We start from the raw sequence: 132,376 nt of genomic DNA on the forward strand, positions 1-132,376 counted from the left end.
AGATTGAGCTTTTCTCTGTTACTGTGCTGGTGTTATCAATGCAAAAAGCATTACATCACCATTATGTAGATTTGTTATGCACTTCCATAATCGTTCGCTTCTCTCCATCAGTGTAATGAGAGGTGCATAAAGGCTTACCTACACATGGGGAAAGCATATCTGGCGTTGAAGAAATATAATGAGGTGGGTATAATTACCTCTCATTACATCTAATCACGCCTGCTTTTTTATTCCGCATTGCTCTTGTTTACAGATAGCTACACTTGGCATTTCATCTGACTGTAGCAGTAATCTTGCTGTATTACGAAGGTTGCATGCCTGGAATAGAGAATAATTTTGTTGAAGTAAGTATATGCGCGCTGCATATAAGCAGTCCTAGTCGCTGAGCAGTCCTCTGTGAGATTTGTTTTATAGGCATTTAGGCCCATTCATTGGAGAATTGGTTCATATGAGACCACTGACAGCTGGTGAAAGCCTTTATTCAGTCAATTTATTGCAAGATGTGTCACAGTTTGCCACACTCTTGCACTGAGATACTGGACTGTCAGAGTGGCCAGAATCTTATTGATTTCCATGTGGCTTAAAAAGTCCAGTGAAGCACATCATACAACCAGTGATGAACCTTGTCCTTCTCTCTTGAGTCCATAAACTGCTTTGAAAAGATATTAAAGATTGAACCCGCGAGGTTAGAGGATGATGAAAGGTGGTGACATTATTTGAGAGTCTAGGTCACGAAAACATTTCTGTATTCAAGTCCTTTTGTGACAGTTGCCCTCTCTGTTCATGTATCACCATCACTGTTGTGAAGAGTCTTGCCACATACACCCCTAATTGATTTAGACCGGAGCTCTTCAGAAGTATAGAGGGGTCTCTCATTGGCTGAGCTGTTTGACGGCAATGCAGCTCTCAGTGACGACAGTGCATTTAATTGCAGGGCTGTCACGACGACCTAATGTGATGCCTCATGTCAGTCTGCTGCTGCCGACCCAAAGACTTTGAGATTTATTCCAAGTATAATGGTGTTTAGTATGTTCATTTCTTGCTGTTTTATACAAATACCTTTGAAAATGATTCATCCGGGTAAAAACATATTAGAGCTACAACTTATGATTATTTTTTGATTGATCTGCTATTTTTAAAAAAAAATCAAACTAACAGTAAGACTCTTCATTTTCGATGATAGATTTCAAAGAAGACACTGTGAAATCTGACAAAGCGACTTCGCTTCAAAAAATTGAGGTCACCGATTACCTCAAAATTACCGGGTAACGTAGACAAATTATGTTCAGTTGTCCAAACTTTTAAGCTCGACAACTTAGATTTACCTGTCTACTTTACTCGATAAATCACAATGCATTCAAAGCAGCAACCAGTTTGACGTTTTCGCTTGAAAAATGACAGAAACTATTCATCAATCATCAAAATAGTCGTCAGTTGATTTTTCTTTTGATCAACTACTTGATCAATCGACTCATTGTTTCAGCTCTGAAACATAATGGGCATCTCAGTGCTGCTGCACTACGGGAGAATTTCAGCTCACTTATATCTGTGACAGTTGCTGCTATGAATTAACTTTCTGTCAGGTCACGGTCTGCGACCTCTTCTCACCAATTTGGGCTCCTTTGTTTTTCTGCATTCAGTGAGCGACCCGGGTAAATTTGCAAGCAGAGAAAAAGAGAGCAATAAATGAGATGCAGAAGTTTGACAAGCGAAATGGGATGGCCAGAACAGCAGCCTGTAATGCTGCATAAGCTGTCAAGGCCCAGCCAGGAGCCCCTTGACCTCTTCGGGGGATTTGAGATTTTGTCATAAGCAGCTACTGACTGTGGATGATTGTTCTTTTCGGGAGATGCTTGGCACGATTATCTTTCTCCTTCAATGTCTTTGTGCCCACTCCTGCCTCAATAACCTGCTCCACTGGTCCAGCTATTTGCCGTCTCTATGGCCAAATGGCCCTCGAGCTAGGATGGTTAAGAAGACCTGAAGGAGAAAAAGAGAGTTAATGCAGCACTTAAGTGGTCACAGAGTACATCTTAACCTATAAGATGATGCAGGGCTACAAAAGCAAAGTGTGTCTTTTCTTGCTCTGTGACAATGGAAAAGAGGGGAGACCTCATGCTGTCCAACACTGATTTCAACAACTGATCTGCTCGTCACAGTGAGCAAATCTCCTGAAAGAGTTAAAACCTCACCCTATAATGGGACACTTAATCAGTTGCATTCAAAAATCCTGCACAGAACAGTTCTTTGTATTTTTATTCCAATATCAGATCAATAACAAGAAGTCGCACACTATTTTTGCAATGCCTGTTGATGAGAGAAACATCCGCAGCTTGTATAATTTGATTTGAAAACCATTTCTGATCTCAATTAGCAGACCTAGACATTTCCTTGGTGTACAAATGTGGATGTAATGCGATTGCTGAACTGTGGAGTGGGCTGTTCCAAACCTGCAGTGTCAGCCATTACATCAGTTATGTGTTATTATGGGCAACCTTGACTAATTCATAAAATATTCTGATAGAATTATGTGTCGGTACAGGTCTGCGAAGGCAGATGTGTTTGATGCTGAAAGCTGATATAGAGGGGTGTTGTTATATGATGACAGCAAACACTATTAAGCCTTCTGGAGCTGTCTTGGGTGCAATTTAATGAAACACCTGTGATAGCAGGTGTCTATTCCATAACCTCAGTGGTATACCTGCAACCAGCCCTGTCAGATTTAGAGCTAGTGAATGGTAGTACCTGTCTGCTGGCATTATAGATTTATGATAGTCTCGCCAGAGCTCCTCTTGATGGACAGGAGCCCTGGAACATGCCAGACATTATCGATGCTTATATATATTTCAGGGCAAAGGAGCGCTGTTGTCAGGGTACTCAGAATTTTTTGTCGTGTTTTCTGATAAAAAAAAAAAGGTCTCGTAAAAAGGAACACTGGTTCACACAGGTACCACTCAAAAGAAGAAGGAAACAACAACTTGAGGGGACAAATCATATCTAATTGCCTTTGCTCAGGTCCAGCACAGCGCTTGTTCCTTCAGATGGGTTATAGATTCACCGAGCCGAACACGCTCGGCAGGAACATGTCCTTGCATCCCCGATCTCTTCTCAGGACCGAAAGCGGATTTGTGAACTTGGCGTCTTGGTTCCATCCAATGACAATGATTGTATTAGGTTACAAAACAAACAGATATTTGTTTATTTGTCTACTGTATGAAAAAGGAGGCATTGTATACAGCCGGCAGTTACTCTCACAGGTTGCTCACCCATTCTTTGTCAGCAGACATTTTTAAAAATGTTTTCAACCCAAGAAATGACTTTGAAACTCCAAACCTCTCACATGACTGTTTTAAAGCTTTTGCCAAAAGTCAGAAATTACAGCTTCTGTAAAACAGAAGTACAGTTCATCAAGTTCAATGGCCCTCTTCTGAGGTATTTATTTTGTTATTTATCAGCTAAAGAATAAGCTTTTATGAAGTACCTCTAGTTCATGCTGATCTCATACTGGCCTTGTATAGCTTCAGGTACAGTCAAGGCCGACGCAGCTGATGGATTGAAGCTCGTCGCTCGGTAAACCACAATCCACATCTTTTAATCTGCAGTACACCGTATAATTTTGCACTGGCTGGCCACTGCAGAATGGCAAACATTTCTTATCCAGCATCCTTTTTTGTCATTTAGATGAATAAAAGTGTTCTGTCAAATGATATAATGCCTGTCTCACAGTGCCATTCAACGGAAAAGGGCAAAACTTACATAACTCTCAACTGAAAGGATCTCAGCAGGGCTGACATTACAGCTTTCCCCCCTAACCGTACCCCTCCGCTGCTCTGCTCTACTTTCTGTATATCCCGGCTTATTAGTTGTGGAAAGTAGACCATTCCTCACCGTACCTTACTCGCTCAACACATTTTATTTATGCTTTCCTCTCGTGCCCTTGACTGTAAACCAGTGAGCAACACAAGCTAAACTCGAAGAGGAGATGGGTTGTGTTTCTCTTAAACCTTGAGGCTACTTGGTGATGATATATAGCTTTCTGTCTTCTTACACAATCGGCTCTTCTCTTCTAACAGGTACAGGCCAGACCCCTTTCAGGCTCAACAATGGATTTAGTATCATCAGCAGCAATGACATGGTGAAGAGGTAAGGAGACCAGAGGGAGAGGCAGCTGTCAGCCCTCAGTGGAGCTTTGATAGATGGACCCAGAGACAGGGGCATACAGAGACAATGATGTCCTGAACTAGAGAGATCATTCTCCTCCCTCTCCCTCTCTCTCTATCTCTGTGTCTCTGGTTATTTGTATGATAGCCCAAAGAGCAAAAGATGATCATGCTGAAGATTGAGATGAGCGCTGAAATGAGAAAAGGGCTTCTGTGTTTTGTCCTAGAGAGATAGGCCGTTTGGTACGAGATACAAATGATGTGTCCTACGTGTCGGCTCAGTAAGGTCGTTATTAACTTGTCACATACTCCCCGCGCTGTTGATTCTTAGCACTCTCATTGTTCAAGCTCGAAACCCAGTGTCTCGAAAGAGAAAGGTGCAATGAAGTGGCTGTCCAAGCTTGATGAAAGTGACCGATGGAGAGGTAAGCCAGGTGGCAAGGAAGAGCAGTGCATTGTGGCATGTCCTGATCAAAACCTGAAGGAGTAGTTCAAGGCACTGCTATAGAAAGATACTTTAAGATTTGGGGGACAATATAAGTTAAACTCCAAGGAGCAACTTGTGTTGTCTTGGTGTTTTCCCAGACCTTTTTTTGACTTTAAAACTCTCGAAGGTTAACTTCAGTGTTTTTCACCCTGGACCCTATTTTCCGCTGCAGCTGGCAGCCTAAAAACTAGTTGAAAAGTAATCGCTCTGGATAAATGCCTGCAAAAGTACTGTTGTTCTGGCCAAAGTATTTGCCCCTACAAGCTCCGATTGTTGTACAAAGTGATCAAATTATGTAAAGGACCCCCTCAAAGATAGACCTTTTTGTTTAAAGGAGGCCTATAATGCTTTTTCATTTTTTCCTTCCTTTAGTTTAATTATTTTCTTGTGCATGTTAAAAATCTCGAAAGTTAAAAAGGTCAAGGTCCACATCAACAGAAGCTCCTCTCTCCCACAGAAAACACTGCTCCTGAAATGCATCAATAGTAGTCCCACTTTTAATTATTTGTAACATCACACCAAATTGCCATGTCACACATTTGCAGAATTTATGCCAAGCACCTAGTTTGACACATAAGGATTGGTTTAACATAGCAACTCTGTTGTTGTTAGCGGTGCAAGCTCAGGCATGTTTGAGCTAACCAATCAGAGCAGGCTGGGTATTCAGGAGGGGGAGGTCTTAAAGAGATAGGAGCTAAAACAAAGCATTTCAGACAGAGGGGGAATATAGTGCTGCAGCACTGGACAATATAAGAAAATTGATGTGTTTTTTTTTTAACATTAAAGCATTTAAACCTATTCTAGTGATACCCAAATACAATTATGCGTCTGAAAATGAGCATAATATGTCTCCTTTAAAGATTCACTTTGCTTCACCACAGTCAGTCACCATTGATCTCACCAAAGACACTGTCTCCACTCACAGAAAAAGTACTTCTGTTGCTGTGAAACACATTTAATTAAAAACTCAACAGGAACAAAAATAAACTCTTCGTTTGTTGCGACACTCTTCCTGACAATCACCAACTCTGGTTTGGTCCAAATTAACCATGTTCGGTGGTAAAAAGTTAGGAGAGGAGTGAAAAGGAGGACAGACATCAGAGAAGCAGCAGGGGAAAGCCGCGTTTTGAGCCAAAATATTACTCGCTCAATACTGGACCAATTTCAAAAACGGTTGTCCCCATTAGTCACCTGGACACGGAGATATGGAAAAATGGGGTTCAGGTTGAAAAAAAACTGAGGCGACAGTTTAAGAGTCATAAGTGGCAAAAAAGTCTGGAAAAGTGATGGAAGTTGCTCTCAGGTATTGAACATACGTATAAACATCTACAAAAGTGTGAAAAATGCGTTGTGGTTTTGGAAGAAATGGACTTCTATTGCACTTCACAACATTTGTCACCATTCACACACCGGTGGTGGTGGCCGTGCGAGGTGTCAACCTGCCCGTCAGAAGCAATTTGGGGTTCAGTGTGTTGCTCAGGGACACATCAAAATGCAGCTGGAGGATCCGGGGATTCGGACCAGAGACTTTCCGATTATCGGACAACCCGCTCTACTTCCTGAGCTACAGCTGCCCTAGATTGAAAGCAGTGGATAAATGGATTTTCAAATTCTTCAGAACATGTAACAGATATTAGGATCGGAATCCAGGTTACAACCTCCAGCAAGTAGCAGCACGTACAAGCATCTTCAGGGCAGAATCGACAGTGATACGTATATTGCAAAAACCTCGGTGGGATAACGGATGACTTCTCTGGTAACATGTGACTGATGACCAAGTGTCTCCGTCACACACAGCACTGACATCGAATGGAGATAAATGGGAGGACGAAGTGCATTACGATGAAGTATCAGCGCCATTACATGTAGTCTCATAAAACATCCTAACCCCTTCATTGCTTTGTTTTCTATACATATCTGCACTAAAATAAACTTCCTCATTAATCATGACAGTGGAGTGCTTTTGGTCCCCTAAAAAGAAAGATCTTGCTCCTGCAGCTGGTTCACTTAATATCCGTATGGAAGATGAATTGCTACCTGTGTCTGAGATTACTGACAGCATTTGACCATCATTTTGACCAACTTTTGCTCGTTTTACATTTCTGTTTTTGTAGTTTTAATTATGTTCCCATCCTTTGTTGTACGGAGTTAATTTTGTATGGACATACTTTAAAAAAATAAAATATATAAAAAATATCGTTAGTATCAAGGCAATTAGAAGAGAAGCCAGCTGAGGCCACCAAGTTTATCTGCCTCTCGCAAACAGCCAGGAGCTGTGGGTGTCTATTCTGAGATTACGGAGTGTTATTGGTTGTTGAAACGATATGTAAATAATTGAATTACACGTCATTTTCTGTCTTTTTCCAGGTAGCAATTTGCTCTCACGGAGTTAATCGGAAGTAGAAAAAAAAAATAAAAGATTGAAATACCAATACCATTTTCTATTATGGCACTATGCCGTTGCTACGTAGCTTTTCAATGTGATACACAAGCCTTCTATTTTCTCGAGCCTTTATTTGTCTCTGAATCACACAATCTATGTGGGCTGCAGCACTTCAACTGTGATCATTTGCTTCCACGGATATTCACAACGTGTGTGTGTGTTTTCACCATGTGAGCAAAAAAGCATATTGTCAGTATCAACACAAGTATTGAAACTTCATGTCTTTACACACAGGCTTGATTCTCTTTGGGAACACAACAGAGCACTGTTTCCTCTGAAGTCATTCTTTACACATACCCCGTTTTTCTTTAGATTTCAGATGAAAACCTGAAGATGTTGATGTTGAGCCCAGTAAGCAGACAATCCATTGTTGACTTGCTAACATCAGAGCACGTTGCAGTACACAAAGAAAGCCCTGTATTCATAGAAGCAGTTTTTGACAACATGTACAAATGCAAGACATTTCTTTTTGCTGTTGTCAGATCCAACTTGTGAGAAATATACTAGTATATAAACAAATAACCCAAGTTATTACGATACTTTTTCATGTACCTGCTCCCACCCTGATCAGAAAGGAATCTGCGTTTCACAGTGTCCCTCTTAATGAAATCAGTGGAGGGACTGCAGCCCTGGGCCATATGTTTGTGATTGTCAGTCTAATTGCCGCTGCCGTTTAATGAGATTTCAAGAATAGCTGTATAGCATGGCTTTGGGACACAGTTTTAGATATGGCATTTAGTGGCCCAAGTGATTGCTCATTATCTGTATGTCTGATAATATCTGCGCCGCTGCTGATTGGGTTTTCAGACAATCAAACAGTAAAAGAGATAGTGTTGCTCCATTTTGACTTCATTACCGGTCTACAGATGGATACCATCATCATGTGGGTACAAATCAGTCACTGATATACGGCTGATATATCATTTGGTAAAATGTTTTATTATTTTTTTCTCTGTATTTCTGTATTTCTTCGTCTTCTTCTTCTATTTTCCTCTCACTTTCTTTAAGTCAGATCCCCCCCGATCTATTTTCTAAAGGTTAGTGAGGAACCTCATGGTGTGCATCACAAAGCAGCAGCAGGAGAACACAGCAGTCATCACTCTGGAGAACTCTGCTGCAGAAAACAAGTTTTACTGATACACAGCCTAACAAAAACAGCAGAGTTATTCTCCTCATTCCTAGAAATGTATAGTTTATTTATTTATTGTTTTAGACAATAAAATAGCTATTTTGAGAAACTCTCTAGAGTTCAGAATAACCATCAGCCAGTCTTTTAATCTCCCATACATCATATCCATGTATATTAAAGGTCTTAAAAGCAGGTGTCACATCATGTCAGGAAGGCATCCCCTGAGAAATGTAAAGTGTGGCATCTTTAATAATTCAGCATGTGCTACCCAAGTGTTAATGTCACTTGAAGGCAAAGGCTGCTCTCAACCTGCCTCTCTCTCTGATGCATCATGAAAATAGACATGAAAGGATAATCCGGGCTCTGGAAACACAGCAGGAAGTAGGCCGAGGTGTCAAGCAGTGAAATGGGGAGATCAATTTCCCTTGACCCTTGAGGATTAAGTCATCGGTCACAATTTTGCTTGTGATGCAAAATTTTGGAAGGCCTCTCTGATCGCTGCTGTAAGTATCATAATCAGACTGGTGTCTCTACATTGAAAAATGTGTACAAATTCTTCATTCAGCTAAAATCCGATGCCATATCAGACACAATTTGACATTATAGAGAGGTGAGCCCGTCTCTCTTCCATTGAACCACCACGGGACCTTATTTTGGGAAAAAAAAATAAATAAATTGTTGGAGCGAGGCAAATCATTTTTTTTATCCTGTTTGAATTATGCCATGAATTATACATACAACGTTTGTCAACTCATGAAAGACCCAGTTTGTCATAAAACTGATCAAGTATAAGACTGAAAACATGTAATCAGAGAGACGACACACCCCAACAGACGCGTGAATGACATTTTCTCATTTAACACATTCACAGAAAACAATCACCAAAACACCGCAGAGCCCTGTAGATAAGCTAGCTTGCAAAACTGACTGACATTGCTTTTGTGTAACTGCAGCTGACAATATGGCCAGACTTGTTGTGACTATGACTTACTTTTTTCTGTTCTGTTAAGGTTGGTGGCACATATTGTGCGAAATGATATAGTTCACTTAGCGGTTTCACGCAAAAAGAAATGTTATTTTACAAACTGCAACTTTCTTGACATAAAAAAAAAATAATGTTTTGAATCGATATCATATGTGTGATTAAAGGGATGTTCTGGTGTAAGTTTAATCTGTTATCTAACACACCGTGACACAGAGTAAGACCCCCCTCGAGAGATCAAGTTTGCAGACCGCTAGTTTACGTAGTTTTAGCAACCTCAGAAATGACTGTACGATTACAATGCACTGCAGTATACACCTCCAGCAAGAAACCACCATCAAAAAGTGACAAATAATGCTCAGAACAGCACCAAACTTCAACAACAGTTCAAATAGGGTCTCAGCACATAGATCGAGGCATCAAACCTCCGCTAGCTTAGCCGGATTGCTGTTGTAAAGTGAACACATCTCACCACTCTCCTGCCGCAGCTTCCTGTTGTGGGGAAGCCCTGCAAGTCGATTACTGAGTGCAGTTAGAAATTCTTAATTCCGTTCTTTTCCCTGTCCGCTCTCAATAATAACTGTTATAAGCTGGTAGGCAAGACACATTTGAACTTTGATTGCATTTCCATGGAGTAATAATCATACATTTTCATCCATGAGCTGCGGAACTCTACTGCACTCGGTAATCGACTCGCAGGGCTTTCCCACAACATTTCTGAGGTTGAGGTTAAAGATATCCCTTTAATGGCAAAATCCAGATGGGATCAAAAATGTATTTGTCTTTCGCCATTGGCCACTATTTTTCAGAAATACGGTCCCATGAGGCACACTGGGAGTGGAAAAGACTTCGCCTCTCTAAACATAGTTTGTCTTGGACGTTTTGAAAATGCTTAGCTGGCTATTAAACTGAGCTGTTTGCATTTTCATGTGTACTTTTGGTGTAGGATGTGTTGATGGTCATTGCGGAGGCTGTGCAGTGCTTGTGAATACAAGGCGGTCCTTTCCCATCAGCTTGGTTTGATCACCAACCTTTCAAGTATCACCCCTCCATTCATTCATGTTAGACAAGTGACATGTGAGATTTGCTCTGCCTGGTAAGGACTTTCAGACATTCATGTTATGAGTGCAACAAGAAACTTCAGTCTCATCTGTAGCCATCTTGATAGTTGCCACACTGTACTAGTTGACGTAAATAGGATGTTTTCACAGATGAAGTTGAGCGGAACTGTCGGTCAGAGTGGAACCTGTAAAAGAATTGTGTATTGTAGTGAAAATTCACCCCACACCAGGAAAAAAGCAATAGACTAGAGTGTAGTTGATAAATTAAAAGTGAGCAAACAATGGAAGCGGTGGGAGCATCTGTGTGAACTGTGATGTGTGACCTAATCAGTCACCCAATCAGAGGTGAAATGTAGGTGAAAATTGATTTAGCCACTTGTCTGTCTCCTTTTTGCAGGAGCATGCTGTTTCACTCTGTAACTGCTGTCTCGGCCTGCTGAGGGATACTGATGAGGCTGACTTTAGCACTACACCACAGTCCTCAGGAGGGTTCGGAATAAAACAGAACAGAGGAAACTAAAACCAGTACATCATGTAGAGTATGTGGTTGTTCATAACTCCCATTAGGTTTTCATGTTTGGCTTTATTACCGTGTTGAACACAGAGAGGCTGAAAATATTCGTACTTAGGGATTTTTATTTATTTATTTTTTTTACGGTTGCTGAATACGCTGGCAGAAAACTTTTGCTTGTTTTCCAAAACTTGCGCACACATCCTATAAAGCATAAAACCGTCCTCTCGGGTAGCTAGATGAAAGCAAAACACATTTCCCCTGAGTAATGGGCCTTTTCTGGGGCCTGTGAGCTCACTGGCAATGTGCCCCTAAAGGTGGTAACAGTAGTCCACAATGTTCAGAGGATCCCGTAGATGTGTCATTACAGGTGATTAAAACTCCAGCTCCAGGTGCTGTTGTCTGTGCTAATGGCTGTTATAGTGGATTCACACTGCCTATTCGATGCCCTTAGAGTCCCGCGCTTCCAACCATCTGTCTCTTTATTCTGTCTGGAGGGCTCAGTCACCACCCGGCACTTTTTCTTCCTGGTCACCTGCCGTCGACTTCACCTTTTTTTGATTTCCCTAATATTTTTTCTCTTTTCTATCCTAGACTTGTCCTCACGTACATTATTTTCTTTTTAATACATGATGATGATAGCGCCAAAGCCCTAAAGCCTCAGTCTATCCCAGACAGCACCTTTCTACCAGACACATTCGTCTGGCCCACATACTGCGTGGAATGACGGCACCACAACACTTTTTTCTATCTGAGTCCCGATCACCCCAATTATTGCTGCTGCTTTTCTTTTTGTATTCTGAACAGTACATAAAAAAACCTTTAATACATAATCTGGTATATGCTTTCTTGGGAGTTGGCATGGGGAGCATGCATGTATGAGCCAAGGAGTGTTGGAAACTACCCAGTTATCTCCCTGCCATTAACTTCCATTGTGCTCACTTTTGTCCAATCATTAGAGAAATGTCACTGGTGAAACATGTACTGTAAGTATTATTTTAAGATTTCTGCCTACTTAGGGACAAATATACTCCAAAACAGACTGACAGACACACAATCTGATGTTTTCTACAGTATTACTGGGATAACTGTCTATATTCCATTTGGTACTGGGGAGGCAGCGTGTTGTGGGCCAATCAGAGCCTATTTTGTGAAAATTGTTTCCCTGTGCTCTTACAAAATCAGGCGATGAGAGCGTTGATGCCAAACTGAAAGTATCGTAGTTAATGTATATAAAATGTATATCATGCAGCCAAAACTCTGAGAAGAATTGACACTGAGACAGGGTTGCAAAAAGTGGACGGAGACGGATTCCAAACTTAGTCCAACTGTAAATAGTCCTAGTAATGTCATCTAAAGAATCCAAAGACAGATGACAAAGTACATTTTCTTAACACAAGACTCAACTTCACTTCTCTGGTATAAAATGGAAAAAAATCAAACAAAGCAACTTCACATTTAAAGAACCAATAAGTACAACAAATACCAGAGGCTGGAGCCAAGTAGAGTGACCGTGTAGGACTCAGAATGTATTGGAACCTAATGGTAATTAAGAGAAAGCCTTCATGAAGGATGACTAGGTGTCAGCTTTATATCTCTTTGAAAAGCCACATAATCCTCGGGGGTACATCAGACTAATCCGTGTCACTTCAAATACAGTCAGCATGTAGACATGAACTCTCCAAACTGGGTGCATGTTTGTTTAAGCAGTGTACTCTGCCACATTTTTTATTAATTTACCTATAAACAAATCAAATACTTTCTTTACAGCTAGAAAATATGAATGACACTTTAATCTAACAACAGTAACACTGAATGCATTCACACCTCCAAGCATGCTTATTAACACTTGTTAATTAGTAACTCGCCATAAAATTTCACATGGGCATGAAAAACAAGGTTAGGCAAGAATGCTGATAATATCTGTGACCTTGTGTATATAAATAAAGCAATTAGGAACAGAATTTTAATCAAAACATACCAGCAATCAGCAATCATTCTCACACTAGCTTTCTTTAAAAATGATTCATGTTATTAATGATGATTAAATGATGAGTTTTTGGAAGAAGATTTAAAAAAGTGCGACCACCAAGGCTGTTTTTTGTTAGAGAGCACAGAAGACACAACAATACTGATAATATTGAAGGGATATTAATATGAAGTTATCGAAGTCTGTTAATATGTCTGGAATTGCGCAAAAACTTAGTATACAGTGTGTTCAGTGGGTTGGCATTCAATTGAAAGTAGACATTTGAGTAAATCTGTGAACTAAAGATCGAGACATCCTCAACAGCTTAGCTCTGTAGCCTACGGGTGCCGTCAAAATGTTCCTGGGAAACACAGAAATCTGTCTTTTTCTACCATCTATCATTGACATCACTGTATAACTACAATGAGGAGCTAGAAGTGTATAAATCAGGGCTGGATCACTTAAACTTTACTCTGCAACACAAAACTGAGGCAGAAAAGGGAAATACTGAACCTAAGGTGAGGGAGGCTGTTGTAAACTTTTATGTAATACACGCTTGACGCTTGTACTGTTTTGCTGAAGCTCTGTGTACTAACCCCGGTGTTTCCAAACAAATATTAATTTGCTCTCATGAGACTAACTTAAACAATTACTCACTTATCTGATCAGTGGATGGGCTGATTCGAGGAAATAGCTAGCAGCTTAAAGGATGTTGAGCGTCCAAAAATATAAAGTACACAGAACAGACAGCCCAGTTCATGGACTAAATTAAGTCAAATTGTATTACTAAAACAGCAACCCAAAACAGAGACCAGTTTCATGAAATTAAAACTGTTTTTCTTTCTCTTTCTCACTCTCTTTGTGGACGGTAGTAGGACACCATCGAAAAATGCATTAAGTCCATTCATGTTATAAATTTGTCTCGTGTGTGACCGGCTTCTTTAACCAGAGCCGTACTGTCGCACTAGCTCATTATCGGTGTGAGATTTCAACTGGCCCATCGATGTTCCTTCAGGCATGTTCCGAGATGTAATCAACAGCATGTAGTTCGTAGTGTGAGGTGAGAGGATACCTGGGCTCAGAGGGGCACAACTTCCCAAGAGCAATCGCTGCATTTCACTGCACAGCTGTCCTCTTAGCATCCCCTGCGGTGTGTGGCAGTAGCCGCAGCACAATATCAGTGCCCAGCAGGTTGCTGGCAGTTTGCTCTGACTCCAGGCAGTGGGCCAAGCACGGGGTCGCACTTACTGACACCATCTCATCACAGCTGGAACCCGGCAAATGACGTAGAAAAGACAGTTCTGTGCGATAGCAAACAGCAATAACACTTTAAAATATATTAACACACGATGCATGATGGGAAGTTCTACAGATATGCTGCACACTGGTCTCACACATGTATACACACACACAGACATATGTTTCATTTGCATATTGGGTCAAACCCTCAAATATTCATATTAAAAGTAATGTGAACATGTCAATCATTTTCCACTTTCATCAGACTTCAGTGGCTCCCCACTCACCAGCTGACTGGCAGCAGTGCAGACCGTCAGAGTCTTAATGTCATACTTAGTGGCAGTCTGCCCTGGTCCCTGGGCAGGCAGACTCACAAACAACAATGACATTAACCGAGCGAACTGTATCAGCACCTGGAGGTCACGCAACATATGCATTTCTTTTCTTCAGATCATGATGATAGTGACTGTTCGAGGGGATGCGTGGGCACGAGCTGGGTAATCAGAAAATGTATCCGAGTATGTGGTTCTGATTTTTCTGCTGCTGTTGTTGCTGATGTTGTTGTTATGTTGATTATGCTATAATACAGCTTGTTTGTACTGTAGATGAACAGAGGCTGACCTGTGGCCCTTCGCTGCGCGTCATCCCATTTTCTGTCATTTCTCTAAGCAGACACATCCAATAACGCCATGAAAAGGCCAAAACATGAATCCAATTTCAGCTGTCTGAAGTATTACACCAGCCGATAAAAACTCTTTCTTGGCAGCTCAGTTCAGTTTGATACACATTAGAACAGTAAATTTTGCGTTTCCGTTATAAGACATTGTGGATGGTAACAAAAGAATCACTCCATGCTGTCCATTTTCTCTCTTTGAGGTACCTGGCACAGTGATCTGATACTTAGAAATGGAGTTAAAAAGCCGAAGTCCACTGAATGGTCAGTGGGAACCACTGGAGCTGTCTCATCAATCGCTTTATAAAGAAAGCATTGCAGTACATGCTGCTTAAGTTCTCTGCATGACAAATGGCACGATTAATCTAATTAAATATCAGAGGGAAATATACATTTAAAAGAAAAGTGAGATACATGTCACAGAAACTTGGCTGCGTGTACAGTTGTGTAGCTTCAGCAGTCAGCGCAGGTCTGGACCACACGCAGCATGCTGAATGGCCTCAGAGGAACGAGGGAGGGCTTTGCTCAGCACGCCTGCAGCTCTCTAGGGTGACAAAGAAGAATGGACAAAGAGGAATTTGGCATCAGAGCCAAGGAGATAACAGAAGATGGAGAAAGAACGATGGGAAAACAGAGCCGAGAAATGGACGAGACAGCAGATAAAACCGCGACAGCTACTACAGCAACAGACAAAATTGAATGTGGGAGTGCGGTTGAAAAAAGGTTGAGAATTGGAGAAACAGAAAGATGTGAAATGAGGAGGTGTTATGGAGTGCTTTTTTTGCTGCAATAAAGTACAGGAAGTCCATTGTAAAAATGGTGAGAGAGTCGCTTGGAAACATGTTTTAGGGGACATAAAATCATAGTGACGCTTTCAAGGACACTTTAATAAATAGAAAAGAAGGAGAAAAACAAGTGTGAGGACTGGACGAATGTGAACTTGAAAGGTCACACATCATGCGTGCTTTCTTTCTCTTGCAGTGTGGATCCGTTGAGTCGCACTTTATTATTCACTAATTTGATGCGCAATCACAGTAATTTGAGGGTATAAACTACTCACAAGTGTGTTCAGTGTACAAATGATTAATTTGGAATAAATATTTTCCAGTCAAGGGCACAAAGTAGAAATGTGAGTGAATAAATTAAACAATCTCGTCCATTTGATGAGTTTTTGATTAAAGATAAACTTCTACCAATGCAGCTTTTATTGAGAAATCTGGCCTGACTATGTGACTGGTGTTGACCTTTATATAACAATGTGTTATTCCGTACTGGAGTCTGAGACAAACAGGGACTGGAAAATACTGATAACATCATACTCAATGAACACACGCACATAACCACAGTTGCCAGAACTTTCTAAGAACAATGGGAAAACAGGAAACCTACACACCAAATCACCCAGCAGCCAGAACAGCACACACACATACATGCAGAGGGAGCAATGAGGCAAAGAACATCTTGACATTTTGGTGGTGGTCCAGATCATCACTAAGGAACTTAGTGATATAAACAGGTAAGGTATACATGCTCGGTCAGCCCAGCAATAAAGGAAACCCACTTTTTGCAACCCTGTCTCTGTGTCAATTCTTCTCAGAGTTTTGGCAGCATGATATACATTTTGTATACATTAACTACGACAATATATGATACAAGATATGTTACAAGGTAATTTATTCATCACTACACAACACTGGGCTGCATAACAAGATTACAGAACATACATACAGTTATTTATATACAAATATACATGAACATGTAATGCATCTTTTGAATCTGCGTCAGATGGAATGCAAACAGCAGCAGAAGGATGTGATGATAGTGTGGTCAACGTCTTCATATCAAAAGTTTGACATCTGGGAAACAGCGTCCATCACCGAGCATCGATGTTAGCCCACCTCTCGTCATCCTGCTGTCGTCTCAGACAATTCTGATACTGTCAAGGCCGAACTTTTAATTTATCCAGAGAGACAACATCTTCAGGATGAACTGGCACAAACAATAGTTCAGACACTCATGGTCCACAGAGGATGAATCATAATGACTCTCCAAGATGGTAGACTCTGGTTTTGTGCTTGTTTACCTGTCCGAATATTTAGCAACTTCTTGTTATTGTCACCCATCTATTAAAGAATTGACATGGTATTTGCATTTGCATAGATATAAGCATACATTTGATATGTTGCTGTTTCATAGCAACTCACTTTAGATGAATCTGAAGTTTGTTACATAAAATTGTTTCATAAATGAATAAATGCCATTTAGAATGAATGGAATTGAGATGTAATTTATTTATTTATGTCAACCATTCTTAAAATCTATTGGCTATGAGTACCTGCATTGACTGTAAAAGCAACTGAGAAATCTAATCCATGTATGAATGATCTGCAGAGGACAAAGGCTCCCTGTAAGGGATGACACCATCTGTGTATGTCTGCAAACAACGGATACCGTCTGCTCACTTGGACTACACAGTAATAGGAACACTTATTCTCCGGGGCTTGAATAATTGTAAACAAATCTGAGTAGAAATGAGGAGACTTCACTGTTTCACAGTAGGATTCTTCCTGCTTACAGGTATGTACTCATTTTGTTGTTAAGGCTTTAGGTGCAGTGCAGCATTTACTTCAATTACAATATGTTCCAGTGTGTTAGTGTCACTGCTGGTAAATATTGGATGTGAATGGATAAATGGATGCAGACCTGATGATGATGAAAGATGCATCTATGGAAAGTGACACATTTTTCTGGATCCTCTTTTTTCTTCATTCACAAGAAAATATGAATGTTAGCAAAGAAAAACAAACAAAACATTTTGAAGTAGCTGAATAGCTTTAAATCGTCATTTTCACTTTTAAAGTAAGACATACCAAAACATTCAATAGTCAACGCTGAATATATGCTGAATGTCGAAAAGAACAAAAATAAACAGATCAGTAACCACACTGACAACTCATTTGATTACATTTCATACATGTATAAGCAGATATGTTTTCCACCTTGGCTTTCATATATGTCCTATCATTTTATGATTATACCGTGAATAAGCTCTCACCACATACAACAGTGTCAATATAAATAGATAATAATTTTAATAATATCTTATATGTTTAACAAAGTCTTCAAACAATACAGGTGCTTTCTTTAAGATCCTAGTTCATCAGCATAACAAATTCATGTTTTCAGAAAACTGCCTGCGAAACAGTGAAAATATCCTAAACATTGTATAACTTATCCATCAGTCACACACCACAGGGGGTGTCAACATCATTAACTTTATGTACTGATGTTGTATCTGCCACAACAGGGTTCAAATTACTGGAGGTACCCTGTGGAGTTTTTAATGTAGTTTCGCTTGCATTCAACAAACTGTTGAATGCATTATCCTCCACAGGGATGTTGCTGATGTAACCTGCATGAACCTTTTCTTTGCTATGCAAATGCTCCTTTGTTCATTTGTGTATTACTGTCATAGTTTGGAGTTCCTCTTAGGTTGTTTTCTGTTTTATTTTCTAAGGTTTTATCCTCATGTGTCATGTTTTGCTTTACACTTCTCAGTGTTGTCCCCTCACGTTTTTCTCTGTTTGTCATTTTCAAACCAGTATCCTGGTCCTGCTTTGCTCCTTGTGTTTCACCCGCACTCCTGCCCCTGTTCCTTGGGTCTCCCTGGTCTCCTTTACTGTTTTTTTTTTTTTTTTTTTCCAGTTTTTGCTCTCTTGGATTCTTGTTTTGTTGTCAACCTTTTGTTGTCTGATTCAGCGGTGTCTTGCATTTGGGTTTTTTTTTTTGCCTAGCCATAACAATTACTAAATTACTGTGTTTAACCCTCCCGAATAGTCGGCATATGAAATTTAGGGCTGTTTTTCATCGATCAGCTTGGCCTGCTTTATTGTTTTTTTTTTCAGGTTCCAGTCCCACACAGATTCATAATTTGTTGCTCTTGACCACCCACACCAAATCAGCTAGTACATTCCTATGTTGGACTATAAATCAATTCCTGTGCTGCAGGTAGCTACTATTGGATCCCTAGAATACATCAAGAGAGAGGCATAAATTCACCTTAAATCTACCCTGTTGTCAACTGTATGGCCATCACAGCCCTCTGCATACAGCAGCAATATCTCACATGTCACCCCTGTTGCCATTGATGTCCTTGTGGTACGACTAACATGTGGACCATCTCAAAAAAATCTCTACTGCACCTCCTGTGGTCAAAAACTACAAGTCTACTGAGTTAACTAAAGGGAGGGTGCCAGTTTGAGTGGAAATCAGAGCTGGAGGGACTCAAACAGTGCACACGAAATGTTGCATAGTCCTGCAGACTGGCATGTTGATTCTGGGGACGCAGTACTGATTAGACTATTTTTCATGATGTTCTCCTTCTACCAGCGGAAATGCACTTTCTGTACCGCAGCTGTAAGGCCTGATGCTGAAGCGGACATCTAAAAATACCGCCTAATTAGTAACCATCCTAATTTATCACCCAACACTCTCTCCAAGTGTCCATGATCACTGAGGGAGATGAGCCCAAATTAAGTGGGGGGTATGACTGCGCCCTTCAGTCATCAAAACAGTGTTAGAAAGAAACCCAATCTCTTCCAAATTAGTTTGTGGCTTTCGGAGGAACCTGACTCCCATTTGGGTTGAATACCCCAATAAACTGTAACATAGATCAACATTAATATTGCCTTACATAATAACATTATATGTATATATGATGCAACCCCAGTTGATTATGAGTGGGATCTTAAAAACGATAGTAAATTGAATAAATAGGAATGACTAGAATTATATCTTTTAACATTATTCTCAGTTTACTTTCAAGAAGGACAGCTTTCGGGGAGAAGTCTGAGTGACATGTTCTGTTTTTCTCTGTGCAGTCAGGGCAGAAAAAGACGATTCCCAAGGTTACGGCGCAGAACAAACAGAAGGCACAACTGTCACAAAAGATCTGCTCGTGAAAGAGGAAAATGCAACTGGTCATGGCACAGCAGCAATACCTACAGAGAATACGCTTCGACACGCCAAGTTTCCAGGGGCCGACTTGTTTGACACCAGACCAGCGGCACCTGATGAGACAACACAAACCACAAAAGCACCGGCTGTGATTGCCCCGCCGAGCAGAGAGGGGTTTGTTTCCAGAGATGGGCAAAACTCTCACACATCCACCACAGACAATCCATCAGCTGGGAGGATTCACACTGAACCAGAATTCCCACTGATGCCTAATTATGAGGAGATCGTTTACTCTTCTGCACAAGCTGAATTTGGATCAATGATGAATGGCAGCTCTGAGCCAGAAGTCCATTTGTCCGCAGATGAACTGAAAGCTCCTCTTTTACTTCACACTCTGCTTGATAAGGGGAATCAGAGGAACACTGACTCTATTACTCTCACATCTGCTGACAGAGGGCCGGGAGTTCCAGTCCTATCTGCATCTCATCCTCGTGTAATTGATAACCTGGCTGCACCGCGTAATGACAGTGATGAAAAACAATCTCAAGGCAAGGATGAAAAGGGGATTTCAAACCTGGATAGGAATGATTATCCGTTTGGTACGGTGCAATCCATCTTCCAAAGTGATACAGGAGAAGATTCGGTCAGAGGAAGCGCTGTGACAAACTTGTGTTTGACCTGCCTCAAAGATCGAAGACTGCCGTCCACTGAGAAATCTGTGGCTGTGCCTGTGCCATCACCTCAGGACACTTCAGACTCTCCTGGTATAGAGGGGCTCGCTTTAGATTCCAATCAATTTGAAACCTCCTTACCCAGTTTATATCAACAGCCAACTGGAAAACAAGAGATAACACTGAACAAAGACATCAGTCACCAAAACATTAGCAAGCTTTCTAGTTTCGGAGTGACTGAAGAACTGGTTTACAATCTGACATTTGCTTCTTTATCCGACAAGAAAACTGTGAATCATAGTCAAGGCATATTGAATACTTCCCAAATTAAAGCCTTTCTTACAGATACAGCAACAGCTGCAAGGAACACGTATGCCACTAGAGCTGTCGTCACAGAGAGACCAAACTTGACAACCACAGCATTTTATCGCTCTTCAAAGCCACTTTATTCTGTGAGGAAACCAGTGAGAAGTGGAGAACAAGAAATGTTTGGAATAAATGTGAGCGTCGGGGACCCACCGTCACAACTGATAGATAACAGTAAGAATACAGAAAACGCTCCCCACAGTCTCGCAACAAACGCCAATAATTTATTTATCCGAAACATATCTTTGGATGGCAGCAGTGGGTCAGCAAGCAAAACTCATGTCATGGCTGAAAAACCTCACAACAGTCAGGAAAGTGTTCTTCCAGAAGGTATTGATCACAGCACTGCAATCCATCCAACTTCTGCGGTCAAACATCCTGAGTCTCACTCTCTGACAGGAAGAGCGGATTCTCTGATCTCTGTATTGAGCAGCCAAACGCCAGCTAAACCAAACTCTCAGACCAAAGAGCCCATATTGACTTTGGTATCAAAGGATACTGTCATCAAGTTTGCATCAGTAACCACCAAGAGACGCCTGACAGATACGCGAGATTCCCACACATTGAACACCGTAAAGAGCATTGTTAAGCAGACTTTTGTTGATCCCTCAGGGCCAACTGGTAAACCGTTTATGACAAACCCACAAACGTTTACAGCAGGAAAAGTTGCGCCTTTCGTGTCTCTTCCAGAATTGAGACAGGATTTTGATGATGACGCCTCCACATTTGCTCTGACAACACTATCAAGCAAGCCATTTCCAAAGGGACTGACAATGAGCAAACTTTTAGGGAGTCAATCAAAAATCACTCCAGAGAGGAGTCTTGATGCTACGAATGATAACCGTGTGGCATCAACACGGCAGTCTTTTGAAAAAAATAACACCGATTTAATCGGAGAATCAGTAATAGTCCACAATCTGAAGCTGGGAGATAAAGACGAGCAGGTGTTGACTGTAGTTGCAGAAGACAAGGACAAACAGATTACCAAGAGAGAGGGTGAGCAGGGCAAAGACATTAAAGAGACAAAAGAGATAAAGTTGGAGGAAGAAGAAGACAGCATGGGAGATGAGTTGGGGAACAAAATAGCTGAGCTTTTAGGATCAAATGGGATGGAGAGTGGGAAAAAAGATACAACAGAGGAAGGTGAAGGGAACTATGGAGAGGAGGATGTAACTTTGAGGCAAAAGAAAGAACCGGGACAAGAGGAAGTAAGAGTTGAAGACGGTGTAGCCGAAAAGCAGAGGGAGACTTTAGCTAGCAGAGGGGGAACAGCCAGCATGGAGGACTTTAAACATAGCAGGGAAATCGGGAGAGAGGCCATGACAGATGTTCCCCCCGGACCACCTTCTAATTCTAAAGAGCTTAACAGAGACAAAGGGCTCACTGTTACAAACCTGTCTTCCTGCCACAGTTTGATTAAACAGCTAGGAACAACAACGCACAGGGGCATTCATCTGGGTGACAATATCGCACGGATTGTGGAAATCAAAAACAAGCCATTTCCTGACAAAGTGACAAGCACTCACAGACCACTGCACTCAGCTGTGAGATCTCAGACCCCGAGACTATCGAGAGTGACATCTATCCCCAAGGAGCCGTACACACAGATTAAACCTCATCCGTCTAGGGGTATGCTTCCAAGGCACGGAGATACTTCTTCACTTACTAAAGTGGCTGACACTACGTTTTCAGTGAATGCCACAACACCAACGGTCCCGCAACTCTCCCAAACATTCGTCGCTGGCATTTCAAGATTTAGTGATGCATTGAAGCCCAGAGTTTCAGCAAACCCTGAGCTGAACAGTATCGATAGTGCGTTGTCACTCAACACCCCACCACCGGCAGTCACAGCTGGGTTCCTGCGAGCTCAGCCCCACTTTACAGAAAACAGTTCTACTCTCAGTGCATCAATTATTCACGGTGCCTCAGATCACAGGTATAAATTTGGTGCTTCAGTTTCGAAGGAGAAACCACTTTCACAGACTACGAATGAGAGCGGGCGAGCAAAACACATTACCCCTGCACATATATTTGAATCGCGTGTCAAGGACCCTTTAACCTCCAACATTATTGAAGATGTGAATTTATCTACATCAGTGAATCCTGCCCGGCTCCTGCAGGTGTATAATGACTCACTTACCACCCCGCCCACAACTGGGGCCTTATCATTTGAAGCCCACATCTCCGCTGGCAAGTTACGGCCTCACCAATTGCAATCAGCCCCTCAGATAAGCCAGTCCTCCTCCTCCTCCTCCTCCTTTGACATGACTTCAAGCCAGCCCTGCTCATTTAAACTGTCAGAGCAGACAGCCCATTCAGATGCTTTGCATGCTCCCGTTGATGATAACAAGCAGAGATCTGTACAGACCCTAATGGCATCAATGAGCCCTAAAGCAAAGAGCGATCAATTTCCTCTTGGCAGTGTGTCACCGCAGCTAAACCTCGTGATGTTTCGAGTTGACAGTTTACCTGACACCTATGGCTTGACAGGGCTAACAAGATCAGCATCAGCAAAGGAAATAGTAAGGGCAAATTCCAATGTTGAATATGTAAATAATGAAAGAGGACATGCCGAGTCCTCGTTAGGGACTGCTGCTGACACAAATCAAACTGAGGAGAATGACGGTCTGGAAATGATAGTGACCTTGGCAGATGCAGTCACAAAGCACATGGCAGAAAGAAGAGAGGAAAAGAATGATACTGCTTTTGTAACACAAACAACTGACAGGAGGAAAATCCATGTCAGTAACACTGAAGAATTCAGCTCTTCCTCTATGACACAGATTGAGAAACCAGCAGTGAAAAACACTGATGAAAACGGCCACAACCGGCTGCAGGATGTAGGTGGCAATGATGAAGCAAACATCATGCAGAAAGCTACACCTGGGAATAATCAACTCGCCCAGTTAGATGGTTTTAATGAAACAAACGCTCAGCCCTTCTTGTTTGCAATTCAGATCAGCAACACTAAGCAGTCAATAAATGAGGATTTTGACAAAAATGATCCAACTGGCACCACAGCATTTGCTTATAATGTGCAAGAAATACCCCAAATGCAGTCTAATCGTGCCTTTTCTGACATGGAGCATCATGCAGCAAAAACAACTGAAAAGCAAGCTCCCTCCACACCACGAGGCACTTTGGATGACAACACTCTCCCTGTTGCACTCATTCATTTCAAAAGTGACCTTCAGCTCCCCAATACATCCTCACAGCAGTCTGCTGACCGGATAATAAATGTTACCTCCAATTTTCGGATAACAGCGACTAGAACTAGTGATTTTGTGTCACTGCCACCAACCAGTCTAATTGTGTCCACGGCAGTTCCTGAATCAGCTGTGACCATGACTGGGCACGTCCAAGTTGTTATTGAAAAGCCATCTCAAGCCGCAAATGCTGAACGTACGGCACATCCCAGTATTCATATTGAGTCTTTGTCACCAAGAGAGCCTCTCACAACTGTGTCCACTAGCAAACTCACCCCTGCTGTGAACAGAAAGAACAGGACCGAAACACAGAGTCTAGAGAAGCCTGAGCATGAAATCTCTGCCCAGGCTATTGAACAGAGCCAACACCAGCTACCTAGTATGATCCCACCACGCCGTGTCAGTGACCCTGGACAGGGCTTCCAGACAGGTTTGTTAAATGCTGCCTACAGAGCTGGAGAGGCACATGACTCCACACCTACCATGGTAGCAGACCATTCAACATTCAAAGACATTGAAACAGCTGTCTCAAAAAACAGTTATTTTGAAGCCAAACATCCTCTACGTGAGAGGACTCATACACATACACTAGATGGAGCAGACAAACATAATACGCATGCATTAACTGAAAAGACCTCAATAAGTCAAGTGATACTTGGAGCTGTGACTGATTCTGTGCCACCTATAGCCATCTCACCTATAGAGATTATTAATGAAACCAGCTGTAGGACAATTGGCTGTGCTAAGTCAGGCGGGACAGCTGAAACAACAATTGGAGCAAGTGAGATTGATCATACCGCTCCAGAGAAAATGGATAAAACACAGGCTGGAAACACAGGAAAAGATCATTTCAATGCAGCACACACTCCTAACACAAAACCTGAAAATGGCAACTGTAGCACAGGCTGTCCTGGACCTGGAAAGGCAAGCCCTCAGGCCACTAACCTCGCCTATTCACTGCTTTCACCAGCCACCAGTAAATCTGATCATGACCCTGCCAATGTTGATGGGACTGCTACAAAAAGTGCCAGCAGGATGACCTACGAGCCTTCAACAAAAACATTGAGAGCGCTTGTTGAAACTGATCATCTGGAGAGACGTGGGACACTTGAGCAGGGTCAGCTTGCAGAGAAAACAGCACAAAAACAATCTCACAGAGAGTCCTCTAAAGCTCACGAGGCTATTGCAGCAGGGGTCACATTATCTGAACCTGAAGCAACTACTGCGCAGACCGCTGTTGAGTCTGCTGAGCAGACACTGCTCGCTGAAAACAACACCAAAACACAATTAAAGAGAGCCAAAGCTGAGATATTTGAGGCACAAAATGCCACCAGGTCAACACGGGCTTTGTCTGAAGAGGGGGCATCAATACAGGAGTCTGGGCGTAGGCTGTTACTGCCGGAGTCTGAATCAGAGCTGCCGAGGAGGAAACACAGGAGAAGGACCTCACCTCTTTATCTCTCTGGGTAATCATGTTATGTGTCCTATTATTCTGGCATTATCTATTAATCATACGTTAACAAATTAAAGAACCATACTGGTGATTTTGCACAAGTTATCCTATTAAGTGGATAACCCATCACAGCAAACTGCTTTATTTGTTCCCTAAATTAATTTAGTTAATGTGATGCAGTGATGAGCAGTTACTGTTCTTGAAAACAGTTCTAGTGGGATGCATTCAGGCCTCTCCTGAATCTAATATCTGGGAGTCTGCTGCTTAACAATATTGCAGTCATGAGTTGTGGTGGTGGAGGATCAAACCTAGACGAGGCAAACCAAACTTACATGAATGTGGCCTCTGCAATTCCTTCAAGTCCGTATACATACACATTTTACTTTTAATACATTAAAAAAGATTAACACAATTATATACAACATTTTTTGACATTGTTTATGAAGTTAGCTACTGAGGTAATTATGCTAATTAGCTAGCCTCTGCCCGCCTCATAACACCACAACACTACAACACTCCAAGTTACTCCAAGCTTCCAGTCCAGGCAGAGCTAAATTAATAGGACCGCCGGCTGCACAGCTAACTGAGCTAACTGGTGGTTACAAAAGGCAGCACAAAAATGTGACAAAAATGTTACATATGGCATCTTTAAAATTTTCATGCCGCTCGGTGTGACTATACAGTGTTAAATCATGTTTCCATAGAAATGGATGCTGTTTGGCAGCTCATCTAATTTTTCAGAGAATCCTTAAATGCACCAACAGTGCTTTGGACCAGACTTCATAAAATTCCGGCTCAAGTTTGACACAATCCTTCACTGTGATGGATTATACATCTCAAGAAAGTTTCAGCTCTCCTGAGTTCATATACAGCAAAACAGATGGAAATAAATTACTGCCTGGAAGGAAAATCAATCATGTCAATCTGCTAAAGCATATTCCTTCCAGCCATGGTTAATATATGTTATTTGTAATGTACTATTTGGCCTTAAACGAGCAAAATTACTGGTGCGGTCCATTATTAAAGTGGACAAACTGTACACACACTTGTTTTCTGTCCTTTGTCAGTGTTACAGAAGTTTCCGATGACATGTGTGGCAGTGGGAACTACACAGCAGAGATGAGTCTGACCTCAGAGAGAGGTGTAGAGCCTGGTGATGCTGTTCCTGCCATTGGGAACATCAGAGTGGTTATCAACCTGAAGACAAACAACAGTCGGATAAATCTTGAGGTCACCTCCTGTTGCCTGTCCCCAACGATCCAGCCTGACCTTACCAACTCCACCTGCTGCCTTTTCTCCAGGTACACAGGACAGACTGAAATAAGGTGACTGGGAAGGGATTTTTTTTTTTGTGTTACCTTAAGAGGAGTTCGCTGTGTTTTCATTTCAAGGTAAAAGTTCTTGATTAAGAGCAAGAATATGAGGACACGCAGCTCTGAAATTTTCCCTTAGTGCTAAACTGAAAATGAAATGAAAGACTCAGCAAATGCAGCAGTCAGAAATGTACGGTACATTTTCTGATAAATCTGCAGCCAGTCTTTCATTCCAGTGTCTTTTTCTTATTTCATCCTTATAAGGTTGAATTTGTGCTGAAGTTGTCAGAATGAATTATAAAAACCTGGTGTTTGTTTTTTGGGGACATATTATAGGAATACGGCCTTGAATAATGCACATTTCACCCTCTATAAGAACCACAAGAAACCTGGCCAGACTTACAAAATGTGTTTTCTAGAGAAACAGTGTAACTTCAATTCATTTCAATCCAGTGAGTTGCAGGTACATTTTTTAAGAGCTGAATATTCCTCAGCTTGGTACCAGAGGACTGCTATACGTTTATGGTGTTATCTCTGTGAGGCAGCATCACTCAGAGAGATGGAAATTCAGTGCACTGCTGCAGTCTTAGAGAGGCAGCAGTATAAATGCACCACCTCTAAAATATGGGAAAATGTGAATAGGCTGGCTGTTGACTTTTACTTTGACTTGTAAAATGTGTGTACACCTGGGACGAATCTTTTTAATGCGTATCTCTTCTGAGTCGAATGAAGAAAAAACAGGAAAAATCTTCAATCTCAGTCTTAAAGGTGCTACATGTATTAATTTTAGTTTAAAATATTAACTACAAGTGTCAACACAATGTGTAGAAATAACTTTTTCGATTTATGTCTAAGATGTATATGTCTTATGTTGCAAGTTAGCTCCAAGCCACATTGTACCTCGGGCGGTGATAGTCCAGTAGTAAAAGACACCCACACTATTCTAGTGCTCTGAGCTCTCATTCTGGGCAGACTCAACCGATATGACCACGAGCTGCATGATTAATAGAGCTAACTAGCTAAGGGAAGCCACAGTTAGAGGCAGTTAGCGGTTACTCTAATGCTATGCTGCCCCCTATTGGTTTGGAATAAGAATTCTTACATACTGCATGATGAAAATGCAAGTTTAAAAACATAACTTATCAAATAGGTCATATTGTGCTTTTTAGGTTTTTCCCCTTTACTGTGTTATGTAGCATTTTGGGGCATCTTAAAGGTCTGCAAAGTGAAAAAGTCCACACCAAAGGGACTTACTCTCTCCTATAGAAAACACTGCCCCTGCACTACCTGGTTATGAGTGAAGCCTTTATTCATATGTATGTATATATGTTATAAGATACTACAGTCGGTCATTAGACATACAGTTGATACTGTGATGTAGAGAAACTGCAGATATTAAAACATTATATTTGAAATAAAAGATAGTAACAAAATCATAAGTGACCACTCTGATACTTGCGAAGAGTTAAGGTTAAAGTTAAATGTTAAGGTATCAGAATTGGGCTCAAACATGCAGGTTGTACTACATGCTTACCAGCTGTAGCACTGTTGTTTTAGATCACGCTACCTTTGTCGGCATGACCCACCCTCCTCTGCCTCTGATTGGCTACATCCTGCCCATTGAGTAAAGTGCATGTGCAGCTCTCACCAAAAACTGAACATAGTTGAGACATCTCTCGCTAAAACAGAGCGTTCAAGACACTGCGTGAAAGTGGTGCTGCAGCGATGCACTGTATGAGAAAGCTAATGTATTTTTGGAAATTTTAAGAATATAAACAAATAAAAGTATGGACCTGATTAGCATAATATGACCTCTTTAAGTTATTGTTATGCACCATGAGTAATGAAGCTAATATGACAGCATCACAAAGGGAGAGCTGACCTTTACCTAACCAGGTTTCTTTTCTCTTAAGCTTTCAACCCAATTCAATACAAATTATTGATAACTTGCTTGTCTATGCTTTTTCTGCTCTCATGTTTATTGATTAAGACAGCCTTAATGGCTTTTGGCAGCTGTACTGAGGCTTTACCTGCAAGACATTCTCAGTCTGAAATTGTTTCTGAAACATGTGACTATTTCTTTCAAGGCACAAATGACTCTGCTAAGGTTATATACTGTGGTGTTTGTGTTGCCGCCTCAGGTTAGCAGCAGAGCCAGCGGGGATCACGCTGCTGCCCAGTGCCCTGTCAACCAGTGCCAGCTTCACCATCAGTCTTTTTCAAATGATTAATTACTCAGTAGCGTACCTACACTGCGATCTCAGTGTCTGCCTGAGAAACCACTCCGACTGTGAAAGGGTAAGACTACGGCAGGTGCACGGTGTCATGAATGCGAGAGAATGAGCGGCTGAGAGTGATTTAAATTTAGTGACACGGGGTGTGACACTGTGAAAACAGGAGAGACAGATGAGAAGCGAGCAGCCTGATGTAAATGGGCCAGCGAGATGAGCAAGAAGGGAGACCAAGGTGAGTGAGAAAGAGGAGTAAAGGTGAAGGGAGATGAATAAATGTATGGTTGAATATGAAATGAAAACTAGGAGAGGAGGACAGATTATTTTCCTGTGTCGAAAGTGGAAAAAAGTGGGTGTAGCATGATGCCTAAATGTGACGAGAGTGAGATGTTGTGACTAAGACTGAGGCCGACTGCCAAAGACATGCAGCCTAAAGCATCTGTCATGCCATTATGTGTGCTGAAGGTCGGATAAGGTCTTTGCTAAATTTTCAGAATAACACTTTTGCACGAGCAGCAAAAGGATGCTGATACCAACTGCTGTCTCCTGCTGCTGTGGGAATGAGGCCCCTTGATTTAATGGGAAAAAACTAATCATCTGACGAGCACACGGTGGAGGGCAGAGGTGAAACAGAGGATAAACTCCGGAGACTAATTCTGATGTCTGCCTTTGCAGAGCACGTCTACAGCTCTTGGGTGATATCGCCTCATGTTTTCTAGTAAACAGTGCTGCAGAGGCGAGGTATTTTTGAAAGCTAACCTGAAATTTAGCATCGCCCTGGTTGCCTTTGAAAAAACCTACAGGATCTTTTTAATAGGATTTTGGATTATTGCCTCTGTGGAGCAAGATAATCATATAATCAGATAAACATCATTTTTAAGACTTTTGAAGCAGTAGTAGCTAAAGTTAGGTTATGCAATTGCATGCAGCTCAATTGCCAGGATATAAATTCCTGTAAACCACAGTAATGTCCAAGGTTGACATTTGTACGAAACATGCCATATCACTCACAAATTAAATGCTTATATCAGTGCTTGTTGCAACAGGTGTGGAGGTTACAAGTCAATAAGGCTCCCCAGCGGGTGACTGGAGTACAAATACTGGATTAAAACAAAACCATCACCATTTTTTTTCTCACTTTAAAAGCTATACACTGCACACGTGCTGCTGTATTTTATGATGTGAAAATCTCTTAAACTTATGTTAACCAAAATCCAGATTCACAGTATCAAAGCAAAAACTAGTGCAAAAAACGTACTGAATTTGAAACAGAGGAAAAGGATGTGCGAAAATGCTGGCGTATTACTATGTTTTTGGACTCATTGCTATGTTGCAAAGGCCTCTTAGACCAGCAGGATTTTCTAGCTGCAGATAATGGTCAGTTTCAAATACATTGCTCTGTCATGATATATATGTGAAGAGTGTGAACTTGCCTGTTTTCCACATAATCCACAACTTTTTGTGTGTGTGTGTGTCTAATGATCCACTCCCCTTGTTTTCTTAAAATCATTTTTTCCCTCTTTGCACCTCAACATGTTTCCCTACAACATTTCCACGAGAGCTATACATTATATTTCAGCTGTCTTGTTTGAACTGCTCCAGCGCAGTGGGGGCCGCATAGATTAAAAGAAAGCGAGTCGCTTTCAAGCTAAAAATCTATTTCCAACACTCTATTTGAAATAGATGCTTCTCCTCCTGCCTTTTTTATCCAATTGAAAAAAGACCACAAAGGAAAAACATGGTTCAGACATATTTATCAGAGAAGTGCACCTTTCATTATTTCAATTGCTCACTCCGTGCATCGTTCTGGCTAGTTTTGATGATAAACAGGAACACCATCCTTCTTCCAAAAATGTAATTACCTGTTGTCTTCTCTTATATTTTTCACACTCACATGATACATATTCCCCTTGTCTTTTTATAGCAATGTCTTCAGCGGAGGAGAGCATTTCCCTCAGAGGGCCCAGATGCTGTTGTCTCCAATCTCAGGAATCGCATATCCTTTGGCCCCATGGTAAAGGAGGAAGTGAAAAATTCTACCTCCCCGGAGGAGATAGGTAATTATTCACTGTGTCTTAAAAAAAACAATCAATTTGAGATAATGCAGTGCATGCGAGAGATGCTGCTGCAGGACAGGAAATGAGAGATGACCACGCCATTTATCTATAGTGTGTGAGGAAAAGAGCCATATAATTAAGAAGCTCTCGCTGTGCAAATATATGTGTCTCCATGGGTTTATCATGGGAAGCTCATCAGTGTGCAAAACACATAAACAATGAGCCCAGACTGGCTCTCCATCATGATCACTGTGTACCTTTGAGCTCCAAGCATTGCACTCTTTCTTAATGTAACACAGTAGTAAAACCGAAAAGAAGCTCAAATCACGACTGTTGCCTCATGTCAGATTATTATTTGGCTCATTTCTAGACCCAACAGAGCTGGACCTGGTGCTGGTCATTGTAAGCCTGGTCGTCGGCTCCTCTCTGGTCACAGTGATGTTGCTGCTGGTGTGGCTGGCCTACCGTCGCCGGGCATTCTGGCTGCTCCACTCGGCGGCTCCACCGCGAGCCTGCTGCGGCTGTCTGCGCCTGGGAGGTGACTTGATCCTTCCGTGACCGAGGAGGGACCACCGCCAATTACACTGATCACATCCCCACCAAAATAGCTGCCGACAATTACATTAGTCAACAGACGGAGGAGCAGTCAATCACATTAACTGTAGAGCAGAGGCGGCCGGTCATATCAGCCGGTATAGGCCAGACTAGACGATGAAGCGCAATCCAATTCACACCTCCTCTCATAGGTGACACAGCTGTTGCAGTCAAATTTCACACTTAGCCATGAGCAGTCTATTATCATTCACTGCAAATAAACACCATATCCAAATAGAAAAAGCTGCTCTGATCCCTTTGTTTTCCCTCAGTGGCAACAAATCAATACTCTTTCTATCGTTCTTTGGGATTGATAGCTCGTTAATATACTCGTTTAGAATAATATATGCATTCATGGCTTGACATTTGTATTGAGCCCCTGTGATAGACAGTTTAGGAACAATGTATCTCATTGGGTGAAGAGAAATTCAAGCGTATTTATTGGTGAAAGAAAACATAAAGAACCCTCCGCGATGTTGGTTTTCCTCCTTTGAAAATGTCCAATCAAAATGACTTATCATGAAGTTTCTTCATTCGTAATCTCCGCCAGATATGAGGGGGGTGTACATGGTGGTCACGTTAGAGAATTTTATCTTTTGGCATTCTGAAATGGCTTAAGAATTACATTTTTCATCACTGGTGTTTCAAAACCTGTATATTCTCTCCCTCTTTATTCCAGTACTCTCATGCATGCATGATGGCCACACAGCCTGCCCTGCACTCCCTGTTCCCCACCCACATGCCCCCAGACATGCCTGACAGAGAGCTGCACTCGACTGAGTGCACTCTACCACTTTTGATCTCTCTGTCAGGAGGAATTCTTGATCTTTGACTTAAATTCATGCTGAGAATCTCTGACCTGAACCCTCAATCATTACAGTGAAATAGTAAATAATGTATATAAACTACATATAGTATATTTTATAGGATATATTTATCAGTATAGGAGTGTTTCTCACATCATACTCCCTATGTTAAAGTCAAAGGGCAAAGCACATTATTCCCTATTGTCAGTGTCAACACTATGATTCTTCATCCCTTGCTATGTATGTAGGTGCACAGCTTTGCAGAGAGCTAAAAACGATTTCAATAAAGGTTGAAGGCAGCAGTATGTCCATGATGTTCTTTTTCACTGGCAGCAATTGTGAAAGGGTGAAAATGTATTGGAAAACAAATTAAGTCATTATGAAACAAGAAAATGACTATATTTCATAAACAAGAGTTAGAATGGAGATGCCAGTGTTCATCAAAACTGGTGGGGTGTGCCTCTGGCAATTTGTCACCCAATTTGTCTCCTAATTTGTCTCCTTTCTCATTCGTTACACAACTATTTTCTGTCACCATTCGTGTTTACAACTGACTGCAACACTGTGAATGCCCGACAGCGGAAACCTTGTGAACAGTCTGACCACCATCCCCAGGTAAATGTAGAACTGGAGTAATCGCAGAAACATTATTCTGCAGAAGACTAAGAGCCCCGCTGGTGGAGGAGGCAAAGGAGATGAAGAGGGAGAGTGGTAGAAACCAAGGCAAAGCAACGGACAGGCATTCACTTGATGTTTCACGGGTGTCATGTCAAAGTCTGCACCCTGCTGATATATGTTCTCCTTTACAAGCAGGGCTTTCTCCTTGATCAGCAAGGAAAAAAAAAAACTTGTTAATACATTCAAGTGTTTTCTTCTGCCTTTTCATGGCACTGAGATCAAGGTTTGTAAGTCAAACTGGGAGTCGTAAGGTTGTGTTTTTTTGCTTTAGACAGTAGCCAGTGGTTGCTATGTTGCTAACACAGGGAGAGACTAGAAGGTGGTCTGGTTGAAAAGTTATCTGTTTCTTTTTTATTTTATCTATATCAAGAGTAGCCTAAAATTAATTGTCAATATTCTACATCAACAGTTAGCCCCGTGTAGCCACACCTGTCAGACGTGTTAATGGTCACATATCATAAAGATATCTTTTGAAGTGATGCTGTCATGGTTTCTTCAGCTGTCAACCTGAAAACTGCAACAAAATGAAAGACCTAAAAGTGTCAGAAGAGAGATCTGTCACTCACTGTTAGTGTCCATTGATAAGCAGCCTGAAACTTGTTAGCACAACAGAAATCTGCTGAATATGAATAAAAATAAATACATATGTATCACCATGTAGGGGACATCAGCAACATTTTACAAATAATTGAAACAAATTAAAGACAATAACAACCTCTTGGTCTCCATGTAGAATAGAATAATTTTAGAGCAGTATGTTCTTAATCTGCAGCCATGTTGTGTCTGGCCCATAATGCTGCTGGTCCATGACATCACCACACAGCATTTCCCACAATGCCCCGCAACTAGGCTGTGGTATTCCATTAAATGAAGACCTGACAGAAGAGGTTATAAGATTCTTAAACAAACATTTTAAGTATGCTTAAACACTTTTCTCACCAAACTTTTTAACCCTTTTTTAAAATCATGTTTAAATGACTTTATTGAATCAAACACTCGTGAATTTATGACGGCTTAGACAGCTAGCATAATGGCTAGCTTGGTAATCAGTAAACTATCCACAGAAAAACTACTGAAAGATAATACATTGTTCAGAATGCTTTTAATTATTTGCTGTTAAAGATCTCACAAAACGCAGCTTGATGTTGCTATGTGAGCTCCACTGCTATAGCCCTGTGCCAGCGAGCAGAGGATGCCTCTGGCAACATACTTTTGAACTTAAACTAACTAAAATGATTCAGAGATGTTTTGCCTCATCACCATATAAAATGAGTCCGCACAGCAGGGAAAGCTTATCAGAAGAAATATATATATCTTGGGAAATCAAAGCAGACACTTCTGTATATTAACCAGGGTTTACATTTCCAGCATTTATAAAGTAGACGATGCACAGAGTTCAAAGAAGAATATATTACCATATTACAATTTTCTAACTCTCACGAGTGAATCCTAGACATCATGTGCCTCTGGTGATCACATCCGCCGCGTTTCTGCTCTCGCTCACATACCTTGCACACAAAGAGTTCGGCTGGAGAAGATGCAAAAATATCTACTTGATATAAGAATTTCATAAAACAAAATGTTCAGTGCTCTTGATGGATACACAAGAACCAATTAATGCTCCAGTCTGGAACACTCAGCTAACAAACCCCAGCATTTATTAAACTGCCCGCTCACCTCACAGCTCATCACTGTTTGATCCTGTTTAGTTATGCTTAACGCTTTCTGTGCACACTGAATATGGACGCTGGAGTTAAGCTCGTTAGTTATTAGAGGACATGGGGGGGCAAGAGAAAAGCCTTTGGCTCCAGTCAGTCAGCTCACCCAGCATGGTAGAGCCTGCTAATGTGATTGGCTGAGCTGTGAGATGGGATTTCCATCAATGAAGACAGACTTCTCCCCTCAGGTAGCCTATCAGGAATCTGATCACGAGTGCCGGGTTTTCATTGGAACATCAATCCATGAGGCTGTCCTAAATAATAGTGTGAGTTAGTGAAGCGTGAAACTACGGCTGTCAGTGAATGTTAAATTCATCTATTAGCACGGCTGCATACATATAGAGAGAAAGAGTTGAAGGGTTAGGGTGCATGGGCAGAAATTGTGTTTAAATGACCTCTGCAATAGAGACATATATGTATATATGTATATATATATTAGTAATGATGCTGATTTGTCATTTTATCATTGGTTATTCTACTCATGTCCTCTCATATTTCAGCTGAAAAAACTTATCTAAGCCAATGTAAAAGATCCTGTATTAGCATTCTGCAAAGTAATTAGTCTGCAATCAAATTAAGCCACCTGATAATGAGTGAGCAGGGTTTTCCATTGAGGAGGACTGCAGACGTATACTTGAGGCCACGCTGAACGCAAGTTATCCCCACAGATGTGCATCCTCCTGCAGGCAGCATTTTAAAAAACGTCAGGGTGGGGGAAATCCTATTGAAGCGGAATTATTAATTCTAACCATCTCTTTTAAAAATGAAAGACTGAACAAAGAGCCACCCCAGAGCAAAGAAGAAGAGACGATAAGACCCAAGAATCCCGACCTGCAGCTGCTCCCCAATGAGAAGCACATCACTGAAACTGTAATGAACCACATTTACATTTACAGTTTATGAAAAGGCAGACACAATGAGAGGTAAGCATGCTTAATGGAAGTGAGTTTATGGTGGAGATACACAACATGCTCAGCAGGAGCTATATCGAATCTAAACGTGCTATAGAAACCCCAGGGGAGATGACCTAAATATTTATACTACTGCCAAACCTACTGGTGACCCAGAGGAACAATTTATATAAATACATTTGTCTGTGCCTATAAATGTATGAGTTCATCAACAAAACACCTCATCCCCAGATAAATCTAGTTGTAAAGGGGCCGGAACAGTGGTAAAGTATAACTGATGGGCCCATAAAACAGACCAGCAGGTGGGAGTAAAAAGGAAGGCGGTAAAGTACATCTTTGTTTCCTCATCTTCTTGAATGAGCTTCCTAATACCATAATCCTCTCATATGAGCCAGGCAGTTTGAATCTTTTCTCACAAATAACAGCCCACTTTAATGATGCAGAAAGAAGAAGAAGAAAAAAAAGAGATCCATGGTCTGACGGGAAATCAAGGCTGAATTCAGAAAATGTCTTGACACATTGGGAACAGTTCACACGTGCCAGGAAAGTTTGCAGCAATGCTAAATTTGAGATTAACCTTAGATAATTTTTTGCGTAATTCACAGTGTGCAGACGGCATTGTGAGGCTGATAATGACACACCCGATTTCACAGAAAATGGTCTTTGTGAAACTCAAAGACAATGGGTGTAATCCAAATGTACTAATTCCGCATTGGTGTCTGATGAAAGCAGAAAGTCTCCAGCAGAAATCAGTGAAAAAAAACTTTTGATCTACTTTCTTTTCCTTTCTTTTCTCTTTTCTCTTTGTGTCTTGAGCAAACCAGCCACACAGACTATAAGTGATTAATATGAGAGAAGAAGGGAGAAGATGAGGGAAAATAAAAGATATTTTACCTCATAATGAGTTCTCAAGCTTTGCCAGCATAGTATAAAAGTCAGTTTTCACTTTGAGTCAACCAAATTAACATAAGTCTAACTTAAAGTTTACTTTTATTATTTCAACTTTTTTGTTGTTGCCTACAGAAACGTTTTGTGTCCTTTGATGGAAACTGCAGAAAGTAATCCTTATGTGTTTAAATTGGTATGAAAATCTCTATTGAGATGACTCACCCTAGAATCACTTTGACTTCCGCTGTAATTAGGGAGAAACCAGCTGCCATTCAAATCAGAGCCAAAACTTTGCAGAGAGCACTCGTGTCTGTAAAGTTAATATGAGAGATGGAGGTTAGCTTAGCAAGAAAGACTAGAAACAGGGTTAAACAGCGAGCCCTGTTACAATACACCTCCGAGCATCAATTCAGTCTGTTAGTTTGTCCCCAGTTTGGCTGATATATTAAGCAGAGCACACACACTTAGTAACATGTGATATCGCATTTGTTTAATCCATACAACAAACCTATGTATTAAAATGCATGTTGTTTTACCCTCATATTCTTACCCTAACCCTAACCAAATCTCAATCCTCCTGCCTAAATCAAACCAAACGTACAAGTAAAGTCATGTCAGCACCGTGGCTCAGAGGGGGAGCGGTTGTCCAACATTCGGAGGGTATGTGGTTTGATCCCTAACAACTGCAGTCTACATGTGAAAGTGCCTTTGGGCAAAATACAGAAGCCCAAAACGCCCCAGGTGGCTCTTTTATCCATGTGTGAGTATGAGAGGTTGTTATGCCCGATGAGCAGGTGGCATCGTGCACCAGTGTACCACAGTTAGACCAGGGGAATTGAACCAGCGACCTTCTAATAACAAGAAGCTAGCTCTACCCCTAAGCCACAGCTGCCAAGACCAGTTATCATTTACTATCCACTATCAGAAGCAGAGTAGGACAGGTCATGACTTGAAAACAGTTGGATATGGGAGGGAGATCTACATTCTACCACAGTAAAACTTCTTTATAGCTTAGTAGGTGCCAGTGGATAGAGCCACACCTGCTGTTTCCAGGTTTCATCACTTTCACTTTAAAGTCTGGTGGCTCAATCCTCTCATTTAGGAGCTTGACACAAAAAGTGAATAAGCTCAAATCCCAAAATGTCAGACCTATTTCTTTTAAATGAGAATGAAAGTGAAGATTGTTTTTATACTGTAAGTGGGACACAACAAGCCATGTTTTTTCATATATTATCTTTCAGCTAGTGTTTGTCTTCTAATCCATGAATTTGAAATTTGATTACACAGACATTGTTTTTCAGAAACCTTGACTACTCCATCTTTTCCTGGGACGTCAACACAAACGCACACACACGCGTACCCACACACACGTTATCTCTAACCAGACCCTGCTGCTGTACAGAGTTGCCATATTCTCAATCCCAAACTGTCGACCACTGAGCTGTCTCTCCTGGAGCTGCTGGGGGTTAAGTGCCTTGTTAAAGTGCAGTTTGATAGAAGTGGATGGATCATTAGGCAGTTCATTTACTGTGTAAACCGACCCAAATTACAGTGGGCATAATATACATCATATCAGCTCTCATAACATGTCACATTCTAGTTGCAGAATCAAAATGCAAATTTCGAAGGACTCGTTTTATTTTCCTTCAGTCCTGAGGGTCAAAAATGAGAAGTGGTACATTGTGTAAAGTTTGGATGATTGAAAACTAGGTCACAAGTCCTGGAAACTAAAACTGGCTTTGCAACATTGCAGAACAAACAAGTTCTGGAGCTCAGCCCCTCCCACAGATCAACAGAGTAGTCTAGTATGTAGGTGACTCCACCTGTCTTTCACACCTCCAGCTGTCACCAGTTGAATGTGTGTCTACTGCACAACTTTTTCTTTACTCACTTGGGACATGAGCTCCTGTGGTGCTACTGATCCATGTACATCTGGAGGATAAACCCCCTGCTCCAGTGTAGGATTAGACAGTGAGTGCGTTGCGAGCCTCTGTGTGGATGTCTGTACTCATGGATTGCCTAGCCGGATCCCCTGGGAAGTTCAGGAACTTCAGGAAGGACGACTTTGAGGCTGACTGGATTAAGTTGGCAGAATGCAGATTTGGTCAAGTGTACCAGGTCAAGCTGAAGGTCTGGCGGGAAAAATGTGCACTGAAGAGCTTCAACACAACTTTGTGTGCAAAAAACTTTTACAGGTAGGACTTACATCATGTTAACTAGCACAACAAAACCTGCTGTCAGAAACAGGCAACCGTCTGAATTTAATGCAGTGTTTTAGTATACTGGCACAGCTGTGTGCTTAATATTGGGATCTTGTGGTTTTTACTGGTCACCAGAATAAATGTGGTAATGCTGAAATTTGAATTTTCCATTTTGACAACTTCAACTATATCTGGTTAGGTGTAGGCATAAAAAAACACTTGGTTAGGTTTAGGAAAAATCATATTTTTACATTAAAATACCTGATTTTGTTGCCACAAACACGGCTGAAGATGTCACTATGGCTCGTTGAAAACACCCGCTCTCTGTCGCCGCAGACATGGCTGGATATTGTTTTTATGTCACCTAAAAAAGAAATCCAGTGGTTTCAAACTTGCACATTTTGTAACACAGTCGTGAACTGTGGTCGCTGGCTTGGCAACCTAGATGCAGCTCCATAATATACGTTATCAGAATGTGATACAACTGCCAGCTTTTCATTCTGGTGACCCTGCTGGGTTTAAAATACCTATTTAAAACCCTCAGCCCATTCACTGACCATGATTTTTTCACAGGAAAGTAATGGACGAGGCGTCAGACCTAGCCAAAGTGAATTTCAAGTACATCGTGTCTGTCTACGGATTGTGCAGCGAAGCGACTGGCGTGGTGATGGAGTACATGAGTAATGGATCGTTGAACAATCTCCTCGCCAGTCACACTTTAATGTGGCCAAAGAAGTTCCAGATGATTCATGAGACGTCCATGGGCATGAATTTCCTCCACAGCATGAAACCTCCACTGCTCCATCTTAACCTCAAGACATCCAACATCCTGCTAGACGATCATCTCCATGTCAAGGTCAGTGAGACTCAGTGGAAAAAGTTTCATGTTTACAGATGCTCAGGGCGATCTCTGGACGTTTCAGAGGTCTACAGAGCAACATATGCTAATTATGCACCACTCTGGGACTCTGGACTTGCTTTTCCTGCTAAGATTTCAGATTTCGGTTTAATTCACCGGGAAGAGGGCATGAGCGAGAACTTGTTCATGGAGAGTCTGACAGCAAGAGGGAACACAAGTTACATTCCTCCAGAGACATTCACTCAGTGCCCCGATCCTCCAGGAACTTCCTTTGATGTTTACAGGTGACTTGGCATCTTTGAAATTGCACCATTGACGTTGCTGCTGTTTTTTTTCTGACTCGGTACACAATCCAGAACTCACACAGTGTAACCTTGCTCTCCACTGTATACGTTTTGCTCTCTTACAGGCCACTGGCTCTGACATTCTTTATGTATTTCTCATGTCTCACTCACTCTCTTTACCCTTCAGTATTCTTTGGTTTTCTTTTATATCAAAAGGTATTACGTTTCTCTAGAGAAGAAAAAAAAAAAGTGTCTTCTTTTATTTCAGTGCCTTTTATATGGGAGAGGGACAGAGTTCACTGATTGCATGATATGAGGAAGTGAACAAAAGGACTGAAGTGTTTCTCTGCTTTGATCATTCACAGCTTTGGCATTGTGATTTGGGAGATTCTGACACAACAGAAACCGTATGCAGGTAGGACCTCATTCAGTCGAAAGGCATTACACCTTCACGTTTAATACACTTTTCAGGTATTTTAACACATCTTTCAAGCTACTTGAAGGCATTTGTCTTAATGCAAGTCAGTCTCCTATTAATTATCAGTTGAAAAAACAATTTCTTGCTGCAAATGTATTTTTTGATGCACGCTGAAAAAATCAAATAAGATAAAATCCCTTTAACTGTGCAATGTGTTGTAAATAAGCATAAAATTAAGTGATGATATGTGTTGATCTATAAAGAAACCATGTGCCTGACATGTGATTTGTGGTCCCAGGGTGCAGCATGACCACAGTGATCTTACAGGTGTCACATGGGAAGAGACCCTGTGTGCAAATTATAGCTGATCGGAAGCCCCATGAGTGTGACCAGATGATCAGCATCATGCAGCAGTGCTGGGACCAGGACCCCGGGAAGAGGCCACCTTTCTCAGGTCTCCCCAGCTCTTTTTGCCTCTTATTGTTGATGAGATTTTAACAAGACATGGCTCCTCTCAAAAAATGGCAAAATCACAGTCTAGCGAACATTCGTACGTGACACACATGTAAATGCAACATCTCCTTTTGTTCTCTACACTCACAGAATTACATTGTTACTCCAGCATCCTGGGGTAGTGACATACCAGAATTGTTAAGGTGTGTTTGCACAAAGACCGGTTTAATTATTATACCACCAGTTTGCCCTGAAGATGTGAAAAAATACATTTGGGAAATTATCAGAGGGAGCACATTATCTTTGCTTCATCCACAGACAGATGATGTCCAATTTGTTGCATTGTCTGATGTTGTGTTTAATTGCTCTCATTATTCTAATGTCTAATTAAAGCAATATTTGAGCTCAAAATGAAGCTATTCAGTAACAATATTTAGTGATTTTCCGTTGATGAGAATGTCAACAAATTGTCAAGCTTTTTTTTTTGTTTGTTGGTGTTTTATCACATAAAAACCAAAAAGTAAAAATTCTCACAGAGATAGATGTTTTCGAAAAACAGACAAAGCAATTCATCCTTTCAGGCTTGTGTGTCATTATCAAGTCAACAGATAACGAGCTCACAGAGAACAGATTTTACTGCATCCAGTGTTTGAGCTAAAAATTTACACCAGAGGAAATGGGTCAGCCCTGGTTAGACAAGCACTTACTATACGTCTTGAGATGTCATGCTAATGAATACAAATGAGTTATTTGTTTATTCGTCAGCCGCAGTGATCCCAATTTGTGTGTTTTTTGTTGATGAAAAACACACTTGTGTTACGGCGTCTATGAAATAATTGACCTGTAATTCATGCCTGACCATTCTCTCTCTGGAGTGATGCAATTATGAGACGATCCCACTTAGACTTGTTTGTGTTGCGAATCCATAGGAACACTTTCATTTGGTGAGACAGATTCAGCGCAGTCCTTTGCTTGACTGCTGTTTTCTTTGCAGATACTGTTAGGAAAACGGAGGCTCTGAGTGAAGTCCTGAAGATCGCAGGATCAATCAAATGTCACGGAAATGGTGACAAGGAAGACACATCAAAATATCCCTGGCTAGTTTCCCCAGTAAACAAGGTTAGTTCTGCTCGGGTGGGAGTGTGGGAAAGGGTAATGCTGCTGACACCAAAAAAAAAAAAAAAAAAGTACATTCACATGAGTAACGCACGGAATCATTGCCCTGGAAGTTGATATGGTGACCTTGTTAGCAAACAGCTGTCTGTTTACACAAATTCATCAGTTATGGAGCAACATTAGCATGCATTTGAAGTCTTGAATCTTTGTATGTCTGCTGTTTGATTCTGAGCAGGTAGTGTCTTTATTGGGGCATCTTAGCTGAAAACAACTAACTGCTGCAGAAAAAAATGGAGCAATGAGAGCAGCGAAATTCAGCCGAGAACAGTAAAGTAAATTCACTTTATTGTTTCAAGGGGGTGCTGCAGTTTCAGGTGATGACTGCAGGTTCATCACTACATACAACATCTTTACACAATACCACTTGATACATTGTTAGTTAAAAAAAAAAATCTAATATAGCCTCTTTAATGTAATTGCTACTATTAGCATGCTTTTAATACCCATATTTATTATTTGTATTTGTAAATAAAAGTTTACTGCCGCATTTTTTATAATTACATGTTAATTTTGTTAAATATTATGTTAATATGTATATAGGAGTCTATTCTACTTCTTACCTTTTTAATTATGTTATTTATTTTAAACTATTGTTATTGTTTTTTTCGTAATATTCTCTCCTTTGGCTGCTGTGGCAAACAAATTTCCCCATTTGCGGGACAATAAAGGAATATTGATTCTGATTACAAATATGCTGATGTTCCACATGTATGATGTTTATAATGCTCCTGATCTTTGTTTGGTGCCATATCGTTGTTGCTCATTAGCACTAAACAAAGTACAACTGAGGGTGACAGGAATGTCACTTGTTTCGTGCTCAGTGAAAATCCTCATGGCACCATAGATATCTGTCCTAAATGTCATGGCATTTCTCGCTGCGACCGTGGCTTAAAAAGAGTACACAAGATATTAAACAAGATTAAATATAACGTACTTAGCTTATAACACAGCAGTTGTTTAAGTGTCACGTCATTCATACCCTTGAACACCATGCCGGCATTGTGACCTACGCATGTGCTTATTAACCACTTGTGATGATTGATGTTGCAGCTAATGACTTTTGTAGTATTCCCTTTCTTTCTTTATTTTCCATTTCAGATTGCTTTGCCTGAGATGTCTGACCTTCCCTCAGGTAAACACATGGGTAGGGAAATCATACTCGGTGCAGTACAAAGCCTGGAGGGCTGACATTTAAAAAAGTGCTATTTACAGTCCTGTCACATTTTTAATATTACCTTTAGTACTGAATAGCAGAAGTGGAGAATAAAGACACATTCATGCAGCCTCGTAGATCCTTTATCTCTGAGATGTTGAGTAGATTATAGACCATATTTATTGATCCTTTCAGTGCCATTCCTCATTAAAATATGAATGTATACTCTAGGTGCTTTCGTTCAAAGGCTAAGGTCCTTGGTGAGCGTTTTAATTATTAACTGAGCTCCGCTGTATCCAAACAGCTGCACCATTTGCATTCATGTACACAAAAACTGCAAAAGTCTTAAAACGTTCCTGTGACACGCTATCATCATCGCTCATGCAGCTCTTTAATTCTCATATAATGCCCTTTGCTTTCGTTTAACAGGTCACCAAAATGACAATGACGGTGTCCTCGCCCTGCTGTCGAGAAAGGACTTTGGTAGTTTCAGACAATCTGTGAGAAGGGAGCACGTACAGACACAGTATGCAGATGAAAAGAGCCTCCTCCACTTTACGGTGGCTAGCAGGGATACGGAGAGTGTCAAGCATGTGCTGAATCTGGGTGCTGAGGTCAACTGCACGACTGCCAGAGGTTACACTCCTCTTATCATTGCTGTTCTGCACAGGTCTGTAGAAAAATACTAAACTCTTGTAAAAAAGTTTTTTGATAATGTCTGCAGCTCTAAGGTGAGCTAAAGATTTGAAACTGAATGAAGCTTCCTCTCTTCAGGCTTCATGACATCATCGCTTTGCTACTGGAACACGGAGCTGCCACCAGCCAGGGCGATGAGGACCAGTGGACAGCGCTCCATTTCGCCGCTCAGAACGGCGATGACAGGACCGTCCGTCTCCTGTTGGACAAAGAAGCCGAGGCGGATGCCCGGGAAAAAGCCGGTTGGACGCCCCTCCACCTGGCCTGCCAGAACGGCCATGAAACAGTGGTGCGCCTGCTGCTTTCACGGCTGTCGGAGGAAGCAGTCGGAGAACGCGAAGAGCAAGGGAGGACGCCCCTCCACCTAGCATCCGCCTACGGGCATCTGAACATTGCCAAGCTCCTCCTCTCTCAGGGAGCTGATCCTAATGCTGCAGACTGCTCCCTCGCCACCGCTCTTCACTTATCAGCTGCGGAGGGTCACAACAGAGTTGTCAGACTGTTGCTGAAGAGTGAGGTGAATACTGACACCGCAGACAGCAGAGGAAACACTCCACTACACCTGGCTGCTCTGAAGGGTCACACAGGCATATGCAGGCAGCTGTTGTCTAACGGGGCCAGCCCGGATTCCAAGACCCTCCAAGGCTGGACTCCCATGCACCTGGCTGCCCTAAAGGGACACGAAGCCACGGTGGTCCAGCTGGAGAGTCAGGGCGGTTGCGTGAATGCCAGAGGTGAGAACGGTTGGACTCCGCTCCACCTCGCCTGCCACCAGAGTGAGCCGGAGGTGGTGGCAAAGCTCCTGGCATCCAAGGCCGAGCCCAATGTGTCAGAAGACAGTGAAGGATGGACGCCATTACATGTCGCATGTACCAGTGTCAGTTTCCCAAGTGTCCTCCACTTAATATCGCATCATGCTGATGTGAATGCAGTAAACTCAGGAAATGCAACACCTCTACATCTGGCTGCCCAGCATGGCTGTTTGCCCATTGTAAAGGCTCTGCTGCTCAATGGAGCGGACAGGACTCTGCTGGACTCTTCTGGATCCACAGCTCTGAGTGTGGCCCAGAGGTGGGGAAAACAAGAAATAGTGCAACTTCTGGAGAAGTAGTTTTAATAGAGGTTGAAGGTTTTGTCATTTATTTTGAAACATTTTTACTGCTTTTTATACCTCTAGTTAGTTATCTATTAGTTACTAACCTGCGTTTTATTTTCTCAGCACTTGTAGACTGTGAAACAACGAAAAAGTTGAATATATACTTTTTAAAGGAAAGCTCTGGGTATCAATTTGAAGCAATTCACATGTATTAATCACTTTTTTACTGGCCATATTTGAGCAGACTGTAAGGTGACGGGAAAAATTCTGCCTTCCCTGTCTCTCCTGGTTGCCTATACATGCCTGGGTTTGGGTCAGTTTTTCCATAATTCTGCACAATACAAAAGTTACACCGAGCCCTTTCAAATTATGATCAGTAAAAAGGAGTACAACAAATTCTCTATCTGTCAAGAATACTTAGCAAAACTGTGGATTTTATTTTTGCCTAGGTTTTCATACATTTATTTCAGAATTTGGATGATTTCCCACATTTTGTTTCACCAACAAAGAGCAGAACTCTTCTGCTGGTATTACTTTGCTGTAAACTATGGCAGACAGACCACTCAAAGTATTACCATTTTCCACTTCCAAATCAGGCATTTATTATCAAGAAATGAATAACAAAAAAGTCGGTGGTATCCTTCAGGGATGTTTTAGTGAAGGTCAGGACCAGGTGAGGGCCCTTATGGGCACAAAACATGTATTGATTCTTCTCTTTGAATCACCCTTCTCCGCATGCTTTCCCGCATAAATGGAGTTAATGCTGCTGACGCATATAGATGGTAATGAAAATATAAAAAGAGCTGCTGTTATAATGACATATGAGGGCATTCATTGGATTACACCTGTCAGACTCTATGAGGGTGTTGTGTGTCTAATAGTGGTAATAATATGGATGACAACAGAACTAGTGGGTGACTGTCACTGGCATTATTTAGATGCATCTATTCAGCTCGCCCAGCTCTAAATACATATGTGCTATATGACAAGGCGAGGTAACTGATTATCAGTCATTCCCTGCAGACTGGGGCCCATGCCACACTCATTTGCCACACTGACACCTTATTATATTGAAATTAAATGCATGGATTCAGGAGCTGTATTGACCTGCGGATTCACAAGCTTTCCACAGGAGCCACAGGAGACTGACCGACTGTGTTGAGCTGAATCACATTACTGTACATGAACAGAGCAGAGCTGAGTTGGACTAAGAATGTCTGCTGTGTTATTTTTAAATGGTAATCTTATTCCAAAACTTCTTCTTCTTGTGTTTTTTTTTTTTTTTTTTTCATAAAGTTTGACCCTGAGCACATTAGGGGATGTCTGTTAGCTCGGCTTTTGAATGTCTGTCAACACTGAACCATCCATCCATTCAGTTCTAATCCTGGGGGGATTAGACGTGTCAGCAAAGGCATACTGTGTGTTGGAGGTTTAAGGTTCACTGAAATTACACTTTCCTGTTGCTGTTCACCTGACTGTGTTTGACCAGTCTGATGACAAACAAATTCTTAAAAATCACACACTTGAATGAGGGCATACGAATCTTCTCCCTAATGTGTCGGATTTGGGTTTTGAACTAAAGAGAAGAGTTACCAAATTAATAATCCCTAAAATGGCTCCCACTGCTTCACCTTGATAAACATTTTTTCTAGAACATGTAAATATACTAATATCTTTATTTCATAAGTTTCACTGCTGGACAGGTGTCTCCTACTTTTCTCAGTTTATGTGGAGAAGGATTCAAGTTGCTAGATTCAGCCCAGTCATTGCACTAAAATCTTTACGTTTCTGCAAACTATGTGTAGCTTCAAATTTGGTATTGTGATATTGACCATAACTGCGGCATTAAAACATGAAATATTGATATGGTGTTAATAATGCACATCTCGTAAAATTCTGCGAATAGTCAAGAAAAGATGTCATTCAAAAAACACTCAGCCAAAACACGTTTTCATAACCCTGACCATGTGGTTTTTGTGCCTAAACCTAAGCAGACCATAACCATTGTGACAACATAAAACAGCTGCTGGAACTGGAAAGCTGCAACATAAAGAAATTTGCACTTTCACCATATCCTTGATTTGCAGATATGCTAACGTTTATTCTGGCGATTGGGTCGCTGCATCACATTCGTGTGCGCTGAATGTGAGGTCACAAATCACGCTCATAGGTCTGCCTCCTAAAATCAGTTTTTTAATGAGCTCAGAGAAAATGTACACCCTCAGCAGTGAATGCGAAAACTGCCTTCTAGTGCGAAACTCTGCACATAAATCACGATATAGAAGCTCGAACATTCGATTGCAGGAGAAAGAAGAAAAACACATTTTTGACTGTAGAGAGACTTTAAAAATGTTAGAATTACACATTTTCACCAGCCTGGACTCCTGAAACCTTACTGTACACTATAAACTGCACACTACAGGGGTTTTACTTTAAAAAAAAGTAGCCACAGGAAGTATATGCTTCAGAAGTTTCACTGCTCCCACACACCTGATTCAGTGGAATGGGTCTTTATCTGACTTAAGCAGAGCTCTATGATGACTGGATCACTTGAATCATGTGTTTGGGGCAGGGAAACATCTAAAACATGCAGGGCAGCGATCCCTGCAGCATTAAAGAACAACACTGCTAGAGTATCATGTTCTGGCTGCCTTTCCCCCTCTCTGATACTTGTGTTCATTTTTTTTTGACTTATTTTTTTTGACAGCTATCAGGAAGCTGCACTCACTTGCAAAAGCCCATATGCAAAACCGTGATTTATAACAGCACATGGTTTGTATCAGGATCCCGACAACGGAAAGTATCTGCTGACCCTGCTCCCGGTGTAATTTATCCTCTAGAGTTTGAGATGCATCTATCACATTATGAAAAAAGGATCCTGGAGAGGACCGTGTGTTCCAGATTGGGTCGGATGATTTATAGTTTGAAATCTCCTTTTTACTGCAGCAACTCGCATTTGAAAATTTATGAGGCCTTCTGTGTTTTAAAAATTGGAAGCGAAACACATTTGTGTGATTGTTATCTAACAGTCTGATGACAGTGGAACAGATGGGAACGACAAACATCTGTGGAATCCACATATCCTTGTCATTGTCTAACCGGTCGAACAGCGTTTTTGTCCTTCCAACATTCAGATTAAACCTTTGTGTTTAACTATACCGTTGTTCTGATGCACGTTCTTGAAAAATTAAACTCACTTTCCCTGGAACATCTAATCAGGCCTGCCTAAATCAATGGCGCTGCCCCAACCTTTTTACACATACGGTGACACATCGGATACCTTCTATCAGCCGGTAATTGGGTTTGCAGGCACCTAAACTAATTTCATTTTCTAACAGGGAGACAAGCAGGAAGAAGATAATGTCATGAAAGTTGGCCTCACCACAAACACCAAGGGCTGAGGAAAGACAGAAGAGGGCTGCTCTGTGGTTCTTAGGCATAGTACAGGCGCAGATACAAGATAAGCATTGAACACACCAAAACATTGGTTTATTTTTCTCGCTTTAATATTTCAAATGTAAAAATAAGCCTGTAGATGACCTGTTGCTGCCTCTATTAGCTGGAAAACACAATGGGTCCTTAGCATATAGTCTTACATGGTCCAAGTTCAAATTAGATAACAATATAATTGGAAATGAACAATTAACACCTTCTGTTTCTGAGGAAATACTCAGACTCCTGGCAAAAAACCCATTTTATGACCTCCTCTGTCTGAGAGTAACATGGGCAAAAACTCATTATAGTTCTTTATTTCCTGTATGCATATCAAGTAGTCAAACACAAGTGTTTATGTGGGAAAAACAGGCTATTCAAAGAGCAAAGAGGCAAACCAACTTTAGGGCTTCAGAAACTGTTAAACTATATACTACTGTATTTGAAATCTCATTGTTTGAGGCCGGCGTGTAACAGACTTACAGCAGGGAGAAAGAAGAGCATGGGTCACTGGTCTATACGATCCCTCACTGACTGTTGTAGGCTCATGAAATGCTGTGTTTTCGACTAAATATGTTACTGAGATAAAAGTAGTTTTGTGACTCCTCAAAGTAAAGATGCTGGCTGATCCTGCTCTCTTGTCTATGTTTCCTGCTATGCAATAATACCAACTTGAAGTCTTCCCCTACTAATTGCATTAACCGTCTCCAAAGGATTAAAGAAGACAGCTCAGCATGTTGTATTTCCACCTATACTAATCACAAAATGGGTTGCTGCATTCAAGGTCTCTTAAGGCTTTGTTACAAAACTCATCGGGAGCAATTTGCATGCATAATAGTTCTCAACAATTTTGATGAGATTGTCTGGATATGGGCCTGCTATGGATGAACAGTTTAATCTCCTTTTCTGATGTTACCTAAACCCCCATATACAGTGTTCAGCCTCTGTACACAGATGTTGTGTTGCATAAAGACATTATGTAGTTGCACCCAGGCCCGTGAGACACTGTTAAAAAGGTCTGCCTGACATTCCCAACGCTCATCTTAATGATAGGATGTAATCTGGCTACTTACCGGTATATTTAGTTTCTCAGAGGAGAGCCATTACATGCTTTCTGAAAAGCCCCTCTTAACAGGGGGGTTAAACTCACCGCTGAGCTGCACCCCTGCGGTGTTAAGCAGCTTCAGTCTGGACTGATGCAGCTGTGTCTTTTTGATGCAGGTGTGCCTCCTCAGCAGGGCCAGGCAGGCATCTCGGCAGGCATCTCTGGTCCTTGCCACAGTAACTGATTGAGTGATGTCTCCCAAGGGCTGTTTTTTTTTTTTTTTTTTTTTCAGAGTGATGATATGGAAAACATTTTTCGCCACCGCTGTCATCTCTTAGCGACCTCTCACTCTAGGAATGGAAAAACACCACCGGTTAGTCCCTCTCTAAATCCCAAAGGTTGTTGCTAGCTGTTGTGCAAAGTGACTGCCTTATTTTCACCTCAGCGAACCTTCACTTACTGAGTGCTTGAGATGCTCTGTAAATTACTTTCTCCTCACTTTGAATGGAAACCTACACAAAGAAACGGCACACGCCGGCTCCATAAAGATTAGCCTGGAGCATTTTTAAAATGATAATCTGTTCCTATACTGCACAATGTTTTTTTTCTTGAAGTCATTGAACTCCTCCAATTGCATGGCCTTGTTTTCTCCAGTGCATTCTTATTATCCCTACAGCACACTCTCCTTGGTGTTGTCATGTTCCTGCAAAGTGATTAATGGAGTATCTCAGCCCTATCTCCATAGCACAAAGTACAAAGCCCAAGCACCCCCCTTCAAACACACACACATACACACCCACACATGCGCGCATGCACGCACACACGCACACACGCATGCACGCACGCACACACGACAAAGTAACTTTACACCGTTTGAATACCATGTACTGTACACTTGACACGGAGTAGCAGTGTTGCATACTTGGGAGGATCTCTACTCTTGTAAGGCAAGCAATTTAATTTCATCCATCACGCCCATCTTTCTCTCCTTTATTTTATCTTTCACGCTGAAATCATCTCATTTAGATCTTTCATGAAAAAGTAATCCTTAATGAATGTGAAGGCATTAACTTTTTTTTTTGTGGCTCAAAGAATAATAAATGGTGGAATTAATTAAAGGCAATTTTCAACTACTTCTTCGATGCTGGGCTTGCACTCCATCTGCATCCATGATGATAAGCAGCCTTTTGATTGCTGCTACCAAGTAGAAGTGTAATTTACATAAAATGAGACACATCCTGCTCACTTTTCTCACTCTCAAATGCCCTGTTTAAGCTCCTGTCTACTCTGATTGGTCAGCTCACACGCCTGACCCAGAATCCCTAACGACAACAACAACAACAACAACAACAACAACAACAACAACAACAACAACAACAACAACAACAACAACAACAGAGCAGCTGTGCTGAATCAATTCTTACATGCCAAACTAGCTGCCAGGTATAAAGTATGTAAATGTCTGACATGATGATGTAGTGTGATGTCACAAAGTTGCAGAATTAAAGGTGAGACTAGTGACGAGTCATTTGAGGAGCAGTGTTTTCTGTGGGAGACAAGAGCTCCTGTTGGTGCTTCAAGACCTTTTACATGCACAGGCACTGAGATCACACACTGAAGGAAAGGAAAAAAAGAGAAAGCACACGTCTCGTTTATTAAGAATAGAAATACAGCCTTACGTCATGAAAATATAAAACTATACATCTATATAAACACATCCATCCATATATTCATGCTCACACATAAAAGCAAATACATGCATACACTTAAATCCAAACCGGCGTACATTTTAAAAAAGAATACCATAAATCATAAACAGACAACACAAACATACTAAAAAGATTTGAAATTTTTTTTAATCAATCACACACAAGCAAACAACTGGCTGTTTTATGGTGACAAATAATAGTGTGTATCTGTACCAATCAGGCAAAGCAAAAGAGTTTATGGATGTGCAGCACTGTCTCTGTGCAGTTTCACATACTGTACTGTAATTTTTTTAGTTGCTTGTGCTCTGTCTCAAAGGCTCTACATGTTTTGCCATAAGCAACTAAAATAATAGTCTCTGCAACATCGATGCACTTGCATGTTTTAAGCTTGCGGGCTTAATTTTCCAGCTGTGCAGGAGGCTACATCCCAAGAAAATGTACTTAATTTACTGCAGAAATGTCGAGACTTTTTTCTTTCATATTGATGTATTGTGCTTTAAGAGGGAGTTATATATCACAGCAGAATTGTGTGCTCAAGATTAATGACTGTGAAATGACAGTTCACATAATCATAGCGGCCAAACATCTAAATTAAAAAAAAAAAATGATAAAGATAATGTCCTGAAATAAAAAAAACATCTATTAGTAGTTCTGCAAAAAATTGATGTTATGTGTAAGCAGGATTTTAATATCCTTGGAGAGCAATTTGCAGGTTTTCTTCCCCTACACTTAAAGGGAGTAATGGGGCAGCCATTTAATTATGAAGCTATTTAATTATGCAGAATCCACTCCCTGTGCTTGTGACTCAAGAGCAGCATGTTTGAGTAAGGAACATTTGACCAATTCAAGAGAGAGGAGTTTCTGTCAAAATAAAAAAAGAATATAAATATATATATGAAATGAATGTTTGATTCGATCAAGGTCGGACAAGGAGGCTCTTGGCCTTAACATTAATATAGTTGTGTTTCTGTCTCTTGTTTTTCCTTTTGCACCCTTTTTTTAAAAAATGTTTTTGTTTTTATCATGAATGCATAAAGAGAAAGAAAAAAAATCAAACAGGGGATTTCAGCAACATTGACCAACACTTTATGCAGATTAATAACAAACAGAAGCTCCTACTTCAGAGCAAGTGCCCTGGAGATCACAATATCATTACCTTCAAACACTTCTGCTGCCAGGATGACAGTGAGTGAAGCACCCCTCAGATATGTATCTGTTTCATTTCCTCCCGCCTTCACCTCTTGTCATTCAGACCTCAGTAAAGACTACTTCCAACCTCTGCAGATGAACGAGAACCATTAACATCACAAGCCTTTTTAATCCTCAGCAGCACACCTCAACCTTTAGTTAATGCGTCTTGCTTCCTGTCATGCTTAACAGGCTCCTCAGTCACTTATTGTATGCATTATTGAGTACTAGTCAGGAGTGGCAGGCAGCAATGTCAAACAGCGCAGACACAGGCACGCTAATTCACTGCGCTGCGTGAGATCGGACAGCATTTAACAGATGTATGGCGACGCAGCACAATGACGCAAAGTGAAGTGAAATTTTGAGCGTGTGCTTTCATGGATATTAATGCAGGGACCAACTTGTTATTGAACAATTATTTAAAATTGTATCCATTTCTTATTCAAATTCTTCTTCATTCAACACTTTTTTCGTCATTGTACATTGTTATAAAGTCATCATACCATAGTCTACAGCTACTAACTTAGCTAGAGTTTTCCCTTGATAACCTCTGTGTTGTAAAAATTTGTACAATTTATAAAGTACAATATAAAGGAATAAAGGAATACCACAAGAATAATAAGTTTCCCCTGTGAAAATCACTTCATTAATATGGTCTGTTCTTAAGCAACAAAACACGTCCATGTCCTAATAGCTCTGAATGGGGTGTTTCTAACCCAGAATGTGCTCTATATTCTGCAGTGAGGTCTCACTCATAACTTATTCACTACAAGATCGACACTTATGAACCCACATGTTCTACTGTTGAATCAGTTATGAACAAGACCTCACTCAAGAATGAATATCACATTTTGAGTGACCCTGAATGCAATAATTGGCGCTTTATCGTATATAATATATAGTCAAGATGCTGCAACACATGCTAATAAGCAACTTGTTAATAGTGAATATGTGTTCCCTGGTGTTACCCATACAACTTTAGGGCCCTGACACGTACACTTTGGGACCGCCAGTTGGTGTCTTTGGCCCCATTTTTTGCTGTTTGACCCACGGCATTGGCATTAACTGGCTTTAAGGCCGACGTAGCATGCTGACAGAAAAATCACGCAAATACAGCAATCAGCATTCTCCTCCCGTTCACTTCGTTCATGTACTTGCATGTGTTCCGTGCTATTTGTCCCCTCTTAGCTCTTGTTCACTCTGCCCAGGTGCTCCACAATTTGGTTGCTTAATGAGTTGCACCTGGCCTGCGAGACGCTTACAACGCTCCTGTGCCAGCATCAGAGAGGAGAGGCTGCAGATCTCGACGCCTCTTAGCCTGGGATTTTGTTCCGCCATTCTGTTTTATCAAGTGTCTTTTTGGTAGTCCTGATTTAATGGCTTGATTGTTTACTTGGCTTAATGCTACATACAATTGTGCTGTCCCAACATGTGTCAATCCTCGATCATGATTTGGAGTTCGGGGCGGGTGGTAGTTTGTCTTTGTATTGCTATCACAAACATAAAGAGACATAAGAGACAATATTTGATTTATATAATCAGTGTATACCTATTATATAAGTTGCTTCAGGAGACAATGTTGCTGCCTCTGTTTGCAAACCCTAACCCTAACCCCAAACATGTGCCTCCCTCATTGTCATAAAATTTTTTTTAAAAAGTAGGAAAAGCCAGTTTCTGTTTGTGGGTAAAGAACTGACATTTACAGCTTATGTTTCCCTGTATTCTCGTGATGGCTTTGTGGTTTTGGTTGTTTATGGGAGGAGGGTAACCTTCATTGTCTAATAAAACCAAACTTGTAACGGCCCATGATGGCTTATTTTTGCTGTGCTGATAACACTGTGGCCTCCTGTTTTAGCTTCATCTATAATCCCACAGAAAAAGGGTGTGTGGCTATGTGGTATAGGTTTTGAAATGTTCCAATAAAATCGGGCAACATCTCCATTCAGAACCCCCTCCTGAAATCCCTTTGGCATTCTTTGCAGCAAGGTAGAAGCAATATACATGTATCGAGAATGGGTTATCTGCTATGACCCTGCCAGTCTCCACAAAGCCAGGATCTAGGAGAGAAAAGCAATGTCCTTGAACGTATATGTGTTTTAGGTCTAAAATTTCTCTGTGAAGATGTAGTGCGCTATTTCTTCACCATCGCTAATATTTAGAATGATTTTGTATAAATGTAAAGTACATGACATTTTTTTTGTAGGACAAATATTTCAAATAGGCTCACATGGGATCATTCAGATACTGAAAGTTATGATCCCTGGTTTTAATGCACAGATGCCACTACAGACTAGGGGGACACGTTTTTCTAAATGTAGGCACTTTATTGACTTTCTGAAGACTTAATACCAGCAAACTTTTCTGCATAATCAGGGTGGCAAAGCTTTAAAATCTGGCTCTGATGCACCCGTGTCTGATTCATCTACTTCTTTGCGAACAGTGAATCAATAAAGAATAATTGCCTTTACCTTGATTCACCTTTTGGCGAGATAAGGAGGATAAGTGAACTTCTGTTTGGCTCTCCCTCGAGTGGAATGGAGAAGAGTCAGCAGGGAAAGGAAATGAAATACAAGGGAATGATCTAGTCGCTATCTTAGTGGAGAAGTAGGTGAAGTTGCCCAAGTATGCATGATTTGTTCCACGTATGTAAGAAAGTTGATTTTCTTGAATCTCATTCAAAACACTTGTTTTAATTGAGTTGGTCGCCATCCCAAAGTGTCTGTATTTGAAGAGCTGGGAATGAAACTCAAAAACCTACTTTCTAACAAAGTGCCCCTTTGAATTGTCCATTTTAACAACTTAAAACAATCTTTTTAAATTCTCACTTAGCAGCAGAAACCTCATTAAAAATACAAAACATATCTCAGTGTGCTTAGATGTAGCCACAGTCCTGCTGGGAACATTTCACTGAACCCACAAACCTAATTAACAAACTCACCGATGATATGAAAAGAGCAAATATTAAAAAATAAATAAATAAATAAACACGTCATTCTATTTCTGTGGGTTAGGTGCAGCACTCCAGTCCCTCTCCTGTGTCTGATTGCAGAGGGGAAGTGTAGAGAGGAAAGGACTTGAGGGGAGCGGTGCGCAAAAGCGGCGAGTGGAGCACATGAAACAGGGCTAAAGTGGAGACGGAGAGGGGGGAAGAAGGAAGGACTCATCTCACCAAGCTTGTGATTATGACTGTGCACCAAGAGAGCTCTCCAATTTCTCACATTCACTCCCAGCACAATTAACAACACATGCCACGGCTCCTGTGCCAAACCCCTGGCTTCCTGTTTGATAGACCGCTGCTAAGATTTAGATTGATGCTCTGCCTCGGGGGGATAAATGATTAGAAATCACTCCAACCTATCTTCAGAGATTTCCAATAAAGCAGCGGAGGGAGCCAGGTGGAATCAGTAGGTCGGGGGAACTGGAGTTGAAAAAGCTCTGCTCACTGAACTTCACTTCATTCATTTGCTTTCAACATCGTCCTGTCATGCACATCAAGGCAAGTTTGCAGAATCAGAGAGGAAACAAGACATGGAGCATATCCAATCGATCCAATCGTACAAATTGCAATATTTCCCTTGTTTCACCCCCCCTTTTCAGGCGCACCTTGAGATTAAAAGACTTTTATATTTTGAAGCTTTGCCGTGTTCTTATTTGACGCCTTTCAGCTCGGCTCCACCGTGCAATTGATTTGCCGGTGCCAGTGTGGCAGCTTCCCCCCCGTAATGGCGTCATGATTAGCACTGCGGCACCTGTCTTAGTGATGTAATGTGAATGCAGATGAACGGGTAAATCATAATATCATTACACCCCGCGACATTATGTGAATCATTCTGAAAGTAGATCTATCAGGCATAAATCTGCCAAGAATGTGTCTTTAATTCAGATTTAATTAAGTGTTTAAACTTCGTGACACGTGTGGCTACAGATAATTTAAATTGAGTTGTGACTTTTCTTCTCCGTTTATCGTCCCCCATTCTTATTCATATCTCATCTCTGCCATTGTTGCTCAAAAAACATCCACTGAGGTATGTAGAGGTTATTACTCATGATTATCTGACAGTGTTCATAAAAAACTGTGCAACACGAGCGTGTCCCATGCTCCCTTTGCCTGTTAGGTGTTTTTATCTTTGTCATCCCTTATAAACTCTGTTATCGCTCGAGGGGGCGCGAACGAACAGCGTGCGAGAACCATCAGGTTAAAGCTGCATTTGAAGCAATAACTGCTGTAATCAAGAGCTGTAACAAGGGGGAGTGTATTCATACTTTTCAACGGGCATTTCATTCAACATCCAAATGAGTGCAATCATTTAATACTTGCTGATATCCTCGAGTGGTGCTTGAGCTGTTGGACGGCCACCGAGACAAACACATAATCTAAAAGGTCATGATGAGCTGTTCAGAGGGGTGTGAGTGTCTCATTGGAGCTGATAAGAGTGCAGAGGCTGCTTTGCTTCTTCACGTTCCATGATGATGATTAGTGTGGGCAGAGTACATGAGTGCTTCACTAATAGCAAGACAGTGCAATTATATTATTCATTGTGAACAATGCTAATACGGAGATAATTAGCATCAGGCACACTGCAGGTAATAGATGCTTCAAATGTGATCACTTCTGACCTCCTGTAGCGGTGCACATAGCAGAAATGTTAGCAGTAGTCAGGGCTTCGCCGGTCGCGTTTGTGGTGACAGAAGCGAAGAGTACTATTGTTTTCTAGCCCTGTTTTCCTGACCAAAAGAGGCATTTGAAGCCAAACCATGATATCTTCCTGACCCTAACCAAGTGGTTTTTGCACCTAAAGCTAACCAGAGCATTAACACATGAGAGAAAAATAGAAAATTCAACTTAAACACGCATAAAATTGCAACATAAAGAAATGTACAGCCGTGGTTTTGCAGAACTGTACTTAGCTAACAATTCTTCTGGCTGTTAGGATGCAAAAGCGCACAGTTCTTGCATGCTTAAGGCCACAGGCTTTGTGTTATCACAGGTAAACCCAACAGTGAGGGTTATATTAAATTAATTAAAATCTGACATTGAGCTTATAGCTCAATACGTTCCCATGAGGCCTATGCTTCCTCAGCTTTTATGACTTATTGCACACTGCAGTGAAGAAACGTATGAATCTACAAGTCAGAAAAACAAAATAAAACAAGTAGCCCTGTCTGTTCTTTAGCTTCATTGGTTTTGTTGTCCTTGGTATGAGCTGTAATGTTTAATCCTGTATCACATTGGGAGAAATGTAGAAATTCCCTCTATGTGTGCACATCCTTGTACAATAATACTGATTCTGACAACAATAGAATACCCATGGCGATTTTTCCTTTAATGATGCTCACAGAAAAAAAAAAAAACTAAAAACATGTTCTTTAGCTGCGCATACATAGAAACCATAACCAAGGACATGTTGGGCCAAAAAAAACATCTCAGCGTGACAGAAAAGTTGTGCTCGGAAAAACATCAGAGGCCCAACTTCCAACCGAAGTTCATATGAAATATTCAGAAATATTTTTGTCATTTCAGTCCCTAAAGCACACTCTATAGGAATCTGACAGATCTAAAGGAACCAAAACCACTGAAGCAAAAAACTAAAGCGAATGCCGAAAAAAAAAAGCTACAGCTACTAGAGTACCACAGAATGAGACATGGTTTTACAAACCATACATAAAAAAATGCAACAAAAGAAAAATAAAATAATCAAAGCACTGTAGGCAAACATGCTTGTATACGGTGACACAATATCACACACCTTTTGTCCGCCTTAAGCAGGCAGAGCGACGGTGGTTACAGCTCTTTGACTTTGAAGGATAACTACTCATTTCTCCAGACGGCATCACCATATTGTACCACTTTGTCTCATTAAGCGCGGCGCGTTCAGGGCCCCAGGCAGAGAATAAAATGCTGCTGGTTGAAGGTCCAGTAGTATTCACTGTTAAGGGTTCCTTGGTATAAGAGGATTTCAATAATTCAGGGAAGGCCATTATCATTCAGTTAATTAGGAGTCACCTTCTTGCTCGAAAATGCCGTGCACGCAACCCCGCCTCTGTTTGCACTCTTCCCCCTTCAGCCTCTGGGACTATTTTTGGGACATGCCTGTCACTGCGCTCTGCATCGCTGTGCACTGCACCGAGGTGACAAGGGGAAAACACCCACTGGAGGAGAGGGGGAAGACAGACATGAGGAAGCCTCTCCTAAGGGTCCTCACGCTACAGCATCCCATGTCGTGCACAACAAACTGCCAAGGTTACCTTCTTTTACGTGTCTTTGATTTTCCTCAAGGCAGAGTAATATCATAAATCACAGAGGAGTACAACTGCTCGGCCATGTGTCATTTTTTTTTTTCGGACGCGGTGTTGGAGAGACAAGCCAGAGATTGACGGCTACTAGGTAGTGTGTGTGAATGTGTTGTGGGTGACATCAAAGTCGAACGGATCCTCGGTACATCAGTGGCGCTTGAATTGGAGCCCCAGGGGGAGTGACACTGGGGGCAGGCTGGCCGGCATTCACAGATTTCCCCTGATGTAATCAGAAATTTAATCAGAAACACGAGCTGCCCCGCGGCAACAACAGTAAAAAGAACGATCAAAACCACAGCTGTTTAAAGATCAACAAAAAGGTACAAAAAGATTGCATTACCATTGTGGGGGGTAGACACTAAACATGCTTGTGTATGTGCGGCCCTGTGTTTACACAAACAAGCTATTAATTATTTATGCATTCTGATTCTGCTGTTGAATCTCTTGTGAGTTTTTTACTGACACTAGATTGGGATACATGTAAATGACGGCTATGTGTTGATAATTAAAATACCAAATAAAGACACCACAAAAGCTAGAGAAGCATAAAAAAAGAAAAAAAAAATAACACTGGGGCTATAATTGATTAATATATAGACGTAACAGGAGCTACAAATTGCTTACCAGTGCCGCCGCTAATTAAAATGATTCACAAGCTATTACAGAGAAAGGAGCGTTAACAGGAGGCATCCAGTTTCTCAGGGTCGGAAAATTCCTCCAGGGATTTTATTATGGAAGCATATACTGTACATGTGTCACACAGGAACAAAAGGAGATCCATATTTAGCAGAAAGGATACACATTGATTATATATGAACCTCTGCACATAAGCCAGGGTTTAAGAAGATTACATCTGACTGAATAGAATATTATGACATGCTCCTCACGCATAAATATTTCAGTACGTAACCATGTTTTATACCTCCTGGCGTCCCAGTGGGAGCAACCCAAAGTGAAATTTGAGGCGCAAAATCAAATTATTTCACTGGTTGTCTGAACTGAAACGAATGTTGCTTCCTGTCCTTGTTTTCCCCAGCTCCTCCATAACAACTTGGCTCTGATAGCGTCTGCTTGGGGGAAAATAGAATGCCAATGTCCTCGGAGATGGTGGAAGTCCATTAAGCTATGTCACCGAGCGCCTCACATCAGTCAGCCGCCGCCTGAAGTGACTCGGTGCAACTGACGACACCCTCTCTGCCGCTGTTGTTCGACGAAAGACGACAAGAGGAAATTTAAAGGCATCAGAAAGTTTGGAGCCGCCGCCAGGAAATTCCAATAGTTTGTGTCCCCTGTAGGCTGTGTTTTAACTCAATGGTACAGGGTTTATAAATACATAATCACAACTACACTCAGAAAAGTCAGTGGGTTAAATTGTGTGGTTTTTTTTTTTAAACGTACAAAGAGTTAGATATGAAGATATTTACTCTCACATGTCCATTCTATAGGAGACTGGTATCACCAGACGACAGCTAGCATAGCTATAGAGGACGGAAAACGAGGAAACAGCAGACTCTGTCTAAAGGTGACACAATCAACTCAGGAATGAATATGCCATATCTCATTTTCTGACTAAGAACTTCCTTGCATACATTCCCCTGCAAAACCAAAACTTGTTATTTCATTTTGATGATGTGCGGCTTGAACAAATAAGATATCGTTGTCACATAACATTATGTAGACCCCCCCGCGCAATTTGTGTGGGGGGCCTCATAAAAATGTGTTGAAAACTTGTATGTTGCAGTAAACATGTCTGTAATGCTGTGATCCTGCCCTCTCAATGAAGTCACATGGTGCAGAGTGATGGAGGGGCTCAGACACTGCGCCATCAAAACGATTTTGAATCTGTTATAAAGTTGCAGAATGTTACTTTAATGTCTGGGCCGACTGATTCAGTCACATTCAGCTCTTACAGGTAACACCAGGGACAACTTCAGAAGCTGTGCATGAAACTGTTACTATTGTTTCTTTGGAGAAACTGGAAATTGCCTTCCTATCTCTATTCATCACTGTCAAACAATTTCGTTTCTGCGTGTTGGAGCACATCCTCACAGTAAAAACAGGTGAACTCTGCAAGTCCGGAGTCCTCTGCCAGCAACGACAGCAGCAACACTGTCCACAAGAGATGAAATGCCTCAAAGCAACAATTTTGCATTCTGTTACCTTTGTCAGTGGAGTTGGACTCAGTGAATGCTGACAGCGGTACAGGAATGCTGGAATCATGTTACTGGTTTTGTTGGTGTTGCTGTTTCTGCCTCTTGCCTCTCGTGTCGGCCTGGTTGTAATACTGATTGGTTTTTTCCCAGAAAATGATGCAACACTGGACAGTCTTTGGTTTGACTTTGGTCATCAAAAGACTGATGTTACGCTTGACCTCATAGAATACTACAATCCAAAGCCACATCAAAAGCATTACACCATGCCCGAGAGACATCCTCCCTTGAGAAGGATTTCTCTCCCAGGATGGACAGACATGTAGTAGATGTCGTGTGAATAGAATAGATAAAAATAGTAAAAATAGTGTACGGACAGTCAGGACGGAAATAACGCAGATGGACTTTTAACAAATTAAGACTAAAGAGTCAATTTGGGCTCAAAATACCACACTTTTTCTCCATGTGATAACATTGCGTCAGTGTTCGAAGTGTTCTTTTGGCACCTAGACATGAAAAACTGCATTTTTTTTGCACATTGTTTCCAACAAATATCAATTTAAAAAGAAATCCAGTGATTTGCAGATTGTATTTATTTGTCTGTATAATAATAATAATAATAAAGGCCCTGGCAACTATAGATTTTGTGATTTCACTAAACACTGCGCTGTGAGCACTGTCGTTGTTTTAACTAACTTCCTGTCCGGTTTGTTGTTGGCAATCCTCACCCTCCTCTCTGCGCCAACACATGAACACACAGCGGTAAACGCCAGACTCCGCCAGGATCCTGCGCTCTACACGTTCTCTATGGGCAGGGATACAGGAACAACCTTCCTTTCTCTTTGACTGCATGAGAACGAGTGAGGAGAGACGTGTGTTACTGACCAAACACTCGACAACAGCGGTTAAGCTGCAGTAGTCGGTGGATAAAAATTCATCCAAACGTTAACATAATCTTTGTTTGTAATCTCTTTATTGTTGAACTGAAAATAATGCAGTTCGATTTGTTGCCCAATGAAAACACACACAGATGTATTGCTGTAACTATCATTTCAGGTTTGCCAAATTTGCCTCATTCGAAGTCCGCAAAATTCCTCCAGGAGGATGCTCCAGGGGCAGCGCACATCCGCATGATTATACCTGGAAGCTGCAAAAGTCCACATACAGGTCATTAGTCTGCCATGGGTGCAACTTTGCCGCAGCACTGCTCGGAGTTACTTCCAGTAAACAACATTACTCAAACTGCAGGCCAGTAGTGGGAATAAGAGAGAGGCTGCTGAATAAAGTCAGAGTGTCTGAATGAAGTCATTTATGGGTTGAAGACTGATATTCATGTGGCACTTTACAGAGTGTCTCATAACTTCATTTATTGGACGTCTTTTTGTCTTTTTTTTTTTTTTGTTAAACATACACGTCATGAGAAGTCAAGTAGAGGAGCAGTGTAGCATGCATCACATTTTCATTGCAGGCATATAATCACAGTTAATGTGTTAAGAAAACTATATACAGCAAATAATAACAGTAATAATAACATTAACAATAATATATGATTTTTTTTTCTCAATTTATAAAATTGCAAATATGTGGATATTGGCATAGCCACATTATACAGCAAGTAAAATCGCCTCATCTTGAACACACATTCCAATCAGTAATTTTAAAATGAGAGAGAGAGAGAGAGAGAGAGAGAGAGAGAGAGAGAGAGAGAGAGAGAGAGCGCGTTTAGATTTAAGATTAAGAGCTCACGTATCAGCTTTAACACTGCAATGAACACTGACTCGATATCTATAGGATTTGTAGAGTATTTTCATTATCAAAACATAAAGCACACACAATAAATAGCAGTTGTATGTGTGTGGTATACACAGATGGCTCCTTACGTGACAAGCACAATGATTTCTTTTTTCGAGCACAACGTTACAGTTTTTCTTTTTCTCCATGAAACAGCTCATTGTTACAGACATTTCTTGTTTTACATTCAGTGATTTGGAGAACAGGGACTCCACAAACAATGCACATATAGAGCCAACATGCCTTTCAAAAAAAGACAAGTTTATCAGTCACTCAGCTCCGTAACGTTAAAAAGCAGATTGCAGATTCCCCCTGTGGTGCTTTTCCCTTAACAGGATGAGGTATTTGCCAGAGGAGACGCTTTCATCCGTCGTTCCTTCCTCGGTCTGATCAGACGAGTCATGTCGCAGTTCAGCAGTGCAAGATCTTAATGAATGCCTTTCTGAACTCGACATTAAAGGTGGTGTATATGATGGGATTTACGGCGCTGTTCACGTAGCCCAGCCAAGTGAAAGCGTTATACATCTCGGCGGGGACCTTGCATTTTGTGCAGTGGGTGTTCAAGATGTGCGTAATGAAAAATGGCAGCCAGCATATGATGAAGACACCTGAGGATGTACGAGAAAAACACTGAATTGTAAGAGAGAGACAGTTGAAGAAAAATACTTATTACACCAAGATAAGGGCAACACTGTAAGGAGAAGTTGGACTAATAGAGGCATCAAGGGTATTTCCTTCTGTTGCATCACCGCCTGCCTTGTTTGCAAGCTCTGTTTTAGGTCTTACCAAAATATCTGAGATGGAAATAACAATGCATTCACAGGCAGACAGCTGGGAGCTTGAGCAAAAGAAGAAGAGGAGTTTTTCTAAAATGCACATTACAGGATAGGCTTGTGGTGAATTAGAACAGAAACAAATATCAAGATGACAAATCAAAAAACAGCTGGTCTTGTGCATCCTCCTCAGAAGAGGTGTGAGCAAACGCTTTCAGCTCAGCTGCTTCATAGAAGACTTCGGCTTAAAAGAAGGTACAAAGAACGCCTTTTCAAATCAAGTTGGGATCCCAGTGCTTGGATTATGCTGTACAAGCTGTGGGTAGCTATTTGTTTCTGTTGTGTGTGTGTGTTCTTTTTAATTTCCATCTTAAAAGTCCCTATCTGCTTCAGTTGTTTAACAGAATGCCACAATGCTGTTTTGCTGTGAATTCCCAATGTTTTGTGGACTCTGGAACTGAGAGTGAGTAGATAATGATGAGTTTCTATTTATGGGTGAACTTTGCGAAAAGTTTAATTGATTGATTTCTAAATTATTTACACCAAACAGAAAATTGAGTTAAAAAAAAAAAAAAATCAGTCAGAAGTGAACCAACTTACCCAGGACAATGGCTAACATCTGTGTGGCCTTCTTCTCCTTCTGCTGGGAGATCTTCCTCTTGCTCAAGGTCTTTACAGAGGTCTGAGTCTTCCCATTAGGTAAGGCCTGCGTCTGGAAGGCTTTGGCCACGACGGGAGCTGAATCCCCCAGGGCCCCCTTAGCAGGGTCTCCGTTCTTTTCCGCTTTCTGACCCTCTTCGGGGGGCGTGGGAGGACTAGAGGTGGGGCTAGCGTTAGCCTTGTTGGGCATCAATAGCTGGTGGCTGGTGGCCGGAGTGTCGCCGAGAGCACACTGTGGCTGCTGCTTCTGTTTCTGGCTGCTGCCACTGTTGTTCAGCTCATCCAGCTCGAGATCTTCCCCTTCGTTGACCCCATCTTTGATGAATATCTGAGCAAGGTCACAAAAGCACAGATTCAGTTTTTGTTTTTTCTGTTAGGAAATTGCACAATCTGTGACATCTAAAATAGTATGAATTAAAAAAGAGAACAAATTACCCCAGTTTGAGTTTAAAATTAAGTTTTTCTTTGCTCACAGAGGAAGAAAGGTGCATTTTAAGCTGTTTTCTCTTCTTGAAATGAAGGAAGGTGACACTTTTGCTAAATGTTTCATGTGCAAACCAAATGTGTTTCTGACAATTACGCTTTCCGAGAAACAAAAAGAAAAAAGCTTTAAGCATGAGAAAAAAAAAAAATAAAGAGCACACACCACTTTCTTCTTGTTGACAGGAAAACTCCCATTAGATTTAACAATCATGGTGCACAACCTCACATCCTCTGGATGAGTGCACTTATCCTGAAATGAGAACAGCTGTGTCAGGAAAGGAGAAGGTACAATGTCAAAGCACAACTGATAAAAGGGCTGTCTAAGCACAGGTCCCACTGCCTACCAGGTCAAATGAACCTGCATCAAGCTCTGGCACAGAAAGTCTGTTTACCAGGATTATGATCTACATCTCCAAGTCCATTAACCGGACAGCTTAAGAGTCTGTCAGCTGAGATTATTTTACTGAGATGATCCAAACTCATCCAGCAATTAACGGCATAAGCGGAACTTTATGTAAATGTTGTTCTCTTACTATAAATATAAAGATCATGAACGTAATCCGTCAATATGCTGCCATATAATGACTTCACGGATCATTAAATTATATGGTAATGTATAGTCTACACGCTCACGCACTCTCACACATGCAGAGCCATGCATGAACATGAGTAATGCGGTGCTCTGGATCAAAAGCATTACTTTGGCTTCCTGTGCAGAGTCCATCGAGCATCAGTGTGTCAGTAAAATCAATAACCAGAAAAGAAAAAGGTCATCTGAGGGCCATCTTATTTACAGTTGCGTGACGGCTTTCGACACCGAAATAAATGTAAATGTAACGCTGAAATGAAACTGAATGGAACCAGTTACATTTACATATAGAGGAGAAGAACAACATTCGAAATGCTTTAGATGTACCTGAGCCATGCTCTTTAATATACCGCCTTGAGTGTTATCCACTGTTTGTTTCTTGTTTTTTTTTTAGTTTTTTTTTTTTAAAGAAAATCAATTCTCTTCTCTCTTCTCTCTCTGTCTGTGCTTTTACCTTCACCGTATGTTCTAATTTCATACAATGCCTGAGCATCAAACCATGGAACATAATTGTTTTGAGAAAATATTTGACAGCAGTTTTATAAAGACACAAAGGGCAAGAGACTTTTTCATGTTATCTGTTTAAACTGGTTGAAAAAGATATCATTCTAAATAGGTTCAAGAAGTACGGAAGCCTTAAGCAGCCATTGGTCAAACAGTCTTTCCTTTGTTTCCCCACGGCAACGAGTTAAACCCTATTTGTTTTCTTGAGATCACGCATTATCTATGTCACCATTATGAGATAACCACTAGTTGTTTTCCCAAGGTAACGAGAAAAGTTTGCCAAGATGTCCAGATAACGAACTTTGTGTTCCCAGGATTACAGATTAATTATGTCATTATCAAAAGAGAACTGTTGTTTTCCACAGATTATGAGATTTAGTAGCTGAAGCTATATAAGTCCCAAATCACTGCAGGAACCTTTGCATTATGTGAAGCGATGTCAGATGAACCAGAGCATTTTGATTGATGTAGTCCATTTTCCTGCAAATAAGTATAGATATTTTTTTGTTTTCTGAAGATCACAAGTTAATTATATCACGGAATAACACATGTTGAGTTTGTTTTCTTGAGATTGAGAAAACAAGCATTTATATCACGAGACAACAAGATTAATTAACCCGTTATCAAGAGAAAACAAAAGTTCTTCCCTCTTATTACTGACAGCTTCATGTTTAATACATCAGCAATGAGCCATGAGTAGCATCTGATTTAAGATGAACATTTACTAATTAATATAAATACGTTATTGCACCAATAATAATAACACCCATTAATGAGGGTAGATTCTTATACCCAGGCCAATCAGAAGTTGTAGCCTACTGGACAGTTATATTGTTGCACCTATTGCTTATAATATCACATTAATAGTTAAATAATAAAACAAACAAAAAGTTCATAGAATGTTCATATTCTGCTTTAAAACTCAAAAGAACCCCTTATAGAGCAGTGTGTATGAGTCGCTAGAATCTTTTGATTGAATTTTACTTGTTATCATGGGAAATTATATGTTCGTGACCATTTAGGGATTTGTAAAAAAAAAAAAATGCATTTTAAATGAATACAAGCTTGCAAAGAGTAACACTTCATACAAAGACTGTATATGTTACTTCAATGGCTTTAGTCTGATCACATACTGTAGACCTCAGTGTTGATTAATACATTCAAAAGGCACAGACAGAAGGGAGCTCTGGTATGATAAAGGTGTAAATCTCAAATCTCAATCTCACTTTCATGTCAGAGCCATAAAGGCGTTCATTGTAAACGGCGACCGTATTGCTAGAGCAGCTCACCTTCAGTGAAGTGGCCACATCAGGGTCGGCAGCCTGACAGACGCGCTGCTTTGGCTTTGTGTTTACACGTTTCCTGCGCTTCCTCAGGACCACATAAATTTGCACATAAACCAGCAGAGTGATGATGAAGGGAACATAGAAGGACACGATGGAAGAGTACACCACAAAGGCCGGATTGGCGATCACACAGAGAGACTCGTCGCGAGTTGCTGTGGAGATAAGCACAGGGTGAAGAAAGGTTTCAGACTGTGTGTTGTGTTCTGTCCAAAATTGTTTTCTTTATATAAGTATGGTTGAATTGCATTTTTGTCAATGTGCCTCTTGAAAATCTTTCTAAAGTAAAAACCGGGAAACTTTGTTTGGTTTGAACTTGTGGCTAACAACGAACGGCTTCTCTTTGATTTCTATCTCTTGAGGATTCATCCAAAACTGGAACCAATCCCACACTTCCCTCACTCTTGGAGGTCATTCACACATCTTTCTTTTTTCTCCCATGCACATTTACTTCGACCGCCATGTTGCTTATCCAGGAAGCTGCCACCGCGCCTCTATCTGCTGCCAAATGTAGAGATCATATCATCCCAATTTTCAACTCCCTGCACTGGTTGCTTGTTAATTTTAGATGTCACTGATTTACTTTTGAAGCCAGCCAAATTGGCGCTCTGAGCTACATCGCCAACTCTCTTAACTCCCTTCACAAACACACACGCATGCACACACACACACACACACACACACACACACAGTGGTGACCATCCCGTCTGTTCTGGACCCAAAATGGACCAAATTCAGACCCTACAGGCAGCTTCAGATTAGGCAACAATTGTTGCCACACAGGCAAGCATAACAACCGATGATGTCACAGTAATTGTGTAGTTCATGATAACAACTTGCTATCTTCACACTTCAAGGCGGCGGTGCCTCAGGAGGAAGAGAAGGATGACCATTAAAAGGGCAACACAATTTGACATGAAATTAGGTTTTCTTGTCACGAGGAGCCTTTCTCAGCCTGCAAAACCACTTGTAAAATATATTCTATAGCTTGGGAAGGAGTTTTTTTTAAAAGTCTGAATAAATAATAGGCCAGTTGCTGTGCACCCTTATAACAGGCCTATAAACAAATAGAGAGACAGGGCTCTTGATGCACGACAAAGTCCCTCCCCTTCTGGTGGATGAAATTGGACCTTATTTCTAAAAAAAGAATATTAGTGTTAACTGGGAGAGACAAGAAAGTCACAGTTTGTCATAAAATGCTTTAATTATCAGACGGCAAAAATACATAACTGACGCTGCCTCGTTTGACACTCACCGAAACCTTTCATAGCCGATCTGGCCAGCGAGCTCACGGAGCACAGTAACTCTACTTTACTATTACTAGAGCTGTCAATATGGTTAGACTTTCTGAATGATCTCCCTGTGCCAAGGTGAAGGCTGTGTTGTACACTGAGCGTTTTTACTCATAACAACATGGTTTATTTCTGCAACTTTATTGACTAGCATGAGTTTAAGATTTACATTAAAGATACATTACGTACAAATTTCAGTTTAAAACAATCGAAAAATAAAATATGATGCTTTTCCAAGCAAATTAAGGGTTTGAGTTCATCATTTTATATCTATACTCCCTCTCAGCATGCCCTGCTCTGTCCAGCTGTCCAGGGCCTATAAACCTCCTCCCAGTGGAGCTCCTATACTAGCTGTGTAAGCAACAGCAACACTTCCACACACCTTGTGCTCCAAGCTCCCAGTCTGAACACCTAGCTGCACTGCTAGATGTCCTATAGTTCATATGACCATATAACCAAAAATATTATATTTTATGGCTTTAAACACTAATCTTGATGGCTGGTGCTGGTGATATCTGCTTTCATGTTCCTTGCAGCTTACACTGGCCAGATCTGCAGTCACAGCTCACTTGTGTTCCGGGGCTCACAAATCTAAACGCCTGAGTCTTGGGAGAATCGACGTTACATCAAGGCAGTTGAAGGGATGAGTGAAGCATCAAAGTGACAGGATGTGAGCCACAGGAGCTGGTTAGCGACAAGTCTAAAAATCACTTAATCGCTTACGGCCTTCGCAGTAATCCTCTCTTCAAGCCCATATTCAGGGAAATAAGCAACCAAAAGGGCTAAGGCTCGCTACCAGCAGTTACATGTGAGTATGAGGTAGTAGGTTACTTGCAAGAGCTGACATGTTGATATCTTACATTCTCTTATGAAAGACTATGCAGTAACACCAGACTCTGACATACTACATGAATGAATAATTAAGTAATGATTAGTTCATAAACATCTGAATTGATTTACCTGCTTTTTTTTTTTATGAGTTGTTACTGACTTACTATTAACCTGCCACATGAACTAGTGATGACTCATACATAACTAATTATTAAATCATTATTTGTACATTTTTTTGTACCTTCAAGTAAAGTGAGACATCATACTGAGTAGTTACTACATTCACTTGAGTAACGATGTTGAGTAACTAATGATTAATTAATTAGTATGACTAAGTATTGAGTATTTAATCAAGTATACTTGGTAAATACTCAGCATTATGTTTCACTTTATGTGAAGGTATACAACAAGAGTAACTAATGATTAAGTAATCAGTTGTTACTGGTCAGTGCCCCTATGAAGTTGAATGTTGTAGTCGATCAGCAACACCTAACCACTCATGAGGAAAGTGGTCAATATGTCAAATCACGGATGAATCAGTCATTACTTAATGGTTCATTGCTATAGTATCTCCCAGTGTGGCATCAAGTAACTCATCATTATTTACTATTTATTCCTTGAATTATGTCATTAAGAAATAACTCATTAACGATTCATTACCTATCGAGTCACTCCTGATTCATTCCTTACTTGCTTCTTAGTAACTCCCCACATTTTTTGTACACCTTGTTGTAAAGACACTAACAAATGGGCACTGATGTTAGCATTCTGCTTTTGTGCATGGAGGGAAGCATTTAAAAGTTACATCAGCTACCTATTCACAATGCATATTGTGTCTGTCTTCTTTATATTATGTTATATAATGTACTGTGCAGTGGCTGTGTGTACATGAATAATACTGTACAATACAAAGAGTGCTACCAATTCAGTCATATACCATCGGAGGACATGTTTGTTTCACCATACTCCTTCTTACCTGTGTTGTTTAAGCCAAACAATAGGGGACATGATATGGCAAAAGACAGTACCCACACCACAGAGATCATTACTGTGACCCGTCTCCTGGAACTGTAGCGAGTATTGTAAAGCATTGGCATCGCAACTGCTGTGTAACTGTGAGGGAGGGAAAAAGAAAAAAATAGACACTTTAGTTTGAATCTATAGAAAACAGTACATTCAACGAAACAAGGAAGGTGTAACAAGGTCAACAAAGTTGTGTGGTTGGTGATCACTTGAAATTTTAACTCAAAGGAGGACAAAGAATGTGAAACCTACAAGTGGTAAAAGAAAAGAAAAATCCATTTGGAAACAGCTATGTGTTGTGGACGTGAAGAGAAGGAACTGTAAAGGAGGCTGTGACTCACAGTAAAGACCTTATCATTTAACCTCACTACATTGTTTGACCTTATTAGTGGGTTTTCGGTAATCGCCCAGGAAATGCACAGCTTTCTACCGTCATGCATTGATTTTTTTTTGTAATTTGGTCCAAAAGACTTAAGACATAAAGCCAAGTGGTTAAGGCTTTTACAAGACTATCATTAGGTTTTGGTTTTATTGAAACACATGAGGGAAATCAGGATAAATCAAAGGTAATTGTATTAAATCGTGTGTTGTTAGGATTGTACCAAGCTATGCACAAGCCTTTGGTATGGAGAGGTTTTCTTGTCCCAGGAGTAAAAATACACAGTGCTTTTACAAGGCCAAATGACAGAAAATGACTGGTTTCCCTGGGAGCACAGTACATTATTTGTGCACATGTCTGACAATCATCTGTGGCTCAGAAAAACACATAAATAATACTTTTACTGTTATCCATTTTGAAATGTGGTGGTAACTCACAAAGAAATGCAGCCTTTCAGTGAAAAGGCAGTGAAGAAGAGCACCGGAAGCTAATAAACAAGGATATAAAAAAGGAAAATGTTTGTAAGCTTTGTGAATGCTTTATGAGGAAGGAAATGCTTTTAGTACATTTGTTCAGCCTCAAGGATGCAAATGATGAGTTTTGGTGAGTAACGTTGAGTGTAAACATAATTTCCTTTAAAAGACAACTTCATAGGAAACTTCCTCAAGTGCATCAAAATTTAATTTGAATGTGGAAGAATCTGTGCTGCAAAAAATGTATGGCTGATTGGTAGTAATAGTGTAAATACGAGCTACAGCACTGGACAATATGAGAAAACAGATGTGCTAGTTACTAGTAGTGACCCAAAATCAAATTGTGAACGTACAAATTAGCATAATATTTCTCAGTTTTTATCAGAATTGGCATTATTATAGTTTATATCACATCAATAGGATTACTCTTGAGAGCTTTGAATTTATGTGGCTATGTAAACAGACTTAAAACAACCGATGATGTCACAGTGAACTTTCTCACAGTATTTGGTGTATTTTATTGTATGTAACTGTATGACTTATGAGTGCATTAACACACAAAGCTCAAGGTTAACTGCTTGTCTCGTAAAATATTTTTGTGGACATAATTCAAGATTTAAGATTCAGGATTAATTAAATTGTCATTACACAACATAGACTACATAATGAACGTCATTATGACTCACTGAGAGCATCATAATAGGGGGATATCTTGTAGTTCAACTTTTAAACTTTTGCTTTTAAAGATGATGTTGTTGATTTGATTGGGTTAGGGTTAGGGTTATAGTGTGGTGGAAGCTTCAAATCATTCATTTTTTAACAAGAGATTATGATGACTGACTATTCACTTTTCCGGCCCCCTTAAAGTAAGCTGTCGACACTCATGCGCACCCGTATTGTGATCCCTTCCTTTTGGCTCGACACTTGTGAGTCAGAACAAAGTTATTGGAGGCAGAAAACAATCCTTTGATGTATAAATTAAGATGCTGCCTGGAGCTGCAGAATTGATAAAAGGGAAACTTGAAATTTTTCAGTGACTCTTCGCTGAACTTGAATAACTCAGCATCATACGGGTGGACACTGAAATGTACTCAACATATTGGGAAAAGGGAAAGTGATTGTGTCACACTCATCCATTTCATGATTTGTATTCACAAGCACACAGCAAGTTGTCACAAGTCAAATGAATAATATCTAAATGTTAATACCCTTGCTCCTTCTCTGCACTCGTAACAATTCATTTCAAATACACACAAACAATCATCCACCATGGGATTATTCACACTAATAAGATTTTTTTCTCCACATACAATGGACATTTGCATTCTAATTCAATCACTTGAATAGGAGTTGAAATTGTGTCCGCGTGTAGTCACACAATGAATATTTATTTTCCATATGTTTTTAAAGATGAAAAATGTAGCTGAGCAGAAATTCATATGAAATAAAACGTGACAGATTTCTGTGACATGAAAATATGGAAAATGTTATGCCTTTGGAATTCTTCATTTATATCAGACCGAGCTCTCACACTTTAACAACTGATTGCCAAAAGTACATGATTACTTCCTACAGTTCTTAATCAAACGTCAGGCTTTACATGCCCCTCATGTGAACTGCCTTTGCTTTGTGATCTACTGTAACAGAGGCGTTGCCATTAATCATAGTCATCATGCAAGTGACAGCCAAATAAGTGAGTTATTTTTGTCCATGGCATTAATGAATCCAGAAGGTCTTGTGACAAAACAGGCACTGCGGTGAAGTGCCACTTTAAATAGCGCTTTATTTGTTTGGGTAGGCTATAAAGGCTACAAAAATAAATCATTATGTTCGGTTCTGCAAGGGGTCGCTTGTACTAACAATCTCACAGCGAAGGATCACTTAGCTCTGCCGTTCCTGTCAGCTCTGTGCTCATTGTTTGTTTTTACATTACTGGTCTGATTTGCTCTCACCACTGTCTTTTATAGCATTGTTTTCAGAAGCAGCAGGCAGCTGTTTTGAGTGAAAAGCTTTAAAGATCTGCACAGCACCAAACGGCAGACAGATAACATTTCCAACCAGATGGTGAACATAGTGAGACCATTTAGCAGCTGAGGACCTGGATATATTATTCAAGAGCTGGGAGAAAGAACAAAACAGAACAATTTACAGGAGAGTAAATTGTGGACTTATATTCATTAGGTAATAAATTAATATCAAAGTTCCAGATCTGATCAGTGTATCAATATGGGAAGCTTATGTTTGTTAATGCGTTCATCGGATCAACATAAAAGACGATAATTTGTCAGTCAAACTATATAAAAATTGTAGGTTTATGTGATATTGTTTCCAGTAGGGATGAATGGAGCATTCATGACCCTAATAAATATTTACCTTCATTAGAACTAATATTGTGAAAATGTAGTAAGTTTTGTTTGAAGTTGGCACCTACATAACATCTGACAAACTGTTACAGACCTGGAATTTGTGGGGGGCCACCAAATCGCACAAAATGCCAATTTCTACACAATGTTGCTTTAAGGATAACCTTTGATATTTTGATGCCTGTATTGCATATACTGGGTACTACTGTACAACATCTCCTCTCCTCTTTCTTCTAATTTTGGTTGAGAGATGTTTTTCTTGTGATGTCTTTGATTTACATATGCATTTAGATCAGCTAATGAACATACTCTTAAGTCCTGAAATTGCTGCAGATTGGCATATTGACAAAGTCACATCAATAACCCTGGACCATCTGGTGAGCAGTAACAGGCTATTCCTAAATGAATACACGTGAAATAAAAGTGGAAGGTTGTGAAATTGGTGTCTGGAAAGGCCAATTAGTTTGTATATTAAAAAAAAAAAAACATATGCATGCAATTAGAAAGTAGCAGTTCCCCCACTGTTATTCAGAAGGTAAGATTTCCATCTAAAATCAATGCAGGATGCATGACAGGCAGGATTAAACAATCTGTGCAGTGGTGACCTCACCGATCAATGCTGATGGCACAGAGATTGAGGATGCTGGCTGTACACATCATCACATCGAGAGTGACAAAGATGTCACAGTGGATCTTGCTAAAGCGCCACTCTCCCACTACCTAGAAGAGAAAAAACATCAACAAATGGCAGCTTACAGGAACAGTCGACAGAACAAAGTCGCTGCAAATGATGTGTTTTGCCTCTGCAACACAAAGCAACCCTGACAGTCAAGTCTCCCTTTGTTTTATTTATTTATTTATTTTTTTCCCCAGATTATTTTCCACACTGGCAACAGAAGGAGAGAGGAAGTATAGAGTGAAACGATGATGATATAAATACAGAGAAAGTGTCAACTGTTCAACAGTTCAGCAGAGTGCTCTGAGTCGTGAGTGAAGTCTGATAGAGAACAGAATGAATAGGCGTGGGGTTGTTATCATAGAAAGATAATTACAGGTGAAAACAGCTGTCATACATATTTCACAGTATACACAACATCCAGACATTCTGTTACATTCATGTGACTGAAAGAATGTTGGAAATTGACGGATGAGCTGAGTGCATTGCGACGTCACGACTCTTCACAGATTTTCTCTCACACCGGGAGGAATTGAACACGACAGATTATTGCAAACCTATAGATGCCCTCATCCTTTATAAACATGCATCCTGGTCTGCAGCCCCAGGTGGCGTTCAATCAAACACTTGATCGAAACCTATTTGTATTCAATCCTCTGTGCCACACATGGTTTCACCAAGAGATGAAACATCATCAGTGATGCTCTGACGGGTCCAAAGCCACCCACCTCGCCTGACACTACATCCTACCTGCCCCCTCTCAGGGCTCTGTAAAGGGTAAGAGAGATGTGTGTGTCAGAGGAGAAACTCCTACCTCTCTGTGGATGATTAATCTTTGTCCCTGGCCGATGTCTTACATTTAGCACCGGCTTAAAGAGCTCTTTGTTGTTGCCGGTGACTCCAACACTAGTGGTGACTGCAGAACCATCTGACAGCATAATGACTGCCCTTCTCCCTGTTGCAACCTCTCTGTTCTTTTTATTTTGTTATTTGTTGTTGTTGTTGCTGCATTGTTCTACCCTTTCAACATCTCCACACTCGCTATCCATTGCAGTCGCCCGTCCTGTTTCTCTCCTTCGCTACCACCATTCAATTTCTTGTCCTTCTTTATATGACAGTCCCACGGTTGCTTCTCTCACCAGCTCTACCAACAAAAAAAAAAAAAAACATACTTTTTTACATCCTCATTAATGCTGCAGCCGAGCATTACATGTTTCCTACGGCTGCAGCACAGGTCTATCCGTGAGAGTGCGGCGGAAACACAGTCACTGAATATTAAACTGCTGCATCTTATTTAAAGCATGAAATCAATACAAATACAATGCTAAAAGAGGATAAGTATTATGACATGCTGAATGTGGGATTTATGCATTTTCTCAGTTTTGTTGTTGCTATTTCACCTATTTCATGCATCCTGACCACCTCTCCAACTTCATTTATACTTATTCACGCTGTGTATATGTGCACTGCAATCATGACTTGTGAATGTGTCCCCATTCTGGTCTAATAGGCAAAGTTAATGTCGTGAAAGTAAGTTGAACTGAAGTAATGGGGGCCGGGGAGCTATGAAAGTGGGATAAATAGCAGAGTTCATGACCAGTCTTGGTTTTATACAGGAAGGTGGGTTTAACCCCTCAGTAATCTTAAGGTACAATAACATTTGTATATATCGTCATATATCTGTTATTTTTTTGTGATTGATCTCACTAGATTGGTTGTCTTGAAAGGTATGAAGATTGGGTGGGGATTAGGTGTGAAGCAGAGGAAGGATGGGGATTATGCAGGAATTACATCATATGTTGAGTCTGTTGATTTATAAACTGCAAAATTCTAATGAAGTCAAGTTTTTTGATGACTTATTTTCATAAAGTGCAATTTAGGATGCCTTTTAATCAAAATACACATATATATGCCTTTCATTTCAAACCTGACTGTCTTTATGGCATCAATGATAAAAATGGATAAAAAAACAAACAAAACAAATTCTGCTCTGATCTGAAACAGTTTACCAGCAGCAGGGGAGTTCAGAGATTTGACATTTCTAACATTTGCATTTAAAAGTGGATGTATCTTCACTCCTGTTTATCAGCCTGACTGCAGCGTGCAGCGACCTGCGGCAGTGACCTCCACTGGTGTGTGCGTTTATGTAGTGTAATGTTGACTGTTGATTGGAACCTGAAGGGGAAATATACCTCACTTTGTGAACATAACGACGAGAGGGGTTAAAGGGGAGGGAGGACTCTTTGTGTGGTTCAGTGGTTGAATTTAAACACAGAGCCACACACACCCCTAATGTCATTTCTGACTGTCTCACAAATCACTTTGGGGCGATTAAACACTTGCAAGAACAACGCAAAAAAACACAACAACACAATCGTTAATTAATAATTCTTTCTTGAAGCCAATCATTTGTTTTGGCTTTAAACATGTTGCCCTTGTATGAGTTAAATGTTTCTTCTCATTGGAATTTACTCTCTTTTATCTCTCTGTGATTACCTAATGAATTACTGAAAACTACTGCATGTAATCACTGTAATAAGTGGAATACAATAATTATTAAAGATGTTTCTTCATGTTCACTGAACAACATTTTTTGGCCATACTGATGCCCCAGCCAAAGGTGAGTGACTCAAGTTTGGCATGAAATTCCCCAGAAAGAAAAACAGTGGCCTTTTTATGCAGCTTGCCTTAAAAACAGACTCTGGACTTCGAGCAACACATAATGTTCCCTCAGTGCGCTCTCTAAATCAGTCACACTTGGAAGAAAGCGAAAATTGTGGTAATTAATGCTAATTCAGCATTTAATAATAAAGGGCAAGTTGAATGCCCTGCCCACACTCCGTGACTAAGCTGTCACTGTTAGTTCATGCTGATACATAATCTGCACAAGAAAACTCAGTCAGGCCGCCGCCTGCGACGTGAAATTAGAAAATCATTAAGTCTTCTAAGATAAAGGACGGAGAGGAGTGTGGGTGCATTGGGTTCGCAGGTTATGTTTAGTAAAAAGAGTCAGACAAAAAAAAAAACACAATCTTGTGTTTGTGTCATTATGTGAAGGTAATTGAGTTTGTGATGGAGGGAGCATGCTCTGCAGAACATGAGGTGAATAAACAAATGAGAAACCTAAAAGCTAAAGCTATTGTAAGCACATAATCTGACTAACTATCTAAGGCCACCTTCACTTCTACAATATATATGCAAATCTATAGAGATCATTATAATCTGTCTGATGTTTACCTCAGACTGATATGAATGTATGTTTACCTTTTCTGTAAAACATTTGCACACATAAGAAATATTTACGTTCCCACTTCTACCATCTTATTTCCCAGCAATTATAGCAGTCCAACTGCTGACGTCTCAATTAATCCCACTTCCCAAAAGCAAGAAGCTAAAATCTGATGAGCAACGATTTAAAACACATGCTGGGTAATACATTTCGACTTTAGCAAGCACCCTGTACTTAGTTCTCAGCATGTTGCTGGAGCAGGACTACTTTCTTTTTAGGGATAAAATAGGCAAAAAATGGGTCATGTTATTGGCACAAAATCAGTTGAGACAGGAAACCATAAGCATTTGGTGTGTGTGTGTGTGTGTGTGTGTGTGTGTGTGTGCGCGTGTGTGTGTGTGTGTGTGTGCGTGTGTGTGTGTGTGTGTGTGTGTGTGTCACCATCCCCTCAAAGATGATTTCAGGGAAACATTATGAAACTGTAATCAATTCCTAACCTCAATGAAATAATAATCATGATGGTTTTCTGATCCAGATTCGAACTCCTGGGGCTCACATAAATCATTTTGCGACTGAATTTGTAATGCAGATATGTTTGAACATACCCGTCAAATAAATGAATTAAGAAAAATAGCAGGAGCCCTGTAATGTATGACTGCTTACAAGTCCCCAGTTTCACCAACACTGGACTGCTCAAAGTTTAATTACGTCTGATGATAAATGTTTTATTTTTTTAAATTGTGGCCCTTCACTTCTTACATGAAGGACACTTGACTCGTCATCTGTGGGTCTAATTGGAGCGCTCTTGTCATGACTCCGGTTTTTGTTTGTTCTTGTATCTGTTTTTTTTTGGTTTCTTGTATTTGATTTACGTCCTTGTATCATGTCTTGTGTTGTGTTTTTTCCATGTCTTGTGTGTCATGTGTCTGATTTTCCATGCCCTCATGTGTCCTTTAAGTTTCTCCTATGTTCTCCCCTCTGGCTCCCTCTGTCTGTTGTCTTGTTCCCTCCTGGTCTCTTCCTCTGTGCTCCTCCCCCTCATTATCACACCTGGCTTCCTTCCTCCTCTCTCCTCACCTGTGCCTTGTCATGTCATTAGTGTCTGTGTATTTAGTCTCTGTGTTTCCCCTCACTCTTTGTCTGGTCATTGTTTGCTGTTCTCTGTTTGCTGTTTTCTGTCTCTTGTCCACGCTCCTGTTCATGCTCTTGTCCATGTTCTTGTTCATGCGCCTGTCCAGGCTCCTGTCCCGTTTGGTATGTTTTTGGTTTTGCGTTTTCCATGTTTTGAGTTGAACTTTGATTTTTGATTTGTACTTTATCTCGTTTTTGTTTGCTACTTTGTCTTTTGCCCTGTTTTGTCTGCTTCTTGGTTTTTGTATCAGCTTTCATTAAAGCTCGCCTTTTGTTCCTCCTTATTTTGTCTCCTGTGTGTAACTGCGTTTGGGTCTACCTTCCCCTTCCATAGTTTCCTTCCCTTTCCATAGTCTTTCCCCTTTAAAACCCCTACCTGACAGAATGAGCAGCAGTAAATGGCCTAGAGATAATCCGGTGGTATCAGGACTTTGTAACCAATCCTGCTAGCAGGGCTCGTCAGATAGCCGCAAGCAAACTTTTCTTTGAAGCTTATGACTCAACCCATGCCACAGCTTCAACCTCAGCCCATGCCACAGCCGAAATGTCTCATTTCTGGGGAACCCGGCTTGCCTACAAAGTACCCCCACCGAGAAAGCGACGAGCCCGTCCACGTCCTGGCTCCCTGAAGTCAGGCTCAGAGGCCTCAGCCGAGCTCCCAGCCCAGGCCGCAGCCACAGCCGAGCTCCCAGCCCAGGCCGCAGCCGCAGCCACAGCCACAGCCGAGCTCCCAGCCCAGGCCGCAGCCACAGCCGAGCTCCCAGCCCAGGCCGCAGCCACAGCCACAGCCACAGTCTAGCTCCCAGCCCAGGCCTCAGCCACAGCCATGCTCCCAGCCCAGGCCGCAGCCACAGCCACAGTCGAGCTCCCAGCCCAGGTCTCAGCCACAGCCAAGCTCCCAGCCCAGGCCGCAGCCGCAGCCACAGCCGAGCTTCCAGCCCAGGCCTCAGCCACAGCCGAGCTCCCAGCCCAGGCCTCAGCCTCGGCCACAGCCGAGCTCTCAGCCCAGGCCTCAGCCTCAGCCACAGCCGAGCTTCCAGCCCAGGCCACAGCCGAGCTTCCAGCCCAGGCCACAGCCGAGCTCCCAGCCCAGGCCTCAGCCTCAGCCACAGCTGAGCTCTCAGCCCAGACCTCAGCCTCAGCCACAGCCGAGCTCCCAGCCCAGGCCTCAGTCTCAACCCCGTTGACACCTGCCAGTGGCCCCCAGTCGGCGTTCCGGTCGACACCTGCCAGTGGCCCCCAGTTGGCGTTCCGGTCGACACCTGCCAGTGGGCCCCAGTCGGCGTTCCGGTCGACACCTGCCAGTGGTCTTCAGTCGGCGGTCCAGATGATGCCTGTTCCTGCACCTCGGACAGTGGTCTGGCCAAGGCCTGTTTCTTCTCCTCAGTCCGAGGTCCTGCCGAGTCCCACGCTAGGTCCAGTGCCTGCTCCTGCACCTCGGTCGGAGGCCCGGCCGAGTCCCACGCCAAGTCCTGTGCCTGCTCCTGCACCTCGGTCGGAGGTCCGGCCGAGTCCCACGCCAAGTCCTGTGTCTGCACCTCGGTCGGAGACCCGGCCGAATCCCACGCCAAGTCCAGTGCCTGCACCTCGGTTGGAGGCCCGGCCGAGTCCCACGCCAAGTCCACTGCCTGCTCCTCGGTCGGAGGTCCGGCCGAGTCCCACGCCAAGCCCAGTGCCTGCCCCTCGGTCGGAGGCCCGGCCGAGTCCCACGCCAAGCCCAGTGCCTGCTCCTCGGTCGGAGGCCCGGCCAAGTCTCACGCCAAGTCCACTGCCTGCACCTCGGTTGGAGGCCCGGCCGAGTCTCACGCCAAGTCCACTGCCTGCACCTCGGTCGGAGGCCCGGCCGAGTCTCACGCCAAGTCCACTGCCTGCTCCTCGGTCGGAGGCCCGGCCGAGTCTCACGCCAAGTCCACTGCCTGCTCCTCGGTCGGAGGTCCGGCCGAGTCTCACACCAAATCCAGTGTCTGGTCCTCGGTCGGAGACCCAGCCGAGTCCAGTGCCTGCTCCTCGGTCAGGAGTCCGGCCAAGGTCGTTTGTTGCCAGAGACCCTTCATCGGCTCTCAGACCACCAGCTCCCGGCAAAACTCCGTCGGTGGTCCGGCCAAGACCCTTGAGGGTATATGGTCCATAGTTTCCTTCCCTTTCCATAGTCTTTCCCCTTTAAAACCCCTACCTGACAGCTCTAAGGCCTAGTCCACACAGGTGTTTTTGGAAACTTCAAAATAAAAAAATACCTATGCACAGAGGAGCTAATTAGCACAGAATTAACCCCTGCCCATACTAACATACATAAAAATATTATAATTCTGGAGGTTCTCTCCCTCACCTGTGTTTTTCTGCCTTTCTCCACCTGCATCTCATCCCCTCGTTGGTTTAGTTTGCGTGTAAGTCCAGTCTTTAATTCAGTTTTTCTCAAGTCATCTGTTACTTTTGTCTGTCCCTGCTGTGTACTTTATATGAAACTTCATCCCCTGATCTGCCTGCAGTCCCCTGCATCTGATTCCATCATTTTGGCTCTAAAATACCTATATATTTGTGGACATGGCTGAAAGCCTGAGGAATAAACGCAGATGATGTCATAGTGATGTCATCTGGTTGACTGAGGCTAGACAAAACGGTGTCATGGATGTTCAAAGACATGAGCCTCAGAAATGGTGTTATTGATTTGCATTATGGGAAATGTAGGTTTCTGAGGTTTGAACCATGCAGGAGACAACACTTGGCACATCTGAGCATCTGATTTTGTTCACTCTTCCAAATACCCGTGAGTCCCCAACGGTTATCGTATCTCATTCCTGACTCTCTGGAATATCCTTTTAATCCATGACACTAAAGCAGCCCTTAGCAATTTCTGCCTCTTGCTCCTGTCCTCCAGAGGGCTGCGTGACAAAAGTGGGTTTCTCCAAAGATAAACAGAAAAAAGCTGGGGATGCCAGCAGAAACAAGAGAGCAGCTGTCTGCTGAATAAGAGTTCATGTAACCTGACGCTGGTTCTGCACGTCTCCACCAGGATAAAGTTACAGGACAGACAACCGTCAAGCTTTCATCTAAATACATGCTCTCAGTTATATTTGATAAAGAGTGGGCAAGTGTTCAAAGTGGTTCCACCTCTCATCTCTCTCCTAATGCGTTAAAATAAAAAAATAAAAAACATACACCTATGCAATTAAAACACTCATAACCACCAGAGACTCACGTTGCGGCGATGAAATCTAAATCAATATTTTACTGAGAAAGTTTTATACTACAATTTGGAGCTTTGATAGGAGGCCAATTAATATTCAATTCCTGCTTTTCCGAAGCTTTGATGTAGGCTCCCTGCCTGTGGACACAGATGCCCACATCAACAGAGAAAGCAAGTCAATAATTCTGATAAAAAAACAAACGCAGTATGCAGGTTGCATACTTTCTGGAGAAAGGTCTGTCTGATAACTGGTGCCAGCACAGTGCTGCAGCAACGAGTCATTAAACCTGACCGCAAGTCAGCATTTTTTGCACTTCTGGTTCCTTCATCTCAAACTCAAAGTGGGTTTTCAAGCAAAAGAGGTTTTCACATTTTGTCTTACGACATAAATGATGGCAATAATAACTCCAATCATGAATTTGAATGCTTTTACATGTCTTAAAAAAGGCTGTTGCTAACAAGTGGCTGAATGAGACCACAGAGGTTGCTGGGAACCGTCACTACCCGATCTCAGGCTGTGTCCAAAATCACTCACATATACCATTTCATAGTGTTGTCCGAATATATATTGAGATTATCATACCCTTGACTCAAAGTATCCCACAATGCATCATGAAAAGCAGTGTAAAACAGATGGTCACTGACCAAGCATCTTACACCATCATGCATTACACTGGATGGGAAAATTAAATTCCACTCGTTGTGTCTCAAAGAGTTCTTTTTGTTTCACTGATGAGCTCACAATACAGTCTTCTATGTAGGACTCCCCAGGTAGGGAACAGTGAATGAGTGGGTGATTTTGGACGCAACCTGACTTGTGCATGCACAAGGGTGTCCTCCATCTTGGATCGTGAGGTAGGGGCAACATCCCTTGAAAACAAACACACAGGGAACAACAGCAGTTGCTATACCTGGCTGCCCTAGATGGTGGAAGCTCTTAGGCATGTGCTACTCAGATCAGGTAGAGACAGTTTAACATCAGTTACACATCAACACTCCCAAAGCAGAAACTCGCCTACTCACGAGTTAAACTTCACCTGCAAACTGTTCTGATGGAAATTTTCCAAATTGTAGATCTGTGGAGGAGAAGTGCAGCTAGCAGCAGGGGTGGCGATGCAACCTTGGGGTAGTCTCATTCAGAGCTAACCATTACCTTTTTGCCTCTTGCAATTGCATTTAAGCCTCAAAAGAGCTTATTTTTCCTCAATAAGCCAGAATCCAGTGGAAAATTCCCATTGGCTGACTGTCCAATAAACCAGGGTGATGCTATCTTTCAGGTGAGCCCCCAAAATGACTTCACCCCTGATGCACTCTATGATCACAGAGAGGTTTTTTTTTTAGTTTAGTTTAGTTTATTGGGAACAACAACAAAAATAAGATTACTTTTACAAAATAACACTTTCACCACTGTGTGTACAAACAAACATGCATGGAGACACCCTATGGATTTATATACTGTAATCTGATCGGCGTGATAATCATCATGACTCACTGAGAGACACAGGAGGATTAGAGTGCCTGTAGTATTAGATTGCCTTTCTCTACATCTAACAGTGTGACCTAAAGCCTGATGGTCAAAAATAACCCCTGGACCGAGGAGATAGACACGAGAAATGAGCAACAGTCTTTCTGAGAGATAGCCTGCATCCTGTCTGCTATTGATTTGGCAGATTGGAGGTGGTTTTATGCCAAGCCCCAAGTCTCTGGTCTGTTTAAGGCTGCGCTGGCTAGCGGACATTGATGTGTCATGCTTTTTAAAAAAAAAACAAAACAAAAACAGATCTGCATTATCCCACACAGCGGTGAATTCAAAATGATGTATTCCAGTATAAGGAGGAATTATTCATAAACATCTGACCTGCGACTGACTAGACAGGTCTGACATTTTAATGATGTCACATGGTGTTGCTACATTACGGCCCTTTAACCACAGCATGACTGATATTTGCAATGCCGATGTGAAACATTTTATTCGTCACCCCTGTTTCACCTTGAGCCTCTTGACCTGCTGATGACTGCTGGCATCATGCTTGGCTCAAACCATTTTCACTTGTGTTTTTACTTGCTCCAGATGCCAGATAAATGCCTGTCCCATGCATAATATACTTTCGTATTTTTTGACCTCTTAATGTCGAACTGAATTCTGTCCTTCGAATTGATTTTCTCTGGCTTGAGTCTGCAAATCCTTTTGTTTTTCTAGCGCTTTTCCATTGACACAAGACAAACGCACAGAGAGGAAGAGGTGAACTGTACATACACAGATAGGGATAACATGTCATGTCACGTTATTTACTCCTCTTCCTGCGTGTGCAACGCGTGCGTGGGTGTGCGTCTATCTCCATTATCTTACCTCTAAGTAGACAACCCAGGGCATCACCAGCGTGGCCACCAGGAGGTCCGCGACAGCCAGGCTGACGATCAGGTAGTTGGTGGTGGTCTGCAGAGCCTTCTCTCTGGACACAGCCATGCACACCAGCACGTTGCCGAAGACGATGACGAAGATGAGCAGGGTGAGCAGCATGGCATAGTAGTTGTAGGGGTGCTTGTGCTCTTGAGCTGTTTCGTTGAGGCCCCATGTTCCGTTATCAAAGAAACTGTCGTTGTAGGCATACTGGGTAAAGACATCCATTAGCTGTGAGTGACGAAGGCCAAGAACAGGCCCTGAAAAACACGAGAGGGGAACAGTGTTTTTGAATGTACTTATATTAATGTGAATGTTGGCAGTTTATGAAGCAAAAACGCTGTAATGTTTTTTAAGTGTGTGCGTGCAGAAGCTGCTTTGCAGGCACAACTTGTCTATTAATCTCTTCTCCCCCACTGAGCACAGTAATGGCTTCATCTTTATAACAGATTTTACTGGAGGTTCCAAAAGTGTATAAAATGATGTAAAATGCATCCACCACATCCCCGTCTGACATCTCTCATCAAGCTATAACCATAAAAACCCTGCTATCTTTAATGAACCTCAGACGAAGACTTTAAGAGGTTCATTTAAGAAACAGGCAGGAATACAAATGCGTCCCCTAATGACTGTAAAGTCTACATTCACCACACCATTGTGATGTACGAAAGGAAAGCCTTTTTCCCCAATGTGGCAACTTCCTTTTCCTGAATGAAAGCAAAACACAAGAAAACACTTAGGTAAATAAGCTTTTTAATTCAACTTCACTGTGAGAACAAAAAGGATTTTTTGTTGAAAGTCTACAAGTACTGTTGTTGTAAACAAGCTGTTTTCACACCAAAGCACAACACATGCATCCCCACGGCATAGAAAACATTCTGAATGCTTTTCCTAATTTGCAAATTTTTTAATATTTCGAAACCCTGTATTCCTACACCCAGGTTTAAATTATGCAGCAATCTTCTCCTTCCTCACATTTTGTAGATGCATTGCTTTATTTCTTGACACGTAACCACCACCAGCTGATGATCGGTGGGACAACAAGCCTGCCACATGGGAGAGTCACACCACAGGATATTTGTAAGGACACCTGGACACATTTCTGTCTGCTTTTGCAGCATCAAACCTCTGTTGGGATGTTTGTGCTACAAAAAAAAACTATGATCAGGGCAACCAAAACAGGTATTTTTAGCCACACCATGATGGTCTATTAATCCTAACCACCCTGAGTGGCTTTTTGTGCCTCTACCAAAGAAGAGCATGAACACAACATTGTGACGAAAAAAGACATAAAATATTCAACCTAAACAAACTGCAAAATTGCAACATAAAGAAACGTCCAGTTATAACTTATCTGTGGTTTTGCAGAGACATATTGGCTTACACGTATTCTGGCTATTGGGTTGCATGTGGCCTTCAGCAGCCGGCCGACATTTGAGATGCGTTGCTGCTGTGCTTGTGAGTGTCCTCGTGTGTGTGCTGGTAAAGCGTCGGATACAAACTAAATGGAGACATCGAAACACCTCTCCGCGGCGCTGCTTGTGTTCGAAAAGTCTCCAAGGTACATTGAAGACAAGTGGTGTAGTTTAGGGTTTGTAGTTGACAGGGTTGCTTTCAAAGACAGCAATTAGCGTTTCCACACCTGAGCAACATGTTGTTTGTGAGAAAAAAAAAACAAAAACAAAAAACTCAACAGCAAACAAAACGAAAAAGGCGGGTGTCAAGATCAGAACCGGTGAGGCAAGTGAACAGTGGAGCTATCCTCCCTTTGACAGACAATTGCCTAATTAGTGGCAGCATGGTGGAAAAGCACACCGAGCAGACTCAATGTGTCTTTTTTTTAATCAGTGACAAGCACAACCGCTAATATTTGCATTCACTTTTTTTCTGACTTGCATTATCAGCATCAAATATAATAATGGGACGTCTATGTGTTCAGCCTCAATGCATCATTATGCATCATCTCTGTAAATAACTCCTTTAACGACCTCGTTCGCAGCCAGTCTAACTGTGTAACACCTCGCATTTTCTGCGCTGCAAACAAAACATTGCATATATTGTGCGGGATATGATTACAGCCTGGATGTTCCCCGGTTTATGAATATTTTAAGTCTGCTCACTTTGATGTCTGTGGTTTTTTTTTTTTCGCATCATTTCAGCACTCCTCAGTGTTTATCTATGTCATGACTGACTCTATATTTCATCCCGCTAACTGATTTGCCATCGTTACGTTGTGAAAACCGGCAGCTGCAGACTTAACGAAGCTGCACGAGAATAATTTCAAAAACACACCGGCACGTCTTATTTTACAAAAACTCTTAGCCGCGCAGTTCCCTCATACCTGGATTAATGGCTATGTCATTCTCCGCTTTCCACCGGCTCCATTTTCAATCCCTCTCCCCTGTTCACTCACACCATAATTGGTTCTGCAGTCTCCGAGGCTATCGCTCCTGCTGACGAGAATCTACTTCAAATCCCCATTTACATCCAACTCATTTTACCTGTGCATCCAATTTCACTTTCACAACCCAACAGTTATTTCCTTCTCCTTGTAAATGTGCAGGTGACTTTTGTCTTTAACCTTGATGAGACATGTCCGAAGTCAAAGTTCTGCTTTGATTTTGAGCACTTTTAGTACATAGGCACATTTTGTATCTCTCCCTTGAGTACCTGCAGATGATGCTACGCTGCTATTGTCTTATTTTGTGGATTATATCCTTGTGCGTCGTGTGTTTCTTTCCACTTTCTGTCTTTGTCTTTTTCTGACCCTTTTGCAGAGTACACCTGTGTATCGTTAGTTAATTAGTTCCTGCGTAGCTTATTTATAAGCCTGTGTTTTTCCACCCTCTTGATGTTGATTCATCTGCTTATCCCGCGTCCGTTCCTGTCTCTTGTCTTCTCTGTGTTCTTGATTTGTCCTCTGCTTTTGTATTACTCTTTTGGTATTATTTTTTGTTGCCGGCTTTTTTTCTTTTTTGTGGGTGTCAAATTTATTCTATCAAAGCTTGCCTTTGTTTTTCCCAACCTGCCCACCTCTGTATGCCCTGCATTTGGTTCCCTTTTGAAAAAATGTCAACAGGATTACAGTCGGCACTCAAGCTTCGACACTCCTTACTTCAGAATTTATTGATCCCTGAGTGGTTGCAGGGGAAGGCCCAAATCCTGCATCATACTTCATGCATAAATGAATGAAGTTCACCTCTGTTTCAAAACAGCACTCACATGCCCAGTTGGAAATTGGAACAGTTTTGACTGCTGTAATTCTTCCTCCTCAACAAATGGAAAGTGAAGAGACTGCGTCGGTCCGTTGGTGTGTATTCCTGAGTTCAGCCAAAGCTAACGTGGGGGATCAGCACTGCCAACACACTTTTCGGAGTCTCCCCATTTTTAAACCTTACACCTGTTGGTAATTTCATAATGAAACCTTACAAATGGGTGTTTCTTTGTTTCTGTGTGGGATACGTGTCGTGCCGAGCAACCTTGTGCAAACGCCTTTTCGATCCTGCGCTCGCTCAATTACTCCACTCAGTTTGATGCTGAAAAGACAGGTCCCACGAAGAAGAAATACGCTTCCAAATGTCATTTAACTTGGTGTGAGGCTTTCCCCTTCATTGACATTTGCCTCCCGTCTCATCTCTGTTTGTTTGACCTCTTTGTCTGTCTTTTTCAAAGTCTACCTGGCAATGAGGGCTGCTCAGTGTTTGCACTTTAAGAAATTGACTTTTGATCGCTTTGCATATTTTCTACGTTTATTTCACATTTATTTTACTATGACCTATGACCTAACACTATTTAAAGGTCATTGATTCTCTCAAGTCCTTGTGTTTATTCTAATCATCTGTAAAGAAACAACTTTTTTATCAGCTCAGATGGAAAAACTTACTGAAAAGAGTATTTTGTATAATTCAGTTAAATGAAAGCGGGGAATCCTCATATCAGCTTTAGTGGGACTGGGCATGTGAAGTCCCGGTTGTGTTATGCAAGGGTTGCTTTCTTTGGAACATGATTTATTGTGTCTTACCTATCTACAGATTGCAGAACCAAAGGGCAGTACGTGACATACGTTAGGGTTATCTTTAGCAAACCTGACATATGATGCCATGTTTTGTTTGAGGTTCTTCAGGCAGGGTTTTTCTTCATGGTATCTTTAACAAACATATCTTTTCAGGGTATTTCTTTATCGTTCAAAAATGCTCTGCCCTACAGCCTTTTTTTTTTTTTTTTTTAAACATTCTTGTGCTGTCCATGGAGCTCTCGAAATGAGTGTCGAATAATTTGAAAAACAAAACAAAACAAAACAAAACTGTTGACTTGAGAAAGCTAAATTCCTTAGAGATAATATAGTGTCCTCTTCAGCCTTAAACAAGCACTAAGTGTTCTTCTTCATAAGTCCTTGACTATCTCTGTTGATTTTTAAGGACCTCAAGGATTTTCCAGACACGTTGCGCTTAGCGAAGGACAGACTGTCTTGGCTATATGTGAATTTTTTTAATAGGGTCGGCTACGTCCAACCTGCAGTACATCTGAATGTCACTGCACTGATTGGATTACCTGACACTTTCACAAAGGTTCTGCATGCTTATCTCAGCCTTGACTGTGAACGTTAAAACCTGAAAAGGGTAATTATTGTTTGCACACATTTCTTTTTTTTTCTGGGGGGGGGGTTCTGATTGCCATTACAGACATGATCAGACCACAATTTAAGGCCAAATACAGCTGAAGACAGGTGATATCACAGCGCATTAAACACTCGCGAAAAGCGGCGGCAGAAAGGAAGCAGGTACACAAAGATGTATTTAACTTTGGATTTGTGCAGAGGGAACTAAAGGCTATAAGCGCCTGGAATTTCTGAGCCCAGTCGACAGCTAAATTAATAAGTAAAGTTACCAGAGGAGGGCAAAGGAAAGCCTTAGTGCAAGGAGAAAAGAGAGGATTTAGAGAGAAACCGTGAGAGAAGAAAGAGAGGGAGTGAAGGAGTGGGTGAGGGGAGAGTGCTCCTGTTAGGATGTGTAAGCATTGCTCTGGGGCACCAGCCTGTGTGTGCACCCTGCAGATGCCCTGTGTTGTCTAATCTTATTTATTTGCCCGCGTTATTTCCTTCCTTACAGTACTTGGGACTGTTCTCACTGCTGGCCTGATAGCTGGTATTGGCTCAAAAAACACAAACCTCTGCTCTCTCCCTTGCTGCATTCACTATCTTGCATTCTTTAAATGGCGTCCTCTGCGACATGAACATGAGTATAATGATGATCATGTCTCTCTCCACAGGTCAGTGAGGTCAGGGTCAAGGACAATAAAAGCAGTTCAATGTCTCGCCTAAGAAATTTTCAACAAAGTGGATACGAATAAGTGTCCCCTTTATACACATTTGCAGCCCAGTCTCATTACGATGCAGCCTCGTCTCATTCCCAGGATGTCAAATACTGATGTTTTGTTACAGCCCTTACCACATTCACAGACACTCTTAAGGGTCTGCATGAAGTCCTGCAGGCTTTGAAGTAACTTCAGTGAAAACATGTCTGTGTCAATATGAGACAGTCAAGGGCAAAGTTTCCAAACAGACAATGGTCAGGATGGAGTGGCAGGTCACACACAGGGACCTTCACTCAGGAGTTTATGAAAGCGAACGTCAGTGATGTTTTCCTAAACCCAACCGTTTTAACATTGTCAGAGAGGCTCTCTGGGAGGACAGCTTTGCATGACGCTGAAGAGCGCCTTGTGCATCTGTATGAGGCAGCGAGGAGCGTGACAGGGAGGCATCTGTATTTGACGACCTTGGATGAGAACGCTCTGCTAGTCCTGGCAGTGTGTGTGTGTGTGTGTGTGTGTGTGTGTGTATACCATCCATTATACAGGTTGTCTACTTAATGGTGTTGCCTTACGATGATGTGTTACAGGACAGTTTAACGTGATCGTATTTTATTTTCTGATGGTTTTCTCAGTGTGCTTATGGACTAACACTATCACAACCCAGACACCCACCATCCAGTCAGAGGTGTCAATGCTAATCCTTGACCTGCTTCCTACCCATGCAAGTTGTAATAGTGGAGAGCGCCTGACCGGGCCAAATGCTCTGCTCCAAACGATTGGACAAAGGTCTCTTGGGGTAATTGTTTTTTTTTTCCCTTGTGACCTGAGCATGAATAATTTGTATTCTTTCAATATTTTGGAACATGAAGCAAGCTGACCGCTGCCCTCAGCACTGCACTGTATTATTTACAGGAAACATTTACATAAATCCTTTGGCCTGACCCAACTGATTGCCAAACCACTGTGTGTTTGTGACACAGTAGTGTTGATTTTATTCTTGTGGCTAATAAAGCAAACATGTCTCGTAGTGAATCAAGTAAGTAACGAATCAGTGTTTGCGCTGTTTTTCATCTCATGAGGTATAGTACAAGGTTTTTTTTCAAGGCAACATTGTATTCAGAATCATTCTTTAGAAATGTTCAGCTCTCCTTGAAGAGGAGCAGAAAATATGTCAAACAATATGAATATCAACAAAGAACATAATCATAAAGGATACAAGAGGAGGTGCAAACTTTATGGCTTTTCTGTCAAAAACTCTTGTTATTCTTTCTTTGCCTACGTGTGGTTTGGTTCTATTAGACTTACAAATGTCCTTGAGTCTTTGTCCCTGGGTAAAGACCTCCGAGTACCTGCCAACATCTAACACTTACATTTTATATCTCTAATGCTGCTCTCAAGAATGGCTGTTAACCTGGTTGGGGAAATGGCGGAGGTAATCAGCATGCCTCTCTCAACCGAGGGAACAAAACAAACTGTCCCAGAGCCTTAATCAAAACAAACACGGTGACAATCTACAAAGCCACCGTATGGAGGCTGTAAATTGAAAGAATACTGAAACGAAACGGAGAAGTGTGCACTTGAAAGCATGTCTCAAAAAGGAGGATGTTTACGCCGTTGTCCCAAAAGGTTGTGGAAAAATGTAACATATCAAGTGGCCTCTGCGGTACTTGAAGAAATAGTTGAGTTGGTATTCAGTCCTAATATCTTTCTCCTTTGATTGCCGCGATGGAGCATTTAGATTCAGTGCATATTGTTGTTCCTCCCTTGATCGCCATGACGGAGGATGTGTGAAAAGGATCTGTAAGGCTTTGCAAAGAGCGACACAGCTTGGAGTGCACAGTCAGAATGAAATTACACAAGGATAACATATTATAAACAAGGTAATACCTCAATACACTCAGCGACACCAACCTAACTTATAGCTTTTTGCTAGTACTTGCACAGCTTATGTAAAACTCACATGGACATGATTCCATTTTATTGACAAAGCCCAATCTAAAAAAAAAAAAAAAAGCTATAGATAAATGATAGATGTTGTGTGTTGTCGGACAGTCGCCACTGCTGGATTATAGTATATTTAGTAATTGGCTAATCCCGACAGCATCTTCCAGTTGCCACCAAACAAACAGAAACCAAGCCGCCCCGACCTCCTCTCCACCATGGAAAACCTGGAAAGAGGACTGGAGAGGCACAAACACACAAGAGGGAAAGCTTGAATACGCCATTCATATGGCTAGGAGAAAGAAAACCAAAAACACAGGGGAGACAGAGAGAGAAACAGAGACAAAGGGAGAGGCTGAATCTCTTGGAGGACAGACATCCAGATTCAGAACATCTGGAATGAGACACTGACAGCCAGGGGAAAGAGAGAGGTCCCAGGATGGAGGACACCAGAGGCAAACGGAAGTAGGGGAAAATAGTGAGAGAGGCAGAAGAGAAGAGCGGGTAGAAAAAAAAACTGTGGCTGTTGGACGAAAAAATAAAGGAGGATCAGAGAGAGCTGAAGTAACTTATACGTTTTAGGGTTGGATTTAGGGATTTTAAGGCCACATCAGAGTGAGACTGTTTTGGAAGAAGAAGACAGTTGGATGTACAAAAAAAAACCCCTGAAGCCTGCTGACTTCTTTTAAACTATGCAGACAGACCGCAGAATCTCTGCATTCTGAGAGCAGAGAGTTCAGGATGGAATATACATTTAAGGAGAGTAGAAAGACCCTTAAATTACAATCTGACATGGGTACGAAGTCAATGAAGGGCAGTTAAAATCGGTGTAATATGGTTACATTTTCAAGTTTGCGGCAGCGGCATTCTGAAATGGGGGTCTATGTACCGGTCAAGGACAGAAAAGACAGAATGTACACTATGTTATACAGCGATAAATAAACAATATTAATCACTCAACCTATCAAATCAACCGAATCAACCTTTAAAAAGACCATCGTGTTTTTCTAGAAAGGGTTACGACTGAAGACTGAGACTAGAAAAGGGTTCCATCACAACGAGTAGCAAGGTTTGAGATGAAATCTCCTAATTCTTCCAATAATTGGGACCGAGGGCCAAACTAACTAACTAGTGTGTGGCCCTGGAAAAAGTTGATGAATACTCTGGTCACAGTGATTACCGCAGACACTTAGATGGGACAGTGCCAGTCCTGATCAAAGACCAGGCTAAGACCGAGCTAAGTAAAGACTTTGGTCTGGACATCATGATTGGAGGGAGCTCAGTTATATCCCCTGATAATCATTTCAAATCCAATCACACCCCTGTGGTTAGTTTTTTGAGAAAGGAAAATGCCTGAAACAGACATTTGGCCAGGGAAGCAAAACTCTCAGACTGGGGTTGTTTGAGCCATTGGCATTTTGCCCAGACTGGTGTCATTTTGTCTGCGTGATTAGTTCATGGCACCGGGCCAATGATAACAGAGTGAAACCTGTAGTGCAAAGCAGACCCATTGAAGGGTTGAACTACAGCTTAATATCAAATATGAAAACTCCTAAGCTTCTTTGCTGAATTATTTAACAATGTAGAGAGGTGAAATGAAGCCGATATAACATTAGAGCAAGTCATTTTCTTTACATGTGCCAGTACAATGGAGCGGAATAAACTGCGTCATGTAATTACAGAGACATCAAATCAGTTCTTTAAGGCAAATCGAGGCTGCTCAAGCAGCATTGGGATTGTGGGAGTTGCTGTCTTCAGTAATAACCGGCCACCATTGCTATTGAAAATCTATCCGATGTGACTCCGGCAGAAATGTTTAATTCACGCAACATGCAGTCACAATAACAACCTCCTTTGCGCTGATGTGATATGTGATGTCTCCCCGGAAAAGTATTGTGAATAACATAATGGATTTCTGTGAGTTTTAATATCATTGATAGAATTTGGGGATATTGTTTGTACACAACTCACAAAGATATTTTGCAAAGGTTTCATTATCTTTTAGACATTCAAATACAGAATCTTACATATAATATGTTTTACATTATTGAATTTATTGCACTATTTATTATCTATTTAAAACATTTTTGCTGAGGGGTTAAACAACCATGACAGCATGAAAATAACAATGTCTGGTGCTGTCAGTTGTTTTGCCTTGTGTGTTTTGTTTGTTCGATAAACATTTAAATGAAAAAGAAATGAGAACATTAAATAATTGTCATGATGAATGTTTACAGAAATGACAGTGTCAAGGGTCCAATAAAGAGCAGGTTTGCTCCTTTGCAGCACATATTGGTCTTTCCATATCTGCAAAGGTTTAACCGTGGTGGCTGATCAATACCAGATTCTCTGTAATTATCCGTCTAAGTGCTGCAATTTCCTACTTTGAAAACACACTTTTCAACCTGAGCTCTCTGTTTTCGCAACAATCACAACACTTTGTGATCCCTCAACAAAGAAGATGGAGCTGGAAACAAGTGAATGGCGTCGCAGCACCTGTTATTTTTCGTTGTCCATTGTGATGTGTCATCGTTTGAAGGCCTGCAGTAATTATCCACCATTCTCTGTGCTTTTGAGAACATGACTCTTTAAATTGCACCTATTGTTTTAGTCGTGACTATTTGGAGCTGCACTGAGTGGTGCCAGACACAACTCGCAGCAACCGCTGACAGGTTTGCCTAGTTGCGATCCTCCATTATTCTCTTGTCTCAGGTGCCGCGGCCATGTGCGGTGTGGAGGGTAAATAAGGACCGCAGCCTGTAAGGTGTCGGTCCAGAAATCTCTCACGTAATCACACCCATACATGAAATGACACGGATGAGATCGGCAGCTCTAACTTTAAAGTGCAATTCACAATCGCAGATAGAAACTGAAATAGCCCAGTGGGTGTTCGTCATGTCCTATTAAACAAACCTGGCAGCCTTAAAATTAAACAAAGTGTGAAAGCAATGCTTAAAATGTATTAAATCGACTACTGTAGCTGAAATGATGTGAAAACCGTGGCAACAGTTTCATCAGCTATTTGATGTTTAATTAAAGTGTGAGTGTGTGCTTCAAGTATTTTGGCTCCAAATATTGGACCTTTTTTGGTGCATCGTGCGTTTGCGAGTTGGGGATCAGCGCTGCCTGTAAACATGGAGTTTAAATGTAAGGACAAACAGAGGATGTAAAACACAATCGGACATATCAGCCAATGCACTTCAGTTTAATTTAGACTTCACCGACATGTGCAAATGTTAGGGAACCCGGAAGTGCCTGCAATTACACTGCATTGATTTAACGTGGCACAGCTAATTTTCGTAGCTGTGAAAGCAGTATTCGACAAAATGTGTCATTCAAATTCAAATGCCACAATTTTAATTTGTTTGCTTTTGGTCTCAGTCTAATTGATGGGCTGATGCAAAGGTTGCTTCATTAACTCAAGAAAAAGCAAGAAGCCCAGAAGTTTTCATTAGTACGAAGCAAGACAGTCGGGCCTACAAGCATAAAAACGTGTGAAGACAAACCGAGAGAGCTGCAGGAAACTACTCTACTACTTTTCAAAAGATCAATACTGATGAGTTATGCATGTACGTTTGGAAAGTGCACTGTGGGTAGACAAAAACTAATGACTTTGTCAGACAGAGCATAAAAACAGAAAATGTTCTAAATGCGTTGTAGGCTGCAACAGCTTACAGCTCTTGGATGTTTTTTTGGAAATGTGGGAGTTGAAGCTCCTCAATAGTGTTAACTTGACTCATGTGTTGTCGCTTGAGCAGGAAAAACTGACACAGGACTCCAATGTAAACAGATAAAACAAGATGTATTTGTGGCGCCCTTTTACAGGAGTGATCAAAATTAAAAAATTGAGGAGTGGTCCTCAGTCGAGCCTCAGCTGCACTAAACACTTCTGTGTGCTCAGGAGACCTACTCTCTTAAATTGACTAACCAAAACCTTAAAATACTGTTTTTCTTATACAAGACATCATTCTTACCTAAACATGAATTAGATCAAATGAATTTAGCTGAACTTTTACATATTTATAATTAACTTATTATAAATTTAAATCAAATATTCATTTCCATTCACGTGAACTTTTAAGCAAGATACAATCTGCGCTTATTTCTTTCACTGAAACATATAAACAAAATTTGGCTCCCACAGGAAATATGTTTGTTTTCTGTCTTTACTCAGTGTTGGGTGAGAGGATCCATCATTTTTATTAGAGTGTGTCCAGTGCAGAGGTACAAGGCAACCCAAGGCGTGCTCAGCCTAGCTTAGCTCACATACTGGAAGCGGGGCAAACAGTCAAATCAATACATATCATATCGACTTAAAGACGGAACAAGGTGATGTCCTGTAGTAAACCCTTTCCTGGATAAGAGAGCAAAACCCAACTGCAGATGAAAACATGAAAAAGTTAGTTCTACTGAAACAAAATACACCGTCTGACACTTCACTTTCAATGCTCACCGGGACAAAAACTGCATGTGGATAATCACCAATCAAATCTGATAGAAAAGGCTGTAATGACAGTGACTTTGCCCAAAGAGAATGTTAAACCCAGAGTGGCTTGATGCTGTCAGCCCATCCCCACCAGAGCACTAGAACAAATGCCTTTTTAGAGTTGAGTGTTTTTTTTTATTATTCTTTTAATGTGCATTAGCGTGATATCCTCCTCTTCTACGCTTTTTTTAAGTCCTTCTGCAGCCACTCCTTCCTGCCATCAAATCTGCTGAAGCTTTTGCGAATCTCAGCTGTGCAGTCTGACTCACACCGTAGATGTAGACCGTAGTTGGTGTAAGCCTGCCACGAGGCATCTGTGACGGGCAGTGCTCTCCTCCCTTGCAATATCAGTGTGTTACTGTGCTACAGGAAACAAAAACAACAACAACAACAACAACAACAACCTGACAAGTTACCCTAACCTCAACCTGGTCTCAAGTGGTATAGATGTAAACAAGCCAACAGCTCTTACTTTTTTTTTTTCATGGGGATTTTGCAGGGCTCGTCTTCTCGCATGCAAAACAAACCCCCAATACCATTTTCTGGGGGGCATCTTTGCTGCCGCCTTGGTTCAACCATGCCCAAGATGATTGTGATTAGTTTAAATAAATAAAAATGAGCCAGAGTGCTTTTTCTCCCCGATTCCAGAATGACAACTGATGCGGCCAAATCTTTCCTCACGAGATAGGTCTGGCTATGTGACACTCGAGTCAGTGCAACAACCCGATTGTCTGATATGTTTTCCAGGTTTTGTCACTTATAAAGTAGATGACTGGCTTTTTGTGTTGAACAGCCTCATCACTGGCTTTTCTACTCAAAACGTTTTAAGAGGATTGCCTCCTTGTTTGGTGTCTTATAACATCCCTTCATTCTTGTTTCAAACTGGAAACTTTAAAATGCTGGAGATGGAGTTTAAAGATCAGAGTTAGCGGTATTAGCTAGCTAGACAACAGTTGTTGTTGATTCAAGGTTTATTGTGCGTTTAATCAACAACCGAAGTGCTCTAGCATAATTTAGACTAAGACTACCTTCCAAAAGTCTTAACGACTTTCATTAAATGTCTTTATAACTAGTCAGATACGCTGTAGTTATTCCTTGCTATCTAGCATCAGTTAGGAATCCCTCTCCTGCCTCAAGCTCATCGAAAACTCTGCTTTGACTGATTTTGACTGATCCTTGCTTCCTTACCCCAGCTACTTGTTGCAGTCAGAATTGATTTAAGGGTATTATTGATTACTTCCAAAGCCCTGACAAGCCTCACACCAGCTTACCTATCAGATCTCTTATTGCTCTGTGTCCGTATGTCCAGATGAACAAAGGTGATCAAGCCTTCAAGCCTCATGGACTTAGGAAGGACCTCCTGAAGAACTCCCGTCTGAAAACTCGCTTTTCAGGAATCTCATTAATGTTGTTTCAAACTGCATATACCTTTTATGGTTTTTAGTTTCTTTGATTACTAAACCAGCATGAAAAAGGGAAGTAAGACACCACAAGCACCCTGAAATTTGTTCATGCAACGTGTATGTTATTCTTTCCTCCATGCAAACGTATATGAAGGCTTAGAGTTATTAAAGAGATGGTTCACAGACAAACAACTGCAGTGCATCCAGCTCTCATCATTAAACATGTTGAATGGCGCTGCAGCCAATGAGCCAACCTCTAAATTGCGACCAGTTGACCTGTCCTGGATATAATCCTTAAATAGCCTGACCCCACTCTCTACCCACAATCCCTCTGTCTTACATCTGACCGCATCCTCTTATTCCCTGCTGACCCCTGCAGTGATCTATGAAAGCAGGAGGCATTATCTAGCTATCCTGGATTTCCACAATAGTGACAAGTCTTTTCTCTGCAGACTAGCGAGCTCCCTGGCGTCAACTCACCTACGAAAACAGATAAGAAACACAAGCGGGGGTGTTTGTCTTGTACGCATTAACCACATGTCTTCCACGTAGGGGTTGGCTGCTTTTTCTTTAATATCATCTGACTCGGGTGCAGCAGCTCTTTATCGCTTACTAGATGCCATGCTATGGTTTACAGTCAGCACGGGGGAATACGGGGCACAATAATTACGCTGCTGAGGAGAAACGCTGGAACGACTTTACCAAGTAATTATAAGCATTTTAATTCAAAATTGTTTGCTCTTTATTACTTTGTAATTCTCTCACAAGTGCACAAGCTGTTTTTTCTTACCAGTAACTACAGTAGTGCAGTTGTGTTATTATATTATTTTAATTAGAAAAACATAAACATTGTTTGAGCCATTATCTTGCTGCCACTATACAAATGGTGTTGACACATTAGCTGCTTTTGGACCGCTTCATTTGTAATTGCCATCAAATCTCCCGTAATATTTTAAATGGCTTGTGAACTGGCATCGGGCTGAGGAAAAACTAATAATCAGGGCTTTTCTTCCTGTTGCTGTTGAGTACTAATCTCATCAAATCATGCAGCGGCGATGCAGTCATCAGCTTGTTATACCTTGCAATAAAACCGCACTGTTAATCTCACAATAAGCCCCATTTAATCAACAATTTGGTTGTTTTGAATCACTGCTATTCCAGAGTCCTGAAATTTGATTGCCAAACTGACACAACAAACACATCGTGCACGGACACAGAAACACACCATTTACCACAGCACCTTCATTACCTCCACATGACACACGATGCATCCCATTAGTGTTTTTTGCTCTCTTTTCCACAGGATCCATCTATGTTGTTTGGTATTGTTTGAACTGCTCTAATACTGTTGTTAAATGTGAAAACGGTACACATCAAACTTTCTGTGTGAAAGTGCCCACTTATAATGCATTAAATCAAATTTGTGTGGATAATATATCAGTGACAGTGTCTTTTCTAAATTGACCCTGCCTATTTTTCACACCTGATTCATCTAATAGAATTGTTTTTCTAAATTGCATTTCTAATGATACAAATAGGGTATTTGGTTTTGCTTAGCCTCTAAAGCTCCTGCAACATTAAATCTTTTCCTAATTCCCAATATCTCCCTATGCAAACGGGAAGCAAAACCTCAGGCTGATACCACCGTGTCAATACCTCCAAAGCGATTCCACCCTGCGATAGCCTTCCTCCTAATTAGTTTTCTATCCACCATGGCCCTCTTAGTTGCCAGGTCAAAATCATTGATGCTGGCAAAGTCAATGACTATCTTGTGAATTTCCCAGTCTTGGAAAATATCTCCTCTTTTGTTGCAGCCTGAGCCAAGGAGAAAGTCATCACAGTTGTGCAGCCGCTTCCTACAGTACAGGCTGGCTGTGTAGGTGGCAACCGCGATGACTTTTACAGTGCTGAAAATAAACCTGCTCGTTTAGAGCAGCAATTACTGTGTCATTATCTTGGCATTGCAATTATGTCTTCTTTCTCGTTGCATTCATCATTATGTAATAGTTTCTTGTCACAACTTGCATATGTGAAGGTGTATTTGATTTGCTTTGGCATCCGTCAGAAACAGGGCAATAAATAGTTAAAGAGAACATAGTATGCTATTTTTAAGGTTCATCATTTGATTTGTGTCACAATTAGAACAAGTTTACATGATTTAATGCTCAAAAAACACATCTGTTTTCTCAGACAGTCCTGTGCTGCAGCTCTATATTCCCCCTCCGTCTGAAACACTCTGTTTTAGCTCCGGTCTCTGTAAGGCCCCTCCTGAATACCCGGTCTGCTCTGATTGGTCAGCTCTCACACACCTGAGCCAGCACCACTAACAACAGAGCAGCTGTGCCAAATCTATTCTTCCGTGCCAAACTAGCTGCACAGCATGAATTATGCAAATGTGTGACTCCATGACTCGGTGTGATGTCACAAAGTCACGGAGTTAAAGGCGGGACTACTGACAAGGTGTTTGAGGAGCAGTGTTTTCTGTGGGAGAGAGGAGCATTTATTTGTGTGGACATGCACATGAAACGTAAACATGCTAATTGATCGCTGAGAAATATACAGCAGTACACAAAATTTTCCATTCAATATGAAACACTCATGCCATTTAACAACTACAGTAGTTGCAGTTTTGATTATAAATCAAATCTATCATTTCAAGCACCTTGTATCCAATTAATTTCTCTCTGCCTAAATGGAAAAAGAAGGAGAAAAAAAAGAAGTGGACGCAGCAGTTTGCTATTTTGGGATGCAACCAGACTTGATTTTTTAGAAAGGACAACGGGGACCACTCGGTCATCCATTTGATTGACACATGCAATAACCTGTATCAGAGGAAATTGCAGTCAGGGTACAAAATGTAGCCACTGAAGGGGGCCTTTTTGCTGAGGAGAGTCTGTCAGAAGCAGGTGAAAATTAATGAAATATTGAAGACCACCCAGAAAGCCTCCAGACAACTCACACTAAGAGAAAGAGAGAGAAGGACACACAGTAAAGGGCTCAATAAAAGGCAGTGAGACATCATACATAAAGACAAAAGTCCTCAGGGAGCAAAGCCATACCATCAATGCATCACAGCTATTGATACAGTCAGACATAAAGGTTACTGTTGTAGTGATTTTACTCTTTTACCTACTCACATCAAACCATATGGGTAAAAATGGTACAGCATCAGCTGACTGGAAGGAGGCGAGAGGGGAGGGTTGGCAACAAGCCTCCATCGACCTCATTAGGTCGTGGGGAAGCTCCAACCTAACAACTAGTCGTGTCTCTTGTGAGGCTGCATACTGAACATACACACACCTCCAGCTTCTTTTCCATTGCAGACCATGAAGCACACAGACACTCGCGTAGGAAGGGATGCAGGTGTGCACGCACACACATCCACACACACATCCACATCCACCCACAGCATCCCTGCTCCTGCTTTTTCCTGACACACCTTGTCTGCTCAACAGAGGCTTGTAAGTTAAGCCCCAGGTAAATCAAGTGCTAGGCCACACTGTACCTGTCTGCAGATGCAGTAGTTTACAAAACAAGCCAGGTGACTAAAACTGTGTTTTTTCCCACCTAAATCCATGTCCGAACTCGACCAAAGACGGAGGGGAAACAGGCAGACTCTTCCCACTCGTGATGACCAGATTTCTAGCAGCGATATTAGCTGCATATAAACAATCCATTACAATAATATCGCATAACATGTGACCACACCACAGCATCATCATCACTCAACACATGACCAAACATCCCAGCCCTCAATCACTAGGTTGCGAAATGTAGGGGCCTACGCTAATAAGTCTTCCATGTCAAATATGTCATTTCTTTTCAAAGTGAAAATGGGATTTTGCTGGACAATGACTGTATATGGGACAGTGACAATTCAGGCACACAGTGTAATCCATCATCGAAAATCTGATTTTTGAGCAGCAGCTTCCATCACACCATCAAGAAATTACAGCAGGACCTGAGGTGCAACAAGTGTTAGAGCAAAAAATATGTCACATGGATTGGTAGTGACAACATAGGCCACAGTCTTGTCTAATGGGTGTCACTTTTTACCAGGTATGTGAAAGAGATGTGCCTGTGAGCAGGGAGTGGCATGAAAGAGGGGAGAAGCTTTCTACATCTTTCCAAGGCAGAAAAGATGAAATTGCTGATTTCTGAGGCCTTGATAAAATATAACAAAATCCAATCAATCATCCCTCCCACTGAAATAACCATGTATTGTTCAGAAGTGGTGGTTCTGTATGGCCTATTATGTCAAAGCTCTCTCTGAAAGGCTTAAGTGATTGGAGTTGCCGTTTGTAATAACATTCAATTGGTGAACGGGATTGGTCGCGAGTGCTCTAATAACAAGGTCCCCAACATTGCCATTACACTTCTGTCTAGAAAAAAGAAGACGAATGTTGTAGATGTCGTTTATGTCAAAAAGTGTATGCTTTAGATTTATATTCACATGTGATGCTGATACAGAGCTATTTCACGAAAACAAATTAAACTTCCCATGTGGCAATAGAACAATTTCCTTTTGCAGACATGGAGCAACATAAATATCCCCAGTCGAGTTATTTCTTTGGTCTACCGGACCAAGCCATGTCCAGTATTCACAGCTATTTAGAAATGAAATGATTTGATCTTGCTGCTCATCCACACTTTCCACACTTTACTGGACCCAGTGGCTCAAATTTTGAAATTTCAAATGACTCAATTTGTGGGGGTTGTGATGCTCCCAAAAAAAAAATGATACACTGTTTTCCATCCGCTTCTTTCACAATATAAGCTAATGAATAGTCTTTTTGGGGCCCATTGCATCAAGTGACGTTGTAATGTAACGTAAGTTGTCTTCAGTGTCTGGCGATCTTCCTGGTGGCTTGGAGCTCACACAAAGTCTATAATGAAGAACCTAAACAATGACCTAAAAGTGGCTAAAAGCATACCGTAATCACTGGGTCGGTTGCTGCAACTGTGAGCGTTATTTTCTTATTAAAATGAGTGTTAAATAGCTCTACATTTGAACAGTGTTTGGTCAGTAACCCATGTCTATCCTCCCTCTGCTCATATAGTAAAAGAGAGGAGAAGGTCCCTGATATTCCTGCTCCCTTCATCCAACCAGAACAGAAAACTCCAAAAAGAGGAAGTCCTGTCTGCTGATGGGACAAGCAGCGGGCGGCACCCTCCTGTTCTGGTACCTACCCAGGCAATGGCGGAAAGCTGCCAATTACAGCGCTCCCGGTGAAGGCTTATACGACCAAGTAATTGAAGGAAAGAAAGAAGCGAAGAGAGCTGCCTTGAAGAAAAGAAAGACGATGTGCAAGTGTGGTTACATAGAGAGGAGGCAGGGGGCCGCTAACTGCAGAACAGACAGGGAGTTAGCTGAAACGGCTTACAGCAGCTTTAATTCTCAGTGGGTTCTGCACTGTGAGCAACAACTTAAACCAGGAGTCACTTGAGTCGATATTAATGTAAATAAACTCTTAGTAGCACATCTCTTGAAGGCAGCATATATTTACATATCCTGACAAATAAAATGTAACAAACAAAAAATAAATTTTAAGATTGAAGGCGTCCAAGTGCGTTTGACAATACATTCCAATATATTGTCATTTTGCTTTAAGAAAATAGCAGAAAAATAGAATAGGTATTATGTACTGATATGTATTTAAAAATCTATTATGTGTACTGTATTTTGCACACATTACTAGATAATATGTGTTTCCATATTGTATACGACATATGAAAAACATCATTAATTGGTATATTGGTCAACATATAGAGAAATTATAGTTTGATATATTCAATGATATATTTCAAGTACATTATCAAATAGATTTCAATACCCTACTACTAGTTGAGACTGGTTTGAAACATGAGCTTATTTGAGCTCTTATCAGTGTAATACATCATTCCAAGGTCAATATATTGTTATTACAGTTCAACTGAAAAAATGGAAAACAAAAAACCTTGAGAGGGTCAAAATAAAAGAGCAGCAGCAATATATCTCCTTAGCGCATGGGCCTGCTGCTGATTATTTCAAAACCTTGGTTTATGCTCAGAGATAAGATTTTTTTTTTTTTTTTATGTTATTGGACCATCACTTATCAAAGCAAAGACCAAAAGGTCACGCAGACAGCAGGATCTATGCTTGCTTTGTTCACCAAACAAAAGACTCCCAGACTCTTGAGGAAAATGTCAAGGAAGCTGCCGCTGAGAGGCTGTTTAGTGCGACCCCGGCTTTTATTTGGCACTTGACACGAGAGGTTGGGGAAAAAAAAGATGTTCAGCGTGACGTATGACTCATCCCCCCCACTTCATCTCACTTTCACCTTTTTTAATTTTTGCTCTTTTAAAGGCTGAGATTCAGGGCAAATAAAGAGGTGTGTGAGTGTATGTGTGTGTCAGGCACCATCTGCTGGTGTTTAAATGATCTGAAACCCTTGCTACTAATTTTAGAGTCTACAGGGAAACGGTCTTGAATGGACCGCACATTCCCGATTCAAGGCATTAAGACCAAACACACTACAGAGCAGGATAATTGGGAAGAAATCTCATTCCTCCTGGGAAAATCTGTCCTTTCTTTCTACTTCTGCTATTATTCCTCATTCTTTCCTTTTTTTTTCTCTTAATAGTCGCCCTGTCAATCGCCACACATTGTCTTTCACGCTGCTGGTCCGGATTGTTCGCTGGAACATTCAAGGAATTCCCTTGTGGACGCGGAAGAAAGTTTTAAAAGCCATTTTCCGCTGATTTCTTTCCCCTCAAGTTCTCCAGGATACACAGCCAATTATGGACCTTTTTTTTCTGTGCAATGACATTCATTGGGCGTCACGTGTGTCTGCGTGCAGTGCACATGTGCGCTCATGCACACATGCAAGGAGGTACCTGATATCCTCTCAAAGTGTAGCCTAACTGTAGCTAAAGCACTTTCACACCTCTCGGGGGGTTATCGTGTGCGAGCGCGTGTCTATGTGTGAGCGTCGCTCCGCAGCTGATCAGTGAGGTGGTCATGGAAAGGTGTGCTGTTCATTCTACGCACCCTGACTTTTAAATGCCTGTTGCTCATGCTTCAAAAGACCAAGATCAGTGGGGTGTTTTTTGCAAATTAAAAGTGTGTGATGATGCGTTTCTTTCTCAGCAGAGCGTTGGGGCATGCAGAAATTATTTTGGTCTGCCTTTTCGCGGCGAGGCAATCACTTGGCGACTCTGTCTGTTTGCATATGCGTGTGTCCTAAATATAAAGATGAATTTGTGGTGGTGTTGGTGATATTAAAGTGTTATAAACTGCACGGCAAAGGCAAAAAATGCAGACAGATAAAGTGTGTGATTATCAGTGTTAAAAATGAATATTCAGCAAATGGAGACGGTGCAGTGCAACATAACACTTGCCACACATACTCACTTAATGCTCATTCATACTGCACCATACTGTTCATGCACACTGTAATGGATCAATATGTAACATGGGCACACCATTAATGCACAGATAGACCAGCCAGCTGACATAACTTTTCTCAGCATATGGCAGTATCCTGGAGCCTAACCAGATCATGATGGATTTCCTATTGGCTTTTGGACCTAATTGGCTCCTCCACCCCTTCAGTGATGATGCGGGTCCCTGGAGTGTTGACATATTTGACATGCCGGAGAATGGGTTTCAGGAGAAAGAGAATGTAGGCCAGTCCGATACATTCGCAGAGAGCCGATACAATTAAATGATTTACTTGTCAAAACACAACAGGGATGCTGAGCCACATGACCAAATGTAAGACGTACAGGAGGAGCAGTAATTGTGTTTCGGGGCTGGTGGGCTATCACATGTGCTTCACGTGATATAACTGAGATATGGATAAATTTCACCATTAGTTAGGGGGGTCTAAGTTTACACTGGCTGGAGGCCATTTTGACCTTCCATTTCTGCTGAGAACGTAAACCATTTATATTTCAATCTTAGCTTGCTTATGTTTCGGACGGAACAACGTGCAAAGGTCACTGAACTTCCCATGTTCAATCCATTCTTTTGTTTATCATGGTCCAAACAATGTTCCAACAGAGGCTTTTGTCCATTGCTGACACTAACACAACTGTGGGAAACACGTGCTGTTTGGTATCCTGGGTCTGCTGTATGAGCCGCTGGTGCACTCATTGAAAAGTGTCCCCTTCTGCCGAGGCCCCAGGTTCCCTTCTGTACTCGCTCACCTAAATGCACCTGTTTTTTTTTTTTTCATCTATATATCCTCACCTAGGAAATAAACGGAAATGTCTAAAAAAAAGTGAGAAGAAAAAAGGGGGCTTTTGTGGGTCGAAACCCTTCGTCCTACCAAGTTTCAAGGAGGTAGCCTTTTGCATAATCCTGCTGATAAACCAACAAAACAACAGACATGGGTGAAAATATAACCTACTTGGTTGAGGTCATCACTCTCGAAGTATCAAAGATCAAACTAAATATTTACCCTACACTTGGCGACAGTTTATCTTCCCCCAGAACTCTGCAATGCCCTGCTGCTGAACAAACTGAGACATTTCCATGTTTCCTTTTTCGTACATTGTGTACTTATCTGTAGCATCTTGCAGAAGTAATGCTTAAATATTTAAAGGATGTGGTTCTTCATTCTGACGATTTTGAGCCAACTTGCACCATCCCAGCCAAGCACGCATGGGATTTGTCACGCAAAGCTTTTCAGATGTGTCAGTAATCAAATTTGGGCACCAGAATACTATAATTTTTTGTGTTTTGTAGTGGGGTTTTCTTATGCACGTGCTGCTGTTTTTTGTTGACTCCATGTCATCTCTTGGCACCATTTGCTGACCAGCTACATGAAGGGATTTGGCTTTAAACCCTTTAATTACTGAGCTAATAATGAGCTTAATACACTTAAAGCCACCTTAAAGCAACATCCTGTAACTTTTTAACCATAATGTAATAATCTCACAGATTTTCTTTTAAGTCACTATCATCACACAATGCGGTAACACAATGGCGAAGGAGACTATGGCCCACTGATGAAAGCCCTTGAATTTGCTGCAACACCACACATGTACCCTGGGTGTGGATGGTAACTTTCTTGGAAAGGCCCACAGTTAGTGGCGTGTTCACCCAGCGGTTGTTGGTCGGCCAGAGAGAGTGGGTGATTCACATCATAATGACCAGAATAAGGTAGCCTAATGTTATGCTGTCCAATAAGAATGGACAAGTATGGATCACTAATCCCCAACTATCGTAACACTATGATTTCAAATCCTCCTCACTAGAGCGCACAATTAAGAGGCGTCTCCTCAGAATTGCCGAAGGGCAAGAGTTGTTGTTGTTGTTTGTGCTAAGTGGGGAGAGGAAATGAAAAGAAGTATGTTTGGTGCTCAGTGCACTAACATTACGACTCCATGTCCCGTTTATCATTGTCTGATCAAACCGGCTCAGTCAGGCGAACCCACGGCACTCGCTTCAATTTGTGGCAGCAGTGTTTCCTTTCCTGCGGGCTGCTGTTTCTCTCAGCAGCGCCGTTTTTATACACAGCATATGAGTACAAAGCTAAGTTGAGGACATGTGGTACAGAGATGTGTATCGGTGGTAATGGGAGATAAGTTTCCTCTGCAGGCTGGCACAGTTAGAGATTCATGTCAGAGCGAAGGCGGGAAACAGCGGCGGCTACATCGGTGAGCTGATACGCAACTGCTGCCTCAGGACAACACTGAGGGGACGCGCTGCCTTAAATTCATAAACAACGATGTCACCATCCATCACAATGTGTCGCTGTAGGCATCGTCCTATGCCAGTTCGGCCGACATCGCACAACCCTATGTACATAATGTTACTTTTATAGCAACCATTTTTTAATTCAGTAAATAGTAAGTGTTATAATCGCTGTCTCATAAGACATCATTCACATCCATGCGGTGTTGTTACGGAGGCGCAGCAAAGCTGCTGCCTGACAACTGGCTGACGTCACACAGGCGACACTGGATCTCTGAGAAGCGAGCTCCAAGAATACACCTGCAATTGCCGCTTCCAGAATTCTCAGAGATTGCCAATTCAAGAGAACAGCTTCAAAATAATTCTGATGCCCACCGCCATCACTTGTTAGGTAAAATCACAGCGTTACACACGTTTACTTCAACATACAACACAGAGCGTTGTTATGACATAATGAGTTTTGTTGGTAGTCAGCGCCTACATCACAACGACAGCGGTGCAGTGCTCAGAAAATGACAATTTCTACACAATGCTGCTTTAATGCAGATGTCCTCATGTAAGCCGACCACTCAGCCAGTTCTACGTGTGGCATGCTCTGAGTGTGGTCTGAGTCCTCGTCAGTGATATCTGGAGAAATTCATGCTGAGAAAAAGATCTGGTTTTAAACGGACTCCTGTCTGGATAGATAAGATTTAACGGAGCTGTCTGTGTCGAACAGCTGGACCTGATGAGCGCTGCATCAGGCAGCGAGGCTGTTTATTCTATGTCAGCGTGTGACAGATCCGAAACACGAAGGTGCATAATCCATATGGATGAACAAGACTGTCATCCTGGCAAATATCTCTGGAATAGCTGTCCATTTTACTCCAATTCAAATGGTTAATTTTGCACGTTATTCAAAATCTGACAGTGTCCTTTTTTTACTGATTGCAGCAATGTGGCGCCCAGGTGTTATGACATGGTTACGATGTCATAACATCCTGAATACAGGATGTTTTAGGTCAAGGGTTTGGTCATATATTTTTCTTTTCTTTTTTCTTTTCTTTCCTTTTTTTTGCAACAGCCTTTACACATTATTTGTTATTTTCCTTTTCCGCTTTCTTTCTTTCTTTTTTTTTTTTTTTTTTGGTCTTTTTCTGTCTGACCCTTTAAAAAGTGGCTTTAGCTTGAAATCAATATCAGCAACATCACCAGGACATCTGGACACGTTGTAAAATGCCAAACTTTATATATAAAACATTGCAGCCACATTAGACTATAAATCAAGGTCACTATAAACTCCCTGTGACAGTAAGTACCACAGATACACCCACACAGGTTTATCGGGAGAGCTGCAGATAAACCACCCCGTGTTCCCGCACTCCTCCTCATTTATAATGCCCGCTGTTGTGAACTTGTTACAGCTCTTGGTAGGACGCAGGACGGGGTGTGCAGGCAGAACAGCCTCCACCTGCCCTGCAGGCACTAATGACGAACCCGAGATCTGAAATTTAGCGGAAGGCTCGGGAATCAACCGCAGCTCACTTCGAGCGCTCCGCGGAGGAGAGCGAACGTTTGCTCCCAGTTTGTTTTACACCAAATGCCAAACCCGGATCAATACTGTCAACAGTAGACCTGTTATACAAATAAATCTTCCCTGTAATGCATAGGTGTGTGTGTGTGTGCACTCTAATCCACAGACGGACTCACGGTGCGTGTTTAGAAATGGATTAAACAACGCGCGCTATGCTGGAAGCGGAAAATAGTGTCTCCACAGCAAATTCACCTTGAAAGTTAATATCTGAGGAATCACAGCCAATAAATCACGTTGTATCAACACGGATCCTCCTATTAGCGAGGCTGGAGTGGACCACTGACCTCAGCTGGATAGAGATTACTTTACAATAAACCTCAGGGGAAATATTTCGAGCTGCACACAGATTGATGATACAGATCATGTTGTTGTTTTTTGACGAGTTTGGCACATCACACAGAGAGACGGGGAGGTGTTCTTACCTTCACGCCATAAGTTTGAGTGAATCTTGGTTTTTCCAGGCGCCGGCTGTTAAATCCAAGAGCGTCCACAGTTAGCTCCCACTGTATCCTTCATTTGCGCTGCACATTGTATACTCTGTAAATTAACCGAGGAGTCGCTGCAGCGGCTCGGGTGCGAGGCATCGGTACGGGGAGGGAGGGGGGGACGCACTGGTGAGAGCCAAAAAATAAAAAAACTTCAAATTAAAAATAATCAAACAGCTTTGAATCAGCGAGTGTTCTCCGGTTGTTACGAGGAGTGGTTTTCTTCAGAGAAGTGAGGGTTGAAACTGCGCGGCGTCCTTGTGGTGTCCAGGAGCTTTACGCACGGAGTTACCTTCGCTACTGACGGAGGCAGGAGCCGAGGCGACTGTGAAGAACTGTGGAAAATCAAGGCGGGGTTACATCTGTTTAAATCCCGGCAGGGACGTATGTCTCATTTACTGTCACCGGCTTAGGTGGAGCGTTTTACCTTTTTTGGCTCACATATTTTTGCGCCACGGGCTGCGCTTTTTGGTGAAGAGAAAGTCATGTGTAAAGAAGAAGAAATAGGAAGAAGAAGAATAAAAAGAAAGAAAGAAAGAGAGAAAGAAAGAAAGAAAGGTACAAATGTGGATGAATATTTGTTTATTTTTATTTTCTTTTTTCGTCTTATGGTGTTGTGCTGCAATACAGACAGTTTGGTAATGACTGGGAACACGCTCTCGGCAATCGTAATGTGGGAAATTAAAGAAGCAGGTAGACTGTAGTGGACTCACATTATGAAGTCTCTGTCACCACCCCCCCTCTCTCTTCCCCTTCCCTGTCTCTGTCTTTCTCTTTCTTAAGAGGGCAATCATCATAATCATAGTTGTAACTCCATTAATAATCCCTGCCATGATTGTGCTGCCTTTCCTCCGTGCCACGTAATCAGAAATCCGTTCACACGTGGGATGCTTTGTGATTGCAGCTAACTGGCCTGGAGGAACAGCATTTTGTGCCCTGAGCATGAAGACACATTGCGCAGTGATCTCCCCCTCACATCACTGTGATTGATTCCTATGTGTAGACCCGACACAGGTCCGCCTGTACAAACCAGGAGACGCCGGTTGATTACTGACTTAACAGTGGCGCACCAGGACCGACCTCTGACCTCGCTGCCTTGAAGAAAGGCGGTCCGAGCGTAAGTGTGATTGCTCTCCCACACCCAACGTGTTAATGGAGGGAGTTAAGTATTTACCAGGCGGAGACTGTTCTCTGTATGAAGCGTGTCAGAAATAGCACAAGAGTTTTCTCAAGTGGAGAAGAGATTTACAGATTATCACGTGTTGGAGCAAAAATGGGGTTTTTTGTTGTTGTTGTTGTTGGTGTGTGTGTGTGTGTGTGTGTGCAGTGGTGACTGTAGTTACTGTAGTGTTTAAACACTAATCCCAAAAAGTTCATATAATTATTTTAAGGACCTCACTTCCTGCCAACCACTTCTGTATGAGAGTGATGAGCGACTGTTGATGTCCATCGGTTTTGCAGTGCATTGCTGTGCTGCTACACAAATGTGAGACTTGGCACAATGTGGCTAACGGTACACAGCAATTTATACCAGTTCCATTGGGCTTTTAACCATTTTTATTCGAGTTTGGAATAAAATTAGTGATCAAAGGCTGCACATTAGGAAACAAAATTGCCTGAGGGAATACTGGAATCGGTGCCAGAAGCACCCGTAAGAAGAAGAAAAAAGGACTTGGTAAAGTAAGTGCATTCTCAAGTACTTCAATTAAGAAGGTACTTTATTTGTATTGAGGTTCTCCCAAGTTGGTTTATGTAGTTATAGATGACTTTGTTAATATTTGACACAGGATAATCTAATGAAATGTGATTCATGTCGAATCGCCCATACTGTATATGCATATTCTGTCTCTCTATTAGTGTCTCCTAGGTTTCCAAACACGATAAAAAAGTGATCACGCAAACTTTTCACAATAAATGCTTTTACATGACTAGATTTTTAATGCTTTTACCTCTCTGCTTTTACATAAACCTTTAGAATGCAGGACCGCTACTTGGAATCAAGTATCAACTATGCGATCTTGCTGCTTTATGTAAGAAAAGGATTTGAATACTTCCCACTCAGGTCCAGTTTTTTGTATATTTAAGCCTTTCCTGGTGGAAGTTAGCGCAGTTGTTGATGATAGACATTTCTGATCAATCTCAAACAACTGTTCAAAGAAAAGCTTTGAGAATTGTATCTTATTCATACAGGATCTCCATCTAAAAAACTGCAGGAAAACTTGTCCAGGCATTCAGTTTCAGCACTCTGCACTTTTGTAATGGCGGTCTTCACAGGGCTTCATGAAAAATCAATCAGACAGCTGCAGCTCGTCCAGAGCGCTTGCTGCAGGAGTCCTCGCCAACAACAAGAAAGTGGAGCACTTTACAGCACTCCTGTAATCGCTGAACTGGCATCCTGTGTGTCAAAGGATAGATTTTAAGGTTTACCTTTCTAAAGCACAAGATGGTCCCGGGCCCCAAATACATCACGGCAGTACTTGTACGTTACAAAGCATCCTTACCCCTCCGGTCATCCGGAACGGGTTTACTCGGTGTTCCCAGGATCAAAACCAAGCAAGGTGAGGCGGCTTCTAGTTTCTACGCTCCCCAGCTGTGAAACAAGCTTCCTGAATACCTGAGGTCCGCTTAAGCTTTCATCTAATTTAAATAAAAGCTTAAAGCATCTCTGTTTACTGCGGCTCCCCAGCACTTAGATTCACACGTTATATTTAACCTGTTACTTCCCATTTGCTTTGCTTTTGTCCTGAAAGCTCAATTCCCGCGCTGTAATCATTCAGCAGTATCGCCACTAGAGAAGACGAACAGTGTATAGTGCATTTTCCCCTACTGCAAACACTCTCAAACCCCTTAATATCACCTGGTGTTATTTCTGTATTGGCTTCGAATTGAAATCCAGCTGGATGCAACAAGTGTGGAGATGTTTCCGCCCCAGGCTTCCAAAAGTCATTCTGGGAAACAAGTAATTGAAAGTGAGCAACACAGACCGAGGGAACATTAAAAAAAAAAAAAAAAAAAAGCAACAGGCTGAAAAAGGCCCCGAATCCCCACAATGGCTGAAATATCACAGATTAGTGATAGAACCTGAGTGTGAGATATTCCTCTGCCCACGGAGGAATGGCTTTTCCCACTTTGGTCCTCTTGCTATAAGTGCATCTGTACTTATAGCAGGGAGCCAAAATCGCAGCTTAGACTTTCTCACTCATTCACACGTACACACCCTCAGATGCATACGCCCATACAGTACACACACACATGCTCACAGTCCCCATGGCTTGTTGTGGGAGGCACAAACACATCTAACTGCCGACTGCCATAAGGCAACTTTGCAACCTGGTGCTGTCTGATATGGCCTCTATTAACGTGAGTTGATGAGTGGATGTTGGCAGAATGCTAAATAAATCACAGCAACTTAGCAGACAGTGCTCAGTTCATGCTACTCCACTCGCTGCCTTCACCCTTGTGTCATGCTAATGAAGCGTTCCACAGCCCACCGAGGATTTCCGTCACCAGAGAGATCCACAATGTTGCGTACAGACTTAATGTCAGAGGGGAAAGGGGTAATTGGCATTCACATTGAACAGGACTCAGAGAGACAGCTTGCGGATTCCAACCGCAGGGGCTCCTCTCTCAGCCCGGCCAAGGCACGGAGCCACCACCAGTGAGCGGATGCCGACTTGGGGTGAGCCAGGGAAAAGGCACAGACCTGGCAACAAGGAGGGATGCGACTGTAACACACAAGGCTCTCACTCCACATATATATTTTTGCATACAAAAACACAAGAAGAGCTTGTAAATCACAATGCTTTGCTATGCATTGAAACTACTCATCTCGATTGACAGAAAATGTAACTGCTTACCTCTTAAATCATGTGTTTTACGCAGATGCCGCATATTTCGTGCATCGAGTTTCTCAGATGCGTCACTTTGCGAGTTTCCTTCGAATTATTTAAATGTATTTCTAATGATTTGGAGTTTCGGAGTGTCTTTTCACAAACCACTCTATCACTTGAAGATGAAAATGATGAGCAGATCAAGCTGTTGTGAAAATAACAGACCTGTACAACATGTTTGAGATTCGGCTCCAGCTTGAGCAGTTACAACAGTAACATGCTGCTTTTATATGAATTCATGAGTAATAATAATCTAATTAATACACATTTTCCTGATTACATTTTGACTGAATGGTCCAGTGTGCAGGATTTTGTGACATCTAGCAGCAAGGTTGCAGATTGCAACCTGCTGAACACTCCTCCTCGTCTCATGCTCCCCTACTGTGGCCCCTAAAACTGTGCAAAACACAAAGAGCGCTCTTAAAGGCCAGTGTTGATTTTGTCCTTTTTGGGCTACTGTAGAAACATGGCAGTGCAACATGGTGGACTCCATTAAGGAAGACCGCCTTTCACAAATCCAAAGGCTCATTTTAAGGTAACAAAAACTCAACAAGGAGTAATAATTTCAGGTGATTATAAGCGAATAAAAACATAATTGCTCCTCCAAGATGATTTTATTTTCAGCTTTGTCTGTTTATCTATTTGTTTGTGTCTTGGAATCCACAAAATCTACAGAACGGATTTGCCCAAAACTTGGATGGAAGATGCGTCTCGGCCCAGAATAGACCACACTGACTTTTAGTCCGATTCCCCAGAAAAGTTTCTCACTTTGTTGTACTTTGTTAGAGAAGTTGTTTTTCAAAATGTTCTTAAATCTCTCTGGGAATAATGAGTGGATTTTGACAAAAAAACAGATGCAAGTAGTTGATGCAGATCCAAATCTGGATCAAGCAGATCTACATTATTATTATTATTTATTTTTTATGTTGGATTAGGCTTGATTGAATTAAAGGGGGGGCTTTGCGGAGGTATGCACTCTACCGAGTACCATTCTAGTTATGAACGTTTTATTCCATTTCTGCTCATAGATTCTCCCTAAATCCTACACAACATTCCCAGTGCAGGACTTTTACGCGTAACAGAGTCGTTTTACTCACTGTTACTTGTACTGAGCCACTGAGTAAGATCCTGAGAGTGAATCTTACTTTATGCATTAGTAGTCATCACTTTTACGTTGACCTCATCCTATAATTGATTGATGATATTACGACTGGTTAGCTCTAAATTGGTGAATGTGCGACATCGTGTTCTTGACACTGAGGCTCATTCTCACGCTGGCACTCACACTATAACCTGACACTCTGTGTCGATTGAGACAGAGAGACAAAGAGGCAGAGAGTTTGGGCATGACTGTCAGTTTTGGAAGATGACGGTGACAGGAGAGCAGGTACCACAGAGGTGAGAGATGAGGAGGAGCGTGAGATGAAGACAAGATACGGGTATCCAGAAATGAGACATTCATACATAGCAGCGCTCCTCCCTCCAGCGAGAGTAGGGCACTGGAAATATTCTATGCTTTTTATTTTAAGTGTATATAAAGAAAGATAAAATAAAACAAGCCAAGGCAGAAAATGAGTTGATCACACAGATAAGAGTCATCAGCTAGTATAGCTGCTTCCTTTGTACTATCGACATCATTGCTCAGAAACTTTCTAAAACACATTAGGGAGCCACTCTGCTGCACCGGGTAAAATATTTCCTCACTACCATAACATGAGCACTGTACTTTATTTTGAGCTTGTCTAGTGCAGCAAATTTGTATTGATACTTAGCGTATAATGGTCCCCAACTGAAGCACAGCAAAAAAAACAAAAAAACAACAAAAAAAAATTTGCTAGTAAACTATGTTGCCATTTTAGCCCCACCAGCGCAAAGGCACTTTAGGGATGACAGTGCAAACTGGGCAGTCCGCCATTTTGGTGGACGACTCCCCAATGCAGCTTGAGCTGAGAGTTTAGTCAGGAAGGATTTTCTTAAGCATTATTAGTCCATTTATCCATCCTGCCATTCTCTCCTCTTGCACATGTTGACGGCTGCTTCATGGGAAACTATTTCACTGAATGATTCTGAACTGTGTGTGTGTGTGATCCTCTGATTTGACGTTAATTAACATGATATACTAACTGATCCTGTCGGCAGGTCAGGGGATCCGTTGATCCCTGAGCGCACCTGAACATGTTAATGGAGAGATACACACATCTTTTTTTTTTTTTTTTTTTGCTGCCGTCGGGATTGCTGCAGGTAATGTCATTAATATTTTCCTCATTGAGGACGTATTTCACCCACCTGCATCGATCAAAGCATCTGGCCCTTAGAGAGAATGGGGGGTGGCACTCAGATTGATTTATTTATGTTATGCCCAAAAGACACAATAAGAGTCTATATACAGCCCCTTCACGTCGTGTGCTTTACTTTGCACCCTGATTATCCTCTGTTGAACTAGCTTAAGGCTAGTCACACTTGATAAACGGTAGCCTTGAATGCACTTGCGCCATGGACGTTAGACCATGTGTCATATGGTCTGTCAGCTGTTTTCACATGTATCCTATATGACAACATCACACCTATATTGTTAGCCCATCACATTGCAGCTATCGCCTTAAATATGATTCTCTCTCTGCCTTTTACACATCAGTGCAGCTGTTATGTGAACCTTCCCCCTCCCCAAGTAAAACCTCACAGCGCCTTCAGCATGGCTGTAGACTCTTAGTCCTGTTTAAAAATTTAACCACATATTTGTTTTCTATTTTTAAAGAGTATGTCTTCTGTGGGAGCTAATGGGCTTTGGTTTCAGTGCTACAGGCAGGGCAGGGACGTTTTAAACTTCTGAGAGGCTGACTAACAGATAGCAGGGTTTGGTCTTGTGTCAATTATATGATTTAAAACAGCGGTTAAACTAAGCAAGCTGCTCCCTTTGCACATTTAATCTTTTCGGTTCAGTGCTGAATATCCTACCTTTATTAATCTCCATAAGTAGAAGCCGCTTTTCCTGGAAAAACAAAAAAAAACACAAATAAACCGTTGTTTTAAGAGAGAGTTACAAAGAGAAAATACACTATAAAATAAACTATAAAATGACAGTCACTTTAATGGACTTCAAGCCTCAACCCCAGTGTGGCATGAGAGAAAAAACAAATAAAGAGAAATGAGGGTAAATGAGAAAAATTATATTGACATGTAAAACGGTGACGGTAAAGTGGATTATGATTCAAACAAATCTAAATTAATTAAAAGGAATTTTGAAGCAGTACGGGGGGTGGACCGCCTGAAGAGCTGCTGGACTTTTTCCTTCCTTTAACAGATACTGATTTAACGCTTGTGCTCAGGAAGGGTAATTATGCATGTCAGAGGATAATATGGAGGAAAGATGTTTCCACTGTCAACACAGGGAAGAAAGTGCTTTCCGCAGGCAGGATTTATGTTTATTTCATAAGCCTGTTTAATTGTATGGTTTCCATCCAGCACAACGTGTGATTGAACTCATTACAGAGGAGTGGAGCTCTTCAGCGGTTATGGCAACTTTCCATCTGGTTTCATTGTTACCGATGCTACAGCTCGGCAGGTAAGAGGAACGAGACGAAGTGATGCCCTGGATGAAACACAAACGCAGCAGTAAGATAAATAATTGATGCTTGATGGTTTTGAAAAACGGTACTGGCCCCTGGTTCCATCACTTCCTGATGGCCAAGCTGTGAATCTTTGTCGGCGTACAGAGTCGCATGGAAATTGCAGAATGGAGCAGAAAACACTTTTTCATGAGCACTTCAAGGTCGCTCATTTGTGGAGCCAAGTGAGCAGCATGTGGACATTACTGTGAGGGCTGCGCGCTCCATCATACTATCCGCATGCCGCCTCTGCTTTCACAAAACAAACCTGTTAGCCTTACGGCAGGCCATGGCTGAGTACAGAAAATGTTTGCCTGCAATGACTGTGTTGAGATGCTTTCATGCGTCCTGTTGTTGCCTCTCTCCGGAACTGATTGCGGACTGATTTAAAATTGAAGAGCCTTTTCCCTCTGTGACTTTGGAGTGATTACGCACAACCCCAGAGGCCAAATGGAAACGTGGGAAAACGTAGCTGTTTACATTTTGATTGAATCCAGAGCAAATTCATATTTTTACCTTTGTTTGTGCTCGCCTGTGGTGAATTTTAATTTCAGGTTTCGGTCAAATGCAGCGCTCCACATTTCTATGTAATTCTTTGTTTCCCACAGCGTGACTTTCTTTCTTTAAATGATTGGACATGGATGGTTTCTATTTCGATGGATAAATAGATCATAGAGAACGTATTGAGCCACATTGCATCGCTGTAATACTGCTATGCGTATTAAAGTATCACATTGTCAATTTACATTAATAAAAACAAGACTGGTTTATTGTAGGAACACAACATATTACTGTGGTCTTCATCTTCATCACTGTAGAATAATTACAGTACACTTTTGTGAATTTACTGCAATGCCAGTAATTTACTGTAAAATTACAGTATACATTTTTACTTAATAGAACCAGTAATAAGAATAAACAACATAGCAGCCTCTTGACTTGTGATAGGGAAGATTTAATCATCGCTGAATGTCAAGATAGAGCGCGCAGCCTCTTCTGCAGATAAACAGCATATAAAGAGACAACCATTTAAAGACGGCAGAGCATAAACAATCCAACCTCGAACACCATATTGTTGTTAATGGCAGTGGTGCTGTGCCACGTGACTGACTTTTATTGGCTTTATTGCGCTGCAGATTGAAGCGTTGCCTTTCTTCACAGGCTTCACTTGTGGTTTAATCAGCTCTGCATGGGCCCAATCCAATACCACAGAGAGACACATCCCATATTATATTGAAGGACTTTCGGTTTTTCTTCCCTGTCTTAGCTGTGTCATTATGAGCTTATTATACGTGACTGAGGGTGAGGAGATCGCTTCACATGCACAAACATATGCAAACAATATAGACTATATAGATATGTCTGCCTGCTTTGAATATTAGAGGGGGGGAAATCAGAATTTTATCTTTAACAATGCATGGACATCTCACATAATCAAGTGTCATATGGAAATGACACTCACAACTCAATCTCACAACTGCAATAGCTTTTGAACATAGACAACTGGATAGTTTGAAGGCATCCAGTGTACTGGGCGAAAAAAGAACGCCTCTTAACACGCCGATTCTTGGAGATATTAAGTAACTTTGTGTCTTCTATTACAACGTCGACGTCAAATGTGTTATTATCAGGGAAAGTGCTACTCCACAAATTAAAAACATTTTTTTAAAAAGACTAAAGGGACACCGCCGGTCTGGCCAAACTCCAATGAGTTAAGGTTATAATAAAAAAAAACAAAAAAAACAAAAAAAAACAATGGGCACGTGCCCATCTGTGAAAACCCTGCATCCTCTTGCGGATAAATATCTCTCGTACCGGCACTGCTTCCAACATCATAGTGACAACAAGAGCCCACAAGGCTTTCTCATACATTAAAACAAACATTATATAATGCATTAACTAGTGAGCTCTCCAGGTGCTGCTAGGCAGATTATGTTATCTATGATATGCTAGCTGTTTCCCGTCTCCATGCTAAACCAAGCAAAGACAAGCAAAAGCTCCTGGATCCAGCTCAATGTAAAAATACCAGGTGTGAGAGCGCTCAATCTTGTCATCTGGGCTTTCATTGAATGAAAGTTTGTGTTGCAAGGAGGAGAACACGCATATTGAACGACTTTAACAAGTAGTACAGTAACAAGTTTTTTTACACGCACACACGGCACAAGCTCGACCACCTTGACCTTGTTAATAGTCAGCGTAGGCTTGTGTTTGCGCCTTTTCATCCTCCGTTCTACCGCTACGGCTGCTGCCGCTTCTGCCGCTACCCACACACACAGAGAGCCACATTCACACGGCACCTGCGGTCTCACCTTCCCGCCGAGATCGGCTGATGGGAGAACAACCAACCGATTGAAGTTGTGGCGTCTGTCCACTTATCTTTAACCACGCTCTCCCGCCTGTGATGTACTCTGCAATCCAAAAGAGGATTGTGTGGGACAGAGGAGAAAACAGGTGAAGCGAGAGGGCGCAGGAAAAGTTTGGAAGGGGTGAATGTTTTTGAAATTCTGTTCATCTTTTTTATCTGAGGTTCATTGCATCACTTGCGCATTTCGCAAATGTCAAGTGAAAGCTGAGTATTCAGGAAAGACAGCTGCATCGCTTAAAAAACCTCAGTGCCATGCAATGCCATGTCTGTCGCTGAGGTCTCTTGGAGGATAATGCACAAGGGGGAAAATGGCTGACTTTAGGTGGGTATCATCCAGATTGCAGCTATCTACGTGTGTGTGTGTCTTCATTTTTCTGTTTTGGTTCTGTCGCTTGTGGAGAGTGCACACATAATATGCTTTCCTGAAGTTTTCCTGAATATCTAATCTTTAGTTTTTTATTAATTCATTTATTTATTTTTTTTTTACCCCAGTGGTTTGCTGCTTGCAACCTCTCTCTATCTCCATGCCCATACCCAGACTGACTCATTATTTTCAACCTCTGGCTGAACAAGCCTCATTTTCTTTTTTCGGGGAAAATGCTGCAACAGCCTTTGATGCACTTCAACATACAATCCTGACAAGAGTGATTTAGCTGCAAAGCCTCAAACTAAAAAGCTTGTTAATTCTCCTGAATTTCCCTGCTTCCAGCTGTGGCCTTTCTTATTGGCTTGCGTGGGCACACAATTTTTCAGCACATCACACCGGTAAATCCTGTTTCATTTGATGAGCCATCACCCTCGCTGGTAAATTAGACAGCAGAATTCAAAGGAAGCAATATTTCTTCTGTTCAGCATGAGGAATTACTTCTGTTGTAGCTGGCTTCCTCAAAAACAAAGTTAAGAGAGTCAGCTCATATGCTTGCCATTGCTTGATGAAGTGGGCAAAGTTTGGATCCAGGCTTTTTTTTTCCAGTTTTCAGGAAAACTTTGGTCCATTAGAGAACGGAAGGAAACAAACGAACAAACAGAAAAGTAATGAAGGAGGAGGACATGAAAAAAGAGACAGGCGGATGGATGAGGAACTGACGGGGTGGAAAGACTGGCGGATGGACAGACAAACAGAGAAACCCGGGTAATGATGGCGGCAGGAGTTGAAGTGGCCTCAGTAGCAGGAGGATAAGAATCTTTATTTAAAAAAAAGCCAACTCTTGACTATAATTGGGAGTCAGTGAGTGCCAAGAAGTGAGCCCATGATTTGATCATTAGCCGAAGTGCAGCGGTTTCCTCCTGCGTGAGAGAGGGGGGAGAGAAGGAGAAAGGATAGAGCAGAGCGGGCGAGACGAGTGCGCCCCGCAGGGACGACTCTTTTTACTTACCAAAGTGCAAAATCACAAGTGCCTGGATGAAGACATGAGGAAGGAAGCAAGGAAGGTAACGGTCAGACTTGACAGAGGTGGGAAATGCCCGAGAATAATCTCATCCAGGACACACACTGACACTTCGTCCACTGAGCTGTGAGGAGTAAAGGCAGAGAGCCACTTTCATTCATCTCTGTCAGGAAGAGCTGTGGGGAGCATCTGGTGCTGCCTGCGCTGGATTTTGCGGCAACATGAGAAATAAATGGGGCCATCGGCGCACTGTTGCTACCTGGCCTCAGTTTGGTGAGAGCAGTGGCTGGATGCTATTTGAGAGATGGATGCCTGAGTGCAGATCAAAGGGACGAGCTTTCTAAGCGCGCCAACTTCATTTGTCGGATGAGTAGTACCGGCATTAACACCACAACAAAAGACTGAAACCGCTGCCAATCACATTGAATTTCTCCGTACCGCTTATTGCATTAAGTGCCTTTTTCTCCTCGGAAAAATCGACATGCAGCACGGCACACTCAGGCAGACATCTGAAACAGAGTAATTACTGGCTGGAAATGTGCGTATTACAGGTTGGCCTTGGGTCCTGACAGCGAAGTGGTAGGTCTGGTAGTGGATTAGGAAAAAGGTGCTGTAGCTGCCAATATACATTAAACATTAAGACATCTGCTGGGAGTTTCTCCTGTTCTAACCACTGCTACGTGCAGTTTTGGCCATTTTTTTCATTAATAAGCAGTGTAACATTATAGTTACTAAGCCTGCAACACTTGTACTTTGTCTGCAGTGAGTGGACAGTGCTGAAAAAGCTTAGCACAGTGGCCGAGCTGTGGAACCTTTGCTCGTGTTACGTCCTGGTAAGCTTTCATTTAGTAATCACTTTGGTTTGTTTGGTTATGGACACTTCGATGTCATTTAAAAGCATCCTGGAAAGAGCGAGGCTGAGTAATCAGATTCATTTTTCAATGATTTGACAGGAGATTGTTATACATGACTGAAGGTGAGGAGATCCTTTCACATGCATGAACATGTACAAGGATGTCTGCGTGCTTTGAATATTAGGGGGGAAAACCAGAGTTTGACATATAGGATGCAGTCACAAGTGACCAGAATCCGATACCATACCATACTGGTACCATTTATCTCCCTGGTGACTGGGTTTGGTTGTAGATCAGATAAGCAAATCTGAATTTAGAATTTTTTTTTTTGAATGGGACCTCAATATTAACCACGGGAATTCACTCACCCAGCCCAATCGTCTTGCCGCAAGCATCTTGTGGAGAGGCGCTGGAAGATTTAATCAAAAAAGCCCTTGACATGCAAAAATCCTGAATTAAATCCGTTTCACTGAAGCCATTCCAGTCACGACTCCAACCACTCCTTGCTCCAAATCTGCATCCACACAACGTAGCAGCCATTGCTCCACAGAAAAGTCATAATTAAAAATTTGGCTCGCTCTCTCTCCTCACCCTCGTTATCATTTCACCAAAGTGCTGACTTCAGTGGCCTGCAAGTTTACTTGCATCAGTATTATTTCTCTTCTGTGCATGTAGGTCGGTTCACAACCATGATCTGCTCACACTAAGATCTGATAATAGCCACATTTAAAAACCAAACTGAGCACCAAGGTTTGCAGTGCGAATGCAGCATGATGTGTATCGAGCGACTGATTATGATTGTTCAGTAACTCATCCAGTGAAGATGTGACGCTCCAACACAACAGCCCGGTTCTTGTAATTCTTTTGCTTAATGCATTGCCTGTCTATCTCCCTCACAAAGGTGCTCTGCCCTTTAAAGCTGAGCAGGGCCACAGACAGTCAGATCTTGCCGTCTGACCGCAGTGCCCTTTTCTAATTAGTTAAAAGTGAATCCCCCACTTCAGCTAAATATTTTATTTGGTGGTGAAGGTCACGGCAGACCTCCGTATGGGCTGTCATTTGAGAAAAAAAATGTTTTAATTTATGCCTGCAATTATCAAAGTCAGGCGGTGTGACCAAACCAGGCTTCAGTTTGTGTTCCTCATGGGAAAATAATGAGGAGAAAGGCCCTGGAGCGCAGACCTCTGCGGATGTGTCAGCAAACAACAAACGCATGAGGGACGGAGAAATGAACCGTGTCAAAAACACGGTCAGTCATAGACACTTCACACAGCATGTTCCACCAGCGCTGCATGGAGTGTAACTGAAGTATGCGCGGGTCGAGTCAAAGGCCACGCATTGATTTCCATGACAGTTTAATGGCTGCGCACACCAGTTAGACTTACCTGCTTACATTACAACATCGCCCTGTTGTCAGGCCTCGCTCCCTTCGTGTGCGGGCTGCGGACTACTGGACTTTTTACTGCCGCCTCTCCACATCTGCATTTTTAGGATTTATTCATCATCCCCGGAACAACTGAGAAGCTGTGATCTGTATTTACATAAGGAGTCTGGACCAGGCAAGAAGTCTCCTTGCCCAGGGTGTGTTGGTGTTCCCGAGTGCTGTCTCTTCTGACTCCCCACATGCATCCTCGGGCGACCTATGTACTGCTTGTATTCTTCCGTGGAGCCTGTCAACTTCAAAACTGTCATGCCTCTCTCTCTCTCTCTCTCTCTCTCTCTCTCTCTCTCTCTCTCACTTTTCATCTGTCTTTTCTTTCTTTTGATCCGTCTTTCCCCTATCTCGCTTTCGTCATGTGGTACCTACACTGTCAATGTTTTGGTTACCGCCTCGCCCTCTCTCCATATTTGAGTGTATCATCATCATTTCCTGTCAAAAGTTTAATGTTGCACCGGAATTGGGAGAAGTCAGAGCAGGAGCCCATCAAGAGCTGTTCGTCTTATCATCTGCTTGTGTCAGAAAATTTGTTTTCAACATATACCTGTGTGTGTGTGCGTGTGTGTGTCTGCAGCTCGTGTGTTAAGGAGTCTTTAGTGCCCCTTTTTGATTGGAGCATAATAGCGTTCACAACCGCAGCTCAGCTGCCGCCCGTGAGAGTGCTGTGAGGCAACAGAGGGTGGGCAAAGGATTTCAAAAAGTGGAATCAAAGAGATAGGAGGAGAGGAAAAAAGAAAGAGATAAGAAGATGGGATGGGCAGGGGGCCAACAGAGGCATGAAAAAAAGACACACATATGCATATGGAGGCTGGGGGGAGGTCATGAATAATATGAAATGACACCATAGAGGAAAGATCTGAAGTACCCTGCTGTCTTAGAGCTACGGGGAGAAAGTGCTTGAAAAAAAAAAAAAAGAAGATATTGCTTGGTATTTAAAGATGCATTTTTATTCAGTTGTAACCAAGAAACCGTGACCCCTCCGAGGGGGGTTTCATACCGTACGCGTCACGGCGCCAAACACCATTGCTTATTTGTGTAAACAACTTTTGTGTTCTGTAATTTTTGTAGCAGGTTTAATGAGTGGATCTGGGCGAGCAGTGCCTTTGAAATATTTAGTGATGTAATCTTTAAAGGGAGATGTAAAGTGCAAAGCGCAGCACCCTCACGGGTCCGCGGGGCGCCAAAGGACTCGGAGCGTTTGTGGCGTTGCCTGCTCTCTCTGCGCCTCTGTGATAGGGCCATTTGATTGGCATGTGTGTCTGAGGGCGCGTATGTACGCCTTATGTGTGTGTACGCTGGTCTGCATCTGCTGGAATGACTGGTGACAGAGGTCCTCTCTACTTAATGTGTTATTGACTGTCACTCAGCGGGACCTTCACAACCATCAGAATCAATTAATGTGTCTCCGCCTGGGTTGATTTCAAGGGCAGCCTACTGTAATACACTCGCAATGTCTACTATGGTGACTGACCGCCGTGGAAATAAAAGAAACACCCAGGCGGAGCAACAAATAAATACTGCTGAGGAAACCTTTCAACATCTTCTACGAAAAACCTGTTTCAGATGGGACAGACCGAGAGAAATGAAAGTGATCCAGCTCACATTCTGAAACTTCAGGATCTTTGAAGCACATTAAATCATCTGCGTACCCTCGAGGTATCTACCTTCCATAATCACCATTCATTAGTGCTCCCAAAACATGCGGCACAGCATAGTTCTCCAGCTAATGAGTTCAAATTCTGTGGAGGTGCTGGTTAAATTTGAAGTCACATTCAATTAGATTGAACGTTGTCATGTTAGTGATATCGCTCTCTCGAATACCGCTTTCTCTCTCTCGAAGAAAAATTATTCAAAATATCTGAGCGTGTGGGCCTGATGATAAAGGACTTTGAGGAAGTTTCAGTAAAGAGCTGTGCTGAGTGAGCTTATTTGAAAAGTTTGCTTTTACATGAACTTACGACTCAGATAGTGGCCAAGTGAAAACAATGAATTCACTTTAAATGGTCATTTACTTAAAGGAAAACTTCGGTCAATTTAAACATGCAGCTTCATTGCTCAAGCTACCCTTGACTTGCCAGTGCCAAAGACGCGAACACGTTTGGTACAACCCTTACGTGGCTCCGTGAACGGAGAGTTAGCATTGACAGCTAACAGCATAGGGTCAGAACTTCACACTGTGTTTTGAGCATCTTAACATGCTTCAAATCCCACCCCAAAAGTTATGCAACATCAGCAGACACCTTACAGCACAGCACTGTAACGTGTATGACTCAAAATGAATAAAAAAGTAGTTAAAACAGTGTGTTTGTGCAAGGAGCTACATACCTGTTTGTTGACATCCATGTCTTCCGGTAGCCAGACCAAACTAGTATATCCATCGAGCCTGCACTTAACAGGCTTAACAGGCTATTGTAAGGCTCATGGCTCATGACAGGCTGTAACATGGACATGTACATTATGAACAGGAAAACAAAAATGCTGGAATACGTTTCTGTCTGCAAAATTCAAGTTTCCATCTCTGCCAATGAGGGAGTAAGTGCAGGCTCGATGGATATAAACACAGTGTAAAGTTCTGACCCTATGCTGTTAGCTGTCAATGCTAACTCTCCATTCATGGAGCCCTGTAATGGTTGGACCAAATGTATTCGCGTCTTCGGTACTGGCAAGTCAGGGGTAGCTTGAGCAATGAAGCTGCATGTTTAAATCGACCGAAGTTCTCCTTTAATGGCTCTATTTTTTCCCACACCAGCATGACTTTTATTGATTTACCTTGGTTTAGTTTGGGTCATAACTTTAAATGAATGAAGTGGAAATGTACAATATTGTGCTGATCAAGATGACCAAGATCAAGTTATAACAAATCCCAGAGAGGATCGAGACTACGATAAGACCAAGACTGTGAGGGGTTAAGACCAAGTCAAGACCAAGGCAGGACAAGGGCGAGTCATGACCAAGACTGAGACAAGACCAAGACTTGAAGGGTTTAAGACCAAGTCCAGACTAAAACTGTGACAAGACCATTCCAGAGTCATCTTTGTCTCAGAACAGAGACAAGGCCGATAAAAAATCCGGTTGATTCCAAGATGAAATCGAGAACTTCAAAAAGTGATGTTGAGAGCAAGACCACTGAGGCCGAACGTTAGCAGCAGGAACAAAAATTAGCACTGGGCACGTCAATAACTCATTTTGTCAGTTGTAGTTCATCAAAGTGGAAGAAAACCAGCACAGCACTTCGATGTCTCAAAGGTTCCCAGCCCAGAACATTTCAGAATGGTTTTGTTTGATCCATTTTGTGGTTTCACAGCTTCTTTTATGTGTTTTAAAAGAGTGAACCAGTGGAGAACAGAGTGCTCCTCAATGCATTACCATAACGATTGTCTCAGAGGAAGGTATATCAGGCTAAGAGAAACATTGTAAAATCTTTCACATTGCATATCATGGTCTAACAGTGTCTTGAAAGATGAATCTGCTCATGGTTAATTTAATGCTTCTGCAGTGAAAGAGGCTTTGTATAAAATTTGAAAGTGTCAGTATTTTAAGAACAAAAATGAAGAACATCATAGAATGGCTGCAGGGCAAGTTAGCATGATGCCGGCTGTTGAATGGCTCCACTTAGGCAGCTGGAGCTGGTGGATGCTTTGCTCATGGGCAGATGGACATTTGTTGCTTGGCGACAGAGGAATGATAAGCATCACCTTACGCCCCTCCCCACTGATTCTTCTCATGCTTCAGTAATTTTGTACCTGTGCACATCCCCTCTGCTGCTCGGCCTTTTTTCTCCAGCATTAAGTCTTCCACCAACCCTCACTGTTGATTCTGCCGAGCTGTTAGCAATCAGACAGGTCTATTAAAACACAGTGGACCAGCTTGCTTGCCAAGCGTTTACCTGCTTTAATTCCTGTTTGTGTATCACAAGTCGTATTAATATATTCACTTTGATTTTTTTTTGCCATTATTTAAATTTCCAAGCTTCACACAATTTCCACAGTAAATCTCAGTTTTCAGCTCGGCGTTAGCAGATAAATATTCCTGGAAGCACCTAATTTTCCATGCTGATGACGATATTCAAACCCTGTTTCTCGCCGAAGTTTTCAAGTGTGTCGTAGAAAAATAGCAAATCACGGAGTGCATTTTTTGTGGAGGCGAGGGCCTTGCATGTGATTCTACAAGAGCAGTTCACCAAGAGTGTTTGTTTTTCACTGTATGAATATAAAGAGGGGTAAAATGCCAAGAGACCAATGTGTAATTTACTCCAAAATCAAAGATGCTAATATGTGAGCGCACAGACACACGCTAACAGACACATTACTGGAGGGGAAGTGACTTGATGCTGTCAATCATGTAACTCCTGATGAGAAGGAAATCGTTACTATGGTGTTGTTGCCACAGAGTTTGTTTTCTAAGTCACATGCATATCTGCCTTTTTTTTTTTTTTTTTTTTTTTTCATTTTAACTCCGAATGTTTTAGTTTGTCCTCCGGCTTTCCCGCATAAGAGAGAGAGAAAAAAAAGGACACTGTATTATACATTCTGTGACTGGGGAGTCTAATATATTCACTCTGCCTGTTATGACAAGATTGTAACAAGAAAAGCTCTCACATAACTCTTTTCCCCCCAGGAAATTAATTTACTGCTGGACAAATACGTGTCACACAGTGCGTGTTCGGTCTTGTGCGTGTGTGTGTGTGTTACCATCACCCTCAATTAAGGCAGCCTTTTATAAGTACACTGTTTTGTTTGAAGGAAAATGTGCCACGAACAAGAAATACAACTGCAATACTGCAATTGTCTTAAGTCCCTTGTTTGTATTGTGTGCTCCCGTTCTCCCTCTCTCAGTACAGATCAGTCACAGTCACTGAACAGAGACAGACTTATCTGCGCCGTTAGGAGACCCTTTAGGAAACGGAATGCTCCTTTAGAATAAAAACAAAACCTGAGACACACAGCTTCTGTGATGATTCTGCCCCCGGGTTAAGGTTGAAAGGATAATCAGCTCAATTCATTGCATGTTTATTATCTAGCTGCATATGATGATAGTCGAATATTGGTATAATTCTTTATTTTTTGCTCAAGTCAAGAAAAGCAAAGGAGAATAAAAACTGCTGCTGCCATCTGTTATGTGCAAGATATGGTTCTCCAGTTATGTAATTCTGTTATTACTCCTTGTTGTCGGCCTGCACATGTTGGCAGTGACACAAAGTGGGCCTGGCTTCCATGTCATCCTTTGTTTCCAGTGAAAGTGCCACATGTATACCTGCGAGAATCCACAGGTTAATTGGTTTGAAGCAGCTGCTGAGAAGCAATTTGTCTCCAACTATGGTAAAAGCCTCGGCTCTGTCAAGGTCTTTTCTGGTATTCAATCACACCTTTTCTTTGCTGGTCGCCACAGCTGCACAGCGCGTAACCCGATCCAATTCAACCTAGATCAAATTCACTCGGTTAAGTGATTTTTATGGTGCAGTGTCGGTCAAATTCACTAGGGGAAGTACATTTGATCTACACTGCGGAGAGGTGCAGCAGTGAGGGGCGGTTAGGGAAAATGTGTGTGTGTTGGGTGGAAAAACTGTGGTAATGATGTTTTCTGTTTCTGCCGAGAATCCAATTGGGCTTGTTGTGCCTTCTTTTTTAGTCTCCCAGTTCATGTTAGTAACAGTCTGATCCTGTTCTATCCAATTTTTTAGCTGTGCTAGTGGTGTGTCTCGAGAGGTGCCAGTGTTGGTCTGCTGTCTGGTCTGTCAGTCAGCCTGACACGTCGGGTCCCTTTGGATGGATTGCTGTGTAATACTGTACAGATATTTACGGCCCCTCAAAGGATCAATCTCACTGACTTTGGTGATTCCTCTGCTTTTCCTCTGGCACCACCACAAGGCTGACATTTTTATTTTTACCTAAAGCTAATGATGGAGTGGAATTAAATTTGGTACCAATATCAATGAATTGTAATGACTTTGATGATCATCTGGTCAAAATCTTATATAATTAAGTATTACGCAAAGGTCCACTGCAAATCTAATAACGTCATCCAGGTCAGCTGCACATTGTGTTTTGTGTTAATTAAAAAAAATGGCCATTTAGATTGTGAACATTTTACCTGATGCATGTTAGCATGTTAGCATCGTAAATGTAATTTTGGAATTTAGCTCCATGTGTCCCCTGTGTTGAATGTAGATTTTAAATAGGTCTGGTACGTAAACCTTATTAAGTGACACAAAGCTAGTCAGCCAACTCTACACAAATTAGATCACAATTTAATTTGCAGCTACTAACGTAGCAAGGAACAACGGGAAGCGAACAGTTTCCTCCTGAGTTGATGTTAGTTAAATTAAGCTCCGTACAGATTGTAGGGTCTTTGCATGCAACCAAACGTCTGTCTCGACGTGGCAACAGTATCTCACACGCACATCTGTCTTCAGCTTCGATATCACACCTACAGTACTACGCATGATATCAGTGGGCACCTGGTTGGAGCACCACCATTGTTTCTTTGTTTTCTCCTAACAAAGAGACGTGTGGTTTTCCTTCACAATATTATCTTTGGGATCTGTTTGGCCACAGACTCACACCACCCTCCACCACAGCCAAATCTTAACTCTGTTTCCTTGCATCACTGCAGTTTCTACATTTTTGGGGGGTGTCAAGGACGAAGAATGAATTCAGAAGACTATCAAAATCACAACATTGGCCGAGTGCTGGAACTCACACCATCACAAAGCTACAGCACAGTGCGGTCAACAGTGAGCGTACCTCCTGAATCTAAAATATTAAAAAACGAGCAGTTTGTAAACAACTCCGTTCCCTCGACCTGGAACACCTGCGCCATAGCATGCAGCCCCATTTGATCCCAAGTGATGTGTTTTGTTTCTGGATGTTGTCTCACCACAACAAGATCGCGTTGGACCTTTGCGCCATCATTCCCTTCCTCCCGCTGATGTAACTTCCTGCGTCTCACCAACAGTTTCCTCCTGTTTCGCAGAGAAGGTCAACTGTTCCCGCAGGTAGCCAGCTGCTGCAAGGATGTGAAAAAAGGGAACACTCCAGTAACCCCGGCTACGCTGTGTTTTTTTTTTTTTTTTTTTTGCTATTGATCCAGTGTGTTCATTAGCTGCTGCTCCAAATGATTAGCTAAGTCACAGAGGATGATCGCGTTTATCTCTGCCAGATGAGCTCGAAGGCTTAGTCAAAGTACAGAGGGCGAGCTGTGCCTTATTTGAATTACACTAACTCTCACAAGGAAATATTCTGGTACTTTACAGAGATCAGAACTGTTAGAGAACCTCCCATGTCCTGTGCACTCCGCGTTAATTGATCCCAGAGGATTTGTGGAGAGGAGTTTTGACTTGGGCATCTCTGCAGACGCCGGATTTTATTTTATTTTATACAAGAGCAGCTGCTATTTCTCACTGCTCATCTATAACTTTATCCTCCGCGGATTGAATTGAACCTGCTGGCATCAGAGGCGATTGAAGGGGGTTTAATTAATTGGGTTTTTATCCACGGCAATAGCGAGACATGAGCTATCACTTCCAATGATTACCCTTGAATGAGGCGAGCATGTGAGCGTACTCGTGTGTGGAGGCAGTGTGTGCATTTTTTTTTTTTTTTTAACTGTGGGGGTGAAATAATATTCATCAGACTGCGGTGGGGCTTTCTCTCTAACTAGCGGTGTCGAGGAGGATATCAGCCAACTGCTTCCTTGGCTGCTGCACAAAATAAATGTAATAAAGCGCCAAGCTTGTCAGAGGTCTGGCAACGTTTTATTGCGTTCCCTTTACCCCTTATCAACTTTTCACTACACAGCATAATTAGAAATCTTTGAGAATCCACGGGGCTAATTTCCCCGTCCACCACTTTTGTTTAATCACCTTTCATTGTCAGCGCCTCTCCTCCCCCGGTAACAATGTTGCAGCTAATACACATGTAGTACATTTTTTGTCCAATCAACCAACCGGTTGTTGATTGATTGGATGAAACGGCACAGTTACCTTTGAATCCAGCCAGCCTGCGATGTAATGTTCTGCTTTGTGTCACTTTGTGTGGAGGGCCTCAGGTGTGGCTAAACACACAGTGGTGATTTAGCACTTCTCTGGCAGCCAGGTGTTCATTTCACTAACAATAGAGCTGCGACGTCATTGAGCCACGGGCCAGCTCCATCCTCTCATTGCAAATTAGAAAAGCAGGCGCCCAGTCAGTGCCTCGCTCCCCCAGTCTGACTTGTAAATGGTCTTTTTATTTAAGGCATCCTCTTTGTCTCGCTAATCAAAGATGCCTCTTGTTTGATATGCGGGTGAATGAAACAGAGGATGGGATGATGGATAGGAGAGATGGATGGGAGGGAGGAAAGGTTAAGGTATACGGTGAAAGGGTTGCTGTTTAATTCATGGACTCCGTTTTGATTAGGAGTGTGAAACAGCTGTGGCGTTGGATGTGTTATCTCTTTTTAATTCAGCATCAGCCCCTTCGGCGACCAACCTTGTCGAGTGATAAGATGCACCTCTAAGACAATGCAAAGGCTGGAGTTCAGTAATTTATTTGGGGAATTTGTAGATGTGAAATTAACATTTCGTTAAAGCCATCGAGAAAAATAAGACGTGTCTGCATTCTAGGCTGGGTTTGATCCACGCGCATGACACCATGACAAAGGCAATGAGGCTGGAAGCAGCAGCATTTCCACATGGTTCACTGTTGATTATACGTCTGCCTACAGGTGTAGTGCATCGGTTGCTGCTGAGTTTGTACGGAAGAATCAAATACAACAAAGGGGCTTATGAGATTAAAGACACATCAGAATGGAAAAAGGCATGTTAGCTTTGAGGAATGTTGCTCTACAGATTTCACACGCCTGCGAGGATCGACAAGAAGACTTAAGTGAGATGTACGCACAATCGGAATGAGTCGGGCGGGTTGAGGCAACTGAAACACCACTTGCGTTGAAAAGGAGCTTTGATGGATTACATGACAGTAAATGAATATTCCTGCGGAGATAGGCTTCTCATTCAGTAGTCAGGAGCTGCTCTCTGTTTGCCAGACACCTCTCGCCTCTTTGCTCTCCTTTATGCCAATGACACCGCAGGGGAATGATAACAACTCTGTAACTGCAAGGTTGATATAATTACACAGACAGGAATAATTCGCGGGGCCTGTGCGCATTCCAGATGATTTTAACCTTGAGTGAAAAGGTTTCCCCAGAAGTTGTGCAGGTGCAATTTAACGGGCTGACAAAGACGCTGTAGTCGCTTGAGTGATGTGTTGTGCCAGCAGCTTTCTGCTCCGTAATATGCATTGACTTTGAAGAATGTGTGAGTCAGGGGCTAAAGGTAAATCTCTAATCAGATATTGACTGAATAATAGTGCAGCCAATTACAATCACAGCCAGGCATTAGTGCGGCTGTGCTGACAGTGTGCATTATTCGACAGCAGATGATTATGAGAACATTTTTTTTTTACCTTCCCCAAATGTGATAAATGTGACATTTGTCAGCCACAAAAAACACACTGAGGTGACCATAGAGTAGTAGCGCTAAAGCAGCATGACTTTTTTTTTTTTTCACGCTACATACGTGTTCACTTTAACATACAAGTTTTCGACACGTAACATTGGGGCGACGTAACGAGTTCTGTTTGTAGTCGGCACCTACGTTATGTCTGACAGATTGTTACAGACCTGGGATTTGTATTTACAACAGTCGCGTTGCACTCAGTATACAATATACATTACTTGTACAGCAATTTTAAAGGTGCAACTGATGTTTTCAAACCTTTACAGCTGTTAATAAATGGTTCAGAAGGCACAAGAAGGCCATAAAGAGTCGAAAAAAAAAAAAAGTCAAAATTCAATATCATCCATGTGTAAATTGAGGGGACAGGTTAATACTTTAGGAAATGCTGGAATCAGGCCAAAAAAGCTGCCTGTCCTTTTTGGGGGGGTTGGATTTAGTTACCTTTGGACCAAGCCAGGCAAACTGTTTGCCCCTGTTTCCAGTCTTTAGGTAAATTTTTTGATAATCCAACTTGCTGCTGGCTCTTCAGCCTTGTATTTACCAGTCAAATGGCCTGTAAGAGTATTATCTGTTCACAGTTTACTCTAGGCAAGATGGCAGACATGTGTATTTTCAAACCTTTCCTTTGTGTTTGGATGAAAAGAAAATTCTGCAGCTGACTGCCAAACCAATTATTAAT

At 41.7% G+C, this 132,376-nt stretch overlaps 4 protein-coding genes across 4 annotated transcripts; 3 read left to right on the forward strand and 1 right to left on the reverse strand.

Moving 5' to 3' along the window:
- The first annotated feature begins 15,931 nt into the window (after positions 1 to 15,931).
- Positions 15,932 to 21,343, forward strand: LOC119008704. Its single transcript, XM_037079316.1, has 4 exons — positions 15,932 to 16,710; positions 17,046 to 17,231; positions 19,535 to 20,781; positions 21,338 to 21,343. Exons 2-4 carry the CDS (start codon positions 17,186 to 17,188, stop codon positions 21,341 to 21,343), a joined length of 1,299 nt encoding a protein of 432 aa, XP_036935211.1. The 5' UTR covers positions 15,932 to 16,710; positions 17,046 to 17,185.
- Positions 21,344 to 25,256: 3,913 nt separating this feature from the next.
- On the forward strand, positions 25,257 to 32,355 carry LOC119010146 (uromodulin-like 1). Its single transcript, XM_037082078.1, has 5 exons — positions 25,257 to 25,319; positions 26,374 to 26,607; positions 28,761 to 28,917; positions 30,775 to 30,907; positions 31,278 to 32,355. Exons 2-5 carry the CDS (start codon positions 26,396 to 26,398, stop codon positions 31,463 to 31,465), a joined length of 690 nt encoding a protein of 229 aa, XP_036937973.1. The 5' UTR covers positions 25,257 to 25,319; positions 26,374 to 26,395; the 3' UTR covers positions 31,466 to 32,355.
- A 6,157-nt stretch (positions 32,356 to 38,512) lies between these two features.
- Positions 38,513 to 45,862, forward strand: ankk1 (ankyrin repeat and kinase domain containing 1). The gene is made up of 9 exons (XM_037076693.1): positions 38,513 to 38,697; positions 39,277 to 39,559; positions 39,695 to 39,846; positions 40,212 to 40,261; positions 40,563 to 40,718; positions 41,712 to 41,836; positions 42,992 to 43,025; positions 43,476 to 43,716; positions 43,821 to 45,862. The coding sequence occupies exons 1-9, from the start codon at positions 38,513 to 38,515 to the stop codon at positions 44,851 to 44,853; spliced, it is 2,259 nt and encodes a 752-aa protein (XP_036932588.1). The 3' UTR covers positions 44,854 to 45,862.
- A 16,180-nt stretch (positions 45,863 to 62,042) lies between these two features.
- Positions 62,043 to 108,990, reverse strand: drd2a (dopamine receptor D2a). The gene is made up of 8 exons (XM_037087726.1): positions 108,599 to 108,990; positions 83,731 to 84,041; positions 73,771 to 73,880; positions 69,899 to 70,035; positions 66,746 to 66,954; positions 64,527 to 64,613; positions 63,821 to 64,208; positions 62,043 to 63,055 (listed from the first exon to the last, which is right to left on the reverse strand). Exons 2-8 carry the CDS (start codon positions 84,007 to 84,009, stop codon positions 62,859 to 62,861), a joined length of 1,407 nt encoding a protein of 468 aa, XP_036943621.1. The 5' UTR covers positions 84,010 to 84,041; positions 108,599 to 108,990; the 3' UTR covers positions 62,043 to 62,858.
- Positions 108,991 to 132,376: the final 23,386 nt, after the last annotated feature.

This window comes from Acanthopagrus latus, chromosome 2, assembly GCF_904848185.1.
Source record: "Acanthopagrus latus isolate v.2019 chromosome 2, fAcaLat1.1, whole genome shotgun sequence".
Classification (NCBI taxonomy): domain Eukaryota; kingdom Metazoa; phylum Chordata; class Actinopteri; order Spariformes; family Sparidae; genus Acanthopagrus; species Acanthopagrus latus.

Coding starts and splice junctions, on each gene's coding strand:
- LOC119008704 (XM_037079316.1), top strand. CDS start 17,186: ATGAGGAGACTTCACTGTTTCACAGTAGGATTCTTCCTGCTTACAG. Junction 17,232..19,534: donor AGGATTCTTCCTGCTTACAG/GTATGTACTCAT, acceptor TTCTCTGTGCAG/TCAGGGCAGAAAAAGACGAT.
- LOC119010146 (XM_037082078.1), top strand. CDS start 26,396: ATGTGTGGCAGTGGGAACTACACAGCAGAGATGAGTCTGACCTCAGAG. Junction 28,918..30,774: donor ACCACTCCGACTGTGAAAGG/GTAAGACTACGG, acceptor GTCTTTTTATAG/CAATGTCTTCAGCGGAGGAG. Junction 30,908..31,277: donor TACCTCCCCGGAGGAGATAG/GTAATTATTCAC, acceptor GCTCATTTCTAG/ACCCAACAGAGCTGGACCTG.
- drd2a (XM_037087726.1), bottom strand. CDS start 84,009: ATGGATGTCTTTACCCAGTATGCCTACAACGACAGTTTCTTTGATAAC. Junction 70,036..73,770: donor TGTGCCATCAGCATTGATCG/GTGAGGTCACCA, acceptor CCTCCCTCACAG/TTACACAGCAGTTGCGATGC. Junction 64,614..66,745: donor ATGTGGCCACTTCACTGAAG/GTGAGCTGCTCT, acceptor TTCTCATTTCAG/GATAAGTGCACTCATCCAGA.
- ankk1 (XM_037076693.1), top strand. CDS start 38,513: ATGGATTGCCTAGCCGGATCCCCTGGGAAGTTCAGGAACTTCAGGAAG. Junction 38,698..39,276: donor TGTGCAAAAAACTTTTACAG/GTAGGACTTACA, acceptor ATTTTTTCACAG/GAAAGTAATGGACGAGGCGT. Junction 43,717..43,820: donor ATCATTGCTGTTCTGCACAG/GTCTGTAGAAAA, acceptor TCCTCTCTTCAG/GCTTCATGACATCATCGCTT.